Source organism: Drosophila busckii, chromosome 2L (genome assembly GCF_011750605.1).
Source record: "Drosophila busckii strain San Diego stock center, stock number 13000-0081.31 chromosome 2L, ASM1175060v1, whole genome shotgun sequence".
Lineage (NCBI taxonomy): Eukaryota > Metazoa > Arthropoda > Insecta > Diptera > Drosophilidae > Drosophila > Drosophila busckii.
The window spans coordinates 1494110-1622614 of record NC_046604.1 but is presented as its reverse complement, the minus strand read 5'-3'; the positions used below and the strand labels follow the sequence as shown (position 1 = coordinate 1622614).

The 128505-nt window shown below is 39.2% G+C and overlaps 4 protein-coding genes across 5 annotated transcripts; 1 reads left to right on the top strand and 3 right to left on the bottom strand.

Moving 5' to 3' along the window:
* Positions 1–20260: 20260 nt before the first annotated feature.
* Positions 20261–20951, bottom strand: LOC108597716 (cathepsin L). The gene has a single exon (XM_017984447.2). The coding sequence runs from the start codon at positions 20913–20915 to the stop codon at positions 20271–20273; it is 645 nt and encodes a 214-aa protein (XP_017839936.2). The 5' UTR covers positions 20916–20951; the 3' UTR covers positions 20261–20270.
* A 7558-nt stretch (positions 20952–28509) lies between these two features.
* LOC108597635 (Sr-CI) lies at positions 28510–30737 on the bottom strand. Its single transcript, XM_033293570.1, has 4 exons — positions 30505–30737; positions 29901–30441; positions 29036–29793; positions 28510–28983 (listed from the first exon to the last, which is right to left on the bottom strand). The coding sequence occupies exons 1-4, from the start codon at positions 30731–30733 to the stop codon at positions 28610–28612; spliced, it is 1902 nt and encodes a 633-aa protein (XP_033149461.1). The 5' UTR covers positions 30734–30737; the 3' UTR covers positions 28510–28609.
* A 6546-nt stretch (positions 30738–37283) lies between these two features.
* On the bottom strand, positions 37284–110946 carry LOC108607852 (hemicentin-2). Of its 2 annotated transcripts, XM_017998934.2 has the most exons (9): positions 109775–110946; positions 70388–70595; positions 67263–67523; positions 67009–67205; positions 49663–51858; positions 48218–48691; positions 42182–42550; positions 37811–37857; positions 37425–37515 (listed from the first exon to the last, which is right to left on the bottom strand). In XM_017998934.2, exons 1-8 carry the CDS (start codon positions 109857–109859, stop codon positions 37829–37831), a joined length of 3819 nt encoding a protein of 1272 aa, XP_017854423.2. In that variant the 5' UTR covers positions 109860–110946; the 3' UTR covers positions 37425–37515; positions 37811–37828. The 2 variants fall into 2 exon arrangements, with proteins under 2 accessions (XP_017854421.2, XP_017854423.2); XM_017998932.2 differs by lacking the exon at positions 37811–37857 and having other exon boundaries at positions 37284–37515; positions 109775–110939.
* On the top strand, positions 83844–84664 carry LOC108604548 (lysophospholipase-like protein 1). Its single transcript, XM_017994078.1, has one exon. It carries the CDS (start codon positions 83906–83908, stop codon positions 84572–84574), a length of 669 nt encoding a protein of 222 aa, XP_017849567.1. The 5' UTR covers positions 83844–83905; the 3' UTR covers positions 84575–84664.
* Positions 110947–128505: the final 17559 nt, after the last annotated feature.

The window sequence follows — 128505 nt, the reverse complement described above, 5'->3', positions numbered from 1 at the left end:
TGCATGTTAAATTTTTGCGGCAATTGCATTCGTTGAAAGACAATGAAACTGAAATGAAAATGATAATTTCATTAAGCCAACAGCTTCATCATTGGCTGTAACTTGAGTTATTGTTGTGAACACTATATACCATATATATATATATATTTAATGGCAGCTGCATTTTACCTGCCCTACTTGACTGCTTATTACTTTGCATGTGCTGGGCGCTGGCCACGCCCTCTTAATGCGCATCAGCACTTGCACTTGTGTGCGTAAACGTTGAGCTCGATGCATTAATTATGCAATGAGTGCATATATATATATATGTATATATGTCACAACTGAATTCACAAATATGTGTGTATATATTTTAAATGCCGCCTGCATGGCCATGATTATAGCTTGGATAACATTTCAATTAAGCTGACGAATAGGGTACTGGGCAAAGTGAATGTCCTCAAGTGTGTTAGGGCGTGCATCAAGTATACGCACAGTTGTTAAAATCAACGTTGCTGTTTATTGTTAACTTGTATTGTTTTAACAGAAGTCTTACTAGTACGCTTCGCTCTCTTTCTCTCTCTGGCTGTCTTGCTTGCTCTATCGCTTTTTGGCGGCTGCCACAACAGCTGTCGCATTAACCAACGGCCATTTTGTAGCCATATCCGCCATTGTCTGTGTCTGTGTCTGTGTCTGTGGCAATGGCGGCCGCTGCTTGTTATTAAAATACATAAATAATAAGCGGCATGTCAGCAGCGGCTTTTGTTGATGCTGTAGTTACTGCTATACTTTATGCTGGCATTTTTGTTGCTACCGCTGTTGTTGTTGTTGTTGTTGTTGTTGCTGTTGTGTATTGTTATAGCTCTGGCAGGCACTTAAGCGGCCGCATCCGCATCGAAGCGACCAACGTATCCCGCAAAAGTGACAGCGCAGCCGGCGCCGCAGTCTTTGAGTGCTGCTTGCTGGTCAGCTTATTGCCAGCTTGATTTTAAAGGCTGGCAAATTAGCTACAGCTGCCTATAAGCACACATTATATATACTATATACTATACATATATACTGACTATCGTTATCTTTATGGTTTAATACTAAAGTCACTTGATTGATTGCCTTAAAGCATTTGGGCACAATTGCCAATTTATTTGAGCTTAAATGATTTCTCTTTTCATTAAACGTCGGAATTTTCCGCATAAATGTACTTAAAAGCAAATTTAAAATGTGTGTGACATCAAAAAGATAAATTTAAGCTTTAACCTTGGGCTATTTATTTATTTTCGTTGCACTGTTAGCTTTTCATATTTATAAATTATTTTTTTTTATGTTTAAGCATATGCTATTGTACTCTGGGCAATTTTTTTAATTTTGCTGCTTTTTGTTTTTTTTTACATTTGCCCTTGCTTGGGCTGCGGCATTATTTGTTTGCATGTTGTGTGGTCTCCGCTGTATTTTTATAACTATGACTTAATGCAGGGCCAATTCTATATGCCACAAGTAGAGCACAGCATAAAGACTTTGCTTTGCGCTGGATTAAATATGGCAAAATAAGTTTGCATTGAAGCAGTAGACACAATTCAAATTCAATTTAAACTAGAAATTGGTACACAATTTTAATTTGTATTGTTTAAATTTATTATAAGTTAGTCACATCTATCTATCTATTGATATTTTATGGCTTAGAACTTACAACCAAGTATACATTTTAAGCTTTTGCTACATTTAGTAATAAAAATGTGCAATGCTTTCGATCATAAAATGTTTTTACATTTATTAAGCATACGCAGCTGAAAAAGTAACAAACAACTTAAGCTTTATTTTAATCTATTTTCGTTTTCAAAAGCTTTTCATGCGAATGCATGTGGCGCACACACATAAAAATACACAAAAACTCAATAAAGCGTTCACAAGAATTCACATTTGAGCTGCTTTATATTTGATAAAGACACCCTTTAAGCTACTTAAATGTTGGGTATTAAAATGTGCATATAAATCGTTGCAAGTTTTCATGGCTGAGCTGTGGCTTGCGTTTGTTGTGGTGCTGCTGCTGCTGCTTGTGGTTGTTGTTGTTGTTGTTGCAACAACGCTGAATGGCCAGTAAAAATCAATTGCAAGCGTTTTGCCTTTTTTTTATTTTCATTTCACAGCAACATTTAAAATGTAAAATGCTTTAAATAAAAGCCGCGACCATTTTGCATATTTTGATGGCCTCATTTTGAGTTTTGTGTCATTTGCCGGACACCGAGCTCTGACTTCGGGTCTCGACACATAATCGACATGTACATCAAATTTATGTGGCAGCAGTTGTAAACAGCAGACATGAACATCAAATGGCTTAGCAACTAGAAGAAACTAACTGCCAGCTGTTTGCGTGTGTGTGTGTGTGCTAGTCCGTTGGCCATAACATTTAAAGTCAAATTACGGCAAATGGTCGCAAAGTGTGTGATTTAAATGCACTTGGGCGACACTTTAAGACGCTCAATTGCTCGCTTTATTGTGCGGCCATAAAAAGGCAATGCCTGGAAGCCCGTGCACTGCGTCGGCCCTAAAAAAAAAAAAAGTCGAGCAGCAATTGTCGCCTGAGTCACGTCTGTCACATAAACTCAACGTCGCTGCTGGCGGCGGTCAATGGAACAAGTGAAAACTATTATTATTTGGCAACACCCACCACCCCACCAACCCACGCCCCACTCAACTTATCCATTCAACCACTCAGGCACTCAGTGCAGCTACTTGGCTCAAGTGAAGTATTTGGCCTGCCCGTTCGTAAATCCATCAGTTTTATGTTCATTTCATTTTTTAGTCCCGCAAACTTGACTGCGTTGCATTTTATATTTTTCGTTAAGCTCAGCATAAAAATTAATTTGGTGCTGCCAAGACATTTTATAATAAATGGAATTAATTGATTTGCATTAAGTCAAGTATTTTGTCTTTTGCTTGCGAGTTGCGCGTGTGAGTGAAATATGCTTACTTACACTTGTTGGAGTAATTGCTGTCGAGTGGGCAATGTGGTCTGGGGCTGGTAACTGGCAATTGAGAGCGAGAGCTGCTTCTGCCAGCCACCCAGCCAGCCAGCCAGTCATCTCACTGGAGACGCAACCACATTCATTTGCCAAATTAATGGCATTTCATTTGGGCAACTGCGAGCTGCTCTTACTCTCAGCGCCGTCGTCGTCGTCGTCGTCGGTATGTCTGCGTGCGTCCCGTCAAATTTACGTGTCTGGTGGCCGCTTGAGGCAAGCGGCAGCAGCAATAGCAGCAAATTTTGCATGCAAGTGTGCCACGCCCCGCTTTGCTGATGCTGTTGGTTGTTCGTTGTTGCTGGTGGTGTCTGCCAACTGGCAATGCTCCAACGATTTGAGCTTGTCGCTTTCGGTTTACTTTTCAGCTGCGGCAAAAGGATTACGATTTCCAGGCGAACGACTTGGCTGCCAGTTGTTTGTCAACGCTGACAATTATTCAAAAGTGCAACATGCAAATTTATTTTGTGCATAAACCGTTATGAGCTTGCATGAAAATGTCTGACAACAATTCCAAATGACAATGCTCAGTTTCCATTTTTTTTTTTTTTTGGGTTTTCCAGTTTAGCATTGGATCATTGCCTGAGCGCTTATACTGCAAATTTTTGGGCATTGCATTTAATGCATAATTTACGACTTTGTCGCCTGCTTGAGTTACAAATTAAAATTAACTTTACATTTACATTTTGTTGCAGCTGTACGTGCTTAATTGATACACAAACTTTTATTTGGGTTAATTGCATGTTGCACAACCAAACCGCCTTTTAATTATTATATTTTCGCAATTAAATGTATATCAAAAAAAAAAAAAAATTGTGTACAAGAATTTACGGCGAGTGGTTAACCCAGCAAGCCAGGGCTCAGTGATTTGCACTTTTTCCAGCTCATTAAAAACGTATAATTTGTTAAATATTAACATTGTGTTTGCTGTTACGAGAAATCTGATGCGCCATCTAGCGCCAGTTGGCGGCTTCATTTACCTAATAAAATTACTGTCAATTAACGCCACCCGCCACCCGCCACGCCCACACAACCACGCCCACGCGGCCAAGTAGCTGCCACACCTTAACACGTAGCCCCGGCATTTACTACGGATTATTATTTATTTTACGGCAGCTTGCCAGCCAGGACGTACCTACGTACGTACGAAGGACCCTTGTTTGGCACATCGTCTCAGGTTGGGTAAACACGCTCAATAAATTATTTAAACGGCTTAGAGCCCGTCGGTCATTTGCTAAAATATGATGGCATAAATTAGAAGCGTGACTCTAGTTCATTTTAAAATTATGCGACTGCATTAACCGCAGCGCAATTAGATTTGAGAATTTGTTAATTGTTTTGCTCCGCACGCTGCCAGTTGCCAGTTCCCAGCTCGTGGCATTCCATCTATCAAGCCGAGCTGAGCTGGCCCTGGCCAAGTGGCCGAGCAATTATTTCTGTCATATTGTTTAATTACCTGGTTCCGGGCCAATGCATCAACGTTAGCTGCTCCTGCTCCTGCTCCCGCTACTGGGGCTCCGTAGCTTTAGTTACTCCACATGAGCTGCCATCGCGTGTGCTGCACGAACTGACGGCCAAAGGCTACTTGGCTGACATTTGACGTGGCTCATAAATGAAATCTGCTGGCACTTTGTCGCCCATTGTTTAATAATGAAATTAAATACGGCGGCACTCGCTGCTGTCCGCTGTCCGCTTCAGAGCAAGGGCGCGTTTAAATATACGCCTTCCACCAGTTGTCAACGCGCTTGTTGACTTTTGACAAATGACCGCTGCCTTTTGGCTGGCGTCTACAACTTTTTGATTTACTGCGCCGGCAATGCAATGAGCCATTTCGCTCTCGTACTTCCATTTGCAGTTCACAGCTCACAGTTCACATTTCCATTTACATTGGCTTTGCTTAGCTCATTGTTTGCTTTAACTCGACAAAACGAAAGCTTCAACTAATGCCAACTTAAACTCAAAATGAAATCAAATGAAATGTGTTGAGGTTGCTTGAGCAAAATGTCAGGCAATCCTTCAACGTCCGCACAGCAGCAGCAGCAGCAGCAGCAGCAGCAACGGCAGCAACAGCAAAAAGTGGCGCTTACATAAATTGCATGCGTGTTATTACAACGCTTGACGTTGCTGCTTTTTAAATCAATGTGCCAAGCGTTGAGCGTTGTGTAAGGCAAGGACATTGCCTGATTGCACTTTACACAGTGGAAGCTCTGGAATGGGTAAAAGGTTGCTAAGCGACTTTAATAAATAAAAAGTGCACACTAATTGTAGAAAATTGAGAGCACAGGAAAGTTGTTTGAATAATTAATTACAGCGGAAAAAGTATATGCAATGACTAGTATAAACATTATAGATTCTTTATACTTTACTATCTTACAGATTAGATTAGAAAATATTGCTTGTGTTTTTTAGCTGTGCTGATTGATATTAATTCCTTATAAATGGTCGCATTTATAATTAAACAAACAGCTGGCTGATGACTTAATAAAAGAATAAAAATCGCTGTAAAATAGTTAGTTAATTTTAGCTGGAATAATGCAATTATTTTTTTACCTTTTGACTTTCAGTCCTTTTGATATTGTTGCAGCTTAAATCTAATCATTTGCTGATAATTAAGTTTATGCAAGAGCTTAGCTTTGAATTAGTTTTGCTGCATTTGGCAAACATTTGTTATTAATTAAATAAATAATAAATTAAACTTTATGAATTACGCTGTTGTTTAAACAAAACGCACAGCTATTATATTTTATTTGCATTGCTGAATTAGTTTTGTATAATTGCAGCTCATATTTATGTTAAATGCAATAAACTGGAGCAACAAATATTTTTATGAATTGTTGCACTATGAAATTGTTTTTATTTATGTTTGCACTACGTTTACATGGCTGCATTAAATGCGTAACACATTTTACGAGTTATTTGTGTTTAATTTTATGTGCAAATTTGCTGGACAGCAAATGGCCCCAGGAACAGCAAAGGAGCAAAGGGGGCACCACAATGTCACAGTAGCTTTTGTTGTTGTGTCAAGTGCTTTAAGTGCTGCTTGGTCCAGAGGCTGTTGCTGTTGTTGTTGTTGTTGTTGTTGTTGTTGTTGTTGACGCTGCTGCTGCGGCTACGACATAAAATAACAATTACGCAATTAATTGCAGCATTTCAATAATATTTAATGAAGCGCAAACAGCATAAAATGACAACAGTAGAGAGCAGAGCGAGCAGAGACTAGTGTGTGGCTAGTGACATGAAAAATAATTACAAATACCACACTAAAGTGGCAAAGCATACAGAAAACACATATTTAATGGAAAACAAGCTATGCTCTGTACAAATATGTGTATATGACATTGTTAATATTTCAAAGAAAGCTCTTTAGGTATGCCAGGCTGCAATTTATAAGCCACAATTGTTAGGAAATTAAAAGGATTTCTCTTTGCTCGACGCACATAAATCTTGGCCACTTAATAGACGACTGCATAATTTAACAGATAAACAAACCAAACAAGCCGGCAATTGCACATGACCAAAGCCATAGCAATGTGCCAATAGCTCAGCTCGGGCTAGGCAAAAGTAGAAAAGAAAGCAGCAGTTGGTGAAACTGGTTAACTGGGCCACAAGCATGGGCATGGGCAGCAACAGCAAAAGCTAATTGCCAAATACTAAATTACCCATTCAGCAGTAAAAACACTCCAAGTGCCTAGCAACGTGCCAAGCTGTAAAGCAAACAGCAGCAGCAGCAGCAGCAGACATCGGCAGGACAAAGCGTTGAAAGCACATACAGCAAAGAAAATTTGCTGCCCAAATATATTTACAAATTTGCTGTCAATGCGAAAAAAATTCCTGAATGCCAATAGATAACAAAGCGCTAGCAAAGTGAGTTTTTGTTGTTGTTGGAAAACTTGTAGCAGCAACTGTTAAATGATTGTGTAGCCAGCTGGAAAAGCAAAGTGCGCGACTTGCAATGAACTCAAAACAAATAAATCGATGAAGAAAATGGCTTAACGAGTTACTCGCGTAATTGTTGACAAATGTACACTGATTTTCACTTGTGCCAGTTGCAATTATAGCTAATTAAAAGTAAGTAAAGTTTACAAATCAAGCGCAGACAGCTGCAAGCTGCTATTTGAATTATTTATAAGCAATTTAATTAAAATATGTTTGCTTAATAATATTTTAAAGCTTCAAGCTGTGCTGTAGGTTTAAATTTAACTTTCTCTCCCACGCTATGCCTTTCTCTTTCGCTATCCCCCTTTACACTTTTATTTACTTTAGCACTCGTAGGCGCATTTGATCAGCTCGTTAGAAGTATGTGCTTCAAGTGAAAACTAGTTGCAACTGTAGTTTGAATGAAATATTATAAGCACTGTGGCAATGGGGCTGCCATTTTGGTCATTTCCTTGAGCCAACGTGAGCGTATTCATGTATATCTATGCGATAGTGTGTGTGTGTGTGTGTGTTGGCTTTCAGAGTTGGCAGTGCCTGAACGGCTCGACGCTTCCGTTTGTCAACGAGTTACGGAAACGATGATAAAAAATGGCTGCCTTAGCTACTGCAGCTACAGCCATGAGAATTGCGCTTGTATGTGTGTGTGTGTGTGTGTGTGTGTGTGTCATTGGCAGAGTTTGACTTAGTAGCTGTGCTTTAGCGCTGCTTGCTCGCTTGCTGGCTGGCTAAAATTTCATTGCACTCAACAGCGACTACTTAGCACAAGTGGCCCCAAAGGCAAAGGCAAAGCGCAAAAGGCGTGCGCGCTGGAGTCTGGGCCGTGTGTGGGCGTGACATTTGCTAAGTTTAAACTTGAACATACAGCGCTTAAGTGAAGCGGGGCGCGGGAGACGGTGGCTCTAAAGGGGAGGCTAACTAACAAAGCAGATGGAGAAGTCACAGCCCAAGACAGCTGCTCATTTCCGCAGAGCTCGGGCTGGCGATGACTTGACAGGAACTGCTTGTGGGACATAAGCAGCCAGAGTAGCGCCCAAAGTTCTGTCTATGTGTGAGTGTGTATGTGTGTGTTGCATAATAAGCAACTAAGACAGCTTAGAAGTTGTGGCCATGTGGCCCTACTGTTTGCACAGTTAGCTTTCGGGTTCTGCCAGCCATGACAGGCACTTTCAAATGCAAGCTGCTCTCCCCTCAGGCTATCCGCCTAGACTACACACACGACTGCCACAATAAATGTAAAGTGCTGCCAAGTGTTGGCTACACACACATACACAGAGAGAGAAAGAGAGAGAGAGTGAGACATACCTATACATGCATAGATTATTACCTGCCACTTGCCACTTGGCACCTTCTTTTTTTTCGTTCTTTTACAACAAGTTTTGAGCGAGTTTTTCACGATTTTTCGTACTGGCTTTTGCAGCCTTCGACCAGCCCGTAGAGCTGCCAACACATGTTGAAAAGTTTTCGCTTCGTTTTTGTGACATGAAAATGCTTTGAATCCATTCAACAAGACGATGGTTGGGGCGGGCGCTCTGTTCGTTGTGGTGGTGGCTGCTGCTGCTGGAGTTGGCAAAATTAAATTTGGCAGCTGGCTGCCATTTTGTTGTACAACTCGACTAATTGACATGTTGCATGTGCTCGTCGTGTGTGTGTGTGTGTGTGTGTGTGTGTGTGTGTGGAGTCAATTGGCGCGCCTACACAAAATATCAACTCAATCAAAATGTGTGTACATTGCCAGGTGTTGAAAATGCCTTGACTAGGCAACATTATTTAAACATTGAGCCACATGTTGAGTAGTAGCAGTCTCTTCAGATTTAGCTTTGAATGCCATGTTAATTACTTACCGGCATACCACAAGCTGCAAGCATTAATACTCGCAAAAGCAGCATACAAATGCCGGTTCCATGCCACACACACACACACACACACACACACGCATGCTGCAGTGACATTTGCTCTGCTCCTGTTGATTTTCTTTAGCATTTACTTGGCAATGAGCTCAGCTCAGCTCAGCAACGTGCCACCAGCAATAATGTTTATGCGCTTTAAAACCACTCGCAAGGACTACTGCTCCTGATGCTGCTGCTGTAAATATCTCTGTATGCAATGTGCAAGCAAAAGCTGTTGAAGAGTGAAGAGTGCAAATAAGCCAGAGGGCTAAGCTGCAAGCTCAAGCTGGAGTAATTTCTAGCCAGCTGGAATTTACAGCTGAAAGCTAAGCAATTAACTTATGACTTTATTATAGTCAACATTGACTGTTGACAGATAGTGCCAAAGATTCTGTAAGATTTGATAGTACACTGCATCTTAGAGCGTATACGCTATGAGCTGGCTCTGTTTATTTTGTAGCTAGATGACAGTGAGTTGATTAATCGAAATTCGATAACTAAGCTATTCAAATTAACAGCCGTTGTGCTATGCTGAATTTAAAGTTGCAAATTAAAATTCAATTACTTTATTGTAATTTATGTATCTTCTTGTCAGCCATCAAATATTATTATTATTTTTACTCGTACCTTTCTGCTCGTTGGCACTTTAATTAAATCATGCCCGCACTCAGCTTTTATAATAAACACATCACCAAATTGCAACCACCTTGGAAGTCAGGCCAACTTTCACTTGTATTATGGGTGTATATGGGCTTTATTTATGTGCTCAGCTTGACTTAATGATCTGCCACTGTAGCAGTCCGTGCTGGGCAATGATAGTGGCGGCCAAAAGACAAAGCGAATTGTTAAGTTAAAGGCGTTGAGGGCACTTTATGGGCTGCTCAGCTCAGCTGAGGCAGTCTCTCACTCTCAGCTGCTGCTCTTCGGGCAATCTCTGGGCAAATCCCAGCCATTGAAATCAATAAAAGTTAACGGCCTGTGCTTGGTCCAGCAGCTTCAGCATCAGCAGCAGCAGTGGCCGGTAACGATTGATGTGCCATAAAAGTCGCAATTGAAGCGCACGCCCGCAGCGCTGCTGCTGCTGCTGCTGCTGTCTGTTGACCAGAGACGCGCCACAGACAGACAGACAGTCGGTCGGTCGGACGCATTGAAAAATGGGTAAAAAGGGACGATAGCCGTTCCATGTGCGGAAGTGCGTCATCATAAAAGCTTTCACGGTTGCGACTTTGGCGCTGTTTATTGCGGCGCATAATTTATCATTTAACTGCTTAATAGTTCCGTTATATTGAAAAGTTGTTCACAAAAAGGTCAATAAATTGCGCAACAACTAATGGCCGCCGACCCCTCCCGCCCTCCAGACTGAGCCCCAACAGTGTCTGGACGCTTGTTTGCTTTCCCTTGCCATTGGCTCGTCACACTTTTGACTAATGGCCCAGCAGCAGTCGTCTATGTATATCTCTCTGGTAGATTGTGGCTGAGATTGCTGCATGTGGTAGCTAGGAAGCGTGACAAATTCACCTGCCAAACGTACGTGGCAAGCAAGTCTTCTCATTTGTCTGCAGCGCATACAGTTGATATTTATGATTTTGCCACAAGCTGACTTAACTCAACTCAACTTGACTTGAGTTCAGTTGGCTCTGGCTTTGCTGCCAGTTTTTATGCCAACCATTGATTTCTTGCCCCTTTTTTCTTTTTCATTTTGCTGCTTGCAACTTTTTGTATCAGTATCAGTGTGTGTGTGTGTGTGTGTTTTTTGTTTTGTTCGTGCTTCACACCTCAAGCAAGAACTGCTTAGAGTTTGGCCTACAGCCAAGATGATATGTTGCGTAATCTATGGACATGCGACAAGTCAATTTTTCGTTCGCCTTGGCAACTCTCTCTCTTACCATTTTACGCTCTGCTCTTCTTTGCTTTGTGCCTGTTGTTGGCAGCAGCAAGTTTGTTATTATGGCAGTTGACGAAATTTATGAACTACACATCCGTTTTGTCGCTTTCTGTTTACTTGAATGCAGCTTCCGGCTTTGACTTTGGCTTGACAGCGCGCCTTTTGCCATTTTCCACGAAAAGAAACTCTGCCTCTCGTCTTGAGGTTAACCTGCACGTGCTCCACATGTCAAGCGACACGGTCCAAGCGCCTGTTGACACCTGACTGCCAGCCAGCCACCCACCCTGCCTGCCTACTCGACTGACAGACGCTCTCATAAGCAGGTTGACTTACTATGCTCTGTTTAGTTTATTGTTCATCTTATTGTGACTTAACCCTTGGCAGCGACTTCACATGAGACGCTCGAAGTACAATTTGTGATATTAAATTAAAAAAATTTCCTGTACATTCTGAAAAGATTTCTTAACATTTGTTGCTGCTTGTATTTATATGACTTGCGCTCGTAACAATCCAATTCAACTATACTTTTAATTAAAGTCGCCCAACTAAAGGTTAACGCGTCACAATCTCCGACTAGTTGGCTAAATCACTGCTTAGTGAAATACAATGAACTTGAGCCCCAGCATCATGGCAACAATTTGTGCGTAAAAGGCGAAACGACTTCAAGGACACATATAGACAAGTATAACATACGCTATAAAGCAACTGTTGGTGCTGTTGGCCAGCTTCATGTTGGTTACATATGTGTGTGTGTGTGTGTGTCTGCATGCGCCCATTTGATTGCAAAGATTTACGACATAACAATTTATGGAATGACGAAATGATTTCCTGTGTTTTTACGATATGAGCAACAGAGCAAGGAGTGAAGTGAAAAGGAGCGAGAGAGACTGAGAGAGGCGTGCGCGAATCACCCACGCACGCCTTTGCAATATCATTTCAATCAATTTCAAGTCAGGCATTTTTTCATACGTATATACACATAGGTGCCCAACAGGGCAACGGAATAAAATTAAAGCGTCAGCAAGCATGAGAGAGTAGAGAGTAGTGTGCGTGCTGCGCCGAGGCCAATCCAATCCAAGCTTAGCTCAACTCACTGCCGCTGCTGCTGCTGCTGCTGCTGAGCTGAGTTGTGTTCAGTAGCCATGCAGGCTATGTGAATGCGAATGTGTATATAATGATATACACGCCACGTAGCTAGGAGCACATGCATCATGCCAAGACCAGAGGCGGCGTATCGTGCCTAGTCCAGTTACGTTGCCGCTTTGCAATCGACGCGTCGCCAGCGGAAGTTCAATCGAATTTCAACGGAAATTGCCGACATTTCATGAGGTGTGAAATGATTTTATTACATCATTACGTGCAGAGGGTGGCAAATCCAAAAAAAAAACAACAAAAATTATGCATGCATGTATATATATAAACTGAAACTAAATCAAGCGTTGCTGCCCGAGTCTGTCTCAGTTTTTTTTTGCAGTAGCATACTTTGCAGCGCAGAAAGTTGCATGTCAACAAATTTCAATGATAAGCGACTACAGTGATGCATGTGAAAGCTGTAAAAACAATAAAAATACTCATAAATGCAAATAAATTTCTTAGCCGCCTTAATTGCATTTGAATATGCTACAAAGCAAGCTTTGAACTAACATGGGCCATGGCCGACAGCAGCTGGTAAATCTGCAATTCAGTTCGTTTATCGTTTAGTTTTCATTTTGTTGTGTTAAAACAACATTGATCAAGCGTAAAATCCACACTACATTGCAGTTCGGGGCTAAGGCTTTATTTGTTTACAAACGAACGAGAGAGAAAAAATTGTGTTATGAAACTTTATTTGCTTTACGTGTGCTATGGCAAGGTTTTCGCTTAGGCAAATGTTAAGTGTGCTTGCCACATATTTATTGCATTTCTAACAAAAGCAAATAAAATTTATATTACTTTCGCAATATGCAATTTGTAAATTTTAGCAAAGTTACGAGTTTTGTTTGCCTGCCCTCTCAACACTGTGCCCAACTATGTGACTAGGCTAGAGCCTCATCAGCTGCTGTTTTAGCAGCTGCTCTGTGGCTGTTGCAGTCAATCCGCAGACACTTTTGCAATTAGAGCGTAATTATTTAATAAACCAAATATGTTCAATGCAAATGCTGTAAGTGGGTGCGAGTGTGTGCGAGTGTGTGCGTGTGTGTGTGTGGTTGGACCTGTCGAAAAGTCAACGCCATAAATGCACGAGCTGCCAACATGCACATTAGGGTGTCTGGAATTTATTATCAAAGAAATGTTTCAAACAAGTCGATTATAAACTTATAGAATTTTCATGTTTCATTTTTAAGTAAACAAAATAGCGCTAGGCCGTTCATAAGCGAAGTGTATGGCATAAACATATTTTGTTAACTTTGTTAAAAATCCTTTGTTTGCCAAGTTGCCAAGCATAGCGCTGCATAATTTTGAAAAATAATTAAATATTTACTCACTCTTTAAATATTTTGGGCATGCAAAACGTGCCACCCTAATGCAGATGCTGAGCGTTGAGCCATTGAACAGGCATTGACTAAATGACGAAGCACCTGAAGCCCATTGACTCTGCATAAAATGGCTGCCATTTGCATTTGGCACACTCTGTATATGTGTGGGTGTGCATGTGTGTGTGTGTGTAATTGGTTAGCTAGCGAGCAGTGCGTTGTTTGCCTAATTACATTTTGCATATGCTCAATAGACTGATGGTGAGTGCCTATGTCATTATAAGCAAGTGTAGCTGTTCTTGGAAATTAACATAATTATCATAAATACAAAATAATTAAAAGATATACAACTGAAGCTGAGACAACTTTGAATATAGACAGCAATAACTATAATAATTAAATATGTATATTTATATTTAAGAATCTTTAATTACATTAACATTTATTGACACTTATTTGCTACTGCTTAAATTATTTAATTTATAGCATTACCAAATAAGTAAAAGGCAGCTGCATAAATAAAACTCAAGCTCAAATATATTGAATGAAAGTTTTATATTATTGCTTTGATATAAACAAGTCTTATTTATAATTAAAGTAAGTCTTTCATTGAGCGCAGCTTTATGCTGTTTGGCATTTATTACTTGACAGATTTCTTGTTACTTGAACATGTGTTCAATTGCATTTACATTTGCCTCGTCGTCTTGCGAGTCACTTTAGTCGGCAGCGTCAAGTAGTTGCCGCTGGCTGGCTCAGGCTCAGGCTCAGTTGGCGCTCATGCACTGGCGCGTTGCATAACTCAAGCTGTTGCACATGCCGCAAATGATACTCAAGCAGGCCAACTGCCAGCGCGCGGGTGCAGCAACTTATGTTGTAAGTGTCCTTGGCAGGCGCAACATGAAAGCGCAGAAAGCGCCTGGAATTAAATTAAAACGAAATGCATGCAAAGTGCCTGCCATACATATGTATGTTCGCTCATTTCTCTGCAGCATGCTAAGTGCTTTAAATTTTACAATTAAATTGCAGCTGCTTGCTTACATGCATGTGTGTGTGTGTGTGTGCGTATTGTAATTAAGCAATCAATGACACAATTATCGTCACATGAGAGTCACTCGATTTATTAACACGCCCGAAGCGATGTGTGCAACAACAATAATTGCTGCAACTTAAATGCGCAACAACAACAACGCACAAAGACCAAAGCCAAGCTGCTGCTTAAACCACTCTCTGTGTATGTGTGTGTGTGTGTGTTGCCAAAAGTCGAGCTGTTTGTGTGCGTTTTTCTGGCAATTATAACAGCATCCATTTGGCTCAGCTCGGCTGACCCCAGCAGCGATTGATTTTTGTCGCAAATAAAAGGGTTTTCCATAGAATTCAAAAACGTTGTCTCTCGTCCCGGTCATAAAGACGGGCGGGATAATAAAAAGAATACGACAAGCAGCCACGCGTTGCAGCTTAGCTCTCGAAAAAAACGACGTAGATTTCAATTTGATGACAATTCCGTAGATGATTTGCTGGTTGCCTCAGCGTTTGGCATTTTTTAATATGTCTTGGGGAATTTCTTTCCTTTTGGCTTATATAAAACTGAAACTGCGGCAGCTGAGCTCTCTCGCAACGCTTTGATGTTTTATTTCGCTTGATAACAATAACAATTTAGCTACAGCGAATTCCGTTGCCAACCCTCGCCGTAGCCCCGCAGCAGAATGCATTTTGCTATTTTGCTGCTTTTACTTTTTTATTACGCTTAATCGTATAAATTGTCAAGTATGCGTAATAATCTAATCGTCATAAGCGCAAATCTACGCAGCGCATGCAGCCACACTGAAGGGTGCAGGGTGCAGGGTGAAGGGTGAAGTAAGGGCTGCGCTTTAGCTGCGTCTGACTTCAGTTGAAATAAGATTGAATTATGCGCCCATTTGCGCTTATTTTTCTGCAATCTTTTTTAATGCTTTTCATACAAAAACACACACACACACACATACCACATACATGCTTACTTGCTTTATTTATGTGCGGCTGAGTTTAAGCATCAGCTGGGGAAATCATACGAGCTGCTGTGCATAGAGCTGGAAACAAATTCATGCCTGCCTGGCTCATATCTTAATTGTGTACAATTAAAATGAAAGTACTTATGCATGCAATGGAAAATATTTAAAAAATATGTAATTAAAACAATAACGAGCCTGTTCTCTAACTGCACAAACTACAAGCAATGCGTATTTGTTGCCAGCATGTGAACGAATTGTAATTACTATTTGAAACAAATTAAAGTTTGACTGTTGTTGAGCTCACAACACAGCGTATACTCAATTTGCGCTAGTTAAACTGTGCGCTAATTAATTGTGAAAATTGCGATTTGTTTCGTTTGTTGCAAACGCTTTAAGGCACAAGCGCTGCACATTTGTTTTAATTCCAAAGCATCCACTAATGCAGATGATGCTGCTCTCATTTACAAACATGTCACAATTCCAATTGCATTGATTTGCTGACTTTCGCGCTTATAGCTAATCGAAAACAAATGTACAAAATTCACACACACACACACACATACAGACAAATATAAACAATAGCATATGCGGCAAAGCGTTGATTTTGGCTCATAATTAACGCAAAAGTTTGGCAAACAGACAAAAGGGGCGCGTGGGGGACGACGACATGACAACCGCGCACTGACAATTACCTTTGTGTTATTCCATATGCGGGTGTCCAATTATGTCTGTGTGTGTGTGTGTGTGTGTTTGTGTGTTTTAGCCAATGGCATTTTAGTTCTGCGTTTTTGTGTGTGCGTAATGAGAATTGTTATAGGGTAAACTGTTTGTTTGCCTGCCAGCTAACGCGAGGTCAGCGATGTCCTGTGCGGTTATATTATTGCAATTCAGATGAAAAATAAATATTTCAATTACAGTGCAAACATAACTAGAATGGGAGCAAACTGTCTGCCAAAAAATAAAATAAACAAGCAAACACAACACAACAGAACAAAAATTCAATTAATATGCTTAGAGTAAATTGATATTTACATTCATTGCATTCATGTAATACTCCATACCAATTGTCTATTATATAATATTTGTTAATACGATCCGCATAGCGCCCCAAACTGCAAATAAAATAATTATGAGCAGCCCACAGCAGACAATAAGCTTTGTTAAATATTAAATTTGTAAATTTGCATATTTCAAGCACGCACCACTTGTGCCAATAAGCTAATTGTCATATTAGCCATGACCCCCAAAAAAGCACAGCAACTTTAATATTCAAATAATTTCAGTTTTATATTTCAGCTATGCACGGCATTTATTGCTAACAAATTACAACATTTACAATTTTCAGCTTGTAGTGTGAATTTGATGAGGTCAACGAACTATAGAACGTGTGCTTGCAAAATCTAAAAGCAGAGGCTTGAAATTTAAAATATTTGATTTATTTTACCATCTGTAGTTTTTATTTAACAGCGGCATTGATGAAATAGTAATAATTTATTATTGTCGTTCCCCTCAACTTTACTACAAATTAGTTTATAATATAAGTTTATACTCCTCTATTCTGCAAATAATAAATAATAACAATATTTTTACTTAACCAAAAGAGCCATTTTTTTTAAATTTCAAACTTTGCTAAGCTATAGCTCAGCTTAAGAAAATTGCACTAAACAGTGTTATGACTTGAACAACTCTTGAGAGTCTAAATTAATATTTTCTATTATGCATTCTGGCAATAAAACTAATGCTAACTTTTGGTTTATTTTTAAACTTTGAGAAGCTATAGCTTTCCGACTAAACTGTTCTATACCAACTTATGTTGCCGACTGATTTTTATTTAAGCTCAAGCTTTGCACAGCTGCAACTTCACGAAAAGATTTAGGATTGAAGATTGTTGTGCCTATTTGGCTATGCCGTTTTATTTGAGCACTCAAAAATTTTATATTTATAATAATATTCCACAATTTTTACTTACATATTCATCATCTAGCGGCAGTCATGCTCTTGTGCTTCATACAAAATTGTAGCAATATAATTGATTTGTGTGCTTTCAAATTTGCCTGCGCTTAGCTGAGAGTACAAATGAAAAGGCAGCCCTTTATATTTGGCTCTATTGAAGGCAAAAGTAGATTTTTGACCAAATTACATTAGTGAGAGGCTGTGGCACTGTATTTGAGTTTGGAGTCTGTTGCTAAAGACGTTGCATATTTGCCAATGCCAATCGCAGGCCAGAAGTCAGTGAGACTTCAGTCTCAGTCCAGAGCCCATTGCTGGCCATTGCCAAGCAATTTGTTTGATTAATTTGAGCAAGAGCTGCGATATAGGGTGGCAGGCAGGCAGGAAGTCGAGCGACCTTCATTATGTAAATTGTATGCGAAATTTAAATAATCATCTGCAATTTAAATGCAGAGCAACACTTTCGTGTTTAAGCACAAGCCCATGACAATTAATCGACAAGGACTTTTATACGCAGTAAAATATGCCAAATGTGCGTTGCCTTATGTTCCTTTTCTATTCTCTATGGTCTCTGACTGCTCAGATAATATATATGGTATTATGTTTGGGGGCTGCTGGCATTAACTGCCAGCGCTCACACACACACACATACACACACACGCTCAAACACAAACAGACTGCCATAAATAATTATTCATATTTGTATAAAATACTCACAGAATTTAATTAAAAATTGTTTCGAGCTCCTGCACAAGGCCAGAGCCAGAGCCAGAGCTACAAGCATCAGAGTCAAAGGGGCAGAGAGACGCAACAACTGAGCAGCTGTGTGTAGTCCTTGACGATTGTTGTTCCAGTTGTTGTTGCTGCTGTTGCTGCTGTTGTTGTTATTGCTACCCTGCTGTTGTCTCTTATTGTGTGTAAGTATTGTGTACAACTCGCCCTCAACTTGGTCCAGTGGTCCAAGTGGCAGCCACTTTTGCTTCATAATGAAATTAAAACGAAATGAAATGAAATGAAAAAGTAATAAAGTCCTTATGGAAAACTCAGCGAGAGAAATCTACAAATGCAGTGCAGTTTTTTACTATATTTTGAATTCAACATACACACACATAAATATAAATATGTGTAACATGACCGCAACGTAGGGTGGAAAAATTTGATAAGAAAAAAAAGGCAAACAATCCTTTCCAATTGTTCAAGCGTAACTTTAACTTTGATTAAAGCCGAGCTTGAGCTCGAATGAAAAGCATATAAGAGTTTTATTATTTGCATTAATTTGTTTGTGAATTTGTTGTTTAACAGTTATGCATTTGAATAAGTTAATTGCATTTTAGACATCGTTTTATTTGTATTTTAGCAATTATATACATAAGTTGTAGATTGCGTAATTTTGACATTAAATGTTTATATTATTGTCAATAAATAAATGCATAAATTCATTAAAGTTTGAAATAATTATGCAAAGACTTCATTGATGAATGCATATAATCAAAGCTTATGACTAATTTGATATTAGCATACAATATTTATAATTTGTCAATATTTACATTCATCATTATATATTTATATGAGCTTTTAATAAATTTAGAATTATAAGTAAGTAAAAACATAATAAAAATGCTTATCAATTGCTTTATATTTTTAATTTATTTTTTTAACTGCTTTAAAATGAAACTGTTAGCAGTCACTGTGGTATTTTATTTGCCACACTTTACGCTTTGACTTCGTCCATTGTTATTTGCACTTAACGCTTTATTTGCTTGGATTACAGTTTTGGCTGCTGTCTCGCCGTTTGTGCTTGAGTCCGAAGCACTAAAAATAAAGAGCGAGTGTCTACGCATTAAATCATTAGACAGTCTGAGCTAAAGATACTCATACACTCATACCTGCTAGCCAATTTTCAATGCGGAAAATCAAATGCTGAAATCAGCAAGTAAACAAAGTAAATCAGCAAAGGGTGCAGACAGACAAAACAGACAAAACATTTGTGCGAGAGTTGAGCTGAGATTGGCAGCGCATTAGCATAAGCAGCGGGCCCAAATGATGGCCAAAATTGGCAGCAACATAGCCAGTGGGACAGTGGGAAAGTGGGAGTGGGAGGGGCGTGTGCTAGTAAGTGAGTTTAACTATGGCAACGTGCCTGCCTGTCAAAGGCAGCGGCGGGGACTCAACAGCTACTGCAAAGCGACAGTGGCCGTTTGTCAGAATTGCCACACAGACACTGCCGAGTCATGCTGTAGGCGTGGCAAAAGTCCACAGGGGTGCATACATTTGTGAGATTTACGAGCTGTCGCCTCACATGTATATGGGCTACAGACGAGCCGTGCCGCAGGCTTAAAGGGCAAGCACTAAAGGTGGGCAGGACGCCAAGGATGAGGGCACAATGGCGAAATGTTGTCAACGCAATCAGCGACAGTTCTTGCTCTTGTAGCTGAGCCGCCGCCACACTCCATGAAAATCAACCAAAATGTGCGTAGGCCTTTGCTAGGTTTCAAATTGAATTGTTCGCAACACGTGACCACACACACACGCATATGAGAATGAATGTACATTTCGTTTCTTTAGATATTTTGATTGCCGCACAAATTTCCTACAAGTGGCATCATTCAGCCAGCAGCGGCAGCAGCGGAGGCATGCCACATGCTGATGAATGGGCATATTAAAAAGCGTAACAAAATGCCATTATGAGTTTACGACAAGACACACACACACACATACCACATTCTTCTCATTCTATCTGATTAAATAAATGCAAAACAACTTAAGGGTGTGAGTTGCATGTGGCACACAAACACAACACACAGTTGACGTCTGGTTAGAGAAGTCAAAGCAAAATTAATTATGCTTGCAATGTCAAAGACAGCAGCCAGCCAGCCAAGTGAACCTAGCAACCACCCACAGCTCAAGCTCAGGCACTGGCCCAGCAATTCTCATTTTATGCGCGTCAAGAGCAGTCGCCAAACTCGCCAAGTGCATTGCGTGGCAAATGGTTTTACGTGTCAGGCAGCAGCAGCAGCAGCAGCAAATGCCAGAGTGAACGTCAACACTTTGGTTCAATTTCCACATGGCAGGGCGCACAGCGTTTCGCATTTGACTTTGTTGCATGACACACACTTTGTTGCAAACATTCTTGTGCCACACAATATTTATTTATAACTGAGCTTTAAAAATACATTTGATTAGACTGCCACAATCGGATAGGCTGCAATTTTGCCTATGCCGCATTGATTTTGCTTGTTGCGTGCCAGGCGCATATAGCCACGCTCGCCCCAGTCTGCGCCCCAGGAGTTCTTCAGCAGCCAGTAATCCAGGCCAGTCTGGTTATCGTGGCCGTAGCCCACAATAAGCACCGCATGGTTCGACGTTGTGTCGCAGTTCTTGTTGTTAAAGACGCTTTGGCTATACTGTTTCCAGCTATTGGCGTTTATGGTTACAGCTATGGGACCAATGTTGCCCACAATATCCTTCAGCTCCTCCTCACTGGCATCGGTTAGGGCCACAATGTCGTCTATCTTAGCACCAATTCTGCATCCATAATTGCAGGCTCTTTGCTTGCCCTTATACCGATAGCTGTCTGTAGTGCAAGCGCCTTTATCCTTTATAAATTCATAGGAGGAGACCAGGCCGCCGCCATGGCAGGCACTGTTGCCATACGGCTTACGATTGCTGCAATCCACCAAATACTGCGCGGACAGACTGCGCAGCTTCTTCGTCTTCAGATACAAATGACTCTCCAGCGCACCCATCGTGGCAAAGGCCCAGCAAGAATTGCAGCGCTTTTGATCCTTCACAGGCGTCACTGCATGGCTGTCACGCCAATCCATAGACTCTGGCGCTGGAGTATCGCTTCTAAAGCTTATCTGTACGTATTCCGCAGCTGCTTGGGATTCGTCTAGCTCTGGACCCAGCATAATGCTATCGAATTCGTCCTTCGACTGATCCGTAAAATAGTTAATAGTCTGTTTATAAGATTCCAAGCCCGCTGCAAAGCGCTTGTTGTGCTCCTCAATCAACTCCTTGTTCGTCTCATACGCATCACGGCGTTTGGAGTCTTCCCTATCGTCGTAGCTCTTGCCATGCTTCAGCTTATAGGCGCTCCATTCCTCCAAGTCCAGCTCAGCGGCTACAGAGTAAAGCGCCAGCACGCCGATCAACACCAAAGCTTTCATCTTGAGACTTTGAACGCTGACTGCAGCTGCTGCAGCCTTATATAGGCACATATATCACTCATATGAGCTGAGTAATGTGCAGCCCTGAACTTAATACAGAACTATTAATTAGTCATGCTGCAAAATAAAAATAAGTTGCTGATTACGCACTTCGCATAGCATGTGCATGATTTTTTTTATTTAAAGCTTGCAGTATAATAATACAAATATATAATTGACATTAATACCAATATAATGCAGGGCCTTGTATTTAAATATGCATTACTATTAATTAATGATTTTGCACTTTGAAATAAGCAAAAAGCTAATCACAGCATATTTAAGTATAAAGTGTCTTGCTAATATTTAGTCGCTGCAATTAAAACTTTTTGATTATTATGACATTTCTATATTTTGTTGCAACAACAAAGTCAATCAACTTTAACGTTGCCATTTGCCAATTTGATGCATTGATTGCCCATTTTTGTTTTTAGAGAAATCATTGAATTGCGCACTAAAATCTAAACTCAATGTTTTTTGTATATTTGGCGCTTGTCAAAACGCAATTTATAATTCATTTATTGTGCCATCATCAAATTCGCTTGACAATCTGCTGTGTTTTTCATTTGATTGATAAAGTAAAATATTATTTTGTAGCTTTTGTTGTTGTTAAAAGTGAGTTTTTAAAGCAGGGCATTGCTTAATGGCAACTACAACTGAATATTTGTGAAATCCCCAAGGATACGCCTTTAAGTGATTGCTTGGGCATGTCCTTGTTGTTGTTGTTGTTGTTGTTGTTGATGTGTGAGAAACGCAGCTGCAGAATGTTTTTCCACAAGTTTTCCGATAGGTGTTGATAACTTTTATCCTGTCTCTGTGTGTGTGTGTCTGTGTACCTGGCAAACTCGTAATTTCTACTATTGACTAAACACAAAGTTTGTCATGTGTTGCAATTTGCCAAAGGCTGCTGCCAGCGACTGACGACAATTGTCGAATCGAGTCAATATATACATAGTTATGTATGTAGGTCTGTCTGTGTCTTGGTTGGCAGTGTTTCATGTATAATTCATGTGCACAAAATGTTGCCCCAAAAAACCCGCAAGTGCAGTGGGGACGACATGAACAAGGACAGCGACAAGTATGGCCTGTCAACGGAACTTCGATGCCGAGACAATGTAACTCAAAAGTAGATACATTGTAACTTTGCCCAGCGAGCACAAACTGCAATGACTGTGCGATTATGCCAACGGCAGTAACGTCTAAAACAAACGATTTGTCACAGCAGCAGCAGCAACAGCAGCAGCAGAAACAGCAACAACAACAACCACAACAGTAGCGACAGCAGCTGAGTTGAGTTGAGTTTTATTGCCTTGGCGAGGGCTTTTGCCTGAAACCGCAAACATTCGCCCAAAATGCGGGTGTCCGCTGGAGTGAGAATTGAGGCAGCGTATAAGAGAGTAGCTGAAGCTTTAGCCAAATGCAATGCAGACGACACCGAAATTCGACACCGTCCACAGGCATGCGTTAACGCTTTTGCCATTGCTACCAAATTCGATGCTGCTGCTGCTGCTGTTGTTGTTGTTGCCGCTGCGACGACCGTGGGCTGCAAGTGACAGTAATTGTTTTATTGACATTGATTGACAGCGCACAGTGGCTGTGGCAATGGCAGTGGCACTGGCAGTGGCAGCGGCAACAGCAGCCGCAGTTCTAGTAGATGAAGCAGGTAAGGGTCGAGCCCCCCCTCAGCTCAAGTTAAGCCAAAAGACAAACTGCAAGCAGCGCGTCCTGGCCAAAAACTCAAAGCTGAGCGCGTTAGATTTCGATTTCATTTTGATGGATCGCAGTCGAGTTGAGCAGCTAGCAAAAAAAAATATAAATCAAATTAGTTTTAAGCAGTTCGGCATGTGCAACTGAACAATCGACTATAAATATGCAATTTAGACAAAGTAAAAGTATTAAATAAAGATGATAAAACTCAATAAAGAGATACCTCAAGTTTTGCTAGCAAAAATCAATTAAATTTAAAGTTATTGAAATAAATTAGAACATTTTTAAAGCATTTCAAATTTGTATAAAATACTCTTTTCAAATGAAGCATAAATTTAATTTAGAATGTTACATTGGCTTTAAGCAAAGCTAACAGCATCAATTAAATTATTGTAATGCTATATAACCCAGGCGAAATTTGTTTATGTAAATACAATAGAAATTATATACATTGCAATTATTTAAAAAATAGTGCTGTATTCAAAATAATTGAATTAAAATTATTTTATTATCAATCCGTATTAAGCAATATCGAATTTTTAATTGTAATTTAGTCATAAGCCTACTAACAATTATTTAACTGTTGTGCCTTTAAACAAAGTCAGAGCCTTAAAGTTTGCACCTCGTATTTCATATTTGTATGACAGCCTTCGGACTTGTCGCTGTGACGTCTCTTTGTGCTCTCTACACTTGGTTATTCTTGTAAGCTGCTGATTAAGCCAAGCGAACTGAAGTTGGAGTTGGTGCTGGAGCTGCAGCTGGGAGTGGCAACACAATGAGAGCTGTTTGTACCATTGTAGTAAAGACAATTGTTTGATTTTCAATCCGTTTTCTGGTTTGCTAGAGCTAGAAATGTTGGTGTGGGTGTGAGTGTGGGTGGATTGGCTGTGGTTGTGGGTGGCTTGGCTGTCTGTTTGAGTGAGAGCAATTTTGCTGTCGCTGCACTTTTCATAGAATTCGCTTTTGATTTTGGCATTTGCTGTTTGTGTTTGCAGCAGCAGCAGCAGAAGGAGGAGCAAGCAGCAGGCGGCCTGGGGGGCTATGGGGATTAGTGCTTATGTAATGCACATCAATCTACACAAAATTTCCAGCTTTATGTATTTTTGTTTTCATTGCGTTCCATTACATTCTACGCTTCTTATTATTTTTGGTCTTTTGCTTTTATACATTTGATGCTGCTGTTGCTGCTTTGGCTTTTGTGCTTGTAATTGGTTCGTATTAATTATGAAAGCGCATTGGCAACGCAAAATTTATTTGGTTTTTCTGCTACGAATTCGATTTCCCTGCTACGCTCTCTCTGTCTATGTCTCCGGCTTGGCTTACTCCCCAGAGCGCTTGAATTCCAAATGAAATGCGATCCTTAATTAGTTTTGCGCCATCGCTGCCATGAGTCTGACTCTGACTAACCACAGCAATGATGATTTTATTGTTTGTCAAATGGTTATTTTGCTTATCAAGCAAAAATATACGCATACAGTGGCGGTCAAATAAATCTACGCACTAATATTATTCAAGTATTGAAAGCAGATTGCATATAAACAGGAAAAATTCATTTAAATATATAGATTGACTTGTTTGCTTTAAATCGACTATGCAATCTTTTAAACTGAAATGTCTTTGATATTCATTTAATTTCACTGCAATACCATTCCGCAAAATAAAAATTAGCGCTCAATCAGTTGGCACTCGATGCTGCGATTAGATCACTCGGAGTTCTGCTGCACTTGAGGCGAACTCTTTGCCACTAATGCTTGTTGTATTACCCTTGATATAATATATATTGGCTTTTAGCTTGATCATTGAAAAGCAGCAACAATTGCATGAAGAATAATTCTGTAATTTTTCTGCGGATAAAAAGATTTAAGTCTAAAAGCGCTCAAGCCAAATCGTAGGAGGCGAAAGATTTTATCCATGTTAAGGTTATCTTAAGTTATGAAGACAAAGTTTTCATTCATAAAAAAAAGAACAGCTCTAAGCTAATTTAGTGTTATGCTCAAACGAATTTTCAATAAGCAAACATTATTAGCTTCTAGGTTTAGTAAATAACAAGCAACACTAAGCAATGTGTGCGCATTTCTTTGTTAGCCACTGTATGCACATGCGTATATATGTATAGTCAAGGGAGCTAGAGTGAGAAAACCCGAGCTCATGGTACAGTCAGCTTAAGATTAAAGAAGCGGGCGCTTATCACACACAACACAAATTCGAAAGCAATGCAACTGCAAAGAAACTCAAGCCAATCTCAAGCGATAGCACATAATCAACCTAATCTGAATTTAAGGCCCACATAAATTGCAATTCTTCGAAACTTTCGCATGTAAACAGAAATTATTAAACACACATGAGTGTATTTTTATCTGAGAGTCTTGGTTACTCTTTGATTTTTGCATTTGTATTTTTATTTTCTGACACATTTGTGCTGCATAACAATCATACTAAGCATGTTTCAGTTTTTTGCTGTAGCTCACTTACTTAGACACTTGTGAATTTATGCACTGACTTGGCAAATAGTTGCTCATGTGTGTAGTGGAAGAAGGAAAGCCTTGATGGCAAAAAACAATTGCCGGGAACAAAAACTGCAAGCCTGGCAACGACAAGCAGCTTGCAGCTGATAACAGGCAACAGCAACAGCAGCAGCAGCAGCAGCAGCAGCAACAGGAAATGTGCGAAACAACTGCAGCAGCAACTGCAACAGAGGACGAACACGGGACACGGGACACGGACTGACCGCAAAAACCTGATGGCAACCACACAGGCAGGCAGCCAGGCAGGCAGGCAGTAGCCCCGAAGGGCGATAAAGTTGCAGTCTGTGCCGCCGCCATAGCTCGAGTGCATAAATCTTGAACTGCTCGTGCTCGGACTCGGGCATAGGCGACATCTTTGGTGACTGGCGCACACACTGGTGAAAAGAAGGTAGACCACGTCTGTCCGCCTGTCCGCAGACAGGTCTGGCACTGCATAATAAATGGCAGGCAGGCGTTATAAATATTCTCTCTGCAGTCCACCTCGAGAGTGCTGGACGACAAGCAAGTGACGCAACACAGTTGGAACTCTGCTGATAAGCATCTGGGCAAGAATTTCGCAACATGACCAATGCCTCAAGATTGCAACAACCAAATGAAATGCTGACGTAGCCAGCAGTCACTAAATAGGGGTATAGAATATGTAAGAATAGTTAGTTCATTATAAAAATAGCAAAGCATTGCCAGCTGCATTATAATTAAATTTTAGCACATTAAATACAAACGTTTAGTTAGTTAATTAATTATAAAATGTAAACAAATTTATGTGCAAACTTTGTACTGAATATTTTTCAAATTTTAGTACTCAGCTGCTGCTGCTTTTATTAATAATTTAACTTAATTTATGCCTTTTGAAATATAATAACTTGCACAACAAGCAAACTACATAACAACTGTGCTTGGCTTGGGGCATGCAGCATGTTGCATACTTTCAGGTAAGCCCCACACCCCACTCAATGCTAAAATGTAAAAAGTGTTAAATGCAAAATAACAATAATAATAACGCAGTTGAACATGGGACACCCATGAGCCCCCAAGCGGACAAACCCATTAAATACTAACTGTCTGCGAATACACGTAACCCCCACCCCCGACCCACGCGTCTGCACTTTGCACCACCCGCACCCTTAACTGTTGGTTGGTACCCGCACGCGTTGAGCTGGGCTTAGCTCACGAAATATGCGGCGGGGACAATAAATTAATGCGATTTATTGCAGCGATAAGCTGCGCGAATGTAACTGTAACTGTAACAGTTACTGGTAACGGTTAACTGGGATTGGGAAATGGAAAATTCAAGCGTTGGCGGCTTTTTCGGGCGCGTCGTCGTGTGTGGGCTTGCCCCAAAGAGATAACAAAAACACAACATGTGTGTGTTGTGCGGTGTGTGTGTTTTTGTTTTGCTGCCACGCCCACTACTTAGCTCAGCTGATAAGCAGCGCCTTTCTTTCATTTTTAATTAGCGCTTCCAATGCGCATTAGACATTAAATGCGCCAAAAGCGCTGCCAGGCACGCCCCTTTTTCCAACAAACGCCCAGCTGCTTGGCATTTTAATTAAAAATAATCAAATAATATATATGCACATTCGTCAAACGATGTGTGAGAAGTCGATAGAGCAATGGGTGCTAAATCACAAAGGCAAACAGCCAAAAAAACGAAACTCTTAATGGGGTGGTGGGTGGTGCGGTGGGTCGTGTGCTAGTGACAAGGGTGTGCTGTATAGCTTAAAAAATAGGAAAATGCAAAGCGCGCAATTGGGCAAACACTTTTCACAAGCGCGGCGCACACTGGTGAAAAATCTTTGTGAAAATTTGTTGAGCATGCAAACTATACAAGCTGGTGGTTAAAATTGTCTGCTTGGCTTTTAGCTTGGGCGGGTGGCTGACAATAATTGCATGAAATAGCCGAAAAAGAAATTTCTGCTGAGTGCCGCACAAAACGTTACCGGAAATTCAGTTCAAAGTGGCCCGTGGGTGTGGGACGCTGGACGCTAAGCCGCCGTCGCTTGGGCCAGCCACTAAATCACAACCAAAAGCCGCTGTTAAAACATGCCAGACCAGACCAGACCAAACCAGACCCATAATGGGTGGTTGCATTGCCGCAGGCATAACACAGGCAAGCTGTTGGTGGTGGTGGTTGTTGTTGCAGCAACAGCAGCAGCCGCACTGACAGGACACGTGCTACTCAAGACTGGGCTGCCTGCCTTGCGGGCATTGTAAACTGATACATCAGAGAAATTTCATTAAAGGATCGTGGTTGAAGTCTTCAAATGCTCATTAAACATGCAACAGGGCTCATCTGTTGTTAAAGGATGAAGCATGTGGAAATCCTGTCTTGGCAGCTTAACGAGAGAGAATTTGAACCTTCGTAGCTTATCATACGCTCATTATAGAGCTAGAAAAGATTTAAATAATATAATATTTTAAATATGTAAAATGCGCGAATATTTAAGATAATACCTTATCTACATTATACATACGCTAGAAGTTAAAACTCTGATATTAAGTGATATATTATTGAAATTTGTTAGCCTAACATCAAGCTAATTTATTTACATTTTTAAATGCTACTTAATTATTAACAATAAAAATAAGGTATTATTTTCTGAATAGACTAAAAGTTAATGTTAGACTAAAATGTTACTTCAAATGCTGCTGTACTTCTATTTTATTATTATCAGCAAAAAACACAAAGTATTGGCACATTTGATAGTCTAATAATATTTTAAGTCTTAAGCTTGAGCCCCCAATGCTTGCTCTGATAATTTTTATAGCTATAAAACTTTATTATTATTGCATCGATAATAAACATATAAATTTATTTAAGCAGCAAAATCCATTCAGTAGCTTGTACTAAACTAATTGATTTTTATTTAAAGCACTAACACCAGCTGCAAATCATTTACGCTTAATTCATTTGGCACTAATTTATATAAATTGCTTTTAATTGTTTTTTCAATAAAATGCAACGACATGTAGTTTAAAATCAATCAACTTTAATAGAGCATTTTAATTGTCGTTAGCGCTTATGCATAGAAATATTAACAGCAGTGCCTAAGCACTTATCCATTTGATTTGGACTGCTCATAGCTCAGTTACATTGCGTATATCGACGCCCAATTCCTCGAACTGCACACTATCCTCATCGGCAGTCACATCGGAGTCGCAGAGCGCTGCAGTTGCCTCAGAGTCAGCCTTGTAGCGTGGCTTGCGCTCAAATGTTGCTTTGGTTAGCTTGGCTATGTTCGTCTTAAAACTGACGACCTTGTCCATGGTGACACGCCGGGCGTTCTGCCAGCGATATGCGACGCTGGCCAGCACGATGGTCAACATAATGGCAAAGAGCAGATACCACATGAAGCGTACGGAATTGCCCGAGGAGTTGCGATCGTTGTCATCCTGCAGATCCAAGTAGCTGACGGACCAAGCAATGCGCGGCTGCTGGGTGGGCTTTGGAACTAGAAGGAATTGAGTAATGAATTCACATTGAATGCAATTTGTATAAATTACCAGTTGTGGAAGTTGTTGTAGAAGTTGTTGTTGAAGTTGCTGTTGTTGTATTAGGCGCTCTTTTGGTTGTTGTTGTTAGCGCAGCTCTTTTTGTTGTAGTTGTTGGCTTCTTAGTTGTTGTTGTTCTGGCTGTTGTTGTTGTGCGCTTAGTGGTTGTTGTTGTGCGCTTAGTTGTTGTTGTGCTGCGACGTGTTGTTGATTTTGTTGTTGGCTTAACAGTTGTTGTCGTCGTCGTTGTTGTTGTTGTTGGCCTGCGCTTTGTAGTGCTTGTAGTTGCTGCTGTTGTTGTTGTTGTTCTTTTAGTTGTGGACATTGTCGTAGTCGCTGCTGTTGTTGTTGTTGTTGTTGTAGGCAGCTCCACTGTAGACTCCTCCCGCTTGGAAATGCAAACATTAAAGTCGGGACAACAATCCTCACGATCCACGCACGCATCATCACAGCCGCAGCCTTTGAACACAAACCCCATAATCTGAACGTTCAATGGCGCTTCCTGGCCACAGCGCTGACTGCAAGACATAATGTCGAACACTGCCGGCTCCATGGTCTCTTTGGTGTCCTCTGTGGTGGTTGTGAGCTCGCCACCGCCGCACGCCTCACCCGTTAGCAGCTCCACATCATCGATGGCAATGTCGCCCAAATGATTCGTTGCATTCAAAGCGCTGAAAACAATTTCAAAATCCTCCGGCATCTCATCTATGGAAATCGTATGCTCCAGCCAGCGATTGCCGCGATTGCCGCTCTCTGAGAACTTCAAAGTACTAAAGAGAAAGAGTGAGAGAGCATGAGAGCGAGAGAGCGAGCGAGTGCGTGGGTTGAGTCAGCGCTACTGTTTATCAGCAAACAAGCGGATGCGCTGGCAACTTACGTATTCTGATATTGCTGCCACATGCGATCCAGTGGCATGCTATGCGGCTTCACTGACACCACCAGCGTGCCCACGCCATTGCCATACATGAAGTAGTGGAAGCGAAAGCAGCAGGCTGTCTTCAAGCTCAGCTCACGCGGATAAGTGGGCGACATCAAGTGATAGACACTTGTGCTTAAGCTGTTCGTCTCCATCAACATATAATGTCCGCCAAGGCGACTGAGCAGCGTGTGATCATGTCGCGGACCCGTTTGGAATGTATGAAAGTGATTGACGGTGGCAACGCGTCGCCAGGGCTGAAACAATGTCATTTGTGTGACCCAGCCGCACAGATCTTCGCTTTCAAAATCGCAGGCATGCGTCTGCGTGTGATTGCGATGCCGACAGCTGCCTAAGAAGCGATCCCAGTTCTCGCCATTGCAGTAGGCCACGGCGCTGCCGGCGACCACATACTCGTCCTGGCAAAGCAGCACAGCCTTAAAGTTGCGAAACAGCACCACAGTGCCATTCTGCGGATCCACAGGCTCTTCACAGCCGCCGCCTGCAAAGGCTCATACACTATAGTTGGGCTTACTTCTAAGACTGATACTGAGACTGTACTTACGCGCACACACGGGTCGCTCGCCCGTGACTCGTCCATTGGCAGCGCAGCTTAGAAATTGTGAGCCCTGCAGTGTATAGAAGCGATCGCAGCGAAATCTCAAATAATTGCGTCGCGTCAATATGGAGCCATTGGGCAGATCGTCGGGCTTGTTGCAACGCGCTGCGATCAGCTGCAAGTGCAGCAATAAACAAAGCGCTGCAGCTGCTGCAAATTTTAGTATAACCCACATGCTTGATGTGCGCTCAAGCTATGTACTAAGACTGACTTCCAGCTGCAGCAAATCTTCAGATATCACCCACTTTCCTGTCTCGCTCTCGCGCTCTCAGCTGATAGTGCGACATGCGACGTAGATAAGCTAGCCTGGCCTTGAGCTGCCGCTGAGTGGGAGTTGAAGACTCAGTTAGACGCTCAGTTTAGCTGAGCGTAGCTATTGGAACTTTCCAGCTATTTTAAAGCTACAATATAAAAACAAAGTGACGTCAGCATCTTGGAATTCCAAGTGATATGCGCAAACAGCAGTTTTGATACTCTGGATTAAGCTTCAGACTACATAACTTTATAAATAACTAAGCGGTTCTTAAGAGCTAGAACATTTAAAGAACATTTGCTAGCAATAAATTTGCATCCCCCTATTAGGCATAGCACAACTTTGGAATTTTGTCAACAATTTGAAGGGGTAACATTGCATTTTTGTCAAAATATCGAAATTCGCAACTTTTCAAATTTAAATGAAGGTTTGTTCAGCCGCAACTCACGAGTCTAACGCTGCATGCAACTCTGCAATCGACAGCCATTTCGTTTAGTTACAGCTTATCTAAGATTGATATCGATATCGATTGTCTTGTTTGTTTATGAACAAGAAACTTTGCCAAATAATTTGATAAAGCTTACATTTTTATACTAACTTATATTATGTTTCTTACACCAACATAAAATTGTATAAAATAATCAGATCGCATTATTTTTTAATTGAGTTATAGCTTGTCAAAGTTAGCAACAAGTAAGTCTGCAGCATTAGTTTGCTTGCTATAATTTTATTAAAAATATATTTTAATGTTCAAACACACCAGCATTTTATTTTTAAGCTCTTATGCGTTATTTAAGCCATAAAAAATGTAAGTACGATTTTTTTTAAACTGAGTTATAGCTGCTTAAAGTTTGATAACACATTTAGTCAGCAAATGTAGTCCGCAGCGCAGGCTTTTTAGCCATAAAATCATGCGATTCTTTAATTATTAATTGTTTAATGTTTGTATTGATGCTAAGCACAAAGTTGCATCACTGCTACGAGTCTGAGGCATGAAACTCTTTAATGCAAAACTATTTGCCTGAGCTAGCGTTCCTCAAAGTTAGAAATTGCTTATATTTGCAGCTTAATTTTAACTATTATATCTCAAGTGCAATTGCATGATAGGCAATTATTTATGAGCGGCTCAAGCAATAAGCATTGAGCATATGCTATGTGTGGACTTAAGTACATATGAATATCAGATGCAATTATGCGCATCTCCTGTCAAGTGCAACTAAATAGCAGCAGATTCTTCCTGTTGCCTGACAACTTAAATTATTGCCATCTCCTGTGCTTAATAATTGCATTGCCCGGACGGCGGGCGGCGGGTGGCGGTCATAGTTTCTCAGTCTAGCGTGCTGCTTTGGCCTACTGCTGCTATCTGGGCTGGCGTCGTGATTTATGTTTACTTCCGCTTAATTCCCCCAGCTATGCGCAATCACAGTGCCACCCCCTCGAGCTTGCAGCTCTCTCTCTCTCTCTCGGTCTCTCTAGCCAGCGCACACTTTCGCCGTGTTGAGATAATCAGTCAATATTGACAACTACTTATTGGCACTTCCGTCGCCGGCGTTGCAGCCAGCGCTCCCGCTTCAGCTCATTTACTCGTAGTCCATGGCGACACGTGACCAAGTCCATTGGATTCGTTGTGCGCGCCACGTGGCTGCATTGAAAGAGAAAGTCGCTACTACACTTGCAATTCAAATTTTCATTCATAATTGCCATCGAGGGTGGTTGTTGTTGGGAACTTACCCCCTTTCACTCCTTCCACACGCTTATTGCTTATCCGCCGCAAATTTATGCAATGTCAGGCGAGGCGTGTTGACTCCTGCTGGGGACTTTGTTTAAACATTTGCTCATTATGTTTATTACTTTTATTAGCCTGCGCTACATTTTAAACTTGGCAATATTTGTGCTTAAACTACGCCACTGGGAAAAGATCTGTCAGCGCCCCCGCCCCACTCGAACAGCAGCTGCTCTGGTTGCCAGACGACCAGTGGCTACCAGTTCCAATCAGCGGCTAGGATTAGCTCCCACTCTCATACAGTTATCAGCGTAGCTCAGGGGCGAGCGCTCCATGGTGCAACTGATGGCAGGCATAATTGGTCCACGCCACGTTGCTATGCCAGCCAGCCCAGTCAGAGCCAATTCAGTAGTTGGCTTGTCAGTTGTAGTCGCTTTTGCTTGATTTCACGCAAAATGAATAAAGCCGCTGCCCCTGCCGCACAAAAGAAATGCTGCTGGTTGTTATAAATATAGCAGAGTTATCAGAGCAAATTACACAGAAATTAGATACAAACCAACATGCTGCTCTTTTTATAATTATAAAGCTTTAAAGCATAGCTAAATCTATGGCAAATAATAATTTAAATGCTCAAATATTCTATGCAATTTATTTATGCATTTGAATATAAATAACATTTGTCGCTTTATTTAATTAAAATGCAAAGCGCCATGCAATCGACAGATATGAGTGCAAAATATTTAATTTAAATGCATTTTAAATTGCAAAACATTTGCTCTACTCCTGGCTAACTCGATTAGGCAAAGATTACAACAATAATTAATAAAATTAAGCACAAAAGCGCTCAATGCGGCCACAAAACCGCGAAGCATTCAGATCCGCCGTAATTGTTGGACAAAGTCGCTGTGACAGCCTCAGCCTGGTTGCTGGTTGCTGCCTCAGCTTGTGGCAGCTCAGCTGGCAATATTAGTTGACCGCAGGCTAGTCAATGCCTGCCTTGGTCGCATTAATTACAAACCAATGACCACGAAACTCACACAAATGATGTTGCCCCACCAATAGTTTGGCTTGCGCCCGCTCTGTAATCTACGTGTGTCTGTTTGGTTGTCTCTAGGTAAATTACCAGCGCGTATCTTTAATTTGCGTTAATTTATGAAACTCATTAATGTGCCGACCAAAAAGTTGCAAGTTGCGTGCCTCTGCCGCAAGCGGCGGCCATTGCCATCGCGTTGATCTCAATGAGCAAAAGTTACCTCTGTGCTGCTGCTGCTGCTGAAACTTTCAGCGTAATTTCATTTAAAGTCCTACAAAGTTGTGAATGCGTTGCGCAACTTGCAATTGTTGCTGCCACACAGCCGCAGCTCGCGTTGAGTTTTGTGGTTTTTCGCTCAAGACTAATGGTCCTTAGACAACAGGCCTTGCCAGTTTTACTGATTATCCTGCTGATTTTTAGCTTCAGCCTCGCGCGCTCTGTGCTCACAGCAATTCCACGAATTCGCACCTACACGTATATAAATGTGGCATAAATCCAATTAGGCGGCGCTGGCAACGTTTTAATTGACGTTACGTTACGTTGCGTGGGCGTGGCGCCAGTTGGGGGCGCAGGCACTCATGCTTGCAATTGAATTCTTTATGCTGCTTTTGTTTTCATCGCTCACACACGCACACACATAAATATAATATATATATATAATAATATTTATGCTTGTACTGCTATGAATAAGAGGCGTGGCAGCGTCAGGTCAGCTGCACACGTTGCATATAAACAAATAGTGCAGACCAGTGTGTATGGCCTAGATTTGTGACATATCGTAAGCCCATAGCAACTGGGCGGGGGCAGCTGCCCTATGAACTTGCAGCTCGTATTTCATGCAACACATAACATACAACATACAACATTTCGAACTTGTGTTTTTATTGAAATGTCAAGTTTTGAGGTTTATTTTGTGGACAGTTTGGCAGTGCTTTAAATTTTATTGCTGTTGCGATTTAAATTTCAACCGAAAGCTTTGCAAACTGCATTTCAATTTTCGTTTGACCAAATGAACTAAACAAACTGTTTATAAGCCTATGCTGCAAGTCATAAAGCCACTAAAATATGTTTTCATTTTAGGTCAATAGACAGCAACAGGCAAACATAAATCTAAATGATGCAGTGAGTGTTTAGTTTAAAAAACTAAGTATCAAATTCGAGCATTCAATTCAATCAGTGAGCTCTCTATAGAAAAGTAAGCGATAAATCTTGAGCTAAGAATTGTAATCGAACCTGCGCCTGACCTAATTTAAAATAATTACTATTTGCCAACTTTCATTTCCAGTTAAAACTGTTTACGTTTATCCAATGTTATGCAATTGGCAGTGCAGTTACAAATTAATTTGCATTACTGTTTACCACAAAGAGCTAGTGCTGCGATATGCTTAATTTCAATAATCGATTTCTCGCTAAGTTGCATTATTGCGTTTAATGTTTGCTGCTGATGCTGGTCCTGGGCCTGTCGCCCGTTGTTAAAATGTTGCTGCTTATGCAACAGCAACAGCAACTGCAGCAGCAGCGACAGCGGCATTAAATTAAAATGTCAGTGTCGTGTTACTTCCGGTGCTGGCAGAGTTGCCAACGCTGCCAAAGAGTACAACGAGGAGTCAAGTCGACGGGCGCAGTCGCCGAGCTACTTGAGTCAAATTGCATGCTATAAATTTTATGCCAATCAACTTAAGGATGGCACATTATGTAGTCGTCTTGCCTGGCATTATTAATGTTGACATAATGCACCACCAACCCACCCACCAACAGCACCACCACCACCCACTGAGCTCCCAACCAATCAAATCAAAAGGCCGTGGCATTTAATTTAAATTCTTCGGATTTTTGTTTTACTTTCGTCACAAATATTTTTGCTTGCTTATTGCGCAATTTTTGTTTAAAACTGAATAAAAAAATATTATATTTACTCATAGTTGTGTGTGTGAGTGTGAGTGTCTCGTCTGTCTGTGTTATGCTAATTTGTAAAAGCGTCTCTGTCAAAATGTTTAATTGAAAATCAGAATGCGTTGCAAATAGATTTGTTGCAATTGCTGGCGGGCGTTGCTCTTGTCAGCTGCATGTGTATTGAACTGAAAATAATGTTTGTTTACTTTTCAAAAAAAATATATGCATGTATTTATGTTTGTTATTACTTATTTACAAATAATAAGTTCTGTATATATAAACTACATATGTATATTTATTTGATTTTCTTTTTTTCACTTTTTTTTTTCATTTTTGCATTAGAGTGTTTAATTTAATAAAGATGCTTTTGCTTTTTCATATATATATATATTTGTTGTTTTTATTAAATTGTTCGCAATAGATGTTGTGGCATTTGCATTTTGAATTACAGTGTTTGTTGCTTTAATATTATATAATGGATGATACTATCTGGACTAGTAATTAAATTCATAGAAGTGATAACTGTTAAAAACTATACTAGACTTTTATTATATAGATTGCGGGCTTCGCTGTTTTATTATCTTTCGAGTCGTTGTGTTTCTTGTTCATATTCACAGTAAATATTACATCGTTCTTATAATTGACTATGCATGATATGAGCTATTATTAACACTAGGCTATAAAAGGTTTTCTCATTTTTCCATAACTTCTTCTCATTAGTCTGCTACAGTAGTGAATATATATCAAAATGATAGTGTGTTGTACGACCAATTACGAATCAAAAAGACGATCACAGTAAAAACAATACAATCACAAATAATATACAAAACATTAAGATAACAAATACAAAAATTTAAAAAACTAGAACAAAAATTAACTTGATAATTAGATGCAAGACAATAAAATATCGTAATTACACCAATATTCAATCTATATTATAGAATGAAAACTGAATGCAATGGTTAGTAATATGTTGTTAGAGAGAAATAAATTTGAATTTCAACAGAAAGCTCTCACAGTTTTGTAATAAAATGTAAATTTTGGAAATTAATTTAAAGTATGCAAAATTTGAGCTCGATGCGCGATGTTTGTAGTTTGTTTTTGAATTATTTGTAATAATTTTTAAAGTTAATTACTATTATAACTTACTTAAAGCAACATGTTTATTTTCCTTTTTATATATATATTTCTGTAGTTATATTAAAAACTTAGCTATAAGTTAGTTTTAAATTTAAAGTTCTCTTTTTTATATATAATTTTTTTTTGTTTTTTGTGGCAGGTCGTACTGTTCCTTTTAATAATTTTAACTAAATTATGCTCACGACAAAAGTTTACTTAGAACTAAGTGAACGGTTGCAGCTGCCGTGTGAGATATTCTTATAAGATTTGCATATCGGTTTTGAAATTTGCTCATTTCAACATTTAATGCCTTAAAAGTTAGTTGCAATTTCTTCAACTGGGACCCCAGAGCATGCATCGAAGCCAATGCATGCGATAACTACTTTACTCTATATACGTATGTAATTTAGCTCGTATTTAACATTTAGTGCAAGTGTTTAAATGTGCAGTTTGTATGTGTGTGTGGGTGTGTGTGTGTGTGTGTGTGGGTCAACAAAGTGCTGGCCACGTCCTTAACTTTAGAGCTGACTGTTACTAATTGCAAATAAACAGTTTATGTATATAGAACTCAACTCCCTCAACTTAACTACGTTCGATATTTAAAAACGAAACAAAAATTTATAAAAATGGCCACTTTTTGAAATAAAATTAAGTTAGCATTGAGATTTCGTTGCAATGAATGAATGATGACATGATAAAATGTGTGTTGCTGTTGTTGAGTTGTTGCTGTGTTGTTGTTGTTGCTGTTGTTGTTTTAGACAATTATCTCACGTATGACACGGCGATTTCGGGCATTGGGCGTTGTTGAGTATTCACCCTCGAAGCTGTCGTCGTAGTTGAGGGACATGTGCTGCTGTGGCGGCATCACCTCGTCCTGTTCCATATGCTCCATGTTGTAGGGATTCGGCAGGCCGCTTACGTCGTGATATGGTGAATCTGTCAACGAGCAAATAAAATTGTTTAAATTAGTTGTTGACGTCAGCAGCAGCAGCAGTAGCAGCAGCGAAAAACTTGCAAACTCATGCGCAGGCAATTAAAAACAAAATGCTAATCAATATATAAAAAATGAAACAGAATTGAGTTGTGTGTTTGGGGGCGGCGGTGTCAGTGTCAATGTCAGTGCGTAAAATATATAAAAAACAAGTTCAATTAAAGCCAAGAACGAAACTCAAAATATTTCAATATCATTGTCTATGGCTCGACTCGACTCGAGCTCGGGCGTTTAACTTACTTCAGCCTGCGCGCTCCGTTAGAGCGTAACATCCTGAATGATGTCCGCTGTGCGTTAAATTTGGCAAATGTTAGCATGAGAGTGTGTTTGTTATGGAATTTATAGTGTGTGTGTGTGTGTGTGTGTGTGTGTGAAAGAAGAGAAAGCCAAAAATGGTTAGCGTAATTGCTTAAGCTTAGCCTAGACTACTTAAAGCTTAATGAAGAGTCAGTCACAATAGACGAGGCGTATACTTAATATTAATACGAGCAGCTCAGCTTTGCTGTATAAGATTTGCATTATTTCATTGCTGCTCTGATTATCAATTTATAAATTGCTGCTCAGCTTAGCAGACACTTGTCCGCTCGCCATGCCAATCCAATCAGCAAATCTCAGCTCTGCTCTGCTCTGTTCTGTTCTCTCTGCTGTGCTGGCTTTGGACTTAGCATAAGCAGCTTTGACCACAGTTTTTAAATTGCAGCTTAGCTTGCATTACTGTCTCGTTGTAACAATTCTTTGGTTGGTTGAGTGCTTAAAAATTAATAATTGCAGCTTTTGTTGCTGCAGTTTGATGTGTTGATTGGCTTTAATGTCCTTTGGGCCACACACACAGTCACACATGTGTAAACAGCGCATCAATTTTAAATCAGCGCCGAAAGTGCCAGGCGAGCGACATCTTTGTCTACAAATTGTTGCATATTTAAGCGCGCTATGCAAATGGCTGCCTGACTGGGCTGGCCCAAAAGGATTCGTCGCTGGCATTGTGTGCCAAATCGTTGGAAAATTTATTGGAATTTGAATTTCAAAAACGCAAATCGTTGTCGCTTACGAAAATGCTTTACGCTCTACGCTCAATGCTATTTAACATTTGCTTTTAGCCCAAGCGCTGCATACCAAACACACACACACACACACAATGTAAAACGTAAATCCTTTTTAACAACTGCTCTTTAACATGTTCGCTCTCTCTCTCTCTCTCTCGAGTGCTGCTGCTGCTTGTTGAAGCGTGTGAAAATTTCTAAGCGCTGCTTACTGTTTTTGCCTTTGGCATCTGCATAAACTTGACCCAAAAAAAAAAGCAAAAGGGACGAGCAGCTCCTTTGCACTATTTTTTTTTCTGTAGATTTTCAACTCTTTAGCATTTCGGCTTTTTGTTATGTTTTACGTTTTTTATGGCTAATACGTGTGGCAACGTATTATGCGCATAACTTTATGCAAGCCACGCCTACTTTAGTTTGTTGTTCGCTTGTGTTTGGCGTATTTTCAATTTGCTTGGCAACAACTTAATCGTTTTTGCGTTAAGCATACGCACTGTTGTGCAAACTTTCTATATTATATGCGCCGCTTGCTTTTGCTTTTCTTATTTATGCGCATGCAAATTTATATAAGCTTATAATAACTGCCTTTTTTTGTGAGCAGTTATTGCTTATAAATATTTGCTGCTGCTTTAAGCGTAACAGAGAGAAGAGAGAGAGTTAAGTTAAGTTCGCTTAGCCTAGACAACTAAATCCACTTAGTGTGTGCTGCGTCTAGTAAGCGTTGCTGGCTGCGCTTTACTCATGATTTATGTAAGCTGCAGCCAATTGGCGCCGCTTGTGCAGCTGTCAATGCTTGGCCTACAGACAAGTCTAGCTGCACTTTTATTTGTTTTCGCCTCAACATAAACTTTAATGCAGCTTTAATTTATCAACTCAACTGCGCTACAATTGCATAAAAAAATGTGCGTCAGCAAGTGACACAAAAGTCTGCATAATCAATCAGGCAAGGTTAACCTCAGAGCAAAGCTTGTGCACAAAAAGTGAGTGAGAGTGAAATTTTGTGTTTTTATATTTTTTGCGCTTATGCTGCATTTTATACACCAGACATCCTTCCCGGCTGCTGTCAGCTTTTGCCTACGTCAAACACACCCCAAACCCCTCCCCCCCCCTGCTCTATGCTTAAACGATCAGCTGTGTGTGCTGCACAAAAGTCAGCTCAGCTCAGCTGCAGTTCGCAGCTCGCTCTGCTGCTTCAGTTGGCAAGTGTAAAAGCTTTTAAACATGTTACACACACACACAAAGACACACACACACATACATATATAAATGCGTATGCAGCTGTGCTTAAGCTGACACATCAATGTAATGAAGATGTATTTGCATATTGTAGCACTGTCAATACTTTTACCACACGACCCAACAGCAGCAGCAGCAGCAGCAGCAGCAGCTTTTAGTTGCTTTGCTTTTGACGGCACTCATGGGAGCTTTGTTGTTGCATTTTATTGACATATATGCATGCGTGTGTGTGTGTGTGTGTGTGTGTGTGTCTGTGTGTGCACAGCTGCTACACTTATATGGCACTTTGGCATTTTTGAGTTGTTGCTGTTGCTTTTGCTGGTTGCACATTTCTTAGTTTGCTCGAAATTTTTTTGTTCCGTTTAACCGCAAAAGTGGGCGTGGCACATACGCACGAGCGCGCACATACGCATAACAAATTTTTGGCCAGCGTGGACACCCAGGCAATCATAACAGCAACAACAGCAGCAGTCCGACTGTTTAGAGCTGCTGCCGCAATAAAAAAAATTCGCAAAAACCCGCAACATAACAAAAATATTTCATTTTTTTTTTTCGTTTTGGCTCTAAGGGGCGCTGGCTCATAAAGCGTAAAGATAACACACACACACACACACACACACACACACACACACACACACACAGAACAGTACGTAGTACACGCAAACGAGATGACAACGCAAAGGAAACAGCAATAACAAGCAACATCATCACGCATACGCCCTGTGGCTCTCTGATTGCAACACATAATGCCACGCCCACTTATACGCTCGCTTGTTTTTGTGTGCGGCATATCGGTTACGCTAAATAAATAGCGCCAAACCTAATTAGCAAACATAATATTTGTTGATCGGCGAACTCAGTTTTTATAGCTTTGCCATAGACTGTGCGCAATTTTCTTTTTGTTTTGCTGGTTGCGTATTTTTTAATATTTTGCAGTATTATTGGCATTACAACAAATATACAAATAATATGCATACGCCCTGTGGGCTAAAGGCACAAAGGGTCGTGGTTGTCTTCATGTTTTTGTGGCTGTGTCTAACTTTAAGCAAAAGTTTGGCAAAGACTTTAAGCCAGAGCTCGACAGTGCTCAACAGCAAAAACAAAAAGAAAAAGGGCACACACACAAACAAACACACACACACACACACATAATTAGCATGCGCCTGCGTGAGGTCGTCCGTCGTTTATATATCCAAGTGCTTAACTTGTCATAACCCAAAGTCCGAACAGACAAACACACACACACACACACAAGCAGACATAACAGTGAGTTGGTAAGTTTGACAGGCTTTCCAACCCCCCATCCACCCCCTCCTGTGTACGCCTTTGCTTTACAGTTGTTGCTGTTGTTAGCTAGCCGAAGAAGACCCCTTGTGCTTAATGTGTCATAAGTACAACTCTGAGCGCTGAAAGTTGTCAGATTTGTGTCCTGTTCCCTTTAGTTTACTTCATCAGCTAGCAGCAGCGCCAGCATCTATTTATGTTTATTTATGCCTCTAGCTGTGTGTGTGTGTGAATTTTACAGTTGTGCTTATGTTTATTTTTGAACTACTGCACGGAATTTAAAATTAAGTTGTCAAGTCTGCGCTCAAACTAGCGCATATTATATTTATTTTCATTTAAAATATGTTACTTTAATTTCTGCTTTGATTGCAATTTATTCTGTATAAGTTTGCTATAAATTGTTGATTTTGTTGTTGAGTTCACCAACGATTGGCATTGTAGTATTATGAGCTTAATGAATGCAACGCAATTTCGTATTTCAGTTTCATATTGTACAATAAGCAGCAAAGCAGGTGTTTGCGTTGGTGAATTTATTGTTGGTGTATACACCAATGCTTTAATTTAAGCTGTAATTGATGCTGTAAGCGCAGCTAATGAATTTTAGGTTTATTTTCAATGTTTATTGTTTCAAAATTTCACCAACAATTACACCAATTGCTGGAAAAGGACTTAATGCCATATTAGTGTATACACCAATGTTTTAGTATAGGCTGTAATTGATGCTGTAAGCGCAGCTAATGAATTTAAGGCTTAATTTCAACTTTAATTGGTTCACTAATACACCAACAATTACACCAATTGCTAGTAAATAATTTAATGTCATATTGGTGTGTACACCAATGTTTTAGTATAGACTGTAATTGATGCGATAAGCGTAGCTAATGCATTTTAATCATATTTTCAATGCTTACTGGTTCACCAATACACCAACATTTACACCAATTGCTAATATTTTTCTTGCAAAAGCATTACTTGTCTTATGCATCAAACTCAACGCTCTTCATTTCACTCTCTTGAGCTTAACTTAGTAGCTTATTCTGCTAGTTGAACTCACCTAAATGCTGATCGACACGCTTTTTGGGCTTCTGCACTGAGGCATAGGGATCGCTGCAGTAGTCTTGTCGGGACGGATTTTGACTGTTGCGCAAGTTGTGATATTCATCGCCCACTTGACTGGGCGTGGCGGTCAGGTGTGGATACGGTGCGTAATCATCGACGGCGCCATAGCCGCCATGCGTCAAGGGATCGTAGCCATAGGTGGGCTGCTGCTCCACATATTGATTGTGTGGGGCGGTGACGAGTGTTTGCTGATTGCCAACGGCGGCGGCCGACATTTTCACCTGCCAGAGCGAGTCCTGTGAGTTGACGCTGCCGCCATTGTTCGAGTTGGAATAATTGTTCTCCATGTAGCCCATGTTGACCCCTGCAATGAATACGAAATAAAAAGCGTAAAGCGGTGTGAATAAAAAATAAACTCGTACTCGAACTCGAACAAGTGTCGCATAAATCCGCAGCAGCAACGCATAATTCACATGGGACGCGCTGACAGATTTTTGGCGCCGAGCCAAAAGCGAATTTCCATAAATAATAATGCCGAGAGACAGAGAAAACAAATGCGAAAAAGTTCAATTGATTAGCGCATAAAAATCATAGCAAATAAATTCATTTAGCTCTGCCAGAGTGCGTAATTAATAGTTACGCATATTGTCAATGTGCCACTTAAAATCGGCGCTGCCTTCAGCTTGTCGCTTGCCTTGTTAGCAACAACAACAAAATCAGTGGACGACAAGGCAAAGAAAACAAACAAAGCAAAAGCGTAGCGCAAAGCAAAAGAATAAAAAAAAAGTGAGAGAAAAGTTTGTTGACAAATTTTTTACGAGCTACGCGAGTGCTGATATAACAGTAGCTATAGCAAAAGGACTTGCATTGTGTCCTTGTGGTGCTTGTTACGCGACAGAACAAAGGCGTTGACAAGCTGCCCCCACCCACTGAGCGCGCTCCCCCCTGCTCCTTTACACTCTGCTTTGCTTACTTGTGCTTAAAGTTGTGCGTGCGTCTTTGCCCGTCGTCGCATTTATTATTATTTTTATATCGTGATAAATCACTCATAAATATTAAACGCACGCTTCCCCTCCACAGAAAGAGAAGTAAAAATAAATATAAGCGAAAAAGGAAGTTTGCTGGAATTTTGAATTGCAACAATTGATTCGTTCCGTTTAACAAGTTTGGTGAATTGTTGAATTCGTTGGTGAAAACAGCTGCTTCACTATTTAGCAGTAACAACCAACAAATCAATTGTTGATGAATTGTTGAATTGTTGTTCAATGCGTTGGTGAAAACATTGCGTGCCGCTTTTCCTATTTGATGTGCCATGGTGGGCGTGATAATTTTTATGATTAGCCATAAAACTAAAACAGTAATAATATTAACTTCATTTTCATTTCCATTGCCATGCCACGTTCTACTTTAGCTTTTAGCTTCGTTTGCATATTTTTGTTTATGCTTTGTGCCCAAAATGGTATCAACAAAAGCGAGCGAGCGAGTGAGCGAGAGAGCGCAGCGCAGAAAAAAGTTTTCAATTTGATAAGCATCAAATCTCGAGGCGCAACTTTTGATTGCGCAAGTTTCGCTGTGCGGACGAAACGAAATGGGCGTACAAATATTTTCAAATACACAAAAAATAATTATATAAATGTATATAGAGCAGCAACAAAAACAATTTTAATGCATTTCCATTGTCGTTGTGGCTGCCAACAGAATTTTCAGTGCTTTGGCTGTGAGTTGCAATTAAAGTTTGTCAAACTTGCCACATTGATTTGCCACAGTAGCAAATAGCTAAAATAACTCTTGTGGCATACTTGGCAAACTCGGCAGCTGCCACGCCCCCCATGGCAACAACTAAAATGCGCAGTTGCTTTTGAGTCGAGGCGAGTCGAGTCGCTGCTCAGCAATAAAGTTTCCAAGCGGAAGCGCTCATAATTATGCAACATTTTTGTGCAGCAAGCGGCACGCACAATGCGCCGCACAGTTTCAAATGCCATTAACGGTTAACTAAATGGCAACAGCAGCACTTTGCAACGAGTTGTCCAACTTTGGAAGCAAGCACTTCAACTGCAGCAGCAGCAACAGCCGAGAGTGAGAGCTAAGCTACGTTTATCCGCTGCCGCTTGGCACCTTCTGGCGACCTTTGCTGCTACTTCTTGTTGCACTTTTAATTAGCGTCGCGACGCCCAGGCCGAGGCAGGGGACAGGACCTGCCTGCCTGCCTGCCATTTGCCCTAAATGCGCTTAAAAGCGGCAGCCAGCCAACGGTGCCAGGCAGTGGAGTTTGCTAGCAAGAGTGCAGCCACTTGTCGAGGCTTCTGCCCCCGCTTCGTGTTGCAAGTTGCGCTGCCTGGCTGGCGGCCTTTTGCTTGGTCCACAACTTGCCCGAAAAAGAGTGTAAAACTTTTCGCTTGTTTGTCTGTGTGCTTTGCTTTTCGCAACTTTGTTATGCACTCCTTCGTGCACGGGGCAAAGTCTTTAAGGTATAAACTATATAAATATGGTGCCTGCCAGGCTAACGAGGTCAAGTTGAGTCGAAACTTTCGACAAATCTTGAGCTCTTATTGTAATATAATAAGTTTATTGTGTGTGGCACGCACAAAGCTGCATGCAACACTCATTAAAAACACTACAACATTGCAGCAAAAACAGATTTTTAAATTTGTGCCGAACTGTGTTTAGTTTTTAAGCCAATTAGCTGGCGTTTGCAGCTCATAGATTTTTGTCATTGAATTGTGCGGTCAGCTGGTCAAGGCAGCAGCTGTTGCAAGACAAACATGTTGTTGCTTGTTCGGGGGCATTAGCACAAAATGAAATTGTGAAAAAAATACGAAAAATTAAAGCCAGCGTCCAAAAGGCTGCAACAGAAATTTGTTCGCGTTGCGGTTGTGTTTGAATTTTGAGGGTGAGGGTGAGGCCGAGGCGGGTTGAGAGGCTAAACTATTTTTGCGGCTGTTTGCTTTGCGGCGCCCGTGACTGCATTTTAAAATCCCGAACCCAAAAACTCAGCCAAGCCAGACAATTCTGCTGGACACACCAAAAACACAGAGTTCATGGCTTTATTTATTTAGCGCATAAATTTTGAGATTCCTTTTTTTTTCAGCCGCCTTTGTTTGTGTTTGCGTTTGCTTTTGGGTTTGGACGACGACGACAACAACAACATTTGTTTGCTTTTATTTTATTTTTAGAGAGAGAGAGCACATGTCCTAGGTCTAGCCGTAGGCGCTACATGCCCAAGTTTAAATTGTTGTGGGCACCAAACTAAACTCTGAACTTTGACTGCAAATATTTGCAGGCAATTTGCACAATAAGAATTTTAAAGCGACAAGACTCAATATGAGCCAAGTGCATTCAACTTTAATTGCAGCGCCCCAACGACTTTCATTTAGCAGTTGTATTTGGCTTTGTTTTTTCTCATTGCTGTTGCTGTTGTCGCTTTACATGCAAAGTTCATTAGGTTTTTGGCCTACGACGACGACGACGACAATTGCCGCAATTTTCGGTTGCACAGCTAACGAGACCAAAGTGCGGCGCATGCAGCAAGCAGCACACGCAGCGTTGAGCACAATTCGCATTCAAATCGCATTTGGAGCACAGCACAGAGTCGTGTTGGAGGCCAAAGGACATTTTGCCAACCCGTGTGCTCCTTAAGCGACAATTAGCGCTTACAATGAAGTGCAGCTCGCACTCGAACGAACTCCACTTCGCCTTGTTTTATTTTTTTTTTTTTACTTTTTTAGCTGTCAGTGGCTTTTATTATTCATGCCACTTTCACTTGCCAAATTAGCCGTGCGCAATTATTGCTTTTTTTTTTGTTTTTTAATGCAATTAAGTGGCGATGTTTGCCAGCAGGCAACAGAGCCAATATTCCTACCCAGCAGAACTCTCTTCAGTCGATTGCAACAGCAGCAAGCGGCAGCAACAGCAGCACGCGATGCCTGCCACATTTTAATTGGCACTTGGCGAGCACTTAAAACTCTGGAAACTCAGCAATTCGGCAACTTTCGCAGCAAACCCAACAACAGCAACAATGGGTCTGCCATTTGCCAACTATCAACAGCAGCAGTCATTACAATCGAGCGAGCGAGAAAGAAAGAAAGAGAGCAAAAGGGCGTCCAAGAGTTGGACAAATAAGAAAATATTGCAATTAAATTTTGTCCAGCAGCTTAAAATTCTATTGCCGTTTAGCAGGCATACACACACACACACACACACACACACACATTTAAGCAACAGCAATAACAACAAGAGCGCTATAGAAATAAAAGTATGTGTGACAATTAAAACAACGAAGTGTGTATTCCCTACTCAACCCATTTGGGCTAACATTTGTAGCTAATACAGATTCATAGCTGTCAAATTTGTTTACTTAAATAATTGCTGTTTAAATAATTTATTCTAATAAAGTAATTTCTAAAAATGTAGTATTTAATTTTAGGAATTTTTGTGTGTTTAAATTTTGATTTAAGAATCTTATTGCACTTATTTAAATGCAAATCTGAATATGTTAGGCTTAGCAACAAAATTAAATAGCTGCATATTTTTTTTATTTTTGATAATAATATCTATTTATATTTGTGAAATGCGTTTAAATTTTATTACATTTTTTATTAATATTTTATTTTCAATTTTTTTATTTACCTTCGTTGGAACTTTGAGCTTATAGCATTAATAAAACTGAACTCTAACCAAGTGAGCAAATCAAAATCAACATTTAGTGATTATTAATTGTGATTTGAATAGAAATTCTATTAAATTTTGCATTATATTTATATTGAAAAGTCAGCTGGCTTAAGTATTTAATTTCTATAAATCTTGAACTCAAGGCGAAAATCAAAGTACCCCAAACTGTCGAGCGCTAAAAAAGTAGAGGAATTTTTAATTTGCACGTCATTACAAAATACCAACAGGCAGGCAGAGGCAGGCACACACACCAAAAAGAGAAAAAAAGGCAGCACTCCAATTTCAGTGCTTACAATTTTAAAGGTTAATACCTCTTAGCGCTGCATGGCAAGAGGAATGAGGAACGAGGGCAGCTGACCAGAGCAGCAAACACATGAAGGGGGATCGTGGGGGCTTGGCGACGTGTAAAAAAAGTAAACCAGAACAACAATTAATAATGAATTGTATTGCGATATTGTGTGTAACCATGCAGTTTGTACTTTTTGGGGGTGGGAGGGCGTGGCAGGCAGTTGGCATACAGTTTACGCATTCATTTTGTGCGCCATTTTCCAGAGGGGGGAGGTGCAGTTCAGCAGCCACAATGAATGAGTGGACGTGCGCGTCAAGCGACAACAACAACAAAAACAACAACAACAACGAGGAGGAGCAGGACGAGAGCAAATGAAAAGTATATTACAAAATGCTTTGGCAAGGACATAAAACAGTTTAGGAAAAAATTGCTGTAACAACAAATTTGCAGCAGGAAGTGTAAGTGTTTTGTATAATATAAATGTGTATGTGTGTGTTGCAGGTGTGTGTGTGTGTGTTTGGCGCGTGATGAATGCGCACGACCATCGATTTGCACTCAACTCCATTTTGCACTTTCACATTTCATGGGCTACATAATTTGTGACCGACCGCTGGGTGCGCCAGTTGTTGGAGCTAGTCCAGTGGTCTGCGCGTCAGCACGGATTTCATTTGTGTGTGTGTGTGTGTGTGTGTGTGTGTCTGATGTGTTTGCGGTGGACAATGAAAAATCACCCGAAAACGTTTTTCAAAGCGCTGCCCACCCCACTCTCCCCCACACACATTTCGGGGCTTGCAGCATTTGTCATAAGCCTGGGCCAGTAACTTTGTATTTATGTGCTGTGTGTGTCGAAGGTTCACATTTGTGGATTAACCAAACTTCAGCGCCACACTACTTGAGCTAAAGTTATCGGCAAAGAGCGAAATACCTTGAGCAAGTGTCGTGCATTAACTTTTTTATACCGAGTTAGATTTTACTGCAATCGGTTTGCCTAATTAAAGCGTCCGCGGATTCAATCAACATTATGTAGTATATAGTGTAGTATGAGTGTGTCTGTGTGTGTGCGTGTGTACTTACATTCATTTCCTGGCAACGTGTGTCCTGTCAAACCGGGAATGCCGGTCACGCCGACGACACCGCCGCCTCCGATGCTGCCAACGCCGCCGCCCACGCCAACGACACCGCCGCCAACGCCAACAACACCGCTGCCTGGATGATAGCTGTAGCCATTCTGTGTAGCATACAGAGCAGTCTTTTGCTCCTCCATGCTGAGTGCGAGGTCCATCGAGTGCTCGAGGGCCTTGTTGTCAAGTCCGCTGGCTGGGTAGTAGGGCGGTGGGGCTTGATTTTGCTGGGCGGCCACAATCGATGGTCGCACCGAGTCCATTTCGTAGTCCTTGGCGGCGGCGCTCTTCTTCGACTGATTGCGCTTGCAGCGGCAGAACATGAGCAGCAGGCCGGCGAACAGCGCAAACACAATGCATGATACGATTATGGCAATCAGTGTGGGCGTGGCAAGGGCGCTCGCTTCGGCGATATACGGACGTCCAACTGCAAGGAGCAGAGCAAAAGAACAGAGAGAGAGATGAATGAAATGAAGCCATGAAAAATGCAACGCCACTCAAGTGAATGGATTGATGGTTCCTCCACTGGATGGATGGATGGATGGTTGGATGGTTGGTTGATGCCTTGGCTGGATAGATTGTTTGCTTTGGTTTGGCTTGGTTTTGGTTCAGGTTGCGCGCCTGACGCGCTGTTTGCCAGTGATTGATTGTTGGGGCTATTCAAGTGCCGCAATTGCTCGTAATGGCTTTGCATATAATGGAAATCACGGGGAACGTTAATCATGGCCACATGATCATAGCCATGCAACGTCAACTGTACTGGACGCAGCTATCGCTAAGTTTGTATAGCGCGTTGTTCCATTTGAGAAATTTCACGCAATGAATCAAAACATGCCACAGTTCATAGAATGTGCCAGTTCGCTGGTCATTCAAACTGAGCTACAGTCTGTTTATGCAAAAAGAGTGCAGAACGGCTAAGAGATAGCTACAGTATCAATTTAAGCATTGATACATGTAAATATTACGCAAACGCAATGGTAGTTCAAAATGAAATCAATTAAAGTGAATGAAGTGAATAATTTATGAGCTCGATCGTTAACTAAACTGAAGTACTCAGCTACATCATTTTTAACTCTAACTAGCATTATTTATATTAATCTATATCTGTTCGCATTCTTTTCTTTACTATGCAGCATTTTTCACTCTTTTTAGTTGAAGGAAATAAAATTCTGCTTGCTGTGATTTACTGAACTAAATAGGAAAATTAAGTAAATACTTTTGAACTCGTGATTGATTAATCAACTTTCTTCATCCTTATCTGTTCTGCTGAAGTCACTCCTCTTCTTTCTTTTCTTTCTCTATAATTTATAAGGTAAAAGTCTTAAGTCTTTTCTCTGTGTTTTTCATTCCTATTCCAAGCCAACCATATTAAGGTGATATTATAAATGTTCTACTCACTTTCAGCATCTGTGTAATCGCCGCAGTGTTCGTGATTGTTGCGCAGACAGAGCTTCACCCTTACTGTGGGGCTGTTCTCATCCTGATCACCTGATAGATTGTTCAGAGCGCCCATATCTTCATCATCGCCGTCGATAGTGTGACCCAAGGCACGACCGCCGCCGCTGCGTCGTGGCGAATTCAAGCGCTCAATGACCTTCTCTTTATGCGTAGGTCCATTGCCGGATAGTTGCAGATTCTCGAGGGTTTCGACCACTTCCCAGGCAGCCATGGGCGTTTCGCTATGCAGCATAGTTTCAACGACAGCAATGAGATTGAGGCAGGTGGCGCCCACATCAATGCCCAAGGTGCGTGTACTGGGTTCGTAGGTAACTTGCAGTGGTTGAGGAATGCGACTGACTTTGGTGGTAGTGGTAATTTCATTGGAAAACGGAGAGACGCTCTTGGGGTTTAGAGCCTTAACCTTGAACGCATAACTCTGATGCTGATCGAGTGAGCTAACCTTGCAGGGAATGTCGCGATGGCAGTCGACCTCAACCCAGTCGGAGTTGGCATTAGCCATGGTAGCACAATCGGGTATCAGTTGCTCTTCCCTAGGCATGGCAACGCGTCTATAGTTGATAAAGAACTTGGTCTTGCTCAAACCGCCATCAAAGCCTGGATCCCAGCTGAGTGTAACAAAGTTGTGTCCGACCTCAACAGCGCGTAGATTGGTGGGCTTCTCCGGTGGACCCTTCTGCTGCAGACGTATAGGTGCACGTATGGTGTCCAGGGAATTGACGACGCGGCAGGTGTATTCACCATAGTCGGCATGTGTGAGCGAATTGATGCGCAGCACTGAGGTATAAATGTCATTGCTGTCGGTGGTGGTGCTGATCTCGTAGTGACCATCGGAGGACATGCTTAGCGGCGAGGGATTATTGCCGAATTGCCACTGAAATTCAGGCTTGGGATAAGCTTGCACCTTGCAAACCACCTCGGCGGTTTCGCGTATATCAAAGGCAACCTTGTTGTATTGATGGAGTACAATGGGTTCGTGCTCAATGCGCAGCTGCATCGAGGAATTGGCCGAGTTGACTTCATTGTGGTAGAGACAAGTGTAGAGACCACGATCGCCAGGCACCAACTGATTGCCACCAGGACGCGCCTTGCCGCGGAACTTCAACATGCTTTGCACCGTAACCATGCCATTGGGTCCCTGATCGGGATTCGTCTTGACCTCATAGAGATTTAACTCGGGTAGAATTTCAACGCCATCTTTGAGCCACTTGATGCTGGGTGCGGGTTTGCCCTTAGCGCTGCAGGTGACTGTGTAATCTGTATCCGCTACGCGTCGCGTCATGTGCTGCTGCAGCTTGGCTAGGAACTGAGGTGGCTGATGGATTTCCAACATAATGGTAGCCATTTTGCCTATGCCCAGTTCGTTGACAGCATGACAATGATACTGACCCTCATTACCGAGATGAGCCTTGGGTATATTGTAGTGTGGATCTTGTGCAAGGATCTGCTGATTGCTGCTGAACTCACCCTCAATGTCGCGGAACCAGCGGTATTGGGGTACAGGCCAGCCAGGAGGATTAGCCGAGCAGGTAAGGGTTACACCATTGCCCACATGCACCACCGGCTTGTTGGGTGTAATGTAAGCCTGACCAGGACGATGACGCACCAACAGGGCGACCGTGGAGTTGCCCACACGCTCGCTGCGCTCTTGGCCCTGACTCTGCATAATGTTGACAGCGCGACAAATATAATTGCCGGCGTGTTCGGCGCGCACCGAAGCGAGCGTCAAGACATCGCCGCTATAGCGAAAATCGGGTGCACCCTCCTTCAACCATTCGATAGTCACGGGTGAGGGATTGGCGGTGACATTGCAGCGTATGTTGACCGTTTCGCCTTCTTCGGCCTCGCGCGTCTTCGACTCGATGACGACAGTGGGTGGATACAGTATGTCCAAGATGAGCTCCTGCTCGCCCGCCTTGCCCAGTCCATTGTCGGCACTGCACGTATATTTGCCCGCATCCTGCACGCTCACCCGATGTATGGTGTGCACCAGGGATGAGCTAATGAAGCTACCATTGCGTGTCCAGCGCACATTCGGCACTTTCGGTTTCGCATCCACATTACACTCCAATTTGGCAGTGCGGTCACGTTCCACTCGCAGTGGATTCTCCGGTCCGACCTCAACGCGCGCATAGTCTGCAAAAATACGAAAAGTACGTGGAAATTAGCAATATGATTCATTTTTTTTTTTAGGCATCGGCTTCTACTTTGCTGTGTTGGCAACTGTAGTCTGGCGCATAAATCAAAGTCAAAGCCCATTGCCGCAGCAACAGCAATGATGAAAATTAATAAGCGCTAAGCATTTTCTTTTTTTTTTTTTCTGGCGCATAATCAGCAGCCCGAACTTGTAATTGAATTAGCTACTACTGCAGGGAGAGTCCAAAAACATCTTCTGATTAGACACAAAACAACGACAGCAACAACAACAACGAAGACAAAAAAATTGTCAATTATTAATTAAGCTAATCAAGTGTCTGACGCATTGAACTCTTGGCTAAAGCCGCACGGCTTAGATCATTAGCAAAGGGCCGTTATGCGAGCGCAATGCTAATGAGCCACTCGGCTTGGCTCAAGGTCAGCAGCCCAGCAAGTTAGTTGAGCTTTCAGTGTTATTGTCCTGCTAATTGAAAGGACATTCAATGTGAATAATAAGTGTAAGCTCGACTATAATTAATATTGATAGGCATAGGCCAAAGCTAAGTTGTTGCTAAAGCAGCGAAATTAAATTGAAATTGTAATAAGCCAAACGTGGCTTAAAATTAAAGCAAAATAAAATAGCATAAAATAATATTCAATAAATATGTTTCATATAGAAATCTTGCTAGCCAAAATAATAATAAAAATAAATATTGTTATTAATAATAATAAATAATTTCAATACATTTAATATCGTAAACAAATATGAAATTATTTATTATTAATGAGCATGACATTAATGATAATAGCTAGTAAATATTATTGTTGTTATTAGCAATAATAAATAATTGCAATATATTTAGTTACAATCGTAAAAGCATTAGAATTATTTATTAATATTTTTATAATAATAGCTCGCACTGCTTGTTTAATTGCCAACAGTCGACACTGAACTGAACTCCACGTGGCTTCGCTTACTTGACTGACGCGCCAGCCTCTACTGCTCTCAAATGCTAGCAGAGCATTTTCATTTGATAGCGCGCGATCGCTATGCGCCAAATGCTGCTGCAGCCGAAAAGGAGCGTCGCTGGTTGGTTGCCAAGAGAGAGCGAGAGCGCGCGTCGCTCAGAGAGCGTGAGCTAACAGCCAATGCTGGTCTTATCAGCTTGCAGTCAGCCCAAACGTTTGCAAGCGACCGCAGCGCTGCTCGCGTCTTTCGTTCGTGTGGGCGATGACGTTCGTTCTGCGCTCTTCGCTGCTGCTGCTGCGAGACCATCGTACGATGCTTGGCTGCTGCGTTTTGTTTTGTTTGCATTAACCGTAATTTGTTTGCATGCAGTTAGACTGACTTGAAGCTTGTGAACTAATTGAAGCGAAATTGTTTATCAAATGCATTTTAATTAATTTATGCTTTTCATTTTTTGCGACAGTACAAATTGCATATTTGTACGGAATTTGCAATCATTACGCACAAGTATTGTTATGCTTTGCGTATTTACAGTAAATATTAAAAATTTAAATAAAAATGTTTCAAAATAAATTTCAAATATAATTATGCAAGTGAAATATTATATCTCCTTTTTTAGAATATATAGCTAACATATGTATAACAAGAGCTGTAATTTATTTAAGATTTATAAAAACTTGACGGGCTTGCAGTAATGGGCGCATAATTAGCTGTATTATGCTGTATTATATAAAATGCATAATTTGTCAGTTAATTGCATTTTTCATTAGCGCAAACCTTTTATGCAAACCTGAAGCAACAACAACAACAACGAACATACTTCCGTCACATATTTCCTTATTGCTGGCAACTAAATGGCAGTTTTTTTATTTCTATGCAACATGCCATGCAACATTTTGTTGCCACACTCGGCAACGGCAACGGCAGCGCCATTTTGCATTTGTCTAATCTCTGTGGCCTGCACTTGACTGCCATTTCATTTCATTTCCAAGCTGCATGGCAAGTCGACGAGAGTGGTGCGCCCATTAGTGGCTCTTATGCACCGCAAATGCTGCAAAATTATGTCTAGGCCCCAACCCCAGCACAGCGCAGCTCGGCTCTGCTCACTTTTGTAATTAACTGAGTCGAGAGCTGAGGCAAAGTGTCGCCGCTACCGGCTACGGCGGCGGCTGCCTAATGACTGTCCATAAAGAGTCACCGACAACTTGCCGCATTGACAGGCCGCAAACTCAAGAAAGTGGCAGGCAAAGAACTCAAAAGAGAGCCCCAACGGCAACAGACTTCCTTTCAACTCTAAAAACTCTAAGGGGCACAAAATTATAGTAAATTGCGTGAGTCTTGAGCATTCAACGTTCAACGTTGGGTTTGGGTTTAGGTTCAGTTCGAGTTCAGGTGTTTGTGCGTGTTTATGTGCGTGTAATTACATTTGATTGTCTGCTGCCGCTTTTTGCAAGAGCTTGGCCCAGAACAGCACAAAACAAACGGCATTCAAGTGCTGTTTGTTAGAGAAATTGAAGTCCACAGAGCGCGCGCTACGGTAAATGGCTTCAAATTGGCTTAATTGTCACTTTGTGAACACGCTTTACACATTTGAGCCGCCGCCGCCACCATTCGAGCCCCACACCCACCACATTGCTGCTGCAATTCGCTCATGTTGAGCTAACATTAAGAGCAGCAACACAACTGACCCTAAAATTGGGTCGGCAGTACGTTGATTACTTTCAAATAGTAGGCAGAGCCGACTGCTTCAATTATTTGCCTTGGCCAGGCCTGAACTGAACTGAACTGCGTGTTGAAAGAAAAACAATTTTATGCGTGTTTTGCATATAAATTTCTTGCTTAACGTGCTGCTCTTTTTTTTTGTAAAGCTTTATAAATTATGTAAGCAAATAATTGAATTATTTCTTGAAACATGTCCACACGCCAAGTAAAGTATTTTCCAATCAATTTGTAGACAGGCGAGCACAAATTCAAATGAATTTTCGCAGACAAAAGACTATTATGAAACAGTTTATGTTTTAATCCTCACGTAGAGCGCAAGCCCGAAATGTTATTTTCCAGTTCTAGGCCGTGGCGCAGACTTAACTCAATTTTGGCACTCAGTTTTTACGGGCGGTAACGCACTTAATACAAACACAATTTTCCAACTAACTGCTACTGCCTTTTGTTGATGATAATGTTGTTGTTGTTGTTGTTGCTTTGGCAACAATTAGTTATTAGGCAGTTTGTACGCTTTTGGCAAGCGGCTAATTGCGTTATGGCCACGCGCTGTGCGTGGCACAAAGGCTGCAAATAAAATAAAGAAAAAAGGACGCTAACACCTTCAGCTACAGTTTGAGCCTACAGTTGTTTGCTAATTTGACACAGCGTGTTGCCGCCGCTCAACTAAAGAAAACTGCAATAAAATTAGCGCGCGCGTTATATTAATTTTCGCTTTAATTTTAATTAACAAAAGCTCATTATAAATTATTGACAGCAGCCGAGAGCTGCGCTTAACTTGGCTTACAGCTGCGCTCAAATCCAATTTTGATGTGTGTGTGTGGCAAGCCAGCGAAGTCAAGTTGAAGCAGCAGCAAAAGCTGGGCCAAGATAAATGATAAGACGAAAGTCTTTGGGCCGACTGACAGTTGTTTACTCTTCTGCTGCTGCTGCTGCTGCTGCTTTGGCTGCTAACTAATGAATACGAAATTAAAAAGTACTGAACGCGCTCTAGCTGAATAGGAAATACAATAAATTATGTTACCGCAGCAACCCACTTCAAGTTTCAGCGTCTCATATCAGGCAGCAAAAACTTTGCTAACGCAAGAGAGAGCGAGAGCGAGAGCTACATATACAATTAATGCTTTAATTCGATTGCGTGGTTTAAGACTCACACACACACACAGACAGACAGCAGCTGCGCTATCGAACTGACTGCCAGCCAGGCTGGCTGACTGTCTTGGCCAAGTTAGTTGCTTGTGCTATCTTGGCAACGTGCTCGTCATTGTGCCTTGTCGCTTTCTAGTTTATGTTGCCATGATTTTCATCATCTACTAAATGTTTTGCTTTATGTGTGTAATTTTATATGTGTGGTGTGTGTGTGTGTGTGTGTTAGCCAGCTGGTTTTACCATTTTAGCTGCTGGCTGGCTGGCTTTTGTAACTTGTTAGTTTTCTTTAGTGCCATCCACAAGTTTCAGCTCAGTTCTTTTTTGTTTGCCCACTTTCATGTTCTTGTCTTGTTTTCCTATTAAGTCAAGAATTTTTATAGCATTTAGTTGGAAAAGCTCAACATATTTTTTTTCTGCTGCTGCTGCCACTACCTTTGCCCCACTTCATGCCACAGAGCAGCAGAAATATGTATCTACGCATAACTCGTGCCTGCTGTCAGCGCATTTGAGCTATGAGCTCTTGTGGTTTTTGCTTTGGCTTTTTATTAGTTTCTTGTTGGTTTTCGCTCAAGCTCAAAGTGGTTTAAGGTTCTAGGGGCTCTAGGCTGGCTGACTGGCTGGTCAGTCAGTCAGTCAGTTAGCATGCAAACCCATTTCAGGCCAACTAGTTACTAAATTGAGCGCATAAACTAAAATAACTACGCAGGCACAAAAACAACGTAAAAGGAAACAGCAGCACATAAATTACAAGCAGCAGCAAATAGACAAGTGTTTGGTATTTAGCCAGCAAAAAAAACACACACACACACACACACATTTTAATTGTACTAAGAATTGTTAGCCATACTTAGAGCTACCGTTTGCTTTAATAGAATTTGTTTGTTAGCTGCCACTTATATGGGCTTTTAGCTTTGCTCAAACAAAAAAATATTCAATTCTATTCTATGCCCATCAAAGTTGCTCGTACCACCAACAACAACTTGCTGCTGCATATTTGTTCAACATTTATAGATTTCTGTTGCTGCCTAACGATTTGACATATGTAAACTCTCTGCTACAAATGAACAAACATTTGAATTTTGTTGACCAACAAGTCCAAGGCATATCAAATTTGTACTTTAGCATTTTTTGTTTATTTTTATGACACAATTTGTGGCCAAATCAATGAAAACTTGTGCGCTACACAAACTAATTTTATGTGCTTTAGACAAAAACAATTTTAACAGTGCTACAGTAAATGAAATAGAAAACTTTTTTTTTTTGTAAAAACAGCAGCCGTTGCAATCAAAGCTGCCCCAAATTAATTTAAAAAGGCAGCAGGCATAGCAAAAAAAAGTTGCTGCGCGCTATTTAAACAACACAAATTTTTGTAAATTGTCTGGCTGGAATTTTAATGGTAAACAAAATGCGAGCGCAACTTCCAGCGAGGTGCAGAGTTGGGGGGCGGCGGCTGCTTTAAATAGGCAGCCAAATTATTGACAAAGTTTTTAGCTCGCTCTGCACATATGTCTGGACTAAGGGGGGGAGGGAGCTGAAGCTGTAGCCTGGGCACATGCAGGCCACAAACGATGTCATTAGTGTTGGCATTTGCTTTATTGTTGTTGCGCTGCTGTTTTTTTTTATTTGCACAGCTCTGTAGCAGGTTAGGGCACAAAGCAAAAAGTAACAGCCGTGCCGAGAGCTGCAAAACTTTTGCTTTTATTTATTTACTTGCCCGCGCTACAAACAAAGAAAGATAGAAACAAAAAAAATCAAGCGAGCGGCAGAGCAATTAACAAGCAAACCGAAGTTTGAGATACACTGGCGGCCAGTCCAAGTGTGAAATATTTTTTATAGCTGCTAATGAGTCTAGAGAGACTTGGAAAGTTTCAAAGTGAAGCTACAATATTTATTATTAATATTAGCTCGACTCTTAGCCGTAATCATGTAAACTCAGCTGCAAATGTCTAAAATCCTCAAATTATTTACGTATATAGTATATTGTAGGAAAAATGATGATATTGTCTAGTTAGCATATGTATGGACCCATGTGATCCTTTGTTATTGTTTTCCTTTATATATAACTAGATTAAGTTGCCCCAGCGGTAACAGCAAGCTTGTTTAAAATAAATAAAATTTTTATACATTAAAAAAAACAAAAAAAATTTTTTTTTTTTTTTTGGATTTGAATTATTGTATATATATTTTCCAATATTTTTTATTTTTGCTTAACATGCTACACTGAGAGAAAACTGCACATATAGCTTTTGTTCATGTAACAATTTTATAAAAATAAATTCACTTATATTTTTGCTTAATTCATTGAGCGCGTTTCAAAAAGGTTCGTACATCGACTTAATAGCCCCAAGTCTTATACTGCTCTTATACTGGCTATTGTCTAAGCTAAAAGATCTTGCAAATTAACTTAAAATGCTGCAAATTTTGTATAAAAATATAACTTTAAAGCCAGCAAAGTGTAACTAAAAGTCGATCTCATCGCGTTCACTGAACAATTTTTGTTGCTTTTATTTTTCATTGCAGCGCCTGAACTAGAAAGCCAAAAACTCGGGCAACACGTAGAGCAAATTTTTGAATGGCGTAATTTTGCTAGCCAAACGAAACGTGTAGCATGCCACACACTGCTGCAGCAGCTAAAGGGGCGAACGAATTGAAACAGTTGCGGGGCAATTGCAGCAAATTTTGATGCTTTATTTAAGTTTTATATCGGCGAGAGTTGAAAGAGTTGAAGTGCAGCATTAGGCGCAAAGCGAGAGCTACAAAAAACACAAATAAAACAAGTAAAAAGTTTTCAACGTGCCCCACGAGACTGCGAGACACAGCAGCTGAGGCAAGTCTGTCTGATAAGCAGTACGCCTCAACTTGTGTCGCTTTTGTCTTTGCAACATTGTGTAGCAAGTGGCAAGTGGCATGCGTAGGCGTAGTAGAGTCTGGTAAGTGGCATTGTCTTGGCAACTGGCGCGACACAGGCGCGTGCTTTGACCTAAATAATTAAATTTCAGTCTCATGAAGGACAAAAACTTTGCTTTTAGCACACTCAGAGCAGAGCTTGCAACAACTGCTGCAGAGTCTGGCTGCACTTTCATTGAATTTAATGCTAAATTAATTTGCCTCACTAAACTAAACTTACAAAAGGCACAAGCACAAGCACAAGCATCTTATGCAGTTTACAAGCTTTTGTAAATATTTAGACAGCCTGACTGACTGACTGACTGACTGACAAAATTGCATTTAGTTTGCTTGACTTGAAGTTGAGCATTAACTTAATGTTGCTGCTGATAATTGCCTGAATCTCTAATGTTTATGCATTAAATCATTTAATGCTTTAAGTAATAGTAAAGTTCATGAAATTTGTGCGTACGCTGTTGTTGCATAACTTAAGGCGCAGCGACTGTTGCTCATCAACAGTTGCTGTTGTCTTCATCATCGTCGTCGTCAGCATGTGTGTGGCACCTAAGGGCAGCAGCAGCGCTGTTGCGCCTTCGGCTGTTGTTTTTGTTATGGCAGCCCCCAGCGGCACTCAAGCCAAAGCCGCCATGGCAGCAGCCCCCAAGCGGCGTCAGCTGCTGTTTTATAGTCTTTCATTACAGTTGTTGTTGCTGCCACTATTTGTTGTTGCAAGTCAAGTGAAACTACACTAAATGTAAACAATGCAAACAGCAATACAGTCAGAGCAGCAGCAGCAGCAGCAGCCAAGGCAAGCAATAACAATAGCAACATCAAGTAAAAGCCGCTCACGCTTCGAGCGAACGAAATGTAAATAAAATTTTTTTTAAATTAACTTGCCTGCCTCTCAGCCACGTGGCAAAAACAATGCCTCACCCCAGCCCAAGCGTCGCTTGGAACAGCTGCGTATAGCTGCAGGAAATGTATCTACATGCATATGTATGTTATATATGTACAATATTCAAGATTGTTGTTCATATTGCTGCCAGCGCACACACAAAAGTTGTTGCTGTTGCTGCTGCTTCTGCTGCTGCTGTTAGCTTCGTAACTTGTGCCATTTGTTCTGCACTTTTGCTGCGTTTCTTTTTTCTCTTTTTGACTTTGCCACACGCAGCATTCGGCATTCGACATTCATGCCACTGCACGTTGTTGCTGTTGTTGTACCACAATCTGTTGCCCAGTTTCAACAGCAGCAGCGTTTTTATTTGCCACTCGCCTGAGTAGCGAGCGCAGTATAGTGGCACTATAGTGGCTATATAGTCAGTACTTTTGCACTAAGTACAACTACGCACATGTGTGTGTGTGTGTGTGTGTGTGTGTGCATAAAATTGTAAGTGGAAATGCCAAACTTGCGCTAGCTGTCAATTGTTAATGCTCTAACAAGTTAGCAATGAATCAATTCGCAGCGTATATATATATTTTATGCAGGCAACAATATGAGCATTAAATTAGTCTAATAATTTAATTTAATATATATACTAATAAAAATTTTATTTAATGTAGTCAATCAATTCCAATTTAGCAGCCATAAAATTATAAATAGCAAATATTTAAATGCTGGCAACAAAAACTTGCTTTAAATTAGTGAAATAATTAATTACAAAATATTTAAATGGCAGCCATAAAATACATAATACGCTTTAAATTAGACGCATAATTTAAACAAAAATCTAATTTATTTTTTACAACAAGAAATGTAAAAGATCTAAATCATTTTGGAATTTAAATGAATTCAGTTTGCCTTTATTTTTAGCTTATCTGAATTGTAAATTTATCTACATTTTTAATCATCAAAAGCAGCCAAGCATATGTTGTGTCTACTTTATTTGCTAATAGCAGCAGCAATATGTAGACTAATTTTTGAAATATTTTCTTTGCTTCGGCATTGCTTTGAAAAAATTCGAAAACTATTCAGAGCATTTACTCTACGCATTTGGGGCTAACCAAGTGCAAATATTTCATTTTATTCGCAATATTCTATTGGGTTTTGACTCTTGTTGCAGCAACATGTGTGCCATAAAGTTTTACAACACTAACAGTACGTGCCACCCCCAACCCTTTGACCTCTTGCAACTCTTTGCAAGCGCAATAAATTTATATGTGCACGTTGATATGCTGTAAATATTTTTGCTGCCTCTTCCCGTTGGGCTAACAACAATGTTGCAACAAATGCGTAAAGACTGCATAAATAAATGCACATGGTTTTTATTTTGTGTGTTGCCTGCAGGCAACAGTCAAACACATTTAAATTTGCAGCAGAGTAAATAGCAACTTTTAATTAGCCACATATATTTAAATGCTAAAGTTCAATGAGCTGCTTTAAAAGTTTATACACAGTTATGCACTTAGCTGTAAACTTGATAAAAATACAAGCATTTGAACTTTGACATAACTTGACGAGTTTATAAAATAAGCAGCTGCAAGGTTATTGAGCCTGACGCTAATTTTAAGCATTAAAAAGTTTGTCTAGCTGTGCTAATAAAAATTAAACATTGCACTGCAAGCGCCTGGAACTCAAACAAATGCACAAAATTAGCATTTTGACATTTCAATTTTGAATATTATTGACATGTTTATGCCTCAAATAGAGAGAGAGAGAGGTAGCTGCAGAGCTTCAGTGTTGTGTGTGGCAATATTTGTTCAATTTTCATTGCGAAATTGAAAACAGGTTTCATTATTCGCAAATTTACTTTAATAGCTGGCAGAGCAGCGAGCTTTCAGCATGGGCGCGTGCTTGCTCTGCTCTTTGCTGTTTGTGGAATGGAATGTGGTCTGGTGTGTTCTGTTCTGGTGGGCGTAGGTGTAGGCGTGACTGCAACATTGTGTGTGCAATTGCTGCTGCTGCTGTTGACATCATCAGCAAAAGCAACAATAACATGCTTATCATTATGCGCAGTAGCAGCAGCAGCAACAACAAATACAAATAATAATAGCGCTGTTATCCAAAACGTTGAACATGACTAACAATGCAAAGTTTGTCATTGGCTAGGGCGTTTGAATTTATGGCACCCACACATTTTTTTTTTTTTTATCGCTGCAGCTTCAGCTATTCAGCTATTGAAGTCGCTCATTCCGATCTAGACAGACATTGTTGACATTATGCATAGACATTTTTTTTTATTTAACCTTAACCTGTTTGAGCTTTGCATATTTGTATGGAATTTCATTGAGTGAAGAATTTGTTAAGCAAATGGCAGCTAATAAAAATTCTTTTTATATCAATAAAGTAATGTTAACAAATGGCAGTGGCATAAATATTAAATTTTAATAGTTGCTACACAGAAGAAAAATTAGAATGCAATGCGCAACTATTTTAAAATTATGTATAAGCTCAGATTTGCTTAACTTATACTTATACTTGGATTAAGAAAATTCGATATTATTTGTTCTGTCATAGTTTCGGATTTAATTCGGTAACTTAACTTAACTTTTTCCATACTGAACATTCCTAAATTCAATACTAAGTGCACTTCTCTCTATTTTCCTTTTTTTCTACATTTTATTAAGTGCAATCAAAACTTAAATTATTGTGCTTACTTCACTTTTTTTTAAGCGAATATAGAATGCAATATTTTATACTACTAGACTATTGTTTATTAATTGAGACAGTCAATCTATCGAAATATTTATTTATTTATTCGTACTTTTGTTTTTTTTTTCTGTGCATAAAGTTCTAATCTTAGCACTGCTCACAGCTTTCACCTTTCACTCTCGCGTCGCTTTGCATTATTCAGTGTCAATCAAGCAGCAAACCTATAATAGCAGCTGCCACGCCCAGTTAATCAACAATTACTAACGCCCACTCGCACACACACACACACACACACACGCAGACATACACACACATTGCGGTCAACGCTAATGTGCGCAATTATTGTATTTCAATTAATTTGCTTATCACAAAAGCAGCTCCCACTCTCTATCGCTCTCCCTCTCTCTCTTTATCTCTTGCCGTTTGAGTGAATGGCTAATGACGAATGTCCTGGCTGCCCCCAAACTGGCCGCAGCACGCAATGCGGCTGGCTGCCCCATGAAGCGTCAAAGTGTAGGCGTAACGTTCTTTTATTTTTGCTTATGGCCTTCGGGTTTTACTTGTGGCATGCGGCATGCGGATGCCAAAGTTGAATCTTTAGAATGTGACACCCCAAACCGCCGCCGCCTGGGCTGGCTGCTCAGTTATCCTTTTTTGCCTGTAGGGCCAATGCTCGATTATAGACGAAGGTTTGTGTGTGTGGTGCTGCTGCTGCTCTTTGTTTGTTGTATGCCACATAATGTGGCAAATGTGTAGCCAGACAATAAATGAAAATTGTGTGCAATTGTCGGAGCCCTGAAAGCCACAAATGGTTTTGTTGCTGCTGCTGCTGTTCATTTTGCTTTTGTTGCTGCTGCTGCTGTTCAGCAACTTCCCATTTGGAGTTGCTTGCGTGTCTTGTTATCCTTTTTATTTCAAAGTTTGCTTAATGCCAAGTAAATAGTGAACACATGCAACGACCATTGTTTCATTTGCCACAAAATGGGGCAGATGCTATCCCAGGGATTTTACTTGTGCTTGTGCCTGCCTGCCCGACTAACTAATGTGCGCTCGTTTCATGGCTTGTTGGCTGGCCCGACTATTGGCGCTAACTTGCCTATGTTACCTATGAACTCTCGGCCAGGCTAAGTCGCAATCGCAGTCGCTACCGCTTTGTTGCTGTGGCTCTTATCTTGGCGCATTATCATCATCATCTTCAATTTAATGCGAGGAGGAGCACAACACTCGACAATTTTTTCTGCTACTGTTGCTGCTGCTGCTGCTGCGCTTTGTTTTTGCTGCCTTCCCTTTTAGTATTCCTCGACTCTCGTACTCTATGTAATGCCACTTTATATGCCGCAGTTGATGCCTTTAGAGGCTTTTGTGTTTACGCCATGTTAAGCCTTGGAATCCTTAATGCCAGAGGACATCCCAGTCAGCCAGCCAGCCAGCATCCCAAGCATAGGAGCCACTGTCAGTGCTTGCGACTCACCCTCAACGCTTTTGCCTATTGGCATGTGTATTGGCATTTGCTTCGTTGATTTCTCCACATGCTGCATGCCTATTTGCCTATCCCCCCAATCTATCCCATCCACCCCCCACTCAAGTCTGGTGTTAAGGTTCAAACATGGCGCAAGGTCGTTGCCAGCTCAACCAAGCGTAGCGTAGCGTCCAAACATTTACATTTACATTTGTGCGTTCTCTGCCCGTATCTTGAACGTGCCTGTGTCTGCCTTTTTATGCATGATCTCATCGCTGACTGGCGGCGGCCAGCAGCAGCAGATGCGACAAACATTCGACATTTTCCACTACCACAAATATTTATCTCTCTCTCTCATCCGCCCACCCACCCACAACATGCGCAGACAAAAGTTAATTGCCTGACATTAAACTATGAAAACGAAAACGAACAACAATCGTTGCATATGCTCTAGGCGCTTTGGCATTGTCTAAGTCTAAAAGATTTGACAGCCACAGCCGACTCTTGTCGGCTTAAATTCAAGTTTGTTTTCCCTACCCTACAATCCTAGCCAGCAGCTCTCTGCGCTGTCTGTTGCTTGCCTCAGTCACAGGTGAGATCCGATTAGGCTCATCAGCGAGCACAAACGCAAGTCGCGGCGAGGGCAGCCCAATAAATTAGCTGGAAATTTCGCAAGATTTTAATCTGTCAAACTTAAGCCAAAAAGCCAACTAAGGCGCGACTAAGGCTATAAATTATTAGCAGTCAACTTAAATATAAATTTTAAATGCATTGCTAATAAAAAATAAACTGAAATGAACCAATGATTCAATTTGTTGTTATCAATTGATTAATTCGCAATAATACTGCTAAGCTTAAATATCAATGCAGCCACTGAATGAGAACTGAGTTTGCTTTTTAAGCGAGCTTAGAGGATTAACAGCGGCTTAACAGTGGCGGCAGCTTAACAGCGACTAGGGAGTTGAACAGGAGAAGTTGAAGTAGTGACTGTCGAAACTTATCTAAATATTCAGCATATAGAATAAACTTAAGTTTATATCTAAATATTCAGTGTATACAATAAACTTAAGTTTATTTCAATTTAATTATAAGCACATCAATCAAATAATATTTGTATTAGCCTAGCTTACATCAATATTTAAATGTTGATTGCTTTGTCATTTAGCACGAAATGTAGCTTCGCTTACTTATAGCCCAAATGACTTATTATAGTTCATTAAACAGAGCTAGCAGCACTTCCAACTTTGCCTTACTCCAGCTTCAGGTGATTAATGTGCAGGTGTCAATTGCTTGTCTCTCTCTCTCTCTCTAAATGAATTTTTATTGTGGTGCGTAAATCGGAAAACGTCTGTTGATGTCTGCAATTAAATTGCTCTTGATTTAATTTGTGCCTAGGCAAATGCTGCAAATGCTTGTTGGCTCAATGCAAACAGCAGTTGTCAACACAAAAGGCCAGAGCAAGGACCCGCAGCAGGAGCTAGGCAGACAACCGCAGCAAGAACTCGAAACTTTTTACACACACACACACACACATTGAACACAGAGCACTGGGCTCAGGTCCTGGGCTTAAAAGCGCATTACGTTGCCCAGGCTTGACCGCAAGTAGAGTAAAATCCTTTGCTCCACAATCAGAGTTCACATATCGTCCATTGGCATTTGCACTTTAACTTGGCACAGAGCTTTGCTTTTTTTCTATTGCATTTAGTTGCAGCAGCAGCAGCAGCAGCAGCAGCTGTGGCATGTTTATCTAACTCAGTAGCTGCCGCTCCTTTAAACTAAATGGGCAATTAATAAACATTACAATTACAAATCGCTGCGGTTTTTGTTACAATTTCTAATTAAACAAGCTAAACAACAGTTATGTTTATATTAAATAGAAAAAAGTGTGCAAAATTATGCGGCTTATGTATGCAAATAAGTTGCGGGGGCGTGGCATGAGCTGCTGTTTTAATTAAACCACAGTCAAGAGCGTTCGGCTCTCATTCATTCATTCATTTAGTCAGTTGTTCATTTATTCATGCATTTCATTTCATATGCTTCAATTAGTTCAATCGCTTGTGGCGTTGTCTGTGTGTGTGTGTGCGTTAAAATAAAGAGTTACAGCTGCTAATTAGCGTGGGGTGTAATTATCAAGCATACGACGTGTGGCACATAAAACGCTTTAAATTATTAGTTGCAACACTAGGTTAAGCAATTATTTAATGAGCCAAGCCACGTGTTAACAAAATATCAACGCTTTGAATTAATTACGGGCTGACTCTGCTGACCATCGACTCGCTTCATATATCACATGTGTGCGCTTTTATTTGCCTTTTGATTAGCTCTAATAGCCGCCAATGCCTGCTGCCATTAACTGCTGCCACTTGTTGCAACAACAACAGCAACACTTGTGTGTGTGTGTGTGCCACATAAATTTCTATTCTAATTACTTGCGTTCAGTCAGCAGGTCAACAACGTCAGCAACTTTGTTTAATTTATGTGCGTCGCGCTCTCTGGCTCGAACTAAAAGATATATGCGTTTATCCATTTACAGCTAAAAACAGCAGCAGCAGCAGCAGCAGCAGCTGCTAGCAGTCGTTCTATCTATTGTTGTTGTTGTTGTTGTTGTTGGGTCATCTAAATAAATGATAGTTGTTGTTGCTGCTGTCTCTGCAGCAATTTTAACAACAGTCAGACAAATGTGTCAGTTGCAACGCTGATGTATGCCAGCGCCAGAGGCGTGCCAAAGGGGGGCCGCTCTGGTCATTTCATTATGCAACTATTTAGTTAGCGCCGCTCATTGTAATTTGCGGGACATGCTAATTAGTCATTGTTATTCCCACACACCACACCACACACTCGACCGCCAAAGGTCAACTAAAGTGACACTGAAATGCAAACCAAATGGTTAAACATAATTGTTATCGTCTAAAGAGGCGTTGGCTCAAGGGCTGCACCAACAATTAGCAAAGCTAAATTAAGTCAGCACTTTAAATTGCTTTGCATATATTTCTAGTAGCTTGATAATGAAGCGCTCAAGTCTCAATTGCTTTATATAATTAACAATTGAATTATTTGTAATATTTTCAATTGAGTAATTATTAATTACAAGTTATTGAAAAGTCTATTAAATTCGACTAATGGAATATTTGTAATATTTGAAAATAATGCAAGAATTTTATTTAGATTTTGTTTGAAAATAATTGAAATTTATGCCTCAATCTAAATGCTTCTAACCATTCCGCATTATTTTTAAATGTTTTTATATTTACCTAACCCAAAAATAATTGTAAACAAAAAGAATCAAGTTCTTAATCATTAAACATTCTTTCTACAGCCATTATAAACTTTATATAAAGCCACAAGTTCGCATTAATATTTTATTAAAAGATCTCTACTTACAGTTGACATTCAATGTGGTGACAGCCTCCAGGCGCTTGCCCTCGTTCATGGCGCGATTGCGCACCACACACTTGTATCTTGCACCATCGTCTTCACGTCTTGGCGTTATCAACAATGTGGCATTGGTGGGTTGATCCTTGGTGCCGCCATAGAGCACAGTCGCTGGCAACGGAGCATTGGTACCCTCGCGATACCAACTGAAATATGATTACAAATTAATCCAACTCTTAAATTATATGGAGAGTGTTGCTTACGTGATGGTGGGATCGGGTGAGCCGCCAATGCTGCTGCAGGTTAGCTCCATGGGCTTATCCTCGGTGGCAACGGCAATGCTGCCGGGTGAGATTACCGGTGGATGCGGAGGCGTCAGTACGGTGAGATTATGGAACTCCTGATGCACATCGGCGCCGGTGCCTTTGGCCTTGATGCGGCACTCGAAGCGACCGTTATCACGATTATATGAAACATTCTTGATCTGCAGATCGTAAATGCCGCGCTCCGGATGAAAGTCAAGACTGCAAAGGTAAATGGAAGCAAAGAATATTAAATAAATAAAATGACCAAACATATTTCAAATTCAACTTTTCTTCCAAAAGGAATAGGAATAATCTTCCAAAAGAAAGCGGAATAGAGAATGGCATACAAATAAAATTCCAAAAGGAATAGGAATAGAAAGTCCAAATGGAATAAAAATAAAGTTCCAAATGCAATAGGAAAAGACGTTCGCTTTGGTTTCTTGACTGAACTAAAAATAATATTGATTTAAAAATCGCAAATGCAAACTTTGACTAATTGAGTCCAACATTAAATTTAGCTGCTGCAACTGCTACGCAATAAAAATAAATACACATGTTTACATGTTCAACATGTCGATGTAAATAAAATCAACATTCAATAAACGTTTGCATGTCGACGACGATGAGGTTGACAACCAGACGTTAGCAACCTACAGGTAAACAACTAAATAAAAATAGCAACAAATGCAACGACACGTTGCTCCTCGAGTATTATTGCTTGGCCCAATTTAATGCCAGATTAAAGTCTGTAAATTTTAATTGTTGTAGTTCTGGGGTCTGGGATCTGAAGTGGCCTGGCTGTATATTTGCTCAGCACTCGAGTTGGAAATAAATAACAAATCAATCAAATAGCTAAAATTGCAAATATGCTTGAGGCCTAACAGGCTGAAGAGCTGAAGCTATCAGCTTACAGTCCTGTGTGCCCCACTCCTCAAAACTTTGTCAATTATCTGTGTTTATTGTTGGAGAGAGCGAGCGAGGCGACGCTTTGCCATGCTGATTATATTGTCGTTGTCGTTGTCGTTGTCCTGGCCAACTACTGAAAATTGATGCCAGCTGGACGGGGCGGACTGAGAGCTGCTCTGCTGTCAATGGCAGCGTTTAGCGCTGGACTCAAAGTTCATTTGTCAATGCCAGGCCGACACAAATTTGGGGGCATCATCATCAACTGAGGAGGCGCGTGGGCGTGAGTGAGTGTGCCACACACTTCATAACATCTCATTTGCTGTCTAGACACATTTAGCGTATTAATGCTGACGTTTTCATGTGTTCTTGCTAATTGCTGGCCCACAACCGCAAAAGAATTTAATTTCGCCTAAAACCGCAACAGAACGAAGGAACGAACGAACGAGTTGGGCACCAAAATTTGTTGGCAGTCAAATTGAGTGAATTCTCAGCAGACCGCACTGCTCGTCCTTGTGTCTAGTTTACATTTTTTATTATTATTTTTCTATTTGCTTCGGGGCTGCTGCTGCTCATTTGCAGCCTGAGCTTGGGGACTGTCCACACAGAATATTTTCGCTTTCGTCGCTCTCTTTCTCTCTCTCTCTCTCTCGCTGTCGCTGCTTAGTGCAAATTATAAAAAACTGCTGGCAAAGCGCAGTTCTCCACTCATCGCTGCTCACTGGGGAGCAGCACAGTGCAGCGAACGCTTTAAGCATTAACAGCGACGACCTGCGCACGTCCTTGAGCGCCAAAAGGCTCCAGCGGGAATTTGTTATAATACACTCAGCCCCTCAGGCCTGCGATGCGTCCCCGTGTTGTTGCAATTTTCAAGTTTCAACCGAAATTCTTGTTCGCTCTTCCGCTCTCTCTCCCTCTGCGCTTAAACGGCCATTGCCGCAGCCAATTATTTGACAATGGGCGGCGGCATTCCCACAACGTATTTCGTCACAGAAATCTTTTATTTAAAATTCACATGTTTGCGCTGTGCTTTTTCGCAGCTTTGATTGCATTCTTAAATGTCCTGTCTCACTCGTTAAATGGAATGCTTAACGATATATTAGCTGCGGGGCTTCGCTTCTAAGCTCCGGAATACACACACGGCCTTTTTGCCAGCGCCGCCGCGATATTCGCAGTTATTTTCATTTTGGCCACAACTAAAGCCATGGCCTAGACATACAGATATAACGGACGTGTTCTAGTCGTTCCCTTGTTGTTGTTGTTGTTGTTGTTGCTTGTTAGCTTTCGGCACAAATTGCAGTAAAAATGTATTTTACAATTTGTTGTTCTTTTTTTCCTTTTGTTGATTTGCTTTTATTGTTCACACACACACACACATGTCGTATGCGTGTGTGTCTATGTGTGTTCGTTGGCTGGCATTTCATTTGGCAGGCAAACGCGCTTGCATTTTGTGGCCTCGCCTGGGCACTTAAAATTTATGCGTTACATAAAACCAGCAAAACGGACAGCGAATGAAACAGACGATGTTGAACACACTGAGTTGAGCCAAGCGAAACATTAAAAACAGGCCGCAGCCCAGCCCAGGCCAGGCCAGGCCAGCAGAGTTGGCTAGCCGGAAGCGGAAGTCGAGGCACGAAGCAAATAAAAATACAATTGAAAATGCTGCGAGTGCGAGCAACTGAACATGAGGCGAGCGAGTAATGAAAATGAAACATAAACATATAAAGCAAACGCAAACACATGCACACATGATCGTTTATAGTCTGTGTGTGTGTGCCTCATAATTATGTGTGTGTGTGGTGTTGTGTGTGTGTTGTATGTGTGCTTCAACACATCGGCAGCGCAGGCATTGACATTAAGGATTAAGCACATAGCGCAACGTTTGGACGGTCAGTGCGACTCGTTTAAATTGCCAAGAACTTGATTTTAATTAAGTTGCCAGTCAGTCGCATGCATAAATCGCATTATCCTCACACACACACACACACACGTATATGTTATGCATGTATGTGTGCTGCATTTAATTAACTTAACAAATGACTGGCACTGCTTGCTTTTGCCCATAACACATCATAACACCCATAAGAGCGTCAAGCGTAAGCATTAAATCTGATTTTATAGCCACAGCAGCGCTGGGATTACAGTTACATTTACATTTACAGTTGGTTATAACAACTTACCTATAGCCGGAACTCAATTGCACCTCGCCAATGGCCACGTTATCGAATTGCGCCGGATTCGAAACGGAGCGTGTCCAGAAATAGGAGAAATCATCCGCCTCGTATTTCTCGCTGAAGCGACACTTCAGCACCAAATCCGCATTCTCACGCGTATCGATGGACTCATCAGCCAGAGCCAGACAGCTGAGCAAGCTGATGGTTGTCAATGCTGCAATAGAAGAGAATAGTAAAAGGTTAGAGATTAATGTTTGTTGCATACTTTGTGGCTAAATAGCTTTCAATTCAAACTTAAATAAATCAATATGATAGAAATATTTTAAAAATATTATAGTAAAATATATGTAGTAGATTAATTGAATTTTCAATCATTTTCAATAAATAAATAAATCTAAATAAAACGTTGCTAACTGTTAAAGTAATTAGTGCTGGCTGTTTAGTAATTTCAACAGTTATGAACTTGTGTCTGTAATTTAATTAGATTCCTATAGAGAAAATTCCTTTTAATTCATTTTTTAACTTATTTTCTGCTGCCCTTCATTTCAAACATATTACACTATAAGCAGCTTTACTTTGCTGACTTTATATATAGTAACAACATATTGCCAACTGTTCACTTGCTCTCTGGCAAAGACTTTGCACTTATAAGTTGCCAATACAAACACACACACACGCACACACACATACACGCACTTGTAAGCTGAAAGCCGCTTCAAAAACCAAACAAATTTATTTAATTTTTTATAAGCTATTACATGCTCGTAAGTTGTGTGTGCTTCAGACGCACTCACGCTCAGCTTGTCAATGTTGCAAAAAAAAAAAAATTAACAACAACAACAGCAGCAGCAAGTAATATATAAAAAAGAAAATGTGCTACACAACTTTGTCATATGGACCCCCCCCCCCCAACCCCACTCAATACCAATCGGCTGCCCACTTGAGCGATTTTTACAAGCAGCACAAAAATCAAACGACAAAGTTCTGAGTACTAAAGCACTGAGCTGTGAGCTGCATGAGCGACATAGGTGAGTTTTTCTCTTTCGCTTTTTTTTTTGTTCTTGAGCATTACTTTTACTTTGGCTGCGTAAATTTCAAGTAGAATTTATGACCGCTTTATATTTGGCATCAAATATGCATGAGCCGGCGTTTAAGCTCAGGCCCAGTCTCAGGCTTTCGGCAATAAATTTATGCATTTGCCACGTCGACGATGCCATGTGCTAAATTTAAAGATTGTTTCAATTGCCATTCACTAGGACTAACTCCGAAACAGATTGGCTTGGGCCCTTTTCTACTTTTGCATGCGCGCATTAGAGCCCAATAATCGTTAAAATGCCAAAGTTATGCCTAGGCAAGCGACAGGCTCACAGGCTCAGCCATGAAAATCGCATTAAAATTAATTTGACAGTCGTCTGGCAACGTCTTAGCCGAATTGTCTGTCTCAAGTCAAGGTGGCCAGCAAGTCGCTGCTGCTGCGTTAGCCAAAAGCGAGAGAAGAAAAAAAAAATGAGCATCAGTTTTCATTTCTGCAGCAACGAATTTATGTCAAAAGTTTGTGTGCCACATAAAATTTCCAACTGGGCGCAACTTTGCCCATTCATACTCTCGTTGTCTCTTTGTGTAAGTGTGAGTGTGTGTGTGTCACTGTGTGTGTGTGAGCGCCATTAAAGTTACATTTTTTTTTTGGCGCTGGGCCGCGTTTTGTAGTTTTGCTTTCACGTCGTCTGTCAACGCATTTTGCTGCTCATTTCGCTTGACTGGCTTCTTGGCGCCTTCGCCTCCACCTCCTGCTAGGCGCATCCTGCCAGCCTGCATCCTACACAGTGTCCTTGCTTTTGCTTTGTCGCTGCTTTTCTAATTAAAAGTTTGTATTCGGTATCGCAGCAGCAGCAAAGTCCATTCCACTTAGGCAAATTGCCAGAAATGCATTCAAGTTGATTTCCAAGCAGCAGCACTCGCTGTTCATAACTCGTTCATAAGTCTACTCGCTACAAATTAATCAACGAATGAATGCTTAATTGCCTTCTACAGAGCTCATTACGCATACGCCTTGTTGTTTGAACTAAAGAGTCAATACAAATTAGCGGAAATGGCTTCAAGTTGAGCACTAGTTACTCATAACTCGCTACATAACACTCTACTCGCTATTAACCACTCTACTCGCTACAAATGAAGCAACGAGATAAGTTCCGGGCAAAGCTCATTACGCATAGTGGACTTGCTGCTCAAAACTCGTTCATAACTCAACTCTCGCTACTTGTACTAAATTCATTTATTCATTACGCATACGCCTTGTTGCTCAAACTCAATACAAATGAAGTATCATAACTAAGTTCTCGGGTAAGCTCATTACGCATACGCCTTGTTGTTCAAACTCGCCCAACGCTACTTGCACTAGGTTCGTTTCTTGCGAGCTCATTACGCATACGCCTTGTTGTTCGAACTCGCCCATCGCTACTTGCACCAAGTTCGTTTCTTGCGAGCTCATTACGCATACGCCTTGTTGTTCGCACGAAAAGTCAATACGCACATATGTAAGATTGAAAAACAATTCTTGCAGCTGCTATCAATTTGACATTAATTAAAAAATTCACAACAACCGCCCATGGGCAACAAGCCTACTGGCCACTCTGCTTGGGTCCCCAGCAGCAGCAACAGCAGCAGCAGCTTGGAGCTTGCTGCTCATTAAAAATTCACGAAAGGCAAAAAACAGAGAGCGCGAAGCGACGTTTTCCGTTAAGTGCATTTAATGAGCTGGCAAATGGCGCAGCGCGGTGCCAACAGGCACTTGCAACTAATTAAATTGTCATTATGAGTAAAACAGAAATTTTCTTAAAAAAAAAAAGCAACTCGCAGCAAAAGAAAATTTTCAATTTCCGGTGAAAACAATTTATTATAACTAAACACAAGAAGCAAAATGAAAAAGGATAGAATTTATACATAATAAAAACAAACATGGCTGCCATAAGTAAAAAACGTTAAATAATTTAAGGCAAAGTTTAAAGTTAAGCTGGCTCAAGCTGATAACAAAATATATAGAGACGCATATTAAGATATTGTTTCATTTATTATAAGCAAATTGTATTGAGCTGTTGGTCACTGGGGAGACAATACAAATTTTGGTTTGACTCTCAATTGGGCAATTCGGTGCGGTCATTGGTCGTTGCTATCAGAGCTCGGCGCACAAACAAAGCCAAACCGACTATTGTTGGCTATAGTTTGACACTGCTCAAACGCAATTATTACGTGAGAATTATATTAAAATGGAAACAATAGCAGCAGGCTGGCCGGGCCGAGAGGCGCTTGAGGGTTTCCACTCTTTTTATGGCCACACTAAATTGCAGCCACGTCTAGAGAAGTTTTGGAGCGGCCTACAGGGAAAGCAAACACAACATGCGAAGCGGCAAGCAAACGAAGCAAGTGCTAGCTGCAGGCTCACACACACACGCACACGCACACGCACACACACACAAAGGCCGAGAGCAGAGTCGAGTCGAGTGAATTTGCTCTTGTTAATTGCATGTTCTGCATATCACTTATAAATGCACTCACACATAGGCAAACACACACACACGCCCACACACACACATATTCTTTAGAAAAGTTTTGCCATAATTGGATTTTCAAAGTTAATTACCAGCATTGAATTTGGAGCTAAAACGTAAGAATACACACACACACACATACACACATATACACTGCTAATGTGTGTGTGTGTGTGCGAACTCTGCTCGATTACATTGTAATTTTCGCATAGATTTTTGCCAGTTTAATGGCAATTTGAATTGCCTGGCAGTATCAACTGCTGCGATAATTTGACCAATTAAATTATGACAGCTTTATCTAAAAGGCATTAAGCCTGGCCAACAGCAGGAGCAGCAGCAGCAAATAGATAATTAAGCTTAAAGCCTAATAGGCGCTTGACTGACTGCAGTTAATGCAAAGCAGGCTAAAAACAAAAGGCTAAGCACACAATTGGGCTAAAAATAAAAAGGCAGTTTGAGCTAAGCCAAGTAGCAACATGGCTCGAAGCAAAAATGGCCTGCACTGGCTAAAAGGAATTATGTCTTATTATTTAGCCAGCGGCAACAAATCTTTGAGCTGCTGCTGCTGCGCCTGGCAATGCACCAAAAGCAGCGTTACGTATACGTAACGTATCTACGCTTTTTGGCTTTAATGTCTTTATATATGTATGGGTGTGTGTGTGTGTGGCAAGTTTAAGCCAAATCAGTGGCACACAAGTTGACTCCAAGGCGACTCGATAAAAACTGCACTGCAATGGCGCGCGCGCTCTCACATAAAATGCAACATAATTTTCTTATGAGTCAGACAGACGAAGGTGCAGCCAGCATTGGTGGCTACATTGGAATTGGGGGCGTGTGGGCGTAACAATGAATGTTATCTGTTTAAACTGCGCTCGTTTATCCTCTCTCGCTCTCTCTCTCTCCTTTGCCGCGCCAGCAAAAGTCAACCAAACGGAAGAAGATTGCAATTTAAAGGCTGCAGTTTCGCTTTTCTTTTTGTCTGCAGCAGCAGCAGCGGCAAAAATATTGATGGCCATGTTGGAAAGCCAAGTAACTGGGCAAGGTAAGCAGTGCGACTGCAGCTTAACCCATTAGTTTGTGTAGGTGTCAGCGATATGCAAAGTCAAGTCAAGTTATATTTTATGCTTGTTAAGATGACAACAACTAAAACATAATAAATGAATGAGAAATTCTTGCAGCAATTTGCTTAATTCGCATGACTATTTATTAATTTATTTATGTTTGTTGAATGACGCAACTAAAACATAATAAATGAATGAAAATTATTGAAGCTTTTGCTAGCTCTTTAATTATTATTAAATTTATTTTTTTTATGCTTGACAGAACATAATAAATGAATGAAAATTATTGCAGCAAATTCTTATTTTTCATAATTGTTTATTTATTTATTGTATAATTTGTTTTAAGCTCTTTTTTTTTCTTTTTATATTTATGTTTATGCTTGTTAAATGACGAAAACTAAAACATAATAAACGATTGAGAAATTCTTGCAGCAATTGCTTATTATTAATTAATTTATTATATATTTATGCAAATTTAACACACAATAATTAAAATTCTTGAAGTCATGCATTTAATAATTATTTTTTAATTATATACTGATATTTTTATTATATAAAACATAATAAATGTATAAAAATTATTGAAGCTTGTGCTTTATTTTCGTAACTATTTTTTTTTAAATATTTACTTAATTTATTTATTATATTTTATGCGTGTTTAATGACAAAACTTTGAAATGAATGATGAATTCTTCTTAATTTGAATGACTTCTTATTTGTTTACAATAATAACATAATAAATTAATGAAAATACTTGAATCTTTTGCTTAATTGCCTTGATTTTTTATTTTTATATGTATTTCTGCAAGGAGCTTCAATTTATATATCTTATATATTTTGTGCTCATTAAACGACAAAATCTAATAAATGAATGAGAAATTCTTGCAGCAATTGCTTAATTTGCATGACTTCTTATTCTATTTATTTATTTTTAAAGCACTCATTAATTTAGCTAAAAAACTACAAGTGCTATTTGTGAACTGGCACAGGAGAAACTTTTGCCTAAAGATTCTACAACTGACAAAAGCAGCAGCAGCAGCAGTTCGAGCTCGAGTTGGAGCTGGAGCTGCTCTTGTGACTTGACATTATGGGAAGTATGCCGCAAGTGCAAACAAAAACAAAGTTTTCGCCAGCTGTGTGGCACTCTCTCAATGGGTTAAGAGGAGAAATCTGCCAGACCGGGAGGCTGACTTGATGCCCAAGATCTTTTGCATTTAAATTGTGGTTGAGTGTGTGCGTGTGTGTGTGTGTGTGTGTGTGTGTGTGGGTGGCAGTACCGTTATTTCATTACCACTTTTGCATGACAATGCAGTATCACAAAAGAAAAAAAAAAGTAGCAAGCAACTCTTCGATGATGTGCAATGCGCTGTTCGCTGCTCCCGCGGCAAACTCAAGAGTCAAGAGTCGCGGCGCAGTTGCACAAACTTTTTTGCAACATTGCGAACCGAAATTGCTTTGGCAAAAAGTGGAAAAACCGGTCCGAAGTGCCAGACAAGATATACACACACACATGTTGCCCCCAAGCCGCCACCACCAGCCTCTGCCACACTTTGACTTTGCTGCATGCAGCGGCAGCAGCAGCTGCCTCAATGCTCTGGCTCGTTGATAGTGCGAATGTGTGCGGTTAACATGGCTTAAGAAACTTTTGTCGGCTGCTGCTGCTGCTGCTGCTGGCCCCAGTTGAAAAAGTTTCTTGTCTTGCAACTGCCGCTGCCACTGCCGCTGCCGCTGCCGCATAACAACAGATAACTTGCAACTTTCGAAAACTTGGCCCCGAAAAATATTTTGCTGTTTTCTTTACATATATGGCAACTATTTTCAGTTCGCTCATGTTTACACAATAACAAAACACTAGAAACTTTTTTGTTGCAAGCAACACAGACACACACGCACTTGTTGCATGCCACAGCAAAACTTAATAGCAATTATATGAGCAAAGTTCTGCGCTTTGTTTAAATATATTTTTATAAAAAATAATATATATTTTTTAAAGTTCGAATACTTAGAAAGTTCGCACTAACTGCTGTGCGCTCTAACTGCGTTTGCAACCACACCTTGCCACCCTTTTATCAGCTTCAATGCAGTTCAAAGTTTTGCACTCAAGCGACAACAAAAAAAAAGCAAAAGCGCAGCAAAAAAAACTTTTTCAAACGCTTTGACTACTTTTTGTGCTGCTGCTGCTGCTGCCGGCGTCGCTGCTTTTTGATCAGCGACATGCGCGCATCATATAGCGTCAACCCCTTTTCAACAGCAGCTCACCACACCCCCCTACCCTCGTTTCAGCCTGTATCACTTTATCAAGAGCGCAAAATTCAATTTCACTCTTGGCACGCAAAAACTTTTGACTTTTTGCTGCTGCGTTTTTTCAACATTTTCTTTGCACTTTTTGTTGTTCTTGTTGTTGTTGTTGTGGCTGCTGGCAGCATCACTTATCATATTCCAATTGCCACCAACACAGCCGCAGACATAACTTGCCACAGCAACTTTAAGCTTTAAATGCTGCAGCAGCATATTTAATTATATAAAATTAAATAGCAGTGCAACAAAATTTATGCCAAATCGCCACTTGACAAAATTAACAACAAAAGTTTTTTCAGTTTATTTTTTGTGTGGCAAGAGTTTATTACAGTGGCAAATCCCCAAATGCATGTGCGCACAAGCAGCGAAATTTACACAGTGAAAACACCCAGAGGCAATCTGTAAGATACAAAAGTATCTTTTGCCAGCTGCGGCGACGCATTGCTCGCCACACAGCCAGAGCCAGAGCCAGAGCCAAAGTAATGACCAAAGCACGAGCTAAAATTTGTTGCTGTTGTTGGTTGGCCATTGGCTTTTTACGTCCGCCAGGCCACTTGAGAGGAAATATCTAAGCATTTGAACATTTACGCTTCATCGATTGCAGCGCAGCAGTCCAAGTTGCTCGAATAGGAAACCAAGTAACTTGCCACACACACACACACATAGACATAGATACACATATAGATAGAAAAACGAGTGTGCACAAGGTAGCAGCAAAGTTTGCTAGGCAAACAAATAAACCACAGAGCAGAGAGACTCACTGTAAGGGTCAGGAAGCTGCTTCAGAATTCTTATCCAGAGTATTCGATGTGTTGGGGCCTGTCGTCGTCGTCGTCGTCGTCGTGGCAAAAACTTTTGTTTGCCCAAGTGCAGCAACAAAGCGATAAAAAGCCACAGCACGAAATGAAGCTGAGCCACTAAAGGCGCAGGCAAACAAAAATAAAAAACAAACAGCGAAAGCAGCAGCAGCGAGTTGACCAAGCCAGTCAAGTTTACGAGCAGCAGACACATGCGCTGACAGTTTAGTGGGCGTGATGGGGTTGGGGTTGGGCCGTTCGCCTGTTTATGCTGAGTGGTTTGACAATTTTCTCATTAGCGCTCAAGTTAAGCGGCAAACTCAGCTCAGCTCAGCTCAGCGCAGTTTGCTGTTTGACACGTGAACGCGGCAAGTGGTTAATTAAAATATACGAAGCAGCAATTTGATTGATAACAAAAGAGCGCGAAAGAGAGAGAGAGCGCAACGGAGAGCGAGAGATCGAAAGTTGCCACTTAACAAGCAATTATGTAATTTTGTTTGAGGCAATCATTGCAATCTTTTGCAACGTCGCGTTGTTCAATATAGCTCTTTGCCATCTGCTTTATATACCTGCTCCTTATATCTTTCGTTTCTTATCTATAGCTGAGCTTGCAACATTAATTTATTCATAAGCCTCATGGGGACCATAGCTGTCAATTGGCTTTTGCAAGAATTAGTTGCTGAGCTGGCATGTTGGTAAGCAGCGTTAGCGCAGCCATGAGTCAGCATAAACTTTAATAAGGGCAGCGTCTGTGCGAGCATTAGAGAGCACTCTACAGATGTAAAATTGGTCAAAGCTTTAATTTGATAAATAGACTAGATATATAACAAAAAATATTTTTATATATACATATATAAATTAATTAAAATTAATTGTCTTTACTTAAGCAAAGCTAAATTATTCAATATTATTTTTATTTCTATATTATTAACTGTCTTATTTTTAAATATTTGTAATGCGAATTTAAAGAAAATTTTTATGATAAATGCAGCTCAAAGCAGAACAAATAATAAAGCAGCTATAAAATATTTTGATATAAAATATATTGATATTTAGAAACAATTTTTCTTCACACACCATTGTGGTGCTCACGTGTCGCATAAATTTTGGCTGCGACTCTTGTTGGTTGTGCAAATAAATTATCAGCATATTTTGCTTAGCCACTCGCCACATAATTTATGTAACATGATAATAAAACACAACACAACATTTTTTTTTTTGTTGTTGTTGCGCTCTCGCTCTCTTTTTTTCCAATTAAAAATGTTTACCGCAGTCGCGTAAAAATTTGCATCTGCTGTTTTTTTTTTATGCGCTTGTTGTTTTGACATATTTTTCTTACATTTTGCAAAACGTAAAATCAACAGACAACAGACAAAGCACAGGCCAGACATACAAAATACTGAGAATAATAAACACACACACACGCAAAAAAAAAGAAAGAAAGTATTTGTTTGGAAGAAAAAAAATGAAAGCTGGGCTCAGGATCTTTTACATGGGCGGCTCTTGCAGCATTTGCACATGGATTGTCCTGTCTGTTCGCCCTGGTTGTTGCCGCTTGGTTTCGCAAGCTTTTCTCTTTATGCTTGACGGCCACAAAGGACAAGAGAACCAGCGAGAGAGAGAGAGACGCCTAAGCACATACACAGGAAGCCGGAAAAAGGAAAAATCACTGGCAATTTGCATAAGATACAATTGAGTGAGTGTTGTCGTCTCGACGTTTCTTTATTTTCCTGCCGCATTATTTTTCCTTCTGCACACGCTCGTGTAATGAATTATCATATTTCATGTGGCTTCCATTCAAACCCACACACACACACACACAGCCGAAAAAATGTTTGCATTCAAATTTGTGACCCAAGCAGAATAAACTTTGAGCCGCCAAAGTGTAGTGCAGTAAGCATTTGGCTTGGGGGCATGCCACAAAAAATGAGTTACAAACGAAATGCCGCAAAGTATGCAATAAAAATTGTATAACAAAAGTAAAGCTTAAAAAGCGTTAACAAACAAGCAAAGCTTGTAAATATATAAAATATATAAGCAATAAATTTTTAAAGTGCGCGCAACAGTTTGTAAATATTTATTAATAAATTAATAAATTTCGTATGACTCAACAATGTTGCATAAAATTAAAACCACAAGCTGAGCGCTCCATGTGGCTTTCAGTTCTTGTTGCTTTGCTGCTGATTTGGGTCGTGTGGCAAGCAACGAGTCTTAGCAGCTTACTTGCAACACACAATTGTCTCCCAATTGTCCAGCTGCTGTGGCAGTTAAAATATGTCAGCCAGCTGAACTGTCGGGGCTATGGGCAAGAGTAAATTTTTTGTTGTACATCATGAGTCGACAAAATGCTTTGGTAAGCGCGTTTGTTGTTGAACATTTCATTCATTTGTTACTGCGGCTTTTGCCTGCTGCACTTTTCCTTTTAGCTGCACAATTTTTTGCGCTGTTTTAATATTTTTCGCAGTCTTTGTGTGTTTTGTTTTTCATAAATTTTCACAGCTCTGTAGGTTTAAAGCCTGCGTCTGGGTCTGGCATTCAGCCACAAGCCACTTGGCAGCTGCACCAAAGCTGCAGTCCCAGGTTTACTCATGTGTCAGTCAGTCCGACCGTCAGTCAGTCAGCCTCTCGAGTTGCAGTTGGCTTTGGAATTACACGCTTGTTACTCATGCCAGTTCGCTTTACCTTTTTAGCATAACAATTGTACAGCAGAGCTGCTTGCTTTAGCTTTAAATTTAAAAATAAACACACTACGCGTATACGCAATGTAGCTTATGTTGATTTTGTAAATATTATTGCACTGTTTGTTGGCCCTGCAGCTGACTTTTATAAATTTTATAATGCAAAATACTAAAAATTACTTTCATTTTCCTTGCAATTGGTTTTACAAGCAAAGCAGAGCGCAAACTTTTTTCCACCCTTGGCACAGGCAAGTGAAAAATGCAACAGTCCCTTGTTCTCCAGCTGCAGCTTTGTTGTTGATTCTCTTGTGCAATATATGCAATGCAAAAGTTTTTAATTTAGCGCCAACTTAGCGCTGAGACTTGCACAGAGCGCGCAAAAGCAAAAGCAACTGCAAGAGTAATGGGCAAGGGCTGCTGAAATATGCTTTAAAAAATAATCAACTGCGCCAAAAGCTGTTAACGGAAAAGAGTTTGGGGTAAGCAAGGAGTGAGGTGCGGGTCAAGCAGGAAACAGCCAAACTAATTCCCCAGCTGCAATTTGCTGCTTGTGCCTGTGAAAAATCTAGACGAAGCAGCGGCCGAGCCTGTCGACTCGTTGATGTAGCCACTGATGCCTGAAATGCAGCCAAGCGCATTTTATGCGTAAATCTTGAGCACAGCGCCAATGGGCGGCTTAAGCTCATGTCAGTGCCAATAGCCAGTCGAGAGAGCTTAGAGCTGCTGCTGCTCGTTGTTGTTTTGTTTAGCATGAAACGCCAGCTTGGCGCTCACTCAGGCAGTTGTAATTTGATGGGCCAGACTGGCCCAAAAAAATGTCTATGAAGTAAGCTTAAGCAGCAATTTGAAACTTGTGCGCTCATTTTATAAATCCTGCGCGCTTGGCCACTTGTTAACCATTCACAAGCTACTTGGCTAAAAAAGAAAAGCAGCAAAAAAGTTGCGCAAATCGCTCAGCACACAGTTCAAGTTGAGTTTTCAAATGCAGTTTGCCACACACCTTCAAAAAGTTAAACGAGGACTTTTAACGGCGCAGGCTTGCAATTTTGTGTTGTGTGTGTGAGTGGGTTGAGTTCAGTTCAGTTCTGTGTTTGTGTTTGGGTGGAGTGGCAATCGTTGTTGGGTCAGGCATGAATGCAAGTTTTTATTTTGTTACAACTTGTTGTTGTTCTTGTTTAACCCTTGCGAGCAACAAAAAATAAAAAAAAAAATGTGGGTCAGCAACAAATGCAAGAAGAGTCAGGAGCTGAAAATTTATTGTGCGTCGTTGTCGCCGCCAGTTTTTAGTTTCGGTCAGAGCTTTAGCTGCCAAAAAAAAAAAAGTAATAGCAACAACAACAACAACAAATGTTTGTGTGTCATGCATTTGCTCCAGTTTTTAACCCACAAACTGGCTGACCTACCAACTCTCTCAATCTCTTTTTGTCTATTTTTATGGAGTGTCCATGTTTAGGGGTTTTCTATTTCAGTTTCAGTAGCTTTTAATTTATTGTAGCACTTTCCAAAAAGAAAAGCGCGACATTGTCGCTACAGCTATAGAGATAATATTAATAGCTCCAAGTGGTGGTCAGTCCAGCAAGGTGAATGCCTTCGCTCCCAGCTCTAATGGCTAATAGTTCCAACTTGTTTAGTGGGCTGGGCGCACATTTGCGTGAAAGATGTCACGCCATAAACTTTGTTTATTGAACCATTAGCAAGCGATAGGCCTGATACTTCACTGACAAATGACTCAATGACTTGGGCATACGACACAAACTGTAGCTAAATTACGTATACGCATAGTAGACTATCGAACTACTAGCAAATTTGAATTATTTGCGCTCCCATTCTGTGTTTTGTTGCTAGTCTATGACTAATGACTAACTATTGCATGCGATTTGCTAGCAAAAAACTAGTTGTCGTTTATGAAGCAGAAAAAGCTGATACGACGAGTCGCACACAAAGCAAACGAAATGTTCTAATTGCAACAAAAATGTTTAGCATGCTTTGGCTACTGATACTGCAACAAAAAATGTTTATACAAAGCAAAATTGTGCCAGTTTAGCAAGATCACCGCTATGTATTAATCGATTTAGCAGATATTGAAACAGCACAAATTTAAACAAAACATTTTTGTATGCAAGTTGCTAGCTTTAATTAATTAGCAATTGTTTTTATGCATATTTTGTTATCATACGAATGCCTTAATTGCAATAGGAATTCGTTTTATTAGTTCATTGCAGCGTATATCGTATAGATATCGTATCTCTTATCTACTTATAATTAACTATCAATTGGATATTATTAATATTTTGTTATCAGTCAATATCGTATGAATGCAGCTTTCAAAAAATTTATATCATCACGTATATTGCATGGTATATCGTATTTAATATTGTATCGTATTGCGTAAGTTTTATGGTTTATCGTATTGTGTATCGTATCGTATCGTAGTAGTAAGAGATATGATTATATGTATATCGTATCGAGCATTGTATCGTATTGTTAATTGCTTATCATCATGTATAATCGTACCGTATTTAGTATTGTGTATATCTATACGTATTGTAAATGAAGTATAGCGAGCATCATTATAGTGTATCGTATCGTATATCATATAATACATTTTATCCCGAAATATCGTTAAGGATTTATAATCGTATCGTTTATCGCATCAAATATCGTATCGTATATCGTATTGTGCATCTATATACGTATCGTATATGCAGTATAGCGTATATAATATTGCATATCGTATCGTATATTGAACCGAATCTTGTACTGAATCGTATATCGTATGGCAAGACTAACTAAATAATTACTAAGCACAATACATTTTATCCAGAAATATCGTAAAGCTGCAGTATATCGTATCGGTTATCGTAACGTATATCGTATCGCAAGACTAAGTAAATAATTACTATACATTCTATTCATAAATATCGTAATGTTTTACAAGCTACTATTGTACTATTGTATCGTATCGGTTATCGTAACGTATATCGTATCGCAAGACAAACTAAAAATCATTAAGCTTGTTACTACATAATATGGAATAAGCAAGCTATGGAGTTCATATCCTAAATCTAAATACGATACAAACTGCAGAGCCTTTGAATTCAATTTCGTAATTTCAAAACAATCTGACTAACAAATTCCCTGAGAAATGAGAATTACGGCCTTGCTACGCAAACATACGGCCAGTGTGTTGTTTCTACACGGCGCTGGAGACACTGGACCCGGCGTCGCCGAGTGGGTGCACAGTTTGATTGGCAGTGATATTGCTGGGAAATCGCATATTAAGGTCCGATATCCAACGGCGCCATATCAAAGCTACGCGCCCTTCGACGGCGAATTGTCAAATGTGTGGTTCAATCGTCCGTCCCGAGATTACGATGCAGCCGAAATAGCTTCGAGCATGTCGGAGGCTTATGCCATTGTCGATGGACTCGTGCAGCGGGAAACGGATGCGGGCATACCGCTGAATCGAATTATTATAGGCGGCTTTTCAAATGGCGGCGTCTTGGCGCTGCACGCAGGCTACGCTATGAACTTGACTGTGGCTGGAATATTTGCGCACTCGGCATTTCTGAATCGCCAATCGGCGGTCTATGAGCAGCTGCAGGCTGCAGCGTCCGGCGATCTGCCCGAGTTATTAATGCAACAGGGCGATGCAGATGAAATGGTGCCACATGCTTGGGCGGAGCAAACTTACGACGACTTGCAAGCTCTTGGAGTCTCGGGCACATTTAGCACTTTAAATAATACAGCACATGAGCTGACTGAGGAGTCTATGCAGGAGCTGCAGATGTGGATACGCGATAGGTTGCCATAAAAATGTTTAAAGCTTTAATCAAGCGCAACTGGCTGTGAATTTATTATGCCATCAGTCAATAGAATTTGCAACCCTCCTGCAACTGTTTAAATAGCCAAGTTGCACACACAGCTAATTAAGTCAAGTTTATGCAGAGGGTTACACTCGCTTCGCTTTCGCACGTTCGCACCTGGGCAACAGTTTATTATTATAACACAGCCCCCAACCCCTCCCCCTTCACCAGTTTGAGTGCCAAGCAGCAACTCGTTGCTCGTTTTTCTTTTTGCCTTTGGCGCTTCTAATGCTGAGCAGTTGAGTCTCTGCAGCTTTGAGTTGAAATTAAAGTTAAAGCTGCCTCATTTGTGTGGCAAGCTCTCGTATGCGCCTGTGGCCACAATGACACTGATGGATTTGCTGTTAATCAATATCAAATGAGCGCTGCAGCTAAATGTAACCCCCCCACCCAACCCGCTCGCAGCTTTGACGCTTTGACGCTTAAAAAAAAAAGAGTAACCTACTCCCCACCCAATCCGCTGGGCATGTGGCCACAATTTACACTCACTGCTGCCTGCTGTTCTGAGTGTTGGTTAACATAGTTCATTTTACTTTTTTTTTTTGAGCTATGTGTGCGCTCAACTTTTGTTTTATGAGAAAATATTGTACAAGTTTTTTAATTGCTTTTACGCTTAAAAAACACGTAAACTGTGCGAGGCTACATGTGTGCGCTCTCTCGCTCTTACTATCGCTCTCTCTCACTCGTCTGTCTGTGGTTAAGTGTTGAATAACAAACTTATTTAAAATACTGCAGCCATTGCCTGCAAGTTAACTTTGATGTTGAGTGATTTATGTTAACAAATAGAATTTATTATCAAGCGCCAGTAGCAATCAAATGCATAAATATTTATAACATCAAATCCGTAGCAATTAACTTAATCGATTTGTGGGCGACAATACGACAAGGCGATTGATTGCTTAAAAATTATGTGTGAAACCAAAACAATAATAAAACACACACACACACATACACACAAACTTTTAGCTGAGAACTTTTCAAATTAATTCAAGTCTTTAGGCACAAAAGTTTTTTGAAACAACAACGACAACGTTTCAAAGAAATCTTGCAGGCAATTTGCATATGTCTCTTTGTCTGTCTGTGTGTGTGTTAAATTTTAATTGAAATTCATTTACGTTTAAAGACAGCAATTATGCGCATTTTCCCAGGCGCTGCCAAAACACAACAGAAACAATTTGTAAATGATGTAGACAAGATAAAAACACACACAAAAAAAAAAAAAAAATATAACCAAAAGCTAAATTTACATAAATTGAAATAACAAAGCCAACGCCAGTGCCACACTGATAGACTCTATAGTTTTAGTCCAGTGTCTTGTCTTGATCAATTATGCATTATGAGCTGCCAACCCGAGTTGTAGCTTTTGGGCTTGTTAAGTGAAAAATATAAACGTTCGAAGTCATGTTTAGATGAATCTCCGTGTTGTATCGATGCAATTTATATGAAAATAGTAAACAAATTGCATAACACACAGACACACGCACACACACAGAGCGAGAAATAAACATGCAAGCTATTTTCATATCAGAGTTTTGGGCTGTGTGTAATACAATCAAAAAGTTTGTTAAGCATGCAACAAAAGCCAAAGAAAAAGCAACAAAGAGAGCAGCAGCAAACTGGCAATGGCCTTTTGTTGCTCACTGTGTGGCAAGCATGAAAAGCTTAGCCACATTATGTGGCGCAAACTGTAACGAAAGCGAAAGCCAAACTGTTTTTAATTTACAGCAAAAATATTTAGACAAGCTCAAAAAAACTATAAAAATAGCAAAACAAACAAATTATAAAAATAGCAATGAAGCTGCATATTTTATTTAATTATTGCAGTTTTGGCTTTTATTTATTCAAATGTATTTGCTTTGATAAAATACTTTTGACAGCAACTGCAACTTCAACTGTTTTAATTTTGTTTGCCAAAATTCAAATGCAAAATTTGTTAAATTTACAGCAAATAGCAAAGGGCTGATTTTTTATTGCCACATTATTTTGTGGCATGCAGCAGCATGGGGGCACATTTAATTGTGCGCACACAATTTCGCACACAAGCAAAAGGCAATTTAGTGTAAAATTTGAATTTGCCTGCCATTTCTCTTTTTTTTTCTGCTTTTTTCATTTGCTCAGAGCGGTAGAAATTTTAGTAGAGCCTCGACATATGTTTGCTCAGAGAGAGAGAAAGAGAGAGAGAGAGAGAGAGAGCTGAAAATGAGTCGACAAATGTGCATATGACACACATAAACTTGTGTAATTTATAAAGCAAACAACTGGCAGCAAAAAACAAAGCAGCCCACGAAAACAAATACAAGACAAGCAAGAAAAAAAAGAAAACAGTTTAAGAAATTCTGCTAGTGAACAAGTGCGCTGAGTATGCAGAAAATAAAGAGCGAATGCGAACGCTCAATAAAAGAATTGTATGGAATGTAAACAACGCATAAAAAGTCGCGTACAAATTGCTTAAAGCCAGCAAAAAAAAAATATAAAAATAAAATGTATTTTTTTGCAAGCTCAATTAAAAATGAAATAAGCAGCAGCATGAGCTACATACGTGCTGAGCATGGCACAGTGGGTGTTGCACATATGTGTGCATGCAACAAATTGCAGGCGGCACGTCAGCAAAATGATAAACACTGCATACTTTCTGGCGCAACAACAACAAGAGTGGAACACACATGGTCCGATAAGTTGCAGACAAAGTTGCCAAGTGGGGTAATGGCCGCCCGCCCGCCAGGGTTGTCATCATCAACAAAGTAATCATGGCGTCGGGCAGCGTCTAGCAGCTGAAGAAGAAAAAAAACTTTGCCCATCAGCCGCAAGTTGTGCTTCATCTTCAAGTTTTTGTATGTGGCAGCTTCCGCCTTTGCCGCCACCGCCGCCGCCGCTGCTGTTTTCTTTATTTTGCGTTTGTGCATAAGGCAAAATTTTATTATTAAAATGCAAAATTGAAAATGGCAGCGACGTGTGGCATGGCAACAAAAGCGCCTTTTGCCTGCTGCTGCTGCGCCTTTGCCTTTGCATGTGAGTGATGCGTGACAGGAAAAAAAAATATATATATAAAACAGCCGCAAGCTAAGAGTTGTTGCAACTAGCGACGCACTATTAAATGCAACGTAACGTTAAAGTCGCACAAGTGCTTTCGGTTGTTGTGGCAACTCTGGCTGCCTTTGATTCAATTTAAGTTTGCGCATTATAACAAAATTTGTTTAGCTCACACACACACACACACACACTCACGAGTGGGCCACTCATATCGAGGCTTGTCTGTCTTGCGTTGCGTTCTTCATCATTTGCTTACCTGCAAGCACAAAAGATAACAAAAATAGTGTGTAAGTAATTGGCGTTTGATAAGAGCAGAGCAGACTACAAATCTAAAGCCAAAACAATTTTCTTGCCTTTGGCATTTGCATTTCATTAGCAGATTAGCTAAACAGCAAAATAAAACAGAAAATCGTTGAGCACAATTGACAAAATGTAATGAAATTAGATAGACATTAAATGAAATACTGTGTAGCATTTAAAAGTTAACAACTATATTATGTATAAATAACTGTTTAATACTTTCAATATATAAAATTGCTTTTATTTAATTTTAGTTATTTATTTTAATTAATATTCATTACTTTTTTGTTATCGGCCATAATAAATAAATAAATAGAATACTAAATAGTTTTAAAATGTCATATTTTTGTTAAAACTTTGAAATTTGAAATAAAATTGAATAAAACTTAGAATTTAAAGAATGAGCTAATCAGTTGACTGCATTCAGAATAGAAATTCAAGTTGTTTTATACGAATAAAATAAGTAATGAAATTTTAATTAAAATTCGAAAACAGGTGCGTGCAATTTCAATGAGAATGCAAAGCAAAAATGTAGTTTGAAAATAGAAATTTAACATTATGCATGCATTAAAATAAACTGTGAATTGAAAATGATTTAAAATACCAAAACAAATGCGCTAAAGATTTTCTGCTCAAGCAAGTAAGTTGCATTCTGTTCCCAAGAGCGTAACAAGATGCCTTTAAAATTTTGAAATACCCACACTCGAGTAGAGTGTAAACCAAATGGCGGCAAAAAAAAAATTAAGGGTGTAAAATTTCATTTAATTACATGAAATACTCAAAGTGCTTACAGTCTCTAATATGGCCAAGAGCGTGAGCGTGAGAGGAGTGGTTAGTAAATAGTGCAGGCATGTGTGTGTGTGTGTGTGTGTGAGCTATACACTGACATTGAACAGGAAGCTCAGATTTCAGATTCACATTCAACACAGAGACACTGACTGACATATAAAAAAAAAGAAGAAGAAGAGAAGCTGAAATAAAAACTCAGCTGGCAAAAATGTAATGAGAGACAGAGCAGAGCGTAGCAAGTGTAGAGATGAGCAGAAGGTGGGGGAAGTGTGAGAGTTAGAGGCGATATGGCTAATAATGACGTTTGCATGAGAGACAAGCAGACTGAGCAGCAACTGAAACAGAAGCAGCAAAAAGCGCAAGGGAAATATGAATATGCATATTGCAGCGAGAGAGAGAGGAAGAGCGGGAGAGGGAGAGAGAGCGAGGTGTGTGGCTGGGCAATGTATAGAAATACGTTTATGTAAGGCTGCTGAAACAAAAGAATAAAGACATCGAAGATGGAGAGCATGTAAAATATTTCACACCCAGAGCCAAAGGCAGCTGGAGACGATTACTGAGAAAGAGCGAACGAGGAAGAGCGGGAGAGGAGCAAAACGAATAAACCACCTGAGGCTATGAAAATTTTGCAAGTGAAGGCGATGGCTGACTTCAAGGCGGCGCAGCATTGTTGTCATAACTAAAGTGGAGAGAAGAGAGAGGAAGAGGGAAGAGAGAGCGGGACACACACATGTCTGCTTGTCAATGTGAAGGGTTCGATTAAATGCGGGCAGAGAGCGAAGAGCGCAGAGACGAATGCCTCGCGGCTGCTTTGCATTGGGAGATTGAAGCAGCGACTGCGGCTGCTGCTGCTGCTGCCGTCGCTGATGACAAAATGATAAGCAACGGAAATTTGCACAGTGTATGTATGCATGTGTGTGTGTTTGTGTGTGGTAAAGGGAAGCAGAAGCCAAGAGCCAAATGAAAACAAACAATGAAAACAACTTGCACACAAGCCAGAGCCAAAGCCAGAGCCAGAGCCAGACCCAAGCCATTGCCCTCAAGGCAGTTAGAGCAAGATGCAAGCTGCGTGTTTTGTCTCTCTCTGTGTGTGTGGCAGCTGCAATGAAAACGAATCAAGATGTTAATCTCAACCCAGAGAGTGCTGCATAAATATTTATGCAACAAATGAGCAAAAGCTTCATGCCAATTGTGACTACGCCAGCATAAATCTGCCAAACCCGATAATGAGTTGGAATGCACAATTAAAATAAACCAATTTCCGTTACTCAGGGACCAGGGTTGCAAGCCCCGACCCCTTAAGTAAGCCTAAAATCTAATTGATAAATCAAATAGAAATGTGCAAGTTGGCAGAAATTTGAGTTGGCAGCTAAGCTGTTGAGCAAGCAATTTGCATGCACTTTGATACGCTTTGGCAAGTGTATATAGAAGTTGGTTGTGCTAAGCTGATTTAAATAAAAGCCTAAAATCTAATTGAAAATACACAATAGAATTGCAAGCTGGCAAAGTAAAGCAAATTGAAGTTGAAGCTAAAAAATTTGCCTGCACTTTGATACGCTTTAGCAAGTGTACATAGAAGTTGGTTGCGCCAAGCTTATTTAAATAAAAGTTAATTGAAAATACACAATAGAAATGCAAGCTGGCAAAGTAAAGCAAATTGGTAACAATTTGCATGAATTTTGATACGCTTTGTTTACAATTTGTTAGCAAAGTGTATGCCAAAGTCGGCTATGGCAAGCAGCTCAATGCAAACTAATTTAATAATGGATTTTGCATATTTGAATAAAATTTGTATACAAAGTGTATTCGCTAGTCGGTTTCGCCGCTTCATTAGCAACTTTTGGTTAAGCTAATTTAAATAGGGGCGCGTCATAAGCCTTACTCTTGAATTGCGCGTATATTTGTGTATTGTTATCGATAGGGATACCTTAATAAAAAAAGGGATACGCAAAGCAAAGAAAAAAAAGCAAGCGCTAAATTTTGTGCGGCATTGAGGCAGTTCCAGGAAGGGCGTGCCGCTAAACGCAGCAACAAAATTATAAAGCACGTTAAAGAAGAAGAAGAATATAAATGCCAGACCACTTAAAGCTGTAGCAGCAACGACGACGACGACGACAAAATGAGGCATGCAGCATGTATGGTGTGTATATGAAATAAAAAAAAACGGCAGATGTTTTGCGAAAAACTTAATTACACTCCAAGCTGAGATTGAAGGCTAAGATGAAGCTAAAGGTAAGAAAAGACAACTGCAACGCTTTAAATGAGGCAGCTGCTGTTGCCGCTGCAACGTGGCAGACAACAGGTAAGAAAGCTGCAACTGCAACAACAATTTATGGCAGCTGCTGTGGCATTTTGTTAGCTTAGCTTCTGCGTTTTCTGTTGTTGTTGTTTATTTTATGATTTCGTGTGTTTTTTTCACTGCTTTTGGTTTTTTTTTTTTGGTTAGCGGCTGTTGAACGTTTTTTAGGTCAACGAAATGCCAACAGAAGAGAGAAGATGATGCGAACAAACATAAATTTGGTAAACAGCATAAGACTAGAGGGAGGGGGGCTCACCACGCTATGAAGAGAAGACAGGTAAACAAAGTCAAGCGAGGCAGCCATTTTGTTGTTGGTTCGTCTATAAATCTGTGAGATGCGCGGGAAGCTGCCGGGCGGGGGGGCCGCTTGGCGATAAAGTCATTTGCATAGTTCTTTAGATAGCCGCAGCAACAGACAAAAAAAGCCACAGCGCCAACACCTACAATAAGCACAGCATGTGAACCAGTGGCGGGGGCGAGGGGGGAGCGTGGCGACTGCATGCAGCACGCGATAACCTTTCGAAATCAAATTAGAAATGTAAAGAAGCGTAAAACAAAAGGCCAAACAAATCTTTAAACAAAAAACTAGAATTTCCATATAGAAAAAACAAAGACAAAGCACAAACAATGGAGAGCGTGAAAGAGCGAGAGAGAGAACGCGAGCTAATATAATTTGTGGATCAAAGCGCAGCAGGTAGAAGAATATAAAACACGAAAAATTCTAGCGAAGAATTCTGTAAAAAAATAACAGAGCATAAAATTAAAGTTAAACAGCCAAGCAGCTGCTACAAAAAAAAAAAATAAATTGGGCAACCCCTGTCAAAATTTTTGTTAAACCACACAACTACGACATACATTTTAGTTAAATATGCTCTGTAAATAAACTATTAACTTCTAGCACTTAGAGCCCCTCGTCAAATTTTATGTCTGGGAGTAACCACAACATCACAAACTTCAGCTAGCCAAAAATTACGTGATTTTATATGAGTTGCCACCAACAACAATCTACTCTTCTATGCCAGTCCCACCGCATGAATATTTGTAGTCTGTGTCTATCATTGTGTATCGACTGATCACTGTATCTGCAGCGGACAGACGATCGATACTACCACCTAAGTAATGCCAAATATTGAACGTTCCATAAAAAATGTATACGATTATAGTCAAACAAGTGCTAATGGGCTCACCTTAAGTATGTAATGATCTGTCTGTTGGTGTTAGCCTTCGGTGTGGTGTTGTTGGTTTGTATTCGTTGTTGTTGTTGTGTATTCGTTGGTGTTGTTGTTTCAGCTCTTTTAAATGCCTGAAGCTGTTTACCGGTTTTACATTTTCTTTATATTTTGTTTTGTGGCTTTTAAAGCGATTATGAAATCGAAGACGTAGCAAAATTAAATACAATTTTATGGTTATTCCAAAAAGGCTTGACGCTGTCTGTCTATGACGGAACAGGTGTTATTAATATGATGACTGATTGTCATTAAAAGAGCGACTAAGCTTCATTAGTTTCGTATTTTTTATAGGTTATTTTCAGCTTTGCTCTAATGGCAATTTTATAGAATTATGTAAATGCTGATAGGCATTTGATAGGCTCTCTCTCTCTCTGTTAAAGAACTGTCCACTGCTGGGGAAAAAACAAAAAGTTATGCTAATTAGCAATGCGTACAACATTTTCTAATTTATGCCCCAAAAATGCTATAAGCTATGCCTAAGTATTGATTACAAATTGCTTAAACAATGAGTTGCAACTTCTTCTTGCTGCTGCTGCTTTGCTTTTCTTTTTGCTGTGCGCCTTTGGGCCAAGTCAAGTGTTTGTCTAGCTCGATTTTCACACCAAAGTAAAATCTGTGCTACATTTCGCTATATCTCTCTTTGGCCTGCGTTTGCGCTCTAAATACTTCCTGGTTAGTCCTTGGCAAACAAGCCCAGCGGCTAGAGTCCTGCCCCATGCAGCTGCTACCTGCTGCTCTAATTTTATATCTTTTCACTTCTATTTTTTTTTTTGCTGTACACGCAAAGCAGCCGCAGGACTTGCCGCAATTTCCACGCGTGGCGCGTCCTGCTTCCTGTGTGTCCTGGCTGCGCATCCTTTGGCTGCTTGGCGTTTACATTTAATAATTAAAACGCCACCGCAGCAGCGTGCAAATTATTAAAGTGTCAACGCAGTCGCCGGCGTCTTCCTTAGCCATTAGACCAGAGCCAGCTGCCTGGCGTGGCTTTTAATTATTGTTGCAATTTAGTTGCCACTTTGCCAAATGAGAAATGCCCAAAAAGCTCAAGCAATTGTTAGGCAGTTCAACTGTGCTTTTGTTTAAATATTTTTATGCACTAGCAACTGCAGCTAACGCTTTGTAACTAACTGACACAGCAGCTTTGTTAAGCCCACATATTCCACTGACTTGACATGGTTTGCTTTTGGGCCTGCTCTATTATCAAACACAGGTAGCAAAAGCTTTTGCCTATCTAGGGTTGTCATCAACAACAACCAATTTTAGTTGCTTTAATTAAAAAAAAAACATAAAAAGGTGAAATGTCTGAGTCATAAGCAGCGTCAACGCTTAAAACTTTCGACTGAAATAAATTTCATCATATGATTCAGTTGAGAAAAATTACAGCAAAATATTTTTATTTTAATTAGGTCAGAGCCAACTAACTAACTTTTATGTGTTTTGTAGCTTCTATATAAAATTTCAAACATTTTTCTTTTTAATAGCTCTCCTGCTTGATTTGCCGCACATTGAACTGAGCAGTTTCATTGCCTTGGCTAAAGTTATGAGTGTTGCTTCTACTCAAATTTCGCACAGTTGCCTAAACGATTTTCCTTTTGCCTGCTCTGCTTGTTGTTTGTTATCAGTGTAAATGTGTATGTGTGTCAAACTGTTTGGCAGTTATGTGACACAGACAAATACAAAACAGTGAGAGAGAGATAAACACGCACACTCGAATGCACATAATGCAGTTTTTCCGACTAAGGCAGCGCTAGAGAGAGAAGTGAAAATTCACTTGTTTGTTTTTCCTCAGTCTTTGTGCCTAATGACATTTCTGCTCACACACACACACATAGACAACAGTTTATGAGAGTTTTTAAAAGCATTTTCTAATGCTACATGCAACATTTCGTTGCATGTGTGACTAGAGCCCAGCAATAAATAATGCTGCAGTGCAAAAAAATGTGTTCGAGGTAAACAAATTTTGAGGCCAGGCCAAAGAAACATTTTTGCCACCTTTTTTTTTTTTGTTCGAATGCGAATTTTTGAACAAAAGATCGCACCCAGCGGCGGCGGCGGCGGCGGCGGCGTCTGCCCATGTGTAAATTATCGAGCAGTTTGTGCGAAAAAAATGCATAAAAATCGAATGCAAACAAAAGCTGCAGCAGCAACGCCTCAGAAATATCACAAAATGGACAAACAAAATTCACAGGCAAATTGGCAGCCGCACATTGAAAAAACGCGACACGCATTTCAAAAATGCATTTATGAGCTACAGCATGATGAAGCGCCGAGAGGGGGCTGGGCGGGGTGGGCTGGGGTGAGCTGTGTGGGTGGCTGGTTGGTTGGTTGGTTGGTTTGGCTAGCAGCGCAATTTTGTGTGAAAATGTGGCCTACGACTCGTTTTGGGGCTGACATTTTTGTATGCGCTGGCAAAAATGGCCGCAATATTCAACAAACACACACACACACACATATACGTATGTTGCGCCAGAGTGTGCATTGACAAGAGCAAATTTTCCATAATTACTATGATGATGCTTGGCATTTGGCAAACATGCAACAGACGGAAACGAATCGAGCGGACAAACGTACGCGCCACACGCTGGGGCAGCAGCAACCAGATGAGCCATTTTATTGCCTCCACTTTTTGTGGCCTATGCCGCACCCATTTGGAGAGCAACAAAGGGTTCGCGAAGGGGGCGAGCGATTCTCATGGCTTCTGTGGCTCATGTTTTTTTCGCTGAGTGGCAGCGGCAACAAGCCACAGGCCAATTGTGTATGCGGCCCACAACGGACGCAGGTTGCAAACTGTGCACATGTTGCCACATGTTAAAGAGTGGGAACTGGAACTGAACTAGTTCACATCACACATAAAATAATAATCATTTGAAATATACGCGCAGTGCGCAATTTATTTGCTGCCTTCATTATTTAGGCCAAATTCGAGGCACTTTATATGCAACAAAAATTCTAAATACATAAATTCTATAATTCAAATCAAATTTATATGCACTCAATCATCAAGTTAAAAGATGATATTTAAAAATTTTAAACGTATAGGCTGCTTAGAAAAATTTCATTTGCTGCATAAAATTATAAAAGAATTTTTAAATATTTAAAAATATAACTCGATTATAGAACTTAGCGTGACTACAAAATTTTCCATTTGTTTCTTCGCTTTTTTACAAAATTTGTATTATTACTACTACTTGTTTTTAGAACTATTATTTGTAGCATTGCTACTACTTTCTTTAATACTTCTATTTATAGTACTATTTTTTCAATACTACATTTTTACTACTACTATTTGTACTAATACAAATTATTTTTAGTAATAGTTCTATTTGTATTAACTCTACAACTTTTTTCAATACTACAATTTCTGTTAATACTACTTTTTGAATACTACTATTTGTACTAATACTTTTTTTGATACTTCTATTTTTTGAATAATTGTATTTATTCGACTATTTGTACTAATATGTTTTTGATAATTCTATATGTATTAATACTTCTATTTTTTGAATACTACGATGTATTTGTATTAATACTGCTACTTTCTTTAATACTACTATTTGTATTTATTCGACTATTTGTCCTAATGCTAATCATTTTTTATTTTTAATAATTATATTTGTATTAATACTTCTATTTCTTTGAATACTACTATTTGTACTAATACTAATACTTTTTTCAATACTACTATTTTTTAAATTTCACTTTCAACAGTTGCCTTTGTAGCTAGTTGAGCTGAAGCTAAGAATTTCATTTGACAACTCATATTGCATATGAGTTGGCCTTTGAGCCTTTGACCGACAGTCCAAATTTTGAGCTGGCAGAGCCGCCTGCTGGGGGTGGCAGGGCAACTCGGAAATATAAAACGAAATACGAATGCGCTATTATTGGTGTTTGGTAGTGCCCTGCAGTAGAAACTAAAACTAGAACGCTTAATGGCCAAAGTTCAGCGTTCAGCTGCTTTGCCAATTGGACGCCGTACAACGGGCAAGGAGCGGAGTGAGGGGGGAGCAGCATGTGGCCGCACTTTGACGTCTTTCAAATCAAAACCAGATGCGGCATGCAACATGTGTGTGTGTGTGATAGAGTTGCAATCAGCCAAACGCTGCGCTAATTATTGCGCATCATTGATTTTTGTTGAATGTGGCGATGGGGCACACAAAAAGCGGCGAGAGGAGAAAGGTCCGAGAGTTCTTCTTATATGAGAGCAGCATCAATGACAGTCACTGTGTTGCAAGCAACGCGCGCCGCGCTGTGTTTCAATTTACAAAATTCAAAGCTGTCAAAGGGGCAAGGGGAGAGGTGGGCAGCAGTCGCTACGTCAGCGGTTTTCATTGAATGAAATGAGCTTTTGGCTCGATGAGTAGTCGAGTTTTTACAACGAAAAAACAAAAACAAGTTGCTCAAAGCTTCATAATGAGCTTTAACCCACCCGCCCCAGTCCGGCTCCGGCTCCAAAGCAATCAGCATCACCATCAACATGTTCACAGTTGATTAGGATTTTTGCCAATTACAATTACATTTGGAGCAGCAGCAGCAGCAGCAGCTGCTACTTGCTTTAGTGACTTTTACAAACGGTTTTCACTTTTATCTTTTATATATATATATAAATATATTTTGTAATTGTTGTACTTTCTTTTCAGCCTAGCAAAACAAACGTAGAGGGAGAGAGAAAAGCCGCTCATAAATCTGTGAAAATTGTCACTAAAAATTTCATTTTTTTATACATATTTTTTATATATAATGCCGTGCGCCGGGTAAAAGGTTTCTTTGCTCATTTTGCTTTGCACTTACAAAAATGAAAGATGATAAAAATAAAATGTTTAATTTGATTGTGCTAGCAAAATAATTAATTAACAGATTTTAATGCGTGCGCAATTTAATAATCAAACTGACAGTTTTTTAGCTATTACGCATTAAATTATAAACTTGCTTAAGTAAGAAGTTGAGTTTTATTCACTTAAGTCTAAACATTTAGTTATGCCACTTTAAATTCCTTGACTTTCCAACTTCAATACACAAAAAAGCAATTTAGCTGCAATTTTCTCAATCAAAGAAGCAGCCAGGCAGACATACAGTCTATATATAAATAGACTGAGACTGTGCCGCAAGTTGAGGCAACAATGCTGCTGCAGTAACGTTGCAAGTGCCACCCGCTTTGCGGCAACATTCCTCAATCAATTTCGTTGGGCGTTCGCTTCTTATTTACTTTGCATTAATTAAACATGCCCCAGCCACCTACTAAAAGCAGCAGCAGCCCCCACATTGAACCGCAATGGCAGCTCGTGTAGATTTTTCATTGCTGCAACAGCAGCAGCAGCAGCAACATCTGCAACAATCTTCGGTTTATATTTAAATGTTTGTCGGCAGACGCACGTGCAGCCCCCAGCCCACTCCATTGGCATTTCCTTTATTTTGCTGCTCGCTCTCGAGCCACATTCGTCTCTGTCAAGTGGCAGTGCATCAGCTGCAGCTGCCCCTCGCTGCTGCTGCTGCTGCTGCTTGCCACATGCAACTTCAGTTTGTCATTGTAGCAATTTCAATGTTGCGCTTGTCAATTCTGTTGTGCTGAAGGGGAGCGGCCGCGATAAGAAAATTGCCTGCCACTTAAATAAGTTTGCTGCTTTCATTTTTTAACGCCACCTTGACATTTGTTATTTGTCATAGACTCGCTGCTGCTGAAAGCCAAAGGCTTAAGCTAATATTTATAAATATTTTGTGGCAATATAATAAATAAATTTGTAGCTAGACGCTTAAATTTGTATGTGCGAACAGTCGCTGTCTTTAGTTTAAGTTGCAACCAGCTGCTGCTGCTGTTGTTGTCTAGTGGGCGTGGCAGCAGCAGTGACAAGCAACAAGTTGTTTATTTTTTTGCCGCTGCTGCTGCTGCTTTGGGGGCTTCAGCTTATGCCTCAGAATGCCCACTAATGAGTTTTTAAGTGTCAACGCAAACGACTGCTGGGTGAGGGGGGGACTGCGGGGCGTGCGTTAAATGTGCCACACAATCGGGTTAAGCTCGCCGATGTGTTCATTGTTTGCTCATGTGCGTTGCTGTTGCGTTGGGTGGCAGCGGTTTATACTTTTATTTATTTATTTATGCGCTTGGAATTTTCTGCACAGTTATAAATCAAGCGCAAGTCACGTAGCAACGTTTAATGTTGCAGCCGCATGTTGCAGCAACAAATTGAAACGATTGATAGCAATTTAACATGGCGCGCTCTTTCGATTTTTGTTTAAGCCTATTAACCCAATTTAATTTTTTTTATAAACACTTTCAATTAGAAATTCAATGCACTTAATTTTCGCTGCTTACGCAGGTGTGTTAAGTTTTTTTTTATCTTTCAACACACAGCTGCAAGCAAATGTTCTGCGCTCATAAAACTCAATTTCATTTCTTCAGTTTGCGTTTGGGTCTAAGCTATTTGCCTAGCAACAATTTAATGCGCTACTTTATTGTTTGTTTTACTTTCTCCTTGTGTTTTGGGTGTGTTGGAACATTTTTGTAATCAGCTGCAAATGAAGCGCATAAAAAGCAGCGCACACTAAAGTGGAGCACCTCAAGTTGTTGCCACATGTGGTAATTAAGCTCTCTCGCTCTCACTCACTTTAGTGCGTTTGCATTTTTAACGCAACATTTCAATTTCAAAAATATAAAAAATGCGTGCGCTATAAACAATAAAAAAAAAAACTATAAACAATTTGGCATTTTTTTTACAACTTTGCGTTTATATTTCAACTACAAATTGACAGGCTAAAATAAAAAAACAAATAGCCACAATAAATTAATTAGCCTGCGCTTTAAATTTAATATTGCGCACAATTGCAAAGAAAAATATATTGGCATAGCTATTAAATTTCCGTTTAAATAAATCAAATTTAGACTTTAGAATTTTCGTTTTTTGCTACTTTTTTGTTGTTGTTGCTGCTGTAAATAAATAATTGCTACTGTTTGTATTGCTGGCAGCAGCAAAAGGCAAGGCAAACGATTGAAATTGATATGCTCGATTAAATATTCATGTAAATATGACAAACAAAAGTGCAGACGACAACAATAACAATTATGCAGCTGTATGTGTGCGTGTGTGTTGTGTTTGTTATATAAACAAGTTAAGTTGATTATGACCAAGAAGCTTGTAAATGTCATTTTTATAGTTTATACAAATTGCAAATTTGAAGTCGTGTGCGTTGCACAAATGGCAAATTAATTGAAATTAATTAATATTTAATATGCTGCATTTGAAATAACGAGAGATTACGCATACGCTGCGTATACGCGATTAATGCGCGTTTAAGTAAGTAAGTGCAAAATTAATAAAATGATTTGTCAGACCAGCCGCCCACCCAACCACCCACTCTAGCGACTTATAACACTTGATATGTGCTAATCAAGTTCTTAGAGCAGCTTGCTGGGCAATCAAGCGTGGAGAAAACGCTAAAATAAAATTGATTTTGTGGCACTACTAAACCGAATGCCTAACAAGCACGCAAACTTAAACAGCCAAAGCCAAAGCCAAAGCCAAAAAGGGTGCCCTGAGTTCTCTGTCCTTGACAAGAGCAAGAGAGAGAGAAACACACACAAAAGTGAGGATTATGCTGGTTAGAGCGACAGGCCAAGCGAGATAATGACTATAGATAGCTAAGGATGCATAGATGTAGCTGCTGTAGCCATAAAACAAACTCACACACACACACACACACACACACACACGCATACACACACGCTCAAAGGCAAAGCCAAAATGTCGACAGATTGATATCAAAGCATAGCAAAGATAGTTGCATGCCTTAACGCTTTGAGCCATATCGATGACTGCTACCTACAGCTAATGGCAATTGACATAATTACGCAAAGTAGTTGACGAGACTTTCGCACTGCTTACGGCTCAAGACTAAGAATCTATGCTAGAGACAACGACTAGACCAAAAGGCAAACACACTGAGCGCGAGTTTTTAAACTTATTACCGCAAACGCCTTACAGTTAATACACTTAGCAGCAGCAGCAGCAGCAAACGACAGAGCAGGACAGAGCGCTAAAGAGCGAGCAAAGTTACTCTGGTAATGGCTTTAAATTTTATTGCTGCCTACATAAAGGCGTTAGGCAAATAGCGAGGAGCGTTTGAAAGAAAAGTTTGGCCAATTGTGTTGAAATTTTTATAATGTCTTCCCAATAAGTATTATTATATAATTTTATTAAATTAAGCAAGAACTATAAAAAGATTGTATTTAGTCAAAATAAAAAATGATTTAAGAAGAAATAGGTACAAAATAAATTAATAAGTTATACCAATTATTTGCTAGCTGTTTTCTAATTTTAGCATGCATCGTTTTCCAACTCTTTCTAAATTTTTTTGTAATGTTAAAAAAATTGTAGCTTTGCTATTAATTTTGATTTCACAACGAAAAGCTCTAATAAATTAAATTAATCATTAATTAATAAAAATATATATATTTTAAAATTTACTATCTCTGTCTAATTTTTGAACTTAGAAAAATTTTCTAGGTCTGCATTTTTAACATTACTATTTATTTTTATCAGCAAACTTATTTAATTAATTATACAAATCATATGTCAAACTCTCTGACTGGACGCCAACTGTCTCTAATTATACAAAATTATTTATACTGGCAACAGCAGCAACAATCAAAGCAACGAAATGTGTAAAAAATTTCTTTTTTATGAAATGATTTTTATTTACTAAAAAGCACGCGCATGTTAGTCATGGCCAAATAGCAAAAGTTGCCGAGTATTATTTTTAGCAGGGCCCAAACGCACACGCTGCCTGACTGGTAATGAAAATGAAAATGAAAATTATGTGCGCCTTAGGGCAGAGGCAGGCGAACTTTCCCAAAAAACGAAACAAAACCAAAGCCTAAATGTTTGAGAGCTGCTACAGTTAGAGGAACAACAACTGAAGCTACAAACAAAAGCGTAGTAGGAGCCTCACGACTCTGTTTGACTTGTGTTTGTTTGTCCTTGAATTTTAGCTTTTTGAATAGCAGAGACGCCGCCACAGTCAAACCCGCAACCATTGAGTTATTATTACAAGCACATTCTCATTGCCATGGAGAGAGGGAGAGAGAGAGAGAGAGAGAGAGAAAGGGGCGGAGCGGAAGCCTCTGCTAGAGATTTTGGCGCCGCAAAGCGTTTGGAATTTTCTTTTGTAAGCCCTGCAGCCAAATTGATTTTCCTACCCAGCTGCGCTTTGACATGCCGTCGTACATCTCTTTGGCTTAATACTCGCTCTGCTCGGCTCAGTTGTCAATTGAATGATTGCGTTTTATTTGCTTTACTTTTACAGTTAGTACGACACACTTTACTTAAGCTTCATCATTTGTCAGCGCGTGTGCGTCAAAAATTTTACAACTGACAACTGATTAGCGAGAGCACAGCCAAGTTTGAAGTCAAGGTGTGTGTGTGTGTGTGGATTTGCTACAAGTAAATAAAAAGCTGGAAAAACAGCTTTAAAAATAATTATTTTTACTGCTTGAATCAGTTTAGCGAATAAAATTAGTGTTGATCAGTTCTTAAGACCAACAAAATGCTTTATATATAATTTTTCAAATTAGTTTAAAATATTAAGACTAACAAGTTTTAAATTAAAATTAAAAAAATATTAATAAATTTCAAATTAAAATTAAAAAAATAAATATTAATAGATTGTCTGATCTATCAAAAAAAATCTATCTATCAATAAATTATTGTTCAGCTCTTTCTAATTTATGGGCTTATAAAATTTTCCAGCTTTGCATTTTTAACATTAAAAAAAACAACAAAAGCTTATTTTATCAACAAAACTTTTTTCTAAATTTTTTTAAGCTCATTCATATTTTAAGAATTATTTTTTTAACTGTTTGCACAACATAAATTTATTTTGAATGCATAAATCAGTTTAGCAATTAATATATAATTTTAAAAGACTAATAAATTTCAAATTATAATCAAAAAAAAATATATATATTAATAAATTATCTGATCTAACAATATAATCTGATCTATCATTAAATTATTTTGCAGCTCTTTCTAATTTTTAAGCTTATAAAATTGCCAGCTTTGCATTTTTCACACTCAAAAAACACAACATAAGCTATTTAGTTTTTATATTAGCAACAAAACTATTTTCTTACATATTTTAGAAATTATTTTCTTTAGCTGTTTGCACAACATAAACTTATTTTGAGCGCATAAATCAGTTTAGCAAATGTTTATAAAATTAGTGCTGCACTTTAATTGCAACCCTCGGTTTCCCACACACCCTACCTTTCGCTTCCCCCCACCACATCCCCTCTAATTTGACTTAAGCTACATTCGTCATGGCATTAAAACCAACAAAATGAGCATTTAGCCAAGTGAAAGCGTAAAAAGAACAACAGCCCGACAGGCCCTAAGGCAACTCTCACTCACAACCCTTGCAGTCTGCAGAAAATCAGTGCATAACCCACCCCCTTGCACACCACCACCCCCCCACCCACATCCCTTACACTTCACAAACTGTCAGTGCAATACGCAATTTTGTGTTTTGTACGTCTCGTTACTTTTGCTTGGTTTCTCAAGCATATCAATTCACTCGCTTGCAGCCCTTGCAGTAGGGTTGGGGGTTGGGGTGTCTGTCTGTCTGTCTGTCAGTGAAATGAAATGCAAAGCAACATTGTAAAAATTACACAAAATGAACTGTAAACCTTTTTGGCACGCATTGTTTTTAGACTGTGCAGTGTTTAATCAAAAATAAAATGTAAAACGAGGGTTGCAAAGACGCCCCCCAAGCCCAACTCCAGGGTTGCACTGACACGCCCCCCTGAGCACAAAGTACAATTGTAAAAATATAAAATTTTACGCTATGCAAAACATTTTTCTAATCAAACATTCCATTTACAGTTGTTTCCTTTTGTTTTGTTCCTGAGGGGAGCGTTCATTTCTTTTTGTCTCAAGTGTTGAAATTCATTTGCATTTGTCACTCGAAGTCTACGAAATTAAACTCATAGAACCACCCTCTGGCATCAAAGTTACCCCACGCTGTGCCAATTTATGGTTTTTCTAATGCTCGTTTAGTCGGAATCAATTGCTGCGAAAATACCTTTATAAATCAGTGTTGGAAAACTACCCCACGACATTCAAATTCAAATTAATCTCAACCAAAAGCAAGTGCAATCGAAATAATTCTTTGCATTCACTTGAGCAGCGCATAAAAAATTCTTAAAATCAAAATGTGCATAACGCTTTTTATTTTTTAATCAATTTGCGTGCATCACAACAAAAATATATTTTTTTTATATATACTACACCCCTTGTAATATATTTGCTCAGTATTTTTTGTTATTTAACAATTTTTTACTTTTAATATTTTTTCTTTTCACATGCGTTGAAGCAAAATTCATTTTATTGAGTTTCATTGAAGCGCGTAAAATTGCAATAAAAGTCTATTCATGCCATAATACGCGTCTACAGCAAAAAATGCGAAAAAATCAAACTCCCACCCACCACCCACTTTAACCCGAACTTGTGCTCAACAACAAAAAAATATGCAACACATTATGAATTATGAATGGAAATAAAGTGCAATGTGCTTTTAATTAAAACTTTAAGCAGCGAAAAGCAATAAAAAGACAGCTAGACAAAGCGCGTGGGCGTGGCATGATGTGGGCGTTTGGTAGATAATGTGTGACTCTCTATATGTGGTAATCCAATTTTTTATTAAAATACATTTTTTCGATTAATTTTTCAACTGCAATTAAAAGTTCAGCTGCGTAGGGTTAAATGATTGAATTATTGCGAGAGCGGCGGGCGCTTCATTAACAATTTAAATTCTGTAATTAATTATGAAATATGGCAAATTACATGACGGCTAGAAATGGGTGGGGCGGGGGTGGGGCTGCCAGTCACAGTTGAAGTTGAATTTATTTAGAATTAAGCATGCAGCAAATTTTTAATATTAACTGAAATATTTTTTATTTAAATTTAAACACCTTTGTGTTGTAGTGCGCCATAAATTTTTTGTAATATTTTTATTATTAATAAATGCATGCATCAGCTTAATTTTATTAAACGCCAGCGTCTTTTTTTATTCGGCAGCTGATTTTATGTTTTTTTTTATTTTAAATTTCTGCTTTATAAAATATAAAGTGCGTTTCAAAAAATTGACAGCATGAAAAACACTTTTAAATATTTTTTTTCATATATCTGAAATTTATAAAGTGCGATTTATTATTAAATTCTGTTAACAGTTTAATTTTTTTAAAAGCACATAACTTTCTACCCACTGATCTATTTTTTAACTATTTATTAACCATGTGGCATGTTGGCTCCTTCACAGTTTATTATCATGTGTTTGGAATTATCAAAAAATTGAGAGAGCATAAAAAACAAGTCAAGTCTTAAGAGAAATGTGGCGCAACCGTAGAATTAATCGTTGCCAAAAAGATTGCGGCCTAGACTAAGGCTCATAAATATTAGCGTTTGACTTGAAGAAGGAAACGTGCAGCTGCCACAAACTGAGGCGAGAGTCACAGAACGAGTCGACTGCTCCGCATGAAAAGCAATCAGAGTATTGACCACAACAATTTTGACATGTTGCGCATACAAATTAGAGCAGTTGAGGCCAAGTGCCGTCTGTCCATGTCCATGAGTGTGTGTGTGTGTGTGAGCTTAAGGGGTAAGTGTGTGTTGGTAATACAAAAGTCAGAGTCGTAAGCCAAAGCCAATCCCAGCAGAGAGTGTAGAAGCCAAAGAAGCAGCTGAAAATAAAAACTAAACAACAGCAAACAGAAGCCGCAAAAGCGACAAGCGATGACCAAACCTTAAATGGAGTGGGAGCAACAACAGCATATAAAAAAAAAAGAAAAAGAAATGAAAGAAAATACAAGATAGCAGAAAGTGTTGACCAAAAGGGGCACAGCGACGAACGTGCTGAAGTACAGAAAAATAAATCAAATGAAACAAGCAATACACACACACACACACACACGCACACACATACAAATGTCGCATACACTGCAATCAAAAAGGTAAAATGTTTGTTTTTGTATTTTTTTTTTCTTCGTAAACAGCAATTCTTAAGCTTTTTTATTTCTTTTTAATTGTTAAAAATAAACTTAAGCTTCAGCTGCTGCCTCAATTGCAAATTGGCAGACCAATGGACTCGAGTTCTGCTGCTTGAGCTGCCCCCTAACTCCAACTCCAGAAGCTAATGGCCAAATGTGGCAACTGATATGCGTATGCGCAATAAAATATACAAAAAAAACTGAATAATCAAAATACTGCAGTGGAGCATGCTCAACGCTTAGGCTAGCTAACAAATATTTGGGTTCGATAAATGAAAGTTGCAGCAAAATATTAATTAAATATTAAAATAAATATTTATATAAAATATAAAAAAATAATATACAAATTAAAAAAAATGTGTTCTTAATTATATAACAAAAATATAATGCTTTGAGTTTAAGCAATTATATTTTTTTAAGTTTAAAAAATATATAATATATAATAATTTTTAGTCGTAATATACTAGCAAAATTATTGATGAATATACTCAAAATAAAATGTTTAATTCAAAAGAAAGGCAAAAAAATGTGCAAATTTAATTATTTTAAATAGAATATATTACAAAAGTTGCAGCCTTAGCAATATATAAAATATATTGCTAACTAAAACCACATTGTTTCAAAATATATACAAATATATTTGAAAGCGCAAATATGCTTGTTTATTTATTTTATATTGGCTAGAGGCTTAGCCTATGATCTTAGTTATCACCTGAATTCGCTTTGAATTCAAATAGATCATAGAACAGCAATAAATTTTTAATTTACATGTTGATTATTTTTAAACTCGCTTGATAACGCCGCACACTTAACAAAAAGTTAAGTTATATATATACAAAGTCTTATTACTGGCAGACCCAAGACTCAACAAGATTTACTGGGTATGAATAAAAAAAACAGTAGCTCAGTTGCTCAAGCAACGGTATCAAGACAGAGACTCGCATACCAAATATACTTGACTCATACCAGCTTTTGTCTTTTGTTACTTGCCAATTCCAGTAGCCAAAGCACAAAAAGCAGTTCAATCAAAATAGACACTGATACAAACTGAATTGTAGGTGTGACCAGCAAATGGAATCCAAGAGAGAGAGAGAGAGAGAGAGGAGGAATCATTTGCTGCTAGTCTCTTTGGTCAACTCAAATGCCTGCACGTTGCAAGTTTAAAACGCGTGCTGCATGCAAAAAAACGTTAAAGCGATAAAAAAAAAAAAACAAAGAAGCGGAAAACGGCAGCAAAAAAAATGTTTATGCATTTATGTGCTAGATATGCAATTAAAAAAACGTACAAATATGTTAAAATGCGCATAATGTTAAATGAGTCATAACGTAGAAAATTCAAATTTAATTTTCGAAACGTGATAGAAAAATTGAGAGTCGTGCCACATAACTCAGCTTAGCCCCAACTTATTTATTTTATATGCAAAAAAAAACAACAAACTGCCAACAGTGTTGAAATTTATGCTGTTAATCAAAATACAAAATACAAACTAAAAAGCAATGCAAACCAATGCCGAGGCCAATATTTTTACAGCAGCACAAAATGTTATTGAATTTTTACAAAAGCAGAAAATAACAAAAATCAAAAGCAGACAGACGTACAATAAGCAAAAAGTTTATTTTAAATGCGCAAGAAGTTTTGCAAATTTTCTGTTGCTGTTGCTCTTGTTGTTGCTTTAATTTGTGTGTTCGGTTCTTATTGCACGATTCGATTGTTTAAACAGCTGTCAGGCAGTTGAAAAGCAACAACAACACACAAAGCTCAAAGTATGTATGGCGTGGTGTGCGTGTGTGTGTTGTGTGTTGGGCACATAAATTCCATATGCCAAGCGCCAAAAACTAAACAGAGCGAGTTACGTGGGGTTGAGAGACACTGGCTCAAAGTATTATCAGGAATGCCCAAAAAACTTTTCGCATATGCAATAAAAACAAGCAACAACTTGCCACAAAGCTGAGAGTGGGTGGTGAGGGGTGAAGTTAGCCTGTGGCATAGCATATTAGGCAAAAACAAACAACAACAAGAACAGCAGCAACAGAAACTTCAAAGTGCTCTCACATGCAGACGCCATCTGGCGGTCAGAGCATGCAAACAAGACAAATTAGTTATGACTTAGCATAAAGGTTAGCAGAAACTATTTTTGCAAATGTTTTCAAACAATGTTGTGTTTAAGAATTAATTTGAAATTCAATACATACGAAAATTTCAGAAAATGTGCAGCAAATTCGATTAAAAGTATAGAAGTATTTTTTATAACTCAATTGTTATTTGCCAGAAATTCTAGAAATATTTTAAAAGAATATTTAATAATGAAGGAATTCTGAATTCAAATACAAACTGTACAGAAATTTATTTTATTAAACACTTCAAATCCAAGTAAAATTAGATTAAAATATATATATATTATTAATTATTACAGTTATTATTTCCTCTAAAGCATTTGCTAGAATATTCAAAATATATTTTAATAGAATATTTCCAATTGATATCAAGCACTTTTCTTAAATATTCCAAATATATATTTTAATAGAATATTTATGATTGAAATGTTGATGCTTTTGAAAGTTGAATTTTGTTATTTTTACAGCTATTAATTGCTAAAGAGCGTAACTTATCATAACAACTCTATTTGCCAGCGAAAACGACAAATGCAAATTTACAGCCAAAAATTTTCAAATGCATTTGCCAGCAAGCAAAACTAAAGCAAAGTTTTTTTATCGTGAAGGTAGCGCTGGACGGGGCGGGGGAGGGGGGGAGGTAGACAGGATATACGCAGCAGCTGCTGCACTGTTGATTTTTTACGCTCTCTTGCTGTCTCTCTCTCTCTGGCGCGCTGTGGGCAATTCGGCAGCGTTTGCACGTAAATTTCAAACAAACAAAATATTTGTTTAATTTATTTTAATTTCAAAGTTGCAGCAGTTGCAATTTGCAAAAGGCGCAGGGGAAGAGCAGCAGCAGCAGCAGTAAAACGTGCGCTACGGGCTATGTGTCTGTGTGTGTGTGTGTGTGTGTGTGACTGTATGTGTATCTAAAGGATATGCCAGGACAACAACAACAACAGCAACGTAACGCAAGCAAAACAATTTTGAAAAACGAGCCACAATCATAATTCACGCGCATTTTGTGAGTGCTAAGCGCGTACAACAGATGCAAGCCAAAGAATGAGAGAGACAGAGAGAGTGAGAGAGTGAAACAGATGAAGAGGGACACTTGGTTGTGCCAGGAAATGAAATAAATGTGGAAAAACTCAAAGGAAAAACGCAGCAGGCAAACGAGAGACGCAGGTAGAGAGACAACAACGAAAGAAACACAAGCAAAGCAAAAACGAAGCGCATAAATAAGACAAAGCAAACTATAGGAAAAAAGAAGTAAAAATAAACAAAAAATGATGCGGGGCGCGTCTTTAAGCAAAACCGACTGAAGTGCGTTGCTCAATTCAAACTGAAAATTAAAATTGAAATTGAAAGAACTTTAAGCATAATTGAAACTGAAATTAAAGTTCAACAAGCTGCAGCAAATCGAAATTGTTATTTATAGTTGGCATGTTTTAATTATTTATGAGTGCGAGAGAGATAGTATCTGTCTTTAATAGCTTTTTAATTATTTGTGCTAACTATTATTGTTGTTCTATGTGCTGGATTATTATTATTTTATTTCTTTATTGCTTTTGTGACTGGGACTGGGGCTTGGGCTGTTAAATCTAATAATGCCCCCAGAGAGTGTTTACCGCTAAAGCTCCGCAGAGAGTTCATTGATTTTTGACTTGAGCAGCGGCGACAAGTTCGTAAAAATGAACACAGCTAAGGGCGTAAGCTAAAAGGGGGCAAAGGGGGCACGCTGAAGTGTTAGCGGAAGTTGCTTGCGTGTGTGTGTGTCAAAGGTGCAATTAAAATGTCAAATAAATAATTATTAATAAATGATTACAAACAAATATAAACAAGAACTTGTGTTGATTAGAGTGCTAAATTATTAAATAATTTGAACAAATGACCAAATGATTGACTCAAGAACTTTGCGCTAAAACTTTTCGTCTACGCACATCAAGTAGCTCTAACGGTAAAAACTGTCAATGAACGAGCAACAACTTGACACTAACGTCAAATGCTCAAAGAAAAAAGAACAACAACGTAAAGTTGACTTAACGTAACGTGACGACAAAAACAACAACAGGTGCATGCATATGCTAGAAGCTGCGAAGAGTGTGGGGAGAGGAGTGTTGAAGACTTGAAGCCGTCACTAACACACATACAAAAAACTAAAATTCAAGAGAGACACACATACAACAATTTGCAATTGAGTTTTTAGCACTTGAGAGCGTGCGAGAGAGCAAGGCAATTTATGTTCGAGAGTAAAGGAAATTGGCAAAAGTAAATATCCGCATAGTATATTGCTATGAAATAATAATAACACACAAGTTTAATAGCCTGTCAAACCCCATTTCTTCCTCTTCTACTTCTTCTTCTAGTTAGAACTTACCGATTAAAAATAATTTCCAAATGCTTTGCGTTGTGCTTCGTCTGCATTTTAACGCTGTCGTCGTTGCTTTTGTTGTTGTTCCCATCTTGTCGCTTGTCTAATTCGTTGTTGTTGTTGTTTTTAGTATTGCTGCTGCTGCAGTTGACGTCGTCGTCGTCGTCGTGTAAACTTTTTGCGCTGTTTCCCCCACACTTATTTTACTTTGTTGTTGGTTTTTGTTTGTTGTTATTATTTCTTTTGCGAATTGTTATTGTTGTGCAAACAGTAAACGGTAAAAGTTGCTACCGTTACCGCTGCCGCTCAGCTACTCTTTGTTGCGCCACATTGTTTTTTTAATAAAACATTGCACAGCAACATAAACGCAAAAAACCGAAAAAATCAAATGCACGCACTTTACGGCAACAACAAAAACACCAAATCTCAAAATTCAAGATGGCGTTTGGCTAAGTTGCTGTTGGCCAGGTCGGTCTTAAACCTCAAGCATTTTCTTTTGGCCTGCAATCTCCGCTTGCACACACTTACACACACACATTCACTGTTATAAGCGCTTCGTTTGCTTTGCGCTTGCTTCTCTATTGTTGTTGTTGTTGCAATCACTGTTGTTGTTGTCGCATATGCAGGCGCGACGACAACTCTCGACGCTTGAAAGGTTTCCAAGAAGCTGTAAATACACTTGCAAGTATTTACACACGCACGCACACACAGACAGCAAGTCGTAAAAACCTTTTTAAGCGACGCGCGCGGCTCTTTCTGCTTCTTCTACTTCTTGTAGTAGTAGTTGTTGTTGTTGTTGCTGTCTCAAAACCTGTTTGACAGGTAACTGAGCAAGATCAAGTAAAACTAATGATGCCAAAGCCGGCGTCGACGCAACCGTTGATGACGCAGCTGCTGCTGCTGCTGCTGCGGCTGCTGCTATTACTAATTTTATTTTGTTGTAGTTATTATTGCATGGGCTTGGTTTCTTTTTGTTATTAGCTGCTTGCTTTGGCATTCACAAAACACTTGTTGTTTTTGTTGTTATTGTTGATTTAGTTATTGCAACTGCAATTGTTAATTTGCTTTTGTTGTTTTTATTTTATAATTGCATTCTTCGCGCTTTTTTGCGCACACAGAAATTAAAAACTGCAAACAAATACGAGGCGAGACGACGCAAAAATTGTTATTATTGTTTGGTTTGCAGTTCACACACAAAAAGCCGTAACCGACAGCGACAGCAGCGCGACACACGTCCGTTCAATTCAAATAATGATAAGAGAATGAGAGAAAGAGAGAAAAAGTGTTACCAGTTGCTGAGCATAAGAGCAACACTGTTGAGCAACTGTTGTGGCTGTGTTGCCAACCAAGTGCGCAGAAGTCAGCATATACAAGCTGTTAACGCTCTCGATGTTAACAGAATGCAAGCGAGCAACAACAACAACTGCAAAGCCAAAGTTAGCTTAAGATCGTTTTAAGTATAGTTTTGTTATTACTTTGCTTAACCTTTAAATATTTTAAATAATTCGAATGGCTGCTAAAATGCACATAAAAAATATTTAATGTGTTTGGCGTACTCAGACTTGGAAATGCTGCCAAGAAACTCACAACAAAATGTAAAAAAATGTAAAAATCGATAAATATACAAAAAATAAATAATAATAATATAAGTTGAACAAAATTTACAAAAGCCTTAGAAACATGCATTGCAAATAAATAATGTTCAAACATCATACGGCGAATGTAACAGTTGCTGTTATGTTATGTTAATAAAGAGAGCGCTGCAAGAGCGCACTTAACGAAACATTTACAAACTGAACGAAACACGCGCTCTTTGCAACAATTAACAGCAATGTTAAAGCCATAGCAACATGTTGCGCTGCCTGCGCGTATTGCCAGCCTATTTTTGTACGTTAATATTTAAAAAATGCAAATAAAAATGTTAGCTAGCTGAAACACAAAATATGAAATAAATTTATGTAAATATACAATATGTATTTAATTGCTTAAACTTAAAGCTTAGCAACATTGCATTTTACAGCTACATAAAATATATGTATGCAGTAAATTTGTCCTAGCAAACTTGTTGCTGCCAAACAAGTTTGTAAGGAAAATCGCTGTAGAGGAAAAACCAGTTGGACTATCTGGCCAAACCGCAGCGCATACAAAATAGACAAATAGACAAACACACACACACACACACACACACATATAAAAAACAAGCAAACAGCGTTTGAAAGCGCATTAAATACGATCAAGTCAAGCAGTTGACTTGCAATGCGCAGGGGCAACGTCTTAGGCGAGAGTGAGCTAGCAATAGTTAACGCTGTGGCCGCCTTGGGGCTTTGGAGCTTCGTCAAGTTTTTTTAATGAGCGTGCTCGCTCTCCTCGCAGATCTACTTTTAACCAGTTTGTCGTATGTGTGTGTGTGTGTGAGTTTTTACTTTGTGCCTTGGCTCTTGAGTTTTTAACGTTCTTTGCTGTCGCCAGAGTTCATGTTTGTTAAGCTGCGCCCCCTACCGCCCGCTAACAAAGTAGCCCCCCGCGCGCGTATAAGCGACTTAACCAGTTTGTTAAACTTGTTGCGCTGCCTGACAAAAAGCTCAATTGTATAAAAGCGTCAGCAGCCGCAGCACGCGCTTGGCATGGCTAATGTAAATTTTTTCATAAAAATATATTTTTATTTATTTTCAATGCTTATTGAATTTATGTTGCCAAGAGCCTGGACATTGTCTACAATTCCTTTGGCGCCTGCTAACTGCGGATGTGGGTGGCACACTTGCCGCATACAAATTAATAAAAAGAGACAGAAACAGAGAGAGAGAGAGCAAGAGAGTGAGATATTAGTGATGTAAAGCAGCTTTTGTGCCCTCAGGTGGCCGCGCCAGCGTCTAACACGCAAAATCTGTTGTAATTATCTTAAGACCTACCCCCGCTCTATGCGCTTCTCATCAATTTGTACTGTTGTGGCGCTGTTCGCTGTAATTGCTTTAATTTTACAGTTTGACGCATAAATTATTGTCTGGATTTTCATGAATATTAATACAGCAAGCTACTGTACTAACTATAATTCAATTTTCTTGAAAGACTTCCAAAGTCAGTCAAGTGTAAAGTGTGGAAAGCCAAAGGCCAAAGTCAGTTTCAATATTTTGTATCGGGTTTCTGATGTGCGCCCCAAACTTTGCGGGATTGATTGGCGATCGAGAGCTACAACGAAAACAAAATGTGTATAAAAATAGAGAGCAACAACAAAGAACAACAACATAAATTAAAGCACACATTGCATGATCCAATGATCCATGATCTCGTCTGCATTGTGGACTTGAATTACATACAGATTAGGCAGCCAACGGGCTTCGAGGGCAGCATAACAATAAGAAAACAATAGACAGGGAGTCGAAGAGAGAGAGAGAGAGAGAGAGAGAGAGAGAGAGGCAGGGCGTACAGGTAGGCAGCAGGCACAAGAACAATGAGAAATGAAGAAATGAAGTGGAACGTTAAGACGCAAGACCTGAGGTTTTTTCTTCTTCTTGCTGCTCACGCAACGTTGCACGCAACGAAGCGAGCGGCAAGCAGGGGAAACTGAAATGAAAAAAACCCAGAACAGACCGCAGGTGTGCAGCTTGGTGAAGAAGGGTACGGGGTTTGAGTTTGGGTTCAGACGAAAGCGCAACCAACATCAACATAACATTGTGGCCTGTCCATCAAGTCTTGGCGGCCATATGCGAAGAACTCGACAACGACAATGGTCAAAAGGAACCAAAGCCGGCAACGAGTTGAGCGTTGAGCGATAGGAAAGACTACACTACAGGGTTGAGTATCTTATAAAGTGTAGGGTTGGAGATTAGCATTTGAAACGTTAAGAGAATTTAGAGTGAATAATAAATTAGTGACGCTCATCCAAATGGAATAGATCTTAATTGGAAGAACTGAACTGAAAAGACGCGCAGATGAAAGTTAGCTGTGGAAAAGTAATGAAAGATAAGTTATAAGAATATAATAATAAGAAGTTAGGCTAAAAAATATTAAGGAACTGACGTTAATCCAAACAGAAGAGATCTTAAGTGAAAGACTTTGTGTTATAGAAATAAAACTTTCGACTGGAGATTCGAAGAAAGATATTTAATTATAAACATAATTGGGATTAGGGATTTTTTTCTGGTAGTCTCTACTCTATCCGAAACTTTCTCGCACTTATGCTGGGCAATGTTATTGCTGTTGCCATAGTACATGGCAATTGCCTGTTGGTCTTGTCGTCTGCCTGGACACGTTAATTATAGGTTTGAGGTTTACGAACTTGCCACGGCGCAGCAGCTGCCAGTGGCAAAGACGCAAACAGCCAACCAACAACCAAACCGGCAACCAGTTGCTTTAGTCATTGAAACCGAAACACGAGCTTAGCATTCAGTCGCCAGTCTCCAGTCTCGGGGCTGGCAGACTGAGCGACTGAAGGATGCAATTTTCAATTCCAGGCTCAGGCTCTATGAAAATTAGCTTGGCAGGCAGTTGGCCTGTGGTTGCGTATTTCAGGCAATGCGCATGTAATTGCGCCTGGCCAGGTTGTTGTAATGCGATTACGGGCAAGTGATTACAACAATGCCACAAGAAGAAGAAGAAACATTCCGAAAAAAACGAAATCAAAATAAAAGCTCACGCAACTCGAGCACTCGAGGGGGCAGCAGCAGCTCCAGTTCCAGCATCTTGAGCTCATGTGTGCCATTAGCAGCGTCTGTTTGCTGCGATTACAACGCAATTTTTCCGATTTTCCTACGCTCTTTTCCCCCTCCCCTAAATTGAGGGCAGCCAACAAAGGCCCCGGCAGCAACTCAATGGGAATTAAAATGTTTGTTTGTGCCCAATGGTACTATAACTACAAAACACACCCCACCCCACGCCACCCCACTCGCCACTTGAGACCGCCCAGCCTCAAGCTCATTATCATCATCAACATCGACATTCTCATCATCGTCTTCTACTTCGATTTCTATTGTGTTTGGAGTCGCTCTAATTTAATTTCCAATTGCACATAATCCGTTTTTCGTTTACGCTTCTTCTTGTCGTCGTAAAATTTGTTGCCTAAATAAAAAGCGAGCGTACATATATTATATATATATATATATATTATATATATATATAGCAAGCCAAGTGGCTATTTGAAATGAAATAAACTGCTGGACCACAGGGAGCTTCGACTGAAATTCTCATTCTATTCGACACTTGACCGCTTGTTACAATTTATGTTTGAACACACAACAAAATCGCCATCATACGCAAAATATAATAAAAGGAGGAAGGAAAAAAGTTGTAAAGCTTTACAAATTAAATACAACACATTTTTGTATTTTTCTTTCTTTAATATTGTTAAAGCTAAAATTGTTTGCAAGCTTATTTCGATTAATGAATTCAAAGCTGCAGCTTAAAGTTGTTGATAATATAATATAGAAATTATTTAGATTCAAATGGTGATAATTCTTTATAGCTAAAGCAAAGTAATAAAATAATTAATAAAATTCAATTGATTAAATAAAAAAGCTTTTAAAGGTTTCTTTTTCTATAAAAATCAAATTTAAGTGTTTGCAATTTTTGATTTAAGCTTCAAAGTATAAAAATAAACTGTTTCAAATATGTGCAGACTTGTTTGTTAATAAAAATATTTATTATAATTTAAAACATATTTTATTTGAATTATTTCATTTGAGCAATTTTTTTATAATTGCCTATTTGCTAATAAAAATATTTAATATAAATGATAGTCAAACTTATTTTATATTGAGCCAGACTCTGTAGCCTAATTGATTTATTTATAGAGTCTTGTGCTGTCGACTAAATAAATTGGCAGACAGCTGAGCTTCCTTTTAACTCGTTAGCTGTCTATTGATGCATAGCTTGAGTTCATTCCGGATTCTATGATATCCTGCTGTGTTAATTAAGTTTACTCAATCAGCAGTCTAAAATATTTCCTGCATTTGCTTGCTCTCTAAGTCTATCTATTAAATAAATTATTAAATACAAATGTCAAGGCATAGCGCCAGTTACTAATACAAGATTTTAAATTTAAAAATAATACAACTGAAAAGCGTCGCTCTCAGCTCTAATTACAAAATTGCAACCTTTTGAAGTGCAACGTCGCTCTAAGTAGAGAACTTAACTTGTAGTACTTTTAACATTTACTTAAACAACTCATAATTGCGCTTTATGCTATGCATATATAAATAGTTAACAGACTGCTGAGTTGGGGGGGTTGAGGGGTAAATGCTGAGTCTCTGATAATTCGATTAAAATATTGTTTATTCAAAAAGTTGAGCCAACTTGCATTAGAGCTTAGAGCAAACTGCACTGGACGCAACTTTTAGTAGCGTTAACTACCCCCTACCCCTGCCCACACCCTTCCCTCTTGCCCACTTTGCTGTTGTGCTGTCTACAAAGCTCTGGCTCTGGCTTTGATACATCGACGCGCAACATTCCAAGTTAATCCATTAGATGCATTGCATTTTTAATTTGACATTTACAGCACACAAATTTACACCAGCAACAACAACAACAAAAACAACAACAATAGCGTAAAATGTATAAAATTTGTATGCTATGATGACCGGAGAATTGACCACTTGGCAGTCGATGTAAGTTGAGCGCTTTCCAGGGATTTTCTCTGCTGCTGCTGCTGCCGCCCGCAAATAGTTTAAATATTAAATTAACACATTCGTTGGCACACACGATATACGATGGGGCATGCCCCCAGGGTATACCCTATGCCCTCTAGTTGGCGTATTTTTGGCAACCACAATTGCCAGGCGGGTCGTCGAGTGGGTGGGTGGTTGGTTGGGTTTGGGGTTTTAAAAACAAACCTCATGCATTATGCAAGCGACAGTTTGAGTTTTCGCATTTAAAGCTCATTGTCAATTTGATGGAATGTGTGCTTTAACTCTCAAATTGCCACAGAATTAAAAAAAAAAAAACAACAAAAAACTTGTGCAACTGAATTATTAATTTATAAGCAACTGCATTTTGCATTAAAGTCTCACGTTTATTCGTAGCTTGAGAAAAGTCTGCGGAGCTTCGTAGCTGCCTAAAGACATCTATTAAGCCAGCAGCGAGGGTCAATGGCCAAAACACTTGGTTTAAACTAAGTACATGCTTTAGCTTAATAAGTATTAATTTAAATTTTGCATTTACACGACGAATATAAAATACGCTTTATGCCTAAAATTAAAATAGCACAAAACTGTTACAAACTAAAATTTGAATAATATAAAAATAAGTATAAGATATAAGTATAATATTATTATAAAATATTAAATATTAAAAACTATTTTTCAAATTGTCTAAAAATAAAATAAAGTAAAAAATAAAGCAAAGTATTGCAAATTGGCTTTTATACACTTTGACATTTTTGTAAAAAATGGAAAAGGGTATAATGAAGTTATGCAAATGTATGTAAAAGGGAGAATGAGGTGTGGCAGACCTCACAAAGTATATATATTCTTGATCAGCAAGACAAAATGAGTGCGTGTTTCTCAGCAAATATAAGAGCTAGCGCAGCCAAACTTGGTATGTACATAGGTGCTCTTATATCTAGGACTTTCGCTTTTATTTTATTTCCTCCCTTCTCCCGCGCAAATCGAAAAAAACACACTACACACACAATATTAAGCAATTAAAAAATATTAAAAAATCAGAAATAAATCACAAATATGCTTTGTCATGTTCTTGACTGATGCCAAAATTTTCAGAACGAATGGGTAAATAACTTAGGAATTATTTACATTTCAATTCCAATTTTCCATACAAACGTTGGCTGTGTTTTTACGAGCGTTGACTTTGTTTTTACTGCGATGTTCTAGTCAAAGTGTATATAAAAGTTGGTTGCGTCCAACTTTAAACCAACTTGCAAGTGCTTAACTTTTAGTCTGCTTCAACATGAATACATAATTTAAAGAACTTTCGCTTGAAGTGTATTGAAGTAGGAAAATGCTAAGAAAACTGGGGCTGGGCAACACATTTGGAAAAGACTTATAATGAGTATGCTTGCCACTACTTACTTCAACGCCCACACACACACACACACACCGACATACACATAGATTTTTACATATGTAAATTGCTCACTTTTCGCAGCGCTTCTTGCCCCTTTTGGTTGCTCGCGTGTGGGTGTGGTCAGTTGGCAATTGTTGTTGGCCTTGTGTAAATTGGCCAGTTGTGTTTGCTAATTGTGCCAGACCGCCGGAAAGCCAAGAAAACCAGCCAGGCCAGCCCGCCAGACCAGCCCCCCAGCCAGCCAACGAGGTGGAGCTGGCCGCACACACAATTGAGTCCACAATTAACCAAATGTAAGGAGCTCTGGGCTCGCTCAAATCCTCGCCAGTGCAAAAGAGTTGCGATATATTTTGGACTTGGTATATCAGCTAGCTACAATTATGGCCAACAAGCACATTTTGCTAATTGCCAGAGAGCAACGTGTGTGAGTTTGTCCGTTTGTCCGTTTGTTTGGCAGACACGTTGGGAAATTAATAATTTTGGTGGTTTAATTTTGGGGCATTCTACGTGTGCTGAAAGCAAAATAATGCAGAAACAGAAACAGAGCAAAAGAAAACATGGGAAAAGCATAGCAAATGTAAAAAGCAAAGTCAAGTGAAATGAAAATGCGAATGGAAAATGGAAAATGCACAGTTCGCTGGAACTTGAACCTGCATAATTGCATCCCAGACTACGGCTCGGACTCGAGCTCAAATGCGAAATGCTCTGCAGCATGGCTGGGTCTCAATTAGAGCGAGTGGCCAAATGATTGAATTGCCACAAAGTGCAACAGCAACCCAAAAATCCGACAATGACAACAGCTCGAGCCTATCTATGGTCCAGCCCCCAAGTCCAACAACAATGCAGCTGCAGCTCCAGCTGCAGCACAATATTAGTTCAAGACTTGTGCTACAGCTTAAAAGTGTATCCTGTTGCTAGTGCTCTTACTGCAATTGCAACGCCCCCAACCGCCCACGCAGAGAATCTTTGTTGCAATCGCATTTGCGTTATGCTAGCAACGGCTTCGGCCACATGCTTCATTAGCTTCCAAATTTGATGCGCTTTTGATACTCTTTTGATAGCTAAGCGTGTCAATAGCTATGTGTAAGCCCCCACCCCCTACTCAACTTTGCTTACAAGCAACAACAACAGTTGCTAGTACACTTGCAACATACAAAGGCTGTAAAGTCAAAAAGAAAATCGCTGCAGCAATCTCTTTGGTGTGAAAACTTACTTTGAGTTTAGGCCTAACTTCATTATTATAATTTTTTAAATTTACTCTGAATTTAGGCCTAACGTCATTATTATGTTTTTTTTAATCATTGAACAGCTATAGTTAAACTATTGCTTCGATTTTTGTAAAACAAAAAAAGTTGCAAACTGCTTAGAGCTTTATTTATTTATTTATTTATTTATTTAATGTCACTATGAAAAGTTGACAGCGAAAGAAAAAATTACATTATAGTATTTATATACAAAATAGGTAAAAATTAAATTTAAAGGTAAAATTAAAAATAGGTAAAATTAAATTTAAATGTATTTAAAATTTGATTGTTTTAAACAGACCAACATTTTGTTGAAGGATTGGGGAAAACCAGAAAAAAACCCAATCAGATCTGGATAAAGTTAATTGTTATATATTTAAGTAAGTTAAAAGATGCACCGCTAGTAAATAAACTCTGAAGGTCCTCTGTGTTGATACAGAAATAGTTTATTATAATCAGTCACAGAGAAAACTCGAGAGGCTCAGCAGTAAATAGTTAGTTGTGGCAAAAGTTAAAAGTTAAGGGAACAAAATTTCGAGTATACCTAACGGAACCGAGAAATTAAGTTGACCCAACAAATATGAAGAATCAATTTCCCCTTTAATTAATTTAATCATGAACATGACACCGAGCATGATTCGTCGATTAGTTAAAGATGGAAATTAATTAAAAATAGTCTACTAGAGTAAGATGGTAGATCAACACCTGGAACCCAGTTAAAGCCACGTAAAAGCAAATAATACAAATTTTTTTTGAACAGATTCATACTAATTTGGTGGTCGAGTATTGTGGAGACCAAATACAAGATCCATAATTCCAGAATCGGTCGAACAAGAGATTATAAAGTAGTTTAGTTGTGTAAGGGTCATTAAATTCTTTAGCCCATCGTTGATAAAGCCGAGAACTTGAATTGCCTACTGACAGTTAAGAAACATTTTTGTCAAAACTTCAGCTTACTATCAAGGAGAATACCCAAGTCATTAACCTCCGATAATCTGTGAGAGGCAATTGATCCATTAGTAGTTTGACGATGTGAGGGAGGTCTATTGGAATGACATAACTTTCATTTAAGAGCAATTAAGTTTAATAAATTATTTTTGCACAATTAAAAAGCATCAAGTCGGTCTGCAATAAAGACTGAATGACATGTATCTAAATGAGTAGACACAAGCTTCCATCATCAGCATATCATTCAAAATATTGGATGCAAAATGACTGAAGGGAAAATCGTTAATAAATAGGTTACAAGAGCAAAGGACCAAAGATGAACTAACCTTGAGAGACAACCAGACGTTTACGAAATACTGGCTTCGAAAAACAGCCGACTTGAAAAATCACTCCTCTGAGTTCCTGTTAGTTTATAGTAATTGGAAATCCAATTCAGAAAATTGTTTGGATAGTCCAATTCAAGCTTAATTATCACTAGAAAGACGGTGATTAAACAGAGTCAAATGCTTTACTAAAGTCAGTATAAATAACATCACAGTCTGCATTTTGTTGTGAAAACCTTTGATTACCATTGCAAAACTCAATAAATTGGTGGTAGTAACTATGTTTCACAAAGACCATGTTGGTAAAGGTGAAACAATGAGCTGCTGAAATGCCCATTAATTGAGAAGTAAGAATTTTTTCAAAAAGTTTAGGCGTAGCAGACAATTTTGATATACCCTATAGTTATTTACATAACTTCTAGGGCCATTTTTATGTAACGGAATAATAAAAGATTCCTTCCAAATAGGCAAATAGGAACATTTAACGGACAAGGCAAATAATCTATGTAAAAGTAAATAAGTTGCAAACTGCTTAGAGCTTTGCTCAAAGCACAGCACAGAACTAAAATTATAGTTTAAGTTTTACTAATAACTCCTTTAAATTCTTAGTTTTTGTAACTTTATTTCAGTTTTTAGCTAATGTTGTTCTATTGGTTTGATTTTTGTATTGTAGACTAGTCATAATTCCAATTAATTCGTCCAATTAATAAGTTAATAATTTTTTTTGGTGTGTGCAATTTTCACTAAATTCTATTTTGGTTTGATTAAAAAATTTATATGCAAGTGTATACTTCATTAAAAAGCTTATTTTATTATCTTTTTATTTATACACTATATATATTTTATATAAAAAAGCAGATACAAGTTTAATTGTTATAACTACTTTATTAATGCATCAAAATATTTGCTTATCAAACTGATGAGCAGCTTGCTCAAAGTAATTTTTCGTAGCTTGCTAAATTAATTAATTAATTTTTAATATTAAGCACTAATTTAACTCTAATTTTGTAAGCATAATTTAAAGCAATATTTGTACATAAAAAATGCGCTTAAAGTTGAAAAAATAGTTCAAACTGAGCTACTCTTAATTTATGATTTAAAGCTTGTAATGTTTATTATTTTTTTAAAGCTGTTTGACTGCTGTTTAGCTTTGATTCTCAAGCTGCTGAGAAACTTGCTCAAAGTAATTTTTCTAATTGATTAATTAATTAATTTTTAATTTAGCATACATATTTAAAAATAATTAAATTAATCAAATTTAAAAAAATAGTTAAGTTTGAGCCTATTTATGATTTGAAGGATGCTCAATGCATTTTTTAAAATTATTCTCCAGCTGTTCGACTGCTATTTAGCCTAGGTTTATAATTTATATATATAATTATATTTATTTTCGACTTGTGCATTGTTAGAAATTTCTCACAATTATATTTTTTGGCCAGCACCCTGTTGAAATCCAAATGCTACCAAGAAGTTTATTGCAGCTTATGGGCTGCATTTATTGCAAATCAATTGATTTTAATACCTTGGCTTACAGTAGCTGCTGCCTGCCATCGATGTGAGCCAGAAATCTGAAGCTTTGCTGCTCCAGGCGTAACTTATTCGTTTGGGGCCCCCAGTTTGTCCACTTTCACGCTGAGAAAACCAAAAAGTTGCTCAATTTGCGCGATCATATCTGGTTTGGCAATTTGGCAAAAGCGAGCCTGACTCTGACTGTGTAGCCAAACATGAAGTATCAATAACACGCCCCCCTGCACTCCCCCCCAGCCCACTCGCTGTCTTATACTGTTGCTAGTTAGTGGCTTGCCCACATATGAGGTCACATAACGGCGCTTTTGCCGCAGTTGCAGTTGCAAAAGCTGCTGCTGCTGCTGCTGCTGCCACTGGCACAGGCCAAAAACAAGTCACACTCACACACACATATGCAATTGGCCAATTTCATTGCCGGCTTCTTCATCGCTGGCCTCGTGGTCTTGGAGCCAAAACTGGAACTCTCTGACTGCAATTGGGACTTGGACTGTCGACTGGCTTGGCAGCTGCCTGCCCGCCCCTCACTCTCTCTCTCTCTCTAGCTGCCTCTTGCCACACGTTGCACGTTGCATGTCGAGGCAAGGCTTATAACGGTAACTGTTAATTCCCTCATTGCTTGCTGCTAGCTTGTCAACTGCCTCCACTCTTTGCGCCTCAGCTGGTAATTAATTTGCCAAAGCCTGCCCAAAAATTTTGTAGACTCGCCACACAAAGATGTGCAACGGCCACAACGGTCAGCATTTGCTATATACAGACCTCAGACTAAACATCAACTGTTCAATATGTTTGAACGTATCTTTGAATTTAAGCGCAATTAATTAAAAGCAAATTATCCTGAATTCTGAGTTGCCAGTAATTAAATGTGAACAAATTTCAATATTATGATTTCAATTTATATTTATTCAAATGTCAACAAATGATATTTTAATAATTTTTAGGCTAACATTTATTATTGTTATTGCTGTGCGGGTAAAGAAATATGAAAAGTTAGGGAAATTAATTAAGCAATAATCATTATTGCATTTTGTAGTAATTAAAAATTATATTTAATATTAGTCCAAGTTTTGCTTTGATGATTGGAATTAAAATTATTTAATATTTGCTGGAGCTTTGGGTACTAATAAATAAATAAATATATAATAAATTTAAAAATAGAACTTGCTAAAAAATTGTTTAAATATTGAATATTTTAATTAGTTTTATGTAAAATATAAATAATAAAGCAATTTACAAGTATAGAAAATAATTGACAATTAATTAGATTTTATTTATTTAATTAATGTTAACTATGAACAGTAGACAATAAAAGAAAATTATAACAAAAAATATTTAAAGTTAAATTTAAAAGTATTTAAATTTGATAAGCTTAAAGATTGGAAGAGTCAAACAGACCCAGACTAACAATAAAATGTACAAATTATTTCATAAAATTAATTGACAACAGTTACCTAATTTTTTATTTAAATTGCCAGTATTTTCTAAAGTTGTGGTGTTTTTATTAAAGTGGTTAACTCTCGCGCTCGTTTTTGCTTTCAGCTGAAGCTTTGTGGCTTCCTTTTGTGAGCGGCGTAGACTTTTGAGGTGGATCAACTTGACTGCAGAAGCCCCGCAACTGTGCAGTGCAATTAATTGGCCTTCAAAGCAGGCGCCCAAGCTGCCTCCCCACCCCTCCCCCACTGGTAGAGCTAAAACGCAGCTTTACCTTTTGGGGTGACCCTTGACAGTTGTTATTTTAGCGAGTTTGTTTACCTGCTCTCGGACCCTTTTTGTTGTTAGAAATTTGATTTTGTTTATTATGTCAATGTTAAAAGACAGACGAGCTGGTGGGGCGACGTTTGGTCGAAATCTCAGGGTGGCAATTGAATTAGTTACGGACCTGGTTCCCCACATTTAATGCTGATGTTAACAGGTTGTTTGTCTGTCTGTCTGTCTGACTGTCTGTCTGTCTGGATGGAACTATGATGGTAATGTTGATGAGGACAATTGCCCAGTGCAGAGCTGACCAAAGAAGTCAGCGAAGCAGCACGGAATACATTGATGTCCCGTCCAGCTCAACAAGTTCCTGGCGCAAAACCTCCCTTTGCGCTGTTTCCTGGCAATGCTTACACAGCTGTTGCTTTTGTTTTTAGAGCTCTTGGGCTATGGGGCAAGAGCAAGAGCCAAGAGCAAGCGAGCGTAGCGTGTGTGTGAATGAGGGTTGAATGGCCCAGGGCGAGGGCGAGGGCGCGGGCGAGACGCTCGGTGCTCAAAACTGTGGGAATTTCTCAATTGTTATATGCTTAATAATTGCTGTTGTTGGCTTCTTCACCTCGACAGTTGAGTCAGCGTGGAAAGTCTCAGTCTAACTTATAGTGAGCGGGGGGTTGGGGTTGGGGTTGGGTTTGGCTTGTCTGCGCAATTGTGCGTAACTTGTTGTGTTTGTATGTGCGACTTCATTTGCGGCTAGCTTGTAAATAAGCAACAACAATTGTTGCAACAACTGCCTGTGGCACTGTGGCAAGTGGCAAGCGGCAAGTGCATTTGAATTTACTCAATACCTGCGAGCTGTGAATTTGACATGCGCCATGCCAAGTTATTTTACTATTCAAGTGCATTGATGATGTGGCTCCCTCCCCCCCTTCCCTTTCGAAGCCCACACACACTTTGATTAATTGCTGTCTGCGGTTGCCACAGCTTGCAGCATTGTATAACAGTTTTGGTAGCTGGCAGCTCCAAGCTGCAAGCAAGGGGCGCCACTTAGATCTAACCCAGGCCGGCGCCGCTGCAATTAAAGTGTGAGCAAAGGGCGTGAGTCCAGCCTCGATTTAAGTGTAGTCAAAGTTTGTTGAAGCAAATTACAAATATTATCGTTAATTAGGACAAACCGCAGTTGCATTGTAGCCAAAGTAATTATAAATGCATTTGTTTGCTGCCTAATGATGACCTCAAGCCAAAGCAGAGAGCAAACCAATTGCCAATGCAGCTAACCAGCAATTTAAAATATTATATAAAAATATATATCAAATTAGTGAGTAAAAGATTTATTTATGTAATGTTAGCTGCAAAATAATTAAAACTAAATTAGAACATTTTTTATAAAGACATTTGTAAGCTATAGAAAATTCTTGCCTCTACTTTAGTGAACTCACTAACAAAATAATTAAAATTAAATATTTGTTTTATTTATTTTATACTATATATAATTTCTTATTTTTTTTAGATCATTACTAAAAACATTTGTATGCTTTAGAAAAATCTTTCCCACTTTAATAGTTACAAAATAATTGAAATTAAATATTTGTATATTCTTTTTATATCAAAGATAATTTCTTAGTATTATTAGATCATTACACCTTAATAGTTTGTTTTAATTTAAATGTTTATTTATACAATGTTGACTACAAAATATTTATAACTGATAACTTATCTTCAAATCAAAGACAGTTGCTTATTATTACTAGATCATTACTAAAGGCATTCAAGTCTCTCCCCCACTTTAATCAGCAAACTCATTTTGTTGCTGCTCTAAGCTTAATGATATCAAATTTTCAATGCCATTCCCACATTATTGCCACACAATTCATATATATAGTACTTCAGTTATTATCAAAATCTCTTTGACGCACTTAAAATGATAAAAATCAACCCCAAAGTGTAACCCTAATGGAAATTGTCTCAAAGCGCTGGCTTTGCCTTGATCTTGAGTTTTCTTTTGGCTATTAAATAACCATCTAACGAAAGTAACAAAAATATAGCAAGCAGCCCAAAAAGAAAAACCTCATTGCATACACGCAAATGCCATTAGCCATAGCTTGAACTGTCTGGCGTGGCTCTGACCTCTCCCCCTCGATATATACAAAGGCATAATACACATGGGCGCATCGTCTTCCACTTATAATACAACGACAAACTTCCTTTATGTAATAAAGTAAGAAGATGTGTAGCAAAGGGGAGAGCGGGGAGCGGGAAGCGGGGAGGAGCTGGCGCATAATTATCAGCATGATAGCAAAATTTGTAGACCGATAATTATTTTCCCACTATTTTCACTTGAGGTCGAGTCAGCGCCCAGGAACTCGATGCCATACAATATAATTAATAACATGAAAAATACATAATGAAATTATTATCTTACCGTAATGTGAAATGATTATCGCGTAAGTGTATGCCAGTCTGCATGTGTATGTGTGTGTATTTATATGTGTGTGTGTGTAATGTATTGTGTGAAGCGTGGAAGACAATGGAAGATGACTTGAACTCGAGCAACTTTAACGCGCATCAAAATGAGAGTCGAGGGTTGGAACTAGAGATGGCAATGTGGTTAGATTAAATTAAAGCTATAAAAATTTAAATTTTAAATAAAATTTAAAAGAGTTTTAATTGTATAAAAATGAATCGGAATGTGGAAATCAGTCGAAATTAAATTATACAAAATGTTGTTTTTAAGCTTAAGATAAAATTACAAAATAATTTGTTATAAGAAATTAAAATTTCATTCTTATCAAATTTAGTTTTGTTCATAGGATATCCTGCTTTAATTTTATTAATATAATATATATAATATTATTAGAATATTTTAAAAATATTTTTAAAATTCAAAAATTTACATTATATACTTATAGTTCAATAAATGTCAATTGTTATTGTTATTGGTCTATTTTTATAAACGAATGTGCAATATTTTGAAATCAACATTAAAATGTATTATTTACTTATTAGTATTTAAATAGCTTGAAAAGTCGCTTCATTCGTTATTTTCCTTTATTTTTTCTTACATATGAATTCACGAGCTCATCTCTATGAACTCTTGAGGAAATGCTGCTGGAGTTGCATGTTGATGACGCTGGTTATAATGCTAGGGATAGGTCAGTATCAGACTCCAGAGCTGGGCTTCAAAGTCTTATGCAAAGCATTGCGTTGGCGTTAACATTGCTGCAGCTCAAGCGTAACGAACTGACGCGCTGCGACTTTGAAACAGTTGCCAGTTGGTTTGGTTGCTGGTGCTGGTGGTGGTTGCACTTGAAGATTACGCTGACTGGAACTGGGAGTCTCCCCGACGCTCCTAAGTTGGGACTGTGACTGTCCACAGGTGGTGGGCAGTTTCAAATTTCTGATGATGATTGCCTGAGCGCTTCGCAGTTATGTCGAGAAGGTTGCGCTCGCTTCAGCCAAGCGGAAGTTGATTTATTTCACTCTTGCGTTCGAGTTCGCCTTCGAGCTCTCTCATTTTCTCTGGCGTTGTGGCCTTTGGCTCGCTTTGGTGAGAGAATTTTCAGAAAAGTGTTGCATTGTGTTACACCTACACCAAAAAAAAAAAAAAAATAAAAAATAAAAAAAGCTGCTTGCCTGTATTATTTCTGCTTTATAATTTGAGGCGTTCGCGTTGGCAAGTCGTAAAGAAAATTGTTCAAGCAGAACTTTTATTTTTGCCTTTCAAGGCGTCGTCTCTTTGCCCATAAAATTAAGAAATATTTGTAATAATTAGCTTAAATTTATTTTTTTCTTTTGGCTCGTTAAAATGTTGCCCAGGCAATTTTAATTTCCATTTCATTGTCATGCGAAAAGGGACAATAAGCAGGCGAAGAGAGAAAAGGTAAAAACTAAAATGCCAAATGAAATAAATTTCTCAAAAAGTTTTAAATTTTGCAACAAAATGACAAACAACAAAAGCAGTTCAGTTGTACAGCAGTTTTTTAATTGCAATCTAGCCACCCCACCCCCACACTTAAGAACTACTCAATGTCTTGCAGTTTGCTTTGCCAATTTTAAATTCATTTATTTTTCACTAGCACTGAGCACGGCAGTTCAATTGATAGTTCCAGTAACTAGTCTAAGTTCACTCAATGCGAAACACAATTGCTTATATAATTCCTTGAATTATGTTGTGTATTTTATTATTTTTAATATTTATGTGAATACAGTTCGTACGAACTTATTTATAACAACTCTAGTTTGCGTTGCTGCCTTGTGTTTTTCTTCTTTGCTTGCTTCAATGCTCCATTATACTTTGGCTCTTTTGCTTTTCTATTTTTTATAAGCATTTTTCAATCGCATTTCGATGCGCATTTTCATTTGGGGTCAAGAAAAATCCATTAGCAGTCAGTGGAAGTTAAATAGAATCCATTAGCTGCTGTTCCTGCCTTTCGTATTTGTTGCCTTGCCTGCTTTTTTTTTTGCAGTCACTGTTGTTGTTAGTCCAGCAAATTGTAATAAAGCTTGTGCCCCGCAGCCTTGTGGGCCAAGCAAAAGTAAAAGGCGTACAGCCTGAGCCTGTTGGTCAGAAAAAAAAAAATAAAATAAAAGTGAAAGAGCTTAATGCTCACGCAATAGCAAAGAGTTTCCACATTTCAAGTGGGTGGGGCAATTAAATATTGCAGCTTTCAAATTTCAGCCTTGTCTTAAGCTTAAGCTATATATAACAATTAATGCAGTTATTTGTAGTGTATTGCAGTTTCGTTGTTAGCAGGCTTAGTTGCAGCTTAAGCTTTTGGGGCCTGACACTTTTCTTGTTTTTACGTTTGTTCTATATATGCCAACTGGCTGAGTTGTTTGCTCTGACCTCTTGTTATGCAGCTGGCCAAGAGCTTTTTGCAAAGCTAAAAATCTATTAACCTGCAGTGACACTTGGGCAACCACAAGCTAATGGCAAATTGCATATTTATAGACTGAGGTTTGGTTTTAAGGCAATGAATGCAAAGTCAAGCAA

Bases quoted from the DNA above. Each gene is read 5' to 3' on its own strand.
- LOC108597716 (XM_017984447.2), bottom strand. From the start codon at position 20,915: ATGGATTGGCGTGACAGCCATGCAGTGACGCCTGTGAAGGATCAAAAG.
- LOC108597635 (XM_033293570.1), bottom strand. From the start codon at position 30,733: ATGTGGGTTATACTAAAATTTGCAGCAGCTGCAGCGCTTTGTTTATTG. The intron at 30,442-30,504 runs GTAAGTACAGTC...GAGCCTTTGCAG, and splicing joins CGAGCGACCCGTGTGTGCGC to GCGGCGGCTGTGAAGAGCCT. The intron at 29,794-29,900 runs GTAAGTTGCCAG...CTTTCTCTTTAG, and splicing joins TGGCAGCAATATCAGAATAC to TACTTTGAAGTTCTCAGAGA.
- LOC108604548 (XM_017994078.1), top strand. From the start codon at position 83,906: ATGAGAATTACGGCCTTGCTACGCAAACATACGGCCAGTGTGTTGTTT.
- LOC108607852 (XM_017998932.2), bottom strand. From the start codon at position 109,859: ATGGGAACAACAACAAAAGCAACGACGACAGCGTTAAAATGCAGACGA. The intron at 51,859-67,008 runs GTAAGTAGAGAT...GTATTTTTGCAG, and splicing joins CACCACATTGAATGTCAACT to ACTATGCGCGCGTTGAGGTC. The intron at 42,551-48,217 runs GTAAGTACACAC...TATTCATTGCAG, and splicing joins CACGTTGCCAGGAAATGAAT to GGGTCAACATGGGCTACATG.